This window comes from Ursus americanus, chromosome 4, assembly GCF_024610735.1.
Source record: "Ursus americanus isolate L20-20 chromosome 4, mUrsAme1.1.p, whole genome shotgun sequence".
Lineage (NCBI taxonomy): Eukaryota > Metazoa > Chordata > Mammalia > Carnivora > Ursidae > Ursus > Ursus americanus.
This window is the reverse complement of record NC_142130.1, coordinates 29693014-29837192: the sequence shown is the minus strand read 5'-3', so window position 1 is coordinate 29837192 and position 144179 is coordinate 29693014. Positions and strand designations below refer to the sequence as shown.

At 41.1% G+C, this 144179-nt stretch overlaps 2 protein-coding genes and 1 long non-coding RNA gene across 7 annotated transcripts; 2 read left to right on the top strand and 1 right to left on the bottom strand.

Annotated features, from left to right (window-relative positions):
* Nucleotides 1–5783: 5783 nt before the first annotated feature.
* Nucleotides 5784–8142, bottom strand: LOC123802095 (uncharacterized). The gene is made up of 2 exons (XR_006782433.2): nt 8061–8142; nt 5784–6010 (listed from the first exon to the last, which is right to left on the bottom strand). It is a non-coding gene; the product is annotated as an uncharacterized LOC123802095 (long non-coding RNA).
* A 19488-nt stretch (nt 8143–27630) lies between these two features.
* On the top strand, nt 27631–113745 carry ATP13A3 (ATPase 13A3). 5 transcript variants are annotated; one of them, XM_045812756.2, is made up of 34 exons: nt 27631–28134; nt 28891–28934; nt 51754–51852; nt 52901–53074; nt 55228–55410; nt 55695–55765; nt 57445–57525; nt 58696–58765; nt 60727–60861; nt 61336–61408; nt 64024–64155; nt 65255–65434; nt 65575–65732; nt 66478–66666; nt 68359–68420; nt 71810–71960; nt 78271–78387; nt 79004–79021; nt 79114–79267; nt 79364–79484; nt 83794–83918; nt 85507–85682; nt 86641–86763; nt 86847–86926; nt 87509–87551; nt 87643–87752; nt 88057–88153; nt 89070–89142; nt 90836–91013; nt 92514–92701; nt 97939–98027; nt 101432–101512; nt 103024–103113; nt 110299–113745. In XM_045812756.2, exons 3-34 carry the CDS (start codon nt 51802–51804, stop codon nt 110494–110496), a joined length of 3771 nt encoding a protein of 1256 aa, XP_045668712.1. In that variant the 5' UTR covers nt 27631–28134; nt 28891–28934; nt 51754–51801; the 3' UTR covers nt 110497–113745. The 5 variants fall into 5 exon arrangements, with proteins under 5 accessions (XP_045668712.1, XP_045668709.1, XP_045668710.1 ...); XM_045812753.2 differs by lacking the exons at nt 27631–28134; nt 28891–28934 and adding an exon at nt 28956–32134; XM_087861520.1 differs by lacking the exons at nt 27631–28134; nt 28891–28934 and adding an exon at nt 46326–46716.
* A 68-nt stretch (nt 113746–113813) lies between these two features.
* GP5 (glycoprotein V platelet) lies at nt 113814–123821 on the top strand. Its single transcript, XM_045812629.2, has 2 exons — nt 113814–117346; nt 118491–123821. Exon 2 carries the CDS (start codon nt 118553–118555, stop codon nt 120281–120283), a length of 1731 nt encoding a protein of 576 aa, XP_045668585.2. The 5' UTR covers nt 113814–117346; nt 118491–118552; the 3' UTR covers nt 120284–123821.
* The last annotated feature ends 20358 nt before the right edge of the window (nt 123822–144179 follow it).

Here is a 144179-nt window from a genome sequence, read left to right as displayed (position 1 = left end):
GATCATGACCTGAGCCGAAGGCAATCGCCGAACCAACTGAGCCACCCAGGCGCCCTGTCTGTATAATGTCTTACAACTGCATGTGAATCTATAATTATTTTGAAATAAAGTTGAATTAAATAAAACTGCACTTGAACGTTTAGAGTGGATTTATCACAATGAGCAAAAGCTGGAAACAACCCGAATGTCCATCCATAAATTGTGATACATCCTCACAATGGAGCACTATTCAGCAATAAAAAGGAATGGACTATTGATAGGCAACAACATGAATGAATCTCAAAAGCATTAAGCTAAGTGAAAGGAGCCAGACTTGAGATGATATACTGTATGATTCCATTCACATGAAATTCTAGAAAAGTAGAAAACCATAGTAAGAAAAAGCAGATCAATGGTTGCCAGGGACCAGAGGATGAGGGCGTAGAATATGAAAGGTTTTGAAGTAACTTTTTAGGGTGATGGAGGCCTTTTATCAACATTATGATTGTGGTGGTGGTGGCTCTATGACAGCATATGTTTTTAGAAGTCATCTAATTGTGCAGTTGCTTAGTGTTGGTGAATTGTACTGTATTACACCTCAACAAAGTTGACCAATTTGATTATGTATTATGGACTCCTAGCTCTGAAGCATATATCTTTACCTTCTTTTTATGATAGTTGCCTAATATTTCATTGTATGGATGCCCATAATCCCACAATGAATTTAATTAGTTCCCTTTGGATGAGCATTTGGGCTATTTCCAATTTTTTATTTTACAGATAATGTTGGAACGGTCAACCTTATCATATATCTTTGCATACTTGAGTGAGTGTCTTACTGAATGCGATCCTAAAAGTGATACTTCTTGGTCAAAGTGTACACACACATAAAATTCTACTTGCAAGAATCAAATCGCCTTGCAACGTAAGGTTGTGTCAACTTGTACTCTCACCAATGGTGAATAAGAGTCCTGTGGTTGGTCTGTTTAAGCTTCTTTATTTGTTCCTTTTCCCACAGCCTTTTCATCCAGTTGATGTTTACCTTTTTCACAACTCCCAGAGGATTTCTGTAGCTCTGAATTTTGATTGTTGATGCTTTGCCAGGGCTGGTAGAATGACCTAGTTACTTGAGGACCATTCCGTCAACAAGGAGCTCATATGGTAGTGGGGAGACCCACACGAAAAGCAATACTGCATCACATGATAAATGGCATGATAGCTGTACATAAGTATATATAGCAATATGAATGATGAAAGAAGATGATGTTAGTGCCAATAATCATAATAATAGCGAAAAATTATCAAGCACTTACTATATACCAGGAAGTAGTCTTCCCACAACAACCCTCTGAGGTAGAAACTATTACTACCATTCCCATTTCATAGATTCTGAGGCTGGGCATTGAAGGATGAATAGGAGTTAACTAGATGAAGAAAGGTGGTGGCAGATTCCATGGAATCCAGGCAGAGTGGAAAGCACACACAAAGACGCCGAGGCAGAAGCGAGTGAAGTCTATTCAGGGGTGCTGTGAGTAATTTCAGGGGGCTGCCCCCTAAAGGGGACTGGGGGAAAAGAGGAAGCCAGAGAGAGCTCATGAATGGGTGGATGTGGATATTTCTCGTCTCCTCTTGCCAAACGCACACACGTGCTGCATTTGGCTGTCCCCACCTTCCTGACCTGTGGTTTCTGATGGAGTCTAGGAAGCGATCCCTGGGTTCAGACTCAAAGGTTGGGTAAGAGTCATCCAGACACAAAAGAGGAACTGAGTGTTCAGGCAGAGGAAGTGGCATGAGATGTCTTGGCTGGTGTGCCTGAGGAACTGATGGATACAGGGGGGTGGCTAGCTGTAAAGTGTTATGGAAAGGAGACATGAATGAGGCCAAAGAAGGTTAACTCATATAGGGCCTGTAGGCCATGTTAAGGAGTTCAGACCTCACGGTGATTACAAAATCAATCCATAGGAAAGGAAAAATCAAATATCCACTCCAGGCAGGCCCTGTAGTAGGGGCCTAGGGAGATATAAAGATGCTCACAGTCCCTAAGGAGCTCACAGAGTAGCTCAGAAAATAAAAACTAAGTGAATATACGGGAGCTAATTAAGGATAAAAGGCCACACATAACAAGGAATACATACTCAGTGCTGGAGTTTATGCGAGGGAAAGACAATTGGCTGGGAAGGCAGGGATAGTCGGAGTGGGGAAAAGAAGGGGGCCTTGAAGGATGGGTACCATTTGGTAAGGAGACAGGGAGACAGCTTTCTGGATAGGATAGCCCAAGCATGAATAAATGGATCTATCAGACATATGCCGACAAGACTGAGTAAGCCCTCCTGACCAAAGGGTGGGTATCAAATCATGAAGGGTCCCCTGTGCAAGGCTAAGGAATTTGAATTTAAATCTCTGTGGGCTGGGGCGCCTGGGTGCTGCAGTCCTTAAGCGCCTGCCTTCGGCTCAGGGCATGATCCCAGTGTTCTGGGATCGAGCCCCACATCAGGCTCCTCCGCTAGGAGCCTGCTTCTTCCTCTCCCACTCCCCCTGCTTGTGTTCCCTCTCTCGCTGGCTGTCTCTATCTCTGTCGAATAAATAAATAAAATCTTTAAACAATTAAAATAAATAAATAAATAAATAAATAAATAAATAAATAAATAAATCTCTGTGGGCAGACAATGGCCCTCCTAGCTTTTTCAGTAAAGAGCAACTGGATTAAGGTGATCCTGTTTGGTGATTAATCTGGAATAAAAGAGATAGCCAAATCAGGGCAACAATTTAGGGGAGTGCTTATGTCCACGTTCTGAACAAGGTTGGCTGAAATAAAGATGAAATGAGAGGTTAGAGGAAAGAAAGTGTGGCCTGCCATTTTCACCTTTTTGCAGGAAAGTTTGGTCCTCCTCATCGTACAACTGGCTCTTGCTGGACACATTTTCAAGGCAGTAAACATTTTTTGAGGAACTACAACGTGACTGACACGGAGAGAAAAAGAAAGGTCATGAAGACTGCCTTGTAGGAAGTTTGTAGCCTGAAAGAGAGGAGGAAGGAGGAGAAACAGATGTATATACAAAAAAAAAAAAAATCACACTCATAAAAAACACCAACGATGTGTTAAAATAGACTGTGGGAAAGCTGTGGAGAAGGGAGGGGTACTAATTTTGCCTGGGGGCAAAACTTGAAAGGGGCCCTGAAGAATGGGAAGGATGTACAGGCAGCTTTCTTTCCCCTCCCCCGCCCCATTTTAGCCACAGGAAGAGAGAATTCCTGGGTCCCTGTACCCATCTCCACTAGTCTTACCACCTGGACTCCACACCAGCCATTCCAAAAAGAGGAAGGGTCAAAGTATGTACAGACTTCACGTCAGTAATTAATAGAAGTGGCTGATAAATGCCAAATGTTTCGCAACTGTCATCTCTAATCCTGATAACAACAACATGCTGGTGAGCGTTCTCTCCATTTTACCAAGGAACCTGGGTTCACAGCGAGAAAGTGGCTACACCAGGACTGAACCTGAGTCCTTTTTTTTTTTTAAAGATTTTATTTATTTATTTGAGAGAGAGAGGGAGAAAGATCACAAGCAGGGGGGAAGAGTAGAGGGAGAAGCAGGCTCCCCACTGAGCCCAGAGCCCGATGTGGGACTGGATGCCAGGACTCTGGGATCATGACCTGAGCCGAAGGCAGATGCTTAACCGACTGAGGCACCCAGGCGCCGCTGAAGTTGAGTCCTTCTTACTTCAAAATCTACTTTCTTTCCTCTATGTCATACGGCTGCTGTGGGCCTGTATTGAGGCTTTATGATGGGGACACCTGGGTGGTTCAGTAGGTTAAGCGTCTGCGTTCTGCTCAGGTCATGATCCCAGCGTCCTGGCTTTGAGTCCTGTATCAGGCTCCCTGCTCAGCGGGGTGTCTGCTTCTCCCTCTGCCTGCTGCTCCCTCTGCTTGTGCTCTCTCTCTCTCTGACAAACAAATAAAATCTTAAAAGAAAAGGCTTTATGATGTCATGTATTACACTCAAACACACACATAGCAGACACTTCATACTTGTGTAATGAACTGGGTATTTACCCAAAAAATAAAAGAACGCTAATAGCTCAAAGGGATACACGCACCCTTATGTTTATAGCAGCATTATTTACAATAGTCAAATTATGGAAGCAGCCCAAGTGTCCATCAATAGATGAATGGATAAAAAAGATGTGGCACACTCACACACATATACACACACACTGGAATATTACTCAGCTGTAAAAAAGAATGAAATCTTGCCTTTACAACCACATGGATTGAGCTAGAGAGTATAATGCTAAGTGAAATAAGTCAGAGAAAGACAAATACCATATGATCTCACTTATGTGGGATTTGAGAAACAAAACAAATGAGCAAAGAAAAAAAGAGAGAGAGAGACAAACCAAGAAACACTCTTACCTACAGAGAACAAACCGATGCTCACTGTAGGGGAGGCAGAGGGGAGAATGGGTGAAATACGTGGTGGGGTTTTAAAGAGTACATTTACCCCCATGAGCACTGAGTGATGTGTGGAATTGTTGAGTCACTATATTGTATACCTGAAAGTAATATAACACTGTTAACTATACTAGAATTAAAATAGAAAAACTTTAAAAAAATCGTGCAGTGAATAAATGGATAAGAACAAAAGACTAAGCTTCTCAGTAAGGGCAGCCACTAGGAAGTGCGTCCTGCATCCTGCAGAATGAATTTACCCTCCTTGCTGTTGCCAGATCCAGGGTCAGAGCCTAGGGCGCTGGGACACGCGCCCCGAACCAAAGAGAAACAGCATCTCTCAACGGAAACTAACCCTTCAAGCCTGCGTGGGTTCGTCAAATGGTTATTGAGAGCAGCCTATACTTGGGGCTGCGGTAGAGCACGGAGAACTCTTTTCCTGAGTTCCAAGGTCATTGAAAGAGCTGCTCACCGTGTCTTTATGCCACCAACAACTCGATAGAACAAGTTTACTTGTTTTGTCTTGTCGAATTTCTCATGTATTTACAAACACCCAAAAGAAACCTACCAAATGAGACACATTTAGAAAAGGCCGCCTTTCAACCAGTCCTCACTCTGGCCCCTGTCTCCTACGGATAACCTTTAAAACATTCTTACGGTCTCTCTTTTTCTGTTTCTATAACTAAATAAGCATATATAATATATTCATGTGTCCTTTTTCGGCGACAGCACGCCATGATGAATTTTTTCACCTGTCGTTTTCCACGTAGCCGCACGTCCTGGCGATTCCTCCCTAGCAATGTGGGAATACCCCTCACCTCCCTGCGTGGCTGCAGGCGCTCCAGCAGGTGTCCGAACCCTCGCGGATGCACCGGGGCCTCTATGCTACAGGCTGGGCGATTTTCAGTCCTTGGCTACCACCAATAGCGCTGCGGTGGGTAGCCTGTGTAGTTGACTTAATTTCTGAATTTTTGCCGGTGTTTCTTGAGGATGGACGCCGAGGAGTGATATTTCCGAGTCAGAGTCAATGTCTCGGTAAAATTGTGAGCTATTGCCAGCCTCCCCGGGACACTGATTTCTATTGCACCGCGAAATACAGCAGCGACAATACAATGACAGGATGGGGAGGTGGGGGAGCCCCCAGGGCGATCCCACCCTCTCCGCAGCAGGGACCCCACCTTGACTCGTGGTGTGTTCGCTCTGCCGCTGCTCGTAGGCAGGGCCCCTTCCAAACCCCTGCCAGAGACCCCGTGTCACCCTGCAGTGGGGTCCCTCGGCTCTGCTGCGCCCCCCGCCCGGTGGAAGGAAGGCAGAGGACCTGTGAAAGCAAAACCCGCCCCCTGCAACTAAAAAGCTCAAGGTAACGTAGCAATTTATTATCATCAGAGTTCAGTCGGCTCTCAGGAAACCGAGTGGAGGTCAGGAGACGGTGTCATGTGGCCATCAGCTGCGCTTGGAAGAGGACAACCCGGGGCAGAGCTGGTCACCTGCCCTAGCTGGGAAGAGAGCAGTCCCCGTTTCTCTCAGCGTCGCTCTTTCAGCTGCTAGTGACATCGAGGAGGTCCTGGTGAGGTCCTGACAGCTGGAGAGCAAGCAGCCTTTGTTTCTGACAGGCTCCCTTCCGTGGGGGTGGGGGGGTGGGGGCGTAGGGGGGTGTAAGTCTGTCCCCACCCCCCCACTCCCCCACCCTCCGCCAGCACCACTGGGTGACACGTGGATCATCTGCCCAGCCGGAAGCCGGCCTGTGCCTGAAAGGTGATGGCACCGGCTCTCATCGGCTCTGCCAGGCCTTGCCACTGTCTGCCCTGGACGGTCAGCCCGTGTGGACAGAACAAGACGTCCTGAAGATGGGCTCCCACCTGCATCACCACCCTGCTGCCCACGGTCCCTGGGACTGACGCTCCTTGTCCCAGGCTTTCCTAAAGATTTATAGAGGCAGGCTTGTGACTTGGAGCCCTTTGTAAAGTCTAATGTCAGATAAAATTATTGTTATTATTAGATAGGCGCTTGATAAATGTTTAACAAGTGAGTAAATAAACGATGGTGTGGAGAAAGAGGGTGTGGTGGGAGTACGTGTTTCAGAAATTCAGGTCCAGGAGGGGAAGGGGCTGCCGAGGAAGGACAGCCAGGTGGGCATCTGGGAATGGGGACAATCTGCAGCCCGGAAACACTAAACCAGCACTCAGTTCAGCCACAAGCACCATTTATCCGCAGCAACACTCCGGTCAGAGGGGCCCATGCGGAAGCTGTGAGAAGGAGGGTCCCCAAATAACTCAGTGACAGCTAGCATTGATCAAGGGTCACTTTGTGCTAGGCGCCGGGGTGAGTGCTTTATCTGGGTGACCGCGCTCGGTCCTCCCGACAGCCCCATGATACGGTTACTATTACGATCATCCTCAACCAACAGAGCAGGTAATTGAGACCCAGAGAAGTTAATTAACCTCCCCTGAAGGCTAGCGAGAGCCAAATCATTTGGTGCTTTGAATGCCAAATGAGGACTCTAAATTCCCCGTAGTGGTAGAGGGGAGCTGTTGAAGGTTCTTGAGCAGAGGAGTGACATGGTGTCTTAGAAAAAAGCGGTAAGGCATAGCAGTTAGGAATTTGGACTTTGACACGGATCTGGTTTTGTAAAATCCCAGTACTGCCAGTTGCTAGCTGTATAATCTTGAACATATTATCTGACTGTCCTGTGCTTCAGTTTCCTTATCTGTAAAATGGGGGTAATAAAAGCATCTAGGTGTTAGAGTTTTATGACAGTATATAAGAGAGCAAAAGTAGAGCCCTTAGAACAATGATAGCACGTATGTGTATGATCACTGTCGGCTATTATCAATATGTTAGCTGTGTACGGGACCGGCTAGGGAGAGGTCAGAGGCAGGGAGGCCAGCAGGACGCCGGACGAGGCATTGCTGCCAAGGGTGACGGCAGCTGGAATAGAGAACAAGATATTTTAAAGTAAGATCAGTAGGATTCATTCACTGCAAATGTGGGATAAAGAAGAATCGTAGGGGTGCCTGAGTGGCTCAGTTGGTTGGGCATCTGCCTTTAGCTCTGGTCATGATCCCAGGGTCCTGGGATCGAGCCCCAAATTGGGCTCCTTGCTCAGTGGGGAGTGTGCCTCTCCCTCTCCCTCTGCCTCTCCCCACCGCTCATGAGCTCTCTCTTTCTCAAATAAGAAAATAAAATCTTAAAAAAAAGAGAGAGAGAGAATAGTTAGCAAGGACTCTCAGGTTCCCACTCTCATTAACTGGGAGAAAAAGGACGTCTGAGAGCAACAGAAAAACTAGGAGGGGAACTAGTACTTGGAGGGCGAGACACAATCTGGGAAGCATGGGAGTGATGTCGAGGGGATCTTAGGTTCCATCGCCAGCTCTGCCACCAGCTGGTCCATCCCCTTGGCGAAAGCCTCCTTCCTCCTCTGGGCCTCTGTTTTCCCATCAGTAAAATGAAACTTTTATCCTTGAGGTCTCAAAAATCTCTCCCAACTCAGGTATTTTCCAGCCTCACCTGGGAGTGCTCTAACGATCCTGATGGCCTAGCTCCTCGGCTTTTTGACTTCAGGGTTAGGTGATAGGAGGAAGGCAGTAACAGAAGAGGACCCCCCTTTTTTTGTACCCCCTTAAATGTTGTACCTCAGGCCCTGTGATAGCCCCTCATCCCGGCTCTCCAAAACAGCCTGTCCCGTAGATCCTTGCCCCCATCAAGAGATTTGGGGCACTGGTATCAGAGAAAGTGAAGTTCAATGTTTATTTGATTTAGCCACACTCTCTTCCACTTGATTGGTTCCTGACTCGGCTTTGTTTATCTACCAGATTAGAGAAGAAAGGGGAGGTTGTTTGTAAAAGTTCGCTGTCCTTAGCACTGGCGTCACAGTCACAGCCACAGTGAAACTCTACCCTTGGGGGTGGCGGCAGACCAGGAGAGCTTGTATTTACAAGAGGGGGCACCTGAGGGGGCAGGGCACCACCTGCCCGCGTGCCTGCAGCTGGTCCCAGGCAGGTGCGCGGAGCGACTTCCATTCAGGATGGCTACAGGAAAAGGGATGGCACTCTTCTGAGAAAAGCTGCATTTTGAAATAAGAGTTTCACATAAAATAAAATAGAATGACAAAACCAAGGCTGAATAACAGAAATGTTGAATGCATGTCAATCCACTTAGATGGGAACAAACCTGGGGGAGATTTTTTTTTCCAGTAAAGTATCATTTAAGCCAACATAGGTGCTCCCCCCACTTTTCTTATGCTGGCAACTGTGCTGAGATCTTTTTCTTCAGGGTGTGACAATATTTAAGAATTAAATTTGGGGCTTAAAATTAATTCTAACATCTGGTGATTGATCGTCACTTAAGAAACCTTACATTGTCAGAAAGAACGAGTTCTCAACATTTGCTGCAACATGGACGGCACTGGAGGAGACAATGCTAAGTGAAATAAGTCAAGCAGAGAAAGACAACTATCATATGATTTCTCTCATCTATGGAACATAAGAACTAGGATGATCGGTAGGGGAAGAAAGGGATAAAGAAAGGGGGGGTAATCAGAAGGGGGAATGAAGCATGAGAGACTATGGACTATGAGAAACAAACTGAGGGCCTCAGAGGGGAGGGGGGTGGGGGAATGGGATAGACCGGTGATGCGTAGTAAGGAGGGCACGTATTGCATGGAGCACTGGGTGTTATACGCAACTAATGAATCATCGAGCCTTACATCGGAAACCGGGGATGTACTGTATGGTGACTAACATAATATAATAAAAAATCATTAAAAAAAAAAAAGAAACCTTACATTGGCTCTCTAACTTAATAATCAGAGGGAACTTTGACATTAAGAAGACTTCTTTCAGGTCACACAGAATCATCACTGTCATTTGTGTCGGATAAATATTTACCGGGCATTTCTGTATTTAAAAAAATCCTGTCTGGGCGCCTGGGTGGCTCAGTCGTTAAGCGTCTGCCTTCGGCTCAGGACGTGATCCCGGAGTCCTGGGATCGAGCCCCACATCGGGCTCCTCCGCTGGGAGCCTGCTTCTTCCTCTCCCACTCCCCCTGCTTGTGTTCCCTCTCTCGCTGGCTGTCTCTCTGTCAAATAAATAAATAAAATCTTAAAAAAAAAATCCTGTCTGTCAAAAGTATTTTATACACTTCAAAGCACTGTGCAAAGATGTTAGTGTATTTGGTAGATTCACAGACTCCAAAAATATCGTGCCCTGTGTCTTACAGGTAGGGAAATGGAGGTCCTAGGAAGCAAAAAGAATTACTGAACACCTTCCTCTATTTTAAGCGATAGCACCGGGCCCTCATGAGTCAAGGAGATGAGACATGCAAATAATTGATAATCTAGCTCAGGAGAGAAGACACTGAGAAATTCAATCCACAGTGTTGATTCCTTGTTTGTACTTCATTCGAATGGTGCGCCCTCATTCCTTTGGGGGTGATCGGGCCAGCTGGGAGCCCAAGTCTTCCAAGCAAGGTTGGAGAGACAGAGAAACTGAGTGGATACGGAAGCATAGCCACGGCTCCCTGGAGAGAGAGTGCTGCTGCAGACCGACGATGACGGACACCTGACACGAGTGCCGGCCCTCTAGGGGACAACCTGCGGAATCTCTTTTAACCAGCACCTGCAGGGACTTCCATGATCTGCTAAGTGTCAACCTGGAAAACACAGGGAAAGGGTGAGTGGGGTGTGGGGAGAACCCTCCTTTGGCCAAGTCGTTCCATGAGGTCAATCTCCGTGAAATAATCCAAAGTATGGACAAAAGGGGGGGTGCCTGGGTCAATGAGTCGGTTGGGTGTGGGACTCTTGTTTTTGGCTCAGGGCGTGATCTCAGAGTTGTGAGATCGAGCCCCATGTAGAGCTCCGCGCTCAGTGGGGAGTCTGCTTGAGATTCTCTCTCTCTCTCTCCCTTTCCCTCTACCCCCTCCCCTGCCTTGCTCTTTCTCTCTGTCTCTCTCTCAAATAAATACATCCCCCTGCCCCAAAAAAGAACTGTGGGCAAGGTTATATACTCCAGAATGATTTATAGCAGCCTCTGTTCGCCCCCATTTCTCTGTCCAGCCCTTGCCCTGGTCATAGTGGAATACTTGTGCTTCCCCTAAACGTGCAGCACCCTCGTATGCTGCATACGCATAGGCCTTTGTATGTATGCTGCATCCTTCTATCTCCCTTCATTTTCCATTCTTCACCATCCTTCCAGAAAGCTAAGTGTCACCTCCTTCATGAAGCATTTTCTGTTACTAAATGCTTTGGGCTGAATTGAATTTACATGAATTGAATTATGTGTTGAGGCCCTGACCCCAAGGCCTCAAAATGTCACTGTGTTTGGAGATCAGGCCTTTATTATTTATTTTATTTTTTAAATTATGCAATTATTTAAGTGATTTCTACACCCAACAGGGGGCTCAAACCCATGACTGCGAGACCAAGAGTCACATGATCTCCGGACTGAGCCAGCCAGGCAGCCCTGGGGAGCTTGGGTCTTTAAAGTGATGATTTAAGGTGAGTTAAGAGGAGATGGTGAAGGTGGACCCTAATCCATTCTAGGGGTGGTGTCCTTATAAGAAGAAGACATTTGGATGCACAGATACCAGGGACGTGAGCACAAGGAGGAGGGACTGACTGAGGACGCAGCCAGAAGGTGACCATCTGTGAGTCAGGGAGAGAGACCTCAGAAGAAACAGACCTGCTGACATCTTCGTCTTCCAGATTCCAGAACCATGAGAAAATACACATCCATTCTCTTCTTTTTTTTTTTTTTTTTTTTGAGGGGGGCAGGGCAGAGGGAGAGGGAGAATCTTAAGCAGGCTCCACACCCAGCATGGAGCCCGATGCAGGGCTCAATCTTACAATCTTGAGGTCATGACCTGAGCCAAAATTAGGAGTTGGACGCTTAGCTCACTGAGCCACCCAGGTGCCCCTATATATCTGTTCTTTGAGCCAGCCAGTCTGTGCTACTTTGAAAGCCCTTTCCTCTTTAGATGACTGAAATCCCTTGTGCTCCCTTCTGTCATCTCACATGAACTGTAGAGTCTGCCTGCCAGTCACTGTGCTTCTACCTTTGGAGCTCCTAGAGGCCCAGACGTACTCATCTCTGTATCATCAAACCCAGTGCCCAATTCTTGCAAGGCAAGGGTTCAATAAATGCGGAATGAATTAATATGAATGAAAACAACATGCAATGTAACCGATGAGCAATGGGGGACTGGGTAAGGAGATTACAGCACAGTGATATGGCTAAAATAATCTCACAACCAATTTTTACCAGTGTGGGGAAATGTTCATATCTTTTTTAAAAGACTTTATTTATTTGAGAGAGAGAGTGCAGAGCAAGAGTGAGAGAGAGCGAGAGAACACAAGCAGGGGGAGGGGTAGAGGCAGAGGGAGCAGCAGGCTCCCCACTGAGCAGGGATTCTGACTCGGGACACTATCCCAGGGTCCTGGGATCATGACCTGAGCCAGAGGCAGACGCTTAAACCCACTGAGCCACCCAGGTGCCCCAAAATGTTCCTATTCTTGTAATAAGTGGGAAAAAAAGTCAGATGAAAGAGTCGGTCTTCAGGATAAGCACAACCATATGAAAACAAGTGAAAGTGACTGAAGGGAAATGTGCACAACATGTACAGTGCCTCACCTGGGTCGTGCCGTTGGGGGTGTTTGTCTTCCTTCTTGCTTCCTATTTCAGAGATTTGTACCATGCTGTTTCTTATCGAAAGTCTCCCTTATGTAACCAGGAAGTTGCCACAACCATCTGTACTCAGCTCCTTTGCGGCGTCTCCCTCTCTGTTTCAGTTTTCCTGGTTTCTTAGTCCTCTGATTCATTACCTTAGACTATCAACCCCTAGGAACGGGAGCACTGTTTCGTACTGTTGTTTCTCCCGTGCTTGGCACATTCTAAAACACATGGTAGTCATTCACAACATAATTCTTCAGTGAATGATGGCAACAGCAACCACAAACAGAAGGTGTTTTGTTTTTTTTTTAAAGAAAGTTCTCATTAAACCTCTTTTCCCTATGTCTCATAATCCAGAAATAAGCAAGCAGAGGCGAAGGTTTGTCACTGTGAATGGAGGCCAATAATGATTTGGGTAATCTTGCATGGGAAAAAAGGGATGAGGGGCGCCTGGGTGGCTCAGTCGGTTAAGCGTCTGCCTTCGGCTCAGGTCATGATCCCAGGGTCCTGGGATCGAGCCCTATGTTGGGCTCCCTGCTCGGCGGGGAGTCTGCTTCTCCCTCTCCCTCTCCCTCTGCCTCTGTACTCGCTCACCCTCTCTTTCTCAAATAAATAAATATATATATATATAAATTTTTAAAAATTAAGGGAAACAAAGGATGAAATGGGTCCATAGGGAAGAGATGGATTTTGTGATTTAGAAAACTGAGAGGCCCAGGTGTATGCTATGCTGAGGGTGAGGAAAGAAAGCCTATCCACATTTTTTTTAAAGATTTTATTTATTTATTTATTTATTTGACAGAGAAAGAGACAGCCAGGGACAGAAGGAACACAAGCAGGGGGAGTGGGAGAGGAAGAAGCAGGCTCCCAACAGAGGAGCCTGATTCGGGGCTTGATCCCAGGACTCTGGGGTCATGCCCTGAGCTGAAGGCAGACGCTTAACGACTGAGCCACCCAGGCGCCCCAACCTATCCACATTTTGTCAGAGCTTCTCAAAATCCCTTACCAATCGGTGCATTTGCTCATCTGTAACTTGAGGTCTTGGTCAGATAACACGTGCATGTTTGCAATGAAACGTTACTAGCAAAACATATGGAGTGTTTAGGTGTTACAAGCAAACCCTTATTCCTCCGACGCTGAGCCTCAACTTCTGGTGAAATGTAGCAGTGAACACCTACTTCCATCCGCACTTGCAGACGACAGGGAAACTGTCTCCATAAATACTAGGTCAGAGTCTCCTTCTATGCTTGAAAGCTGATGTGACTGTTTGTGGGACCCACCGCAGAGTCCCACCATGAGAGCAGCACTCGGGGTTCATCTGGGTTTTGCTCACAGACGCAGAAGAAGGTGAAGCCCAGGGGGCCCGAAGCAAAGGTGAGGATCTTAGAAAAACACAGCTGCAAGTCTGAGCTTGTGTGTCAGTTTCCCTGCATCATACACATGCTGTTCTCTGATTTGCTTGGCTCTCAAAGCTAAGCTTTCGGGCTTTAAATTTAATCCCAACAGACCTGAATTGATGCCTCTTAATTATGCCTATGATGTAGTAAATCAACACCCTATTAGGAAGTCATTCAAGTATTAAATATTTAGGAACTTATTACAAGACAATTGTAACATGTAAGCCCTCAGGCGGGAAGAGATGCTGCTAATCTCTTTCACGTATAGAGCAGCGCTAGCGGACGTTGTGCAAGACGGCGCTGAGCTACTGCGCCCATGCCTGTTCGTATATTTCATCAACCCCAAAGCCTACAGCCCATCTTTCAAACAATGAAAACATTCAGTATAACCCCTGTCCTCCATCTTTCCTACCTTTTTTTACCCCCGTCTCTTTGTGGTCCCTTTTAAGTGGAAGTTAAATCCTGATTTGCAGAGAGAGAATATTCATTCAGCCAATGTTTCCAGTATTGAGCACCTCTCTGTACCGGGCCCTGCTCTAAGCACTTGGGATTTACCAGCAGATGAAACAAAGATCTCTGCTCTTGTGGAGCGTGTTTTCTAACAGGGAAAACTGACCATAAACAAAAAGCATAATAAATAAGAAAACTGAATAGGTGTTAGGAGACAAGTGCTATGGAAAAAATAAGCAGTTGGTCCAAGTACTGTTGGGAGGTGGGGGGGGGGGAGCTGCAGTATTAAACAGGTGGTCAGCCACATGGAGGATCTGAGCACAGGTGCAGAAGGTGAGGCTGTTAGGCAATCAAACATTTGGAGGACGAGCTGCAAGAAGAAGGATGGGCCAGAGCAGCCCCCTAAGGCTGTGTGTGCCTCTTTTGTCGGAAGAACCCCAAGGAGACCATTTGGCAGGTGAGGAGTGAGCCAGGGCAGGGTAGCAGAGAAGGAGGATGGGGAGAAGCAGGTCAGGAAGGCTCGTCCATGGATGTTTGTTGGCTTTTCTAGTCTACACAGAGACTGGAAGAGGTCAAGTGATTGAATGAACGCTGGTTCTTGGAGCAAGCAGAGTGGAAACCTGGGGATCAGACCTAGACTTTGTTTCTCTTTCTACTACTAAATTAATTCAGCTTGAGCAAGGCCTTTTTCAGAGCTACTGTCCCCAGGGTTGAATTAGATCATTCCTAAGTCTCCTTTCAGTTCTGGGATCCTATGCCTTTAGGCAGTCATTTCCAACATGTGGCTTAAGCAGCCAGAAAATGTTTCCAAGTCCAAGAATCTCACGTCTCTGCAGCCACCCGACCTACAATCGCCAGACAAGCCTCAAGGCCTCAGCCTTTCTGGAGTCGTGGGTCCCCTTTGAATAAGATCGGATAGGAGCTATAGCACGTCTCCCCAGAGAAAGGTAGAGCCCCATCTGTACTAAGAATGTTGTTCACAGCTATAGGGGTTCATGCGGTTCTCAAAGCATCACCATGTACACCCCCACCCAAAGTGATGTGTGAGTTACTCTAAAATCAGTGCATCAAGGAGGCTTGTTAATGTCACTTCGACTTTCTATTAGAAAATATTTCATACATTCTAAGAATTCCTTTTATATAGCACCAGGATTCTAATCAAGGTTCACACATTGCATTGAATTGTTGTTTTTTGGTCTATTTTATTCTAAAACAGTCGCTCCATGATTTTGTTTTTTTATTGTTTATTTTCAAGATGCTGACTTTTTGAAAGAGTTCAGACCAGTTATCTTATAGAATGTTCCCACTTCTGGATTTGATTGATTGTTCCCTACCAGTGTCTAACTCATTCCTCCATCCCCTGCGTTCTCTGTAAACAGGAAGTTAGATCTAGCGGAAATTTGTGAGTTTTAATTAAAATATGATGTCATCTGAGAAGGGGTAATCTGTTTTCTCAGTATTGACTGGGTTAAAGGCACTATTTTAGATTGTTGATGCTTTATAAGACCATCTTTAGCCTTACAGAACTCCATCCCTAATGTTTACCCACCTAGGGCAGGACAGCGGTGATATGTGGACAGAAACAGAGAGAAGGGCAGATTTCCCTAGCAGTGAAAGGAACAGCACTGAATTTGAAGTTTGGCCTGAAGTTGACCATTTTCACTCTTCAGTTTCCTCCTCAAAAAACTGAAATAATAATAATTTCCTTTTTAATGGATCATTGGGCTCAAATGACATAATAGCTCAGAAAATTATTTCCTTGTAAAATGAGAAGATCTACATGGAAGCAGATCTGCTTTAGGAATTGACCCCAAGTGAAGAGATATTCTGGATTTATCTCAAGTAAGTGAACAAAGTATGAATGTATGTATGTCTGTGTATGTATCTATCTACGTATCTGTCTATTTATCATCTATCCATCCAGAGTGATGAATTTCTGATACTTCTCAAGAGTTACTGGAAAGAGTGGTAGGGTCAATTTTTTCCAATGATGGTTTAATGGCAGTAGTTCTCAGGTGAGGGCAATTTTGCCCTCCAGAGGACATTTGGCAATGTGTCAATACATTTTGGTTGTGAAACTGGGGAGCCTCTGCTGACGTTTAGTGGGTGGAGGCCGAAGACGTCCCTACATAACCTACAATGCACAGAACAACCTCGCACCCAGCCCCCACCTCCAAATTATCTAGCTCAATATGTCAATCGTGCCAGTATAGAAAAACCTTGACTTAATGGGAGGCACAATTAAATATTGAACCTTACCCAAAATCCTGGACCAATCCTTCAAATAAATATTGGGATTTAAGGTGACTTACACCAAAATTCCATGCAATCAAATCGCAAATTATCACTAGAAGAAGAAAAACGGGAAGAAAAAAATGGAGATAAAAATGTGAATTATTTCAATCAACATAATTGCTGTGGTTCAACTGAGTTTCCTCCCAGGCAAAAAAGAAATTAAAATCGGTTGTATAGTTTTGATTATCAGAAAGGATAATTCCTAAGGGACATTGCTTTTCCTGAAATAAGCTATAACATCAGATTTTCATGAATTTCTCTATAACACAAAGGACAGTAGTGGTGTGATGATGGGATGGGCAATGTTCTAATTATTTGTGGAAAAAAAGTGCAGAAGTAAGTTCCATGTGGCTATTACAAACTATGGGCAACATATTCAGATGAAGCTTTGTGAGGGTAATTGTGAGCACTAAATTAATATGATTCCATTTGGAGCCTTCTGATGGTCTAATTCAATGAAAGAATTGAATTATGCTACCTGCAGGAGTATAAGCTCTATGTAAATTGCTACTGAACCATGGCCTGTAGCCCTTATTATGTTATTTAAAACCCTTTGTAAATATACTATTTCTTTTGACATAACATCTTTATTAAGATATTACTCACATACCATAAAAATCACCCTTTTAAAGTATACAGGCCAGTGGTTTACAGCATATTCACAGAGTGGTAAAACCATCACCACTATATGACCACGGAATATTTTTATGATCCCCAGAGGAAATCCTGTAGGCATCAGCAGTCACTCCCTATTGACCCCTTCCCCCAGTCCTGGCAACGCACCATTGGTCTACTTTTTATCTCTATGGACTTGCCCTCTCTGGATATATCATAGACAAGGTATCGGGGCATCTGGATGGCTCACTCTGTTAAGCGACTGACTCTTGGTTTCAGCTCAGGTAGTGATCTCCGGGTTGTGGGATGAGCCCTGGGTAGGGCTCTGAGCTCTGGGCTCTGTGCTCAGTGCAGAGTCTGCTGGAGATTATTTCTCTCTCCCTCCCGCTCTATTACTCCCCACTCCCCCCCCCGAAGCACTCTTTCTCTCTTTAATAAATAAAATGTTAAAAAAAAAGGAAAAAGAATCCTATAATATGTGGTCTTTTGTGACTGACTTCTTTTACTTAGCATGATGTTTTCAAGGTTTATCCATGTTGCAACGTGTATCAATATTTCATTTTTTAATTGTCAAATAATCTTCCATTGTATGGATATACTATATTTTGTTTATTCATTTATCAGTTGATGAACATTTGGATTGTACTCACTTTTTGGTTATTATAAATAATGCTGCTATGAATTATGGCGTGAATGTTTTAATCATGAAAGTGTATTGAATTTTGTCATGTATTTTCTCTGCATCTATTGTGGTGATCATGTGGTCTTTGCCCTTTATCCTATTAACATGGTATATTACATTTACTGATTTTCCTGTGTCTTTTTTGAATGTCAACTTGGCTAAGCTACAGCTCCAGTTATTCAATAAAACACTAATCTAGGTGTTGCTAGGAAGGTATTTTGGTGATGTTATTAAATTCCATAATCCATTGACTTTAAGTAAAGGAGATTATCCTAAAGAATATGGGTGGGTCTAATTCAGCCATTTGAAAGGCCTTAAAAGTAGAGCTGAGGCTTCCCTAAAGAAGAAATTCCATCTAAGAGTGCCTGTCTGCCCGTGCTTGGGACGAGCCCTGCAGATTTCAGCCTTGCCTGCCAGCCCCCACGATCATGTCAGCCAATTGCTTGCAATAAATCTTTCAATATATGTCAATATGTATCTTCTACTGACTCTAATTCTCTGATTGATTCCTGACTCTTACAAGGAGGACTGAATTTATTGAAAAATATGTTAAGAATTCTAAACCTCCTTCTCCTGCATTTAAGGGTATAGGCTAATTTATTCAATATTTATTGAGTGGTACTACCGATGGGTTATAGTTCTAGTTTCTGGGGCTATAGGAATGAACGGAATCGAGAAAGTTCCTATCTTCAAGAAGGTTACATATCAGCAATAGCAATTACTGACCACCTACTATTATGGCTACGTGTTGTGGTCCATACAAAGGTGTATATGACTCTACCTTCTCTCTTGGAGCTTGTGAATTAGTCTGTGAATATTTAGATTGGTATGGAGGAGGATGGAGCTAGGCATGATTTTTATTTGTAGGAACACATAATTTATTTTTTTTAATTAATTTATTTATTTTGGGGGGGAAGGGCAGAGGGAGAGGGAGAGAGAGAGTCTCAGTCAGACTCCAAGCTGAGTGTGGAGCCCAGTGTGGGGCTTGCTCTCACGACCCTGATCTCAAGACCTGAGCTGAAATCAAGACTCGGACACCCAACTGACTGAGGCACCCAGGTGCGCCTTGAGTCTTCTTTAAATGTAGGTATATTTATTTATTTTTATTTTTATTTTTATTTTTAAAGATTTTATTTATTTATTCGACAGAGATAGAGACAGCCAGCGAGAGAGGGAACACAAGCAGGGGGAGTGGGAGAAGAAGAAGCAGGCTCATAGCGGAAGAGCCTGATGTGGGGCTCGATCCCACAACGCCGGGATCACGCCCTGAGCCGAAGGCAGATGCTTAACCGCTGTGCCACCCAGGCGCCCCTAAATGTAGGTATATTTAAAAAAATGAAATTAAGTTTATAAATTTATTTAAATATACCTTAAAGAAATCACACAGCTTACAAAATTGTAAAGGGAATTTTTAGTAAAGCCCCAAGGGGTTTTGCTTTGGTTGTCTTTACTGGTAATAATGAGTGACTTAAATGTACTTAAAGAGTGCAGTGACAAAGAGCAGTATGGAAATAGTGACACGTTTCTGGTGTTCTCCACCTTGAAGTCTTCTCTCTCACGGTGTGCAGCTGTGTGGAATTTGCAGCACCTCGAGCTGTTTGGACAGTGCTTCCCAGGCTGGATTAGATTACAGGTAACCTCATGGGGGAGGCGTGTTTTGGACTGACTCACTTTTGAAATGTTTGTGAAAGAAATTCTTTGGTAATGGCACTTTCACACAGGAGCTCAACCAGTGTCTCCTTCATTTACCCATTCCAGTGAGGCATCTCTGCTTTGAGGAAAAAAAAAAAACTCAACAAGAAGAGCACATGGGTTCTTTTTCTCTCTGACTACGAGGAAGCAACTGTTTTCAGCAAACAGAAGGTAACAAACAGCGTTCTGGTGATCTTGAGGTATTGACCCATGGTTTACAGTGAAATAAAAATCTACCGACCTGAGTGGGGCAATCAGGCGCCTGTCTGACTTACAATCCTTTCACCGAACAATTCTTTTTTGGTGCCAGGAGCCCAAAGGAAACAGTCGACCAAACGTAGCTGGGCTTGTTCCTCATTTACTCTGGTAGCCGGAACTGTCAGCCCAAAATAGGTCACAAGTCACTAGCAGTCCCCAAGAGACTCACAGGAAGTGGCTGCAAAGGTCAGGGGAAGTTTTTAATGACTATCCAGGAGGCCAGTGTGATAGGCTTTGAGGCGTTTCTCTGCTTGGCATTTGAAACAGCCATGTGGCGGAGCTCCTTGGAGACAGAACAGCAGGTGTGGAGATGTGAGCCTGAGGCCGGATTCCGTAAAGAGATGCCTTTGTTCTGCTGTGCAAAAAAGCCCATGTTGGGGCACCTGGGTGGCTCAGTTGGTGAAGCGTCTGCTTTCGGCTCAGGTCATGATCCTGGGGTCCTGGGATCGAGCCCTGCATGGGGCTCCCTGCTTGGTGGGGAGCCTGCTTCTCCCTCTCCCTCTACTACTTGTTCTCTGTCTCTCTCTTTGTCAAATAAATAAATAAAATCTTTAAAAAACAGAAAAAACCCCCAAAAGCCCACGTCTATGGAGGGGAATCATCTTGCAGGACTCAAGGGATGATCATGAAGGATTTCCACCATTAACTCTGGAAACCTGAAACAGTATCTCCAATCAAAGAGTTTGGGTTGGGACAATCTGTGAAATGATTGCCAATCCTGAGATGTTGGGATCTCATGAAGTCAGATACATGTTTCTATTAATACACATTTTCATGGATCATTTGTTACCGAAGCTTACATTTTAATGCGATTTCACCGATACAATTGTGACAGTACAAATGTTCGGGTACAGTTACAGTCTTGACATGATTTTTCTACTTGTCTTACTGGCCCAGAACACAATTTCAGAACCAGCTTGACCCTGGGGACTAGAGGCTCACTCCATTCAAATAGGCAAGATATCATAGAGCAGGGATCAGACAACTTTTTTTTTTTTTTTTTTGTAAAGGGCCAAATAGTAAATATTTGGGGCTTTGCAGTTCACATGGGCTTTGTCAGGCCTAGTCAACTCCCCTATTGTATCACAAAAGTAGCCACAGATAATATGTAAGTGAATGAGCATGGCTATGTTGCAATAAAATTATTTATAAAAACAGGCTTGGACTTGGGGTTCTAGAAGGTAAAAGCGTGGACTCTGGAGCAGACTCAAATTCCACCTCTATTACTTGTTAGTTGTGTGACCTTAGAGCACTTAGTTAACTTCTTTGTACTTTGGTCTTTTCTAAATTCATCATAGTATTTACCCCACAGTGTTATTATAAAGATTAAATGAGTGTATTTGTTAAGTACTAAACAGTGTCTAGCAGATAGTAAATGCTGGGTAAATGTTTGTTGGGTAAGCAACCATCCTGTGAGGTGTGTAATATTACTCCCATTAAAATTGAAATTCCAAGAAATAAATACGTTACTTCTAGGAAGGCTAAGACTTGCACACAGTTTTGCATCTCCAATACAGTACAATTGCTCTTTTGTCATCAGAGGTGACATCGTTACATCTAAACACAGGGAAATTCCCTGTAACAGCCGATGAGCCAGGTCTTGTCCCTAAAGGACTGTTTGTATTTTTCCTCTCTCCCCATCCACATGAGAAGTTCCTGTAAGTAGCAATGTGCTAGAGCTGGTTTGTGTTGGCTCATTAGAGCAGATTGCTAAATTTTGAGGAATTTTGTGAGCCGCTTAAACTGTTGGTAGCCTGAGTGGGAGTATTTACACCAGGAAATTGGCAGATGCAACAAATCCGGGCTTTTTTACTCTTGGAGGACTGGTTTGCTAGCACCTGACTGGTTATATGCCATCCGTGAGCGCTCTCCAGCAAGGACCCTATGTCCTAAACAGTGACTTAGTAAATAATATTCAGTGTCATGTGACCCACTAGATACTAGGGTACCATGACCTGACAAGAATGTGGGGCCCCTGGTTTTTGCTTCGTGGCAGAGGCAAAAAAGATTATATGCTTTGCTTAGCAACAGAAACAATTCAGTAGGGATGCCTGGGAGCCCCTGGACTCTGATTTCTAGACACTTGACTCACAGCTCTGTTCCCTGTTCCCGTTCCGACACACACAAACACATACACACACACATACACACAGGCCTGTACGGTTCCAGCTAAATGGGGACAGAATAGCTTAGGTGGAGCTAAAGGAAAGAAAGCTTGTTAGGCAAACATCATAATCAAATAACGTTTTGGTTTTTTTTAAGTCAACGCCAGGGCCTGAATCTTGAGCTAAGATCAAGAGTCGGAAGCCCAATTAACCCAGGTGCCCCACTGAAGAACTTTTAATGGCCTCTTTTTCTAGGCAAGGCAGTGAGTGCTGTGGGTTTTTTTTTTTTTTCCAGTCTTTCTTAAAGTAAAGTCTTCCTAATCTAAACACGTGTCCTCTAACCTTTTAGGGAAGCATCAGAGGAGATACAGAAGAGCTGGAGTCGGTCAGAGGACAATTGGACAAGTCACTTCTCCTTGTGAGGTTGTGAAACTGATTTTTCGTCTCTATAAAATGGGAATCATAACCATTCCACTGCTAGTCTGACATCGTGGTTGTGAAAAATCAAGGGGCATTTGTTATCCATTACCCGGAATATTTGTCACTGAATACCGTCATGTGCTGGGGCCTCTGCTAAGGGATGAGGATATGGAGATGCGTTAGTTAGGTCCTTGCTTACAAGGAAGTCAGAGTCTGGATGCTTAAACAGGTAATCCGAAGTGTTTGGATCCTAGAGGATGAATCACTATGGCTTCCTTTGATCATATGAGCGAAGAATTTGGCCCATATAGGGAGCCAAGTTGCCTGGGTTGAATCCTGGCTGCGCTGTTGTTTCCTAGATCTGTGAACCTGAGTGAGTTATTTCACACCTTTTCCTAGTCTGTAAAATGGGATTTTAAGCTTTCCTCAATTTCATTTGTAACCATACAGATGATAATAGTACCTATTTCCCAGGATTGCTCTAAAGATTAAATGAGATCATCCATGTAAAATTTCCCTAGTTCCTTCACCTATAAAAAATACAGATAATAGTAACTACAACTTTTAGGATTGGCAACGTTGTTATAATCAAATAGCACATGAAAATATTAAGAAGTAGAGAAACAAAAATATGAATACGACATAAACAGAAGATAGAAACACTGAACAGATACTTATTTAAGGTTGTAAATGTGACCAAAAAAAAAAAAAGATACGCAGAAGAGGAAGTCTTACCTGGGATTCAGGAAAGGCATTTGAGAGAGATGATTTTTGAGATTGTGACTTCATCCACTCATTCATTTGACAATAAAATTTGACTGAATACCATATGCCGGGCTTCATCTACTGTGGGGTATGTAGTGATAAATGAGGTCAACTCAGTCTCTGCCAGTAGCAGCACCAAGAGATGGCTTGGGAGGGATATTTTATGTACCTCTTCCCCATAATTCCCAATGTCCTCTCCTCCAATTACAAAAATGGACAACCAACACTTTGTCACTCTTCATTAAATGCCATGCAAACATAGTCTTGGGACAAACGCTCATTTCCTCTTCTAAAAAGATTACCACTTTTAAGCTCCTTCTAGAAAAATTCTGGAGCTACAGCTGGTCCTCATCACAGAGCTTGAAGTCTAGTGAGAGAGACAGGTGTTAAATACATACAGAAACTCACATGTAATTACATAGTGTAATTAACACAATTAATTAACATTGCGATAATGGTTATCAAGAAAATAAATGGAGGTCATCAGAAAATAAAGAATGAGTGGCCAGGGAAGGCCTTTTTCAAGAATTGATGTATACTCATCTAAGCCAAGAGCTGAATTTGTAAGAGCTAGCCCGGTGAGGGAAAAAGGGAAGAGACAGAAAGAACAGGTTTTGCAAAGGCCCTGAGGCAGGAAAGAGTTTGGTGTGTTTGGGGAACTGAAAGACAGCATACTGTGGCTGGAATGAGATAGGGTGGGGAAGCAGATGTGGGGTAAGAGGAGGGTGATGGTGGAGGAGTGCCAGCGAAGGGGGAGTAATGGGTAGGCCACATCCAATACTGGAACTTGTAGGGCAAAGAAATTCACATTTTATTCTCCGTGAAAAGGGAAGCAATTCATCAAGAACTGTACTCCAAGTTACACACAGTAATAAACTCTGGCTGCTGTGTGAGAAAGGATTGGAACGGGGTGAAGGGTGAAAGTAGGGAAATCAGCTGGGGGCTAAGGCAGTATCCCAGGTGAGAGATGGACGTGGCTTGGGTTATTCTAAGAGCAGTAGAAATGGAGACAGGTGGAAGGATTTGAAAAGGACTTGGTATTGGATTGGAGAGAATGACTCCCAGGTTTCTGGTTTGAGCACTGAGTGGGCAACTGTCTTTTGCTAAGGACGAGAAGCCTGGGAAAACGGCTGGTTTGGGGAAGAAGAGCTAGAGTTGAGTTTCAGATAAGCGGGTTTATAAGGCAGGAGTAAGACATCATGTGAGGATGATAGGGACGTATGGCCCAGGGACTCTGAAGAGACACGTGGGTTACAGGTATCTGGTTGAGAATTATTAATGTGCACGTAGATGTTAGCTACATCCATGGTGGAGAGATCACCAGGATGAATTGGGGTCCCAGACATCTTTAAGAAGCTGATGAAAACTATACTTCCTTTAAAAGATTTTGCATTGAAGTTTAAGGAATATACAGGCCCCCTTGAAGCCCATCCACAACTCTTGGGAAGTTGATAGATGACAAATTAAACAAAGAATCCACAAAACTTGTGTAGAGAGAGACGTGCACCCGGACTGAGCCCTGGGGACCGGCACCGTTTAGAGATAGGATAGAGGAAGCACATATTCACTAAAGGTTGAGAGGGGTAACCAAAAGGGAGGGGCAATTCCAGAAGCGAGCATGGAAACTAAGAGAAAAGTGGTTCAAGAACAGGAGATAAATCCTGAAGAGAAGGTCTGAAAAGAGTCAGCTAGAGTGGGCAACAGTGCAGCCTTGGGGAGGCCCAGGACTGTTCCAGTGAAAGGCGAGCTCTCTTGGGGGCAGGCACCGACCCTCTGCCCAAACTGGAGTGTGGTTAATGTTTGGGTGTTTCCCCTTGGTGGTCTGGATGGTGAGGTGACCGTGAGCGGGGGAGGCAAGCAGGATGGGGGTTTTGAGGGTAGAGAAGATGGCACATAGTCCTTGTGGAAGGTGAAGTCAGAGCTTACCGGGAGGACTGTTGTCTATTTGGCGCTGTGATCGGGGCCTGGGTCTTAAAGAGAGAGCAGGATCAGAGGAGGGAGGGGCTGGGCCCTGTGTGAGCAGCTGCTGGGCCCAGAATCATCTTGGGTGGAGAATCAGCCAGCCTCCCAGAACTTCTCAGGACTTGCTCCACTCTTTTTCTATCCTTCTCGGCCTTCTCCTCCTTTCCTGGCTCCGTCTTTTCTCTCAGCCTATAAACATGCTCAAGCCTTTCCTAGTGACTCAGCATCTCCTCCAAGCAGTGTCCAAATTCTCTTCTCTAGTCCCAAGGACATCTGTAGTGGAGAATTTCTTGAAATGTTCGATTGGTTTTTTTGCTTCCTACAGTTTTCCCTTGCCGGGCTGTGTGTTGGCTTGCCCTGGAGATTTTGGCTGCTTCTTGAAGTCCGGGGCTCTTCGGGGTGTTTGAAAAGCCTCAATGGGGGCGCCTGAGTGGCTCAGTCATTAAGGGTCTGCCTTCGGCTCAGGGCGTGATCCCGGAGTTCTGGGATCGAGCCCCATGTCAGGCTCTTCCGCTGAGAGCCTGCTTCTTTCTCTCCCACTCCCCCTGCTTGTGTTCTCTCTCTCGCTGGCTGTCTCTCTCTCTGTCAAATAAATAAATAAAATCTTAAAAAAAAAAAGTGCCTCAATGCATTGACAGGTTCACGCTGGATGCCTTGGAGGTCCACAGGCAGCCAGAAGCCAGGGGAACTTCTGCAGCATTTTCAATGAGAGCACATTTCAGGTAGTTCACTCTGGAGGCTGAGTGGAGGGTGAGTTTATCTGAAGGCCGCTGTCAGGAGGCTGTTACAAAGGATGGCTGGAACCTCACCCAGTGGGAATGGAGGTAGGGATTCGAGGCTTATTAAGGAGATGAAATAGATAGGACTGGATAAGGCAAAGGGCTGAATCAAGATTTCCAACTTTCAAATTCTGATGGCAGTAGGTGGTGGTGGGGACAGCTGAGGGAGAGGCCGCTATGGAGCTGGTGGATGGGCTCAATCTCTCCCACATGCTGAGTTAGGGGTGTTTGTGTGATGGATCTAGATAGAGCTGCCGGGCAGACGGCGATTTGGGTCTAATTTTTGTGAAAGAGGTCTGGGCTGGAGATGGCTGACCCGGTAGTTGAAACCGTGAAGATGGAGGCAATCCCTGGAGAGTGGAGTGAGAGGAGCTGTGGGGCTTACCGGGAGTCTTGCAAGTCAGGCACAGACTCATAGCTGGTGTTACTTAAGGATGTCACCAGAGGAGCCAGGGGCCTTATTTACTGAGACCTGAGAATTGGGAGAGCACTCTCCTTTGGAATCCAAGATGGTATTCAGATTCCAGAAGGTGAGAGTGATCTGGAGGTGTCAAAAGTAGCAGAGAGATCCAGAGAGATAGGCCTGAGGAGTACCTGCTCACTTTGGGAAAATGAAGGTCAGAGGTTACTGATGCCCGAGCAGGGTTAGGGAAGGGTGTGCGTGGGGGGGGGGAGAAGAAGCCAGACTGCCAAGTGTTGAGAAATGAAGACGTGGAGGGGTTGGGGGTGGGGGCAAAGGGACAGGAGGGCACACACACACCGTTTAAGAGGCCTGCAGCCTGCATGAGAGGGAGAGAAGCACTTGGAAGCTAACTGGAGAGGTTAGTTGGGAGTGGAGGGCTGGCGCTAGAGTTTGGTTTTTAGATTTGAGAGACCTGAACTTGTTTAAAAGCTGAAGGGAAACAGCCTGGAGCCAAAGAGCCTGGAGAGGTGGGGGAGGAGGCTTTGAGGGCTACCAACCTTCCACACCCCTTATCTCCTGTCATCATTTGAATACTGTGAGGCGTGAGGCTGTGCCCAGGGCTTGCGAAGAGAGATGTGAACCCACTAGGTGCAGTGTGCTGTCTACGCCACGTGAGGAAATATGCGTGGAACTGGCCAGCTCCACACAGCTTAGGGGGCCAGAAGCGGCGTGTTCCTGACTCCCGGTGAGGTGATATCTGCGCCGTGGACTCGGGACAGTGTGCTGTCCCAGATGACGTATCAGCATATGTCGCTGGCCCGGCTAGTAGCCCCAGAGAAGAGTCACCACGTGCTACGATCCGGTGCTATGTTTAAGCAGCTAAGAGTTCTGTTAGCCGCAAGGTGTAATAATAATAACACTGATGGCCGAGATTCAAGGGTGCGGACGCGGTAGGCTCGGGCGGAAAGACTGCCAGAGCACGAGGCAGCAGGTGGCGGGGCGCGCCCCCTATGCGCGTCGCCGAAGGGGAAGGGACGCCGCGAAAACCAAACGCACGATTTGTATATCCGGCCGGGGCCCTGCGCCGAGATAAAGCTTCTGCGGAGGGAAGTATTTAATTTGCCTCTAGCGCCATCGGAAGAAACTCCTTTACGCCGGAGGCAGTGGGGTGGGCGCGTGGGAGCTTTCTCTTGGGTATGCTTCCCAGTCCTCCGCCCGAGGCCGGGTGCGCCCAGCTGGTTGTCAAAGAGGAATTACAGTTTTTTGTTTGTTTTTGGAGGGGGTGGTGGTGGTGCTGTTACGGAATGGAGGAGACCTGGATTAGAGCTAGGATCTGGCTTCCTCTCCGTTGTAGCACAAGTTTGCTCCTTGACCTTGACTCTGGGCAAGTCTATTCTAGGTCCCTCACTGGTCCTCAGTTTCCCTGTTCATTAAATGCGGATTTGTACTGTGATCTTGTTTTTGCACGGCCAGGGTGGCAAATTCCACCTCCTCCAGACCAAAAAAACCCGTCCTCCGTTGGTAACCTCCCCTCCCCAGCACCCAGCTATTTTGAAAGGTCCTCTCCTCCCCTTTCTTTCCTTCCCGGGTCTAGGGGGCTAAAGGCGAGGTGGGCCGGGCCTGCCCCATGGCCCCGCCCGCCTTCGCTGGCCCCGCCCCCCGACGTCCCCTTTGCGCCCCTCCGCGCTCGGCGCTGGGATGAGGCAACCACGTGACCTCACATCCGGGCGCGGGAGTCCCGAGCTTGCCGCGCGCGCGCTCCCCCGCCCGCCGGCTCTCCCCGCAGCGTGATCCGGGCGCCACGGCGGAGGGGAGGGGGGTTCGCTTCGTCGCTGGCGGCGGGAGGCCGTTTCGGAGTGCAGACCGCCCCCCTCCCCTGCCCGCCTACCCCTGCCACCCTCCCTTGTTCTCGCTCTGTCCTGGCTGCACGCCGCCGCCGCGGGCGCCGAGGAGGAGAGCGCGGACGCCCCTGTGCCCGGCTCGGCCAGGGCCTGGCCGCGGCGCCTCCCTCCCCTCACCCCGAGCCGCAGCGCGCGGCGGCGGCGGCGGCGGCGCCTCGAATCCGAGCGACCCGGGGCCGCCGGCGCCCGCCGAGGGCGATGGGGCTGGGCTGAGGGTAGGCGGCGGCGGCGACAGCGGCGGGCCCGGGCCCCGGCCCCCTGCGGTCCCTCGGCTGCTCCGGCCTGGAGGCCGCCGAGGAGACGGTGCAGCTGCGGCGGGTGAGTGGTCCGGCTTTCCCGGGGCGCCGGGGGGCAGGGTGAGCGGGACGCGGAGTAGGTGGGTGGTGGTGATGATGGCGGGGGTTGAAGGAGGCGAAGGGTGTTGTCGGGTACCAGGTGAGCTTGTGGTCGGCTCCTTGGGCCAGAATCCCGCATCAGTTCCCCGGTGAGGTGAGTGGGGTGGGAAGGGGAGCGCTAAGACCGCGGAATGTCTGCCTGGGACAGGTGAGGCGAGAAAAAGAGATCCACGTTGTGGGTGCGAAGGCCTGATTTGGACACGCTGCTCGCGTTGTGACTGGGGAGTGGGATGGTGGTCCAGCCCTTTTAGAAAGTCCGGGAGATGGTGTGCTTGAAGAGCAGGACGCTTGCTGTGTTTCTGCGGATGCTGTCTAAAGGCATCTTGAGTTCATCCGTAACCTCAGAGTAGGAAGAGCTTCTTGCCATCACCGCATTTTATGGATAACTAAGTGAGGCCCAGAGAGGAAAAGTGACTTCTTAATTGATTAAGGTCTCTCACTTTGACTCTGTAAGTGAGGACTAGAAAAACCCCGGGGTCCTCTCCTCCAGTACTTAAGTGGCCACTCTCTTTATGGCCTTTACTTCTTCCCATTGCCTTCACAGAGTTAGGTTTGGTAGATATATCTTTAGCGGGGCTGTGGCCGGGGGAATGGATTGGGGATTGACGATAATTCAGTTCGGGGCTTCCCAATTTGGAAAGCTTTTGTGACAGGTGTTTATCATTTCCTCTTCCCATAGATCTGACAGAAACATCCTTGGATCTTGGTGTCTGGACATAGGAGGTATGAATCACTCACGTAATTAACTCCTTTTAATCGTCAGTGTCTTAGAGAGCTATATTTAGTGGTTATATTAGTGTAAAATGAATGGGTATGGAGTCGTAAACCTAGAAACAGAAACCTGTGTTTCCTACATATGATTCTGAACTAAATAAGTAGAACATTTGTGTATGTAATGACTATTTTAGATCTGTGAGTCAGGAAGTTAGAATTTTTTTAAAATCCAAGAAATGTAGGGACGTTAAAGATTATTGTAAAATGAATACTGTTTTCTAAAGCCTTTGTTGCTAAAGTGAAGGCGTTCTGATTTTCTTGTCTTTTAAGGGGCGATTTCATAGTTAAAAGTGCTCTGCCTTTGGTTAGATCTCAGCCTCCTTACCAAGGCACATATATTTTGTTTCACAGGAGTATATGTGGCATTCTTTTCTCAGGAGGACTGTTGCTTTGCGGAATAGGTTACAGTTGCCAAAATAAGTGTAGGCGGGTATCTCATTCTGGTTTAGCAACCCTTTTTTAAATGCAGATCAGTTCCTGGAAGTACCAAATAGTAAGCCTATTATTAATAATTATTATGGAAGTTTATTTTTGCTTATGGAAGTGTCCTTTTGCATTATCCACTGCTAGATCAGGTGAGCCTGAGACAGGTAAGTGAGATTTTTGAACATTGTTAGAACAACAAAGCTTGTTTTTGCTCAGGGCGTTGGGTAGGAAAATTGATGACACTGGTTGTGTCAATGGATAAGTAGTATAGTTATAAATGAAAATATGAAGTAGCAATTTATTTTGGAAGTACAGTTGACAGGCTTCAATTTGATGCAGTGTTCAAATGATGTAGTAGGAGGGCTGATTTCTTTGACCAGGTCGACCAGAATGCTTTATTTGGGGTATGCTTGGTAATTAAAATTTTAATTTGTAACTGATTTGAGATAAATATAATAAATTCCTACATAGGTAGGAAAATAGTGTTATAGTCATTAGAACAAAGCTTTGTTAAGCTTGTATGTCTAAACATTATCTTCTGATGAGTTTGTGTGGTTTTGCTTATTAGATATTAGAGCCAAAATACTTCTGTTGGTTTAGTTAGCCCTTAATAGTTCTCTCATTTAGGTAACATCAGTGTCCCACCTATCTCATATTTCAAATATGGATTCTTATGTGAATAATAATTGTGTGTTGGTAGCTAACAACATAATGTAGTAGAAAAAGCACGGACTTGGGAAATCAGACTGGAGTTTGATTTTTGACTTTTCATAACTAGCTGTTTGATTTTGACCAGTGCTAATAGTTACTGAGTAAGCTTATTACATAGTAGGCTTTGAATTAAACACTTAACATGGCTTATCTCATTTAAACTGTATTTTACAGATGAGGAAACTTGAGGTTCAGAGATGTTAAGTTGCCCAGAGTCATAGACAGCTAACATGGTAAACCTAGAAATAGAAACTGCTTGTCACTTACACTAACAGAGAGCTGAGATTCGGCTTGTCTTCCAAGTTCCTTATGTTGTAAGTTGCTTAACTTCATATAGTAACAGAGAGCTAGGATTCGTGCTGTCCCTTATATTGTAAGTTGCTTAACTTCCCTGATCATCATCTAATTCTTTTTTATTGAAAAAGAATACTAAAACTTACCTCAGAGAGTTTTGAGGATTAGCTGAGAATTTATGTTCTTCCTTTCCCTCTTCCATTCCATATACTAAATCAAGCTCTGCTTGTATAACATGGTGGTCTTGTAACCACTGTGAATATGAGGTTTTAAAATGTGAGTATGCTTTATTCCCAAGATTAATAGCAGTCCTAGGAGATGGCCCATGATCAGTGATGTGGGGGCATCCCGTGAAACTTTGTCTTTATTCTGTATTTTTTTCCCAATGGTCTGGGTGATGGTGGAAATAAGAACTTTATACTTGAATGACAACATGATGGTTGTAATTGCTAAAAATCTGGGAAGAAAGAAATAGAATTTTATAATGATCTTGATTACTTGGTTTATCTAACACTGGATCCTGTCCACTGGTATACTTGGTAACCTAAGCTAACTATATACGTAGTAAGTGGAAGACTTGTGAATGGAACATAAGTTGAATAAGAGTTAGCAGCTTATCACTTATTAAAGATAACACTCTTAAAACAATTTATAGTGGTGTGCTGAAAGAAGGTAATCTAGTGCTGGACATCTACCTGATACATCAGCAGAAGTTTTATTCCAGTGGCGAAATGCATTCTGAGTGTGCCGTATAGCTCATCTAGTTAAATCTGCACCCCAGAGATAGCTGATGGGATTTAATCTTTGGTTTTGGGACAGTTTGTATGAAATGAAGCTAACTGGACTATAGAGAGAATAAATCTGTAGTCACTAAAACCATGTTCTAATTATTAACCCATCTAGCCCAGGAAGCAAGGAAATAATTGTTAGAGTCTTACTTGAATTTTGTTGACTTCATATTTTGAGATAGAGAAATAAGAGAGCATTGGAATTAGAGCACATCTTTTAAGATTTATGTAAAAAAGTAAAAGGTTCTGGGTTTATTTAATCTGAGAAAAGTAAGTGGTATCTGTAGCGTGGAATGTCCTGGACTTAGTGGTCACTAGTGATTATGTAAGCTATGAGTTAAAAACATTTGTATTAGTGGGGTGCCTGGGTGTCTCAGTTGGTTAGGCGTCCAACTCTTGATTTTAGCTCAGGTTGTGATCTCAGGGTCATGAGATTGAGCCCTGTGTTGGGCTCTCTCTCTAATTAAAAAATAAAAGTAATAAACACAAAAGATTTGTATTAGTAAGATTAAAAATAGAGGTGATATGAAATGTCACGAATGAATGGTAATAAAAAATTATCACTTTTGTAATTGTGAGTTAAAAAACGGCATTAGTAAGGAGGGAGAAGAATGGAATGAAGGAAAGGGAGAGTTGATGAGATAATCCAATGTTTGAGAATGAGGAAAGTTGAGGGTGTGGATTGCTGAAGAGTTTCCATAGAACAGTTGTCCAGAGAGAACTGTCCCAACACCTGATCTGGTAACATCTTAGACCCAAAGGCTCATAATGGGGCCTTTGTTAGGTCTGAGTGGTAAAACATTAACTCAAATAGCAAACTTTAAAACTGCCAAATTAAAAAAAGGAGTTTCTTACCACAAGGCATCTCCCCAGGGAAAGAGGCCATATAGACCTTTGCAAACAGCTCCACAGATGCCTGTTTCTTTGAAGGTACAGGTGAAGATACATCTTTTACTTCTTCCTATCACCCAAGACCACTAATGCTAGTATGAACTGAGAATGCAGTAAAAAGTACCCTGTGTTTAAAGTCTATTTGTGTATGTGTATGAGTTGAGTTGTAATCAATCTCTTAATTGAAATTTCTCTCTTTCACTGACTCTCTCACTTACTCCCTGTGGATCTTGCTTTTAAATGATCTGTTGATACTCAGATACTAGTTAGGTAAGAAATTGAATTTCTGGGAAAAGTGAGTTGACTATGTAAAGTAGAATTTACTGATTACATGATGTGGAACTTGATGATGTATGTAGACTTTCTCAGATGTTTTAAATAAAAATATTTGAGGACGCCTGGGTGGCTCAGTTGGTGGAGTATGCGACTCTTGATCTTAGGTTGTAAGTTTGAGCTCCACGTTGTGTGTAGAGATTACTTAAAAATAAAATCTTGGAAAAAAAATATTTATAACTTTTTGGATGGTGATATGAAAGACAGTTCTACCTCTGATAGCAAGCTAGATTAATTGACTCCTATTTTATTTAGTTTTTACCTATTTTCTTCACACGGAATTTGTGAGTTGGATATTGAAATAATGAGGTGTGAGATGGGGGAAAACAGTAATGGTGAATGATCATAGATAGGTGATAGACTAGTCCCTTCTTTCTATAGAAAAGGAAACGTGTGGAGAGTAAGCGATAGCACGCCAGTAAAGGATCTGGGGTTGGATGGTTTTTTGGGGAGGGTATTCTTTCCACCCTTGCCTTTGTTTTGTACTCTGGTAATGGCTCATCTCACAACGCACTGTTTCTTTTTCCTACTGAGAACCAATGTTAAGGATTGCTTTTGATTACATGACAGACTTTTTTTTTTTTTTTTTAAGATTTTACTTATTTATTGGAGAGTAAGAGAGAGCACAAACGGCGGAGAGGTAGAGGGAAGCGGGAGAAGCAGGCTCCCTTTGGGGAGTCTGATATGGGGCTCTATCCCAGGACCCAGGGATCATGACCTGAGCCAAAGGCAGACACTTAACCGACTGAGCCACCCAGGCACTCCACATGACAGACTTTTATTACATTTTTATTTTATTTAAAAATAAGTCATGGAACAGTTCCCACATGTGTCTAGCATGCCTTTTTTTTTTTTTTTATACTTTATTTATTTATTTTTGCACATGCACGAGCGGGGTGGGGGGATGTAGGGGTAGAGGGAGAAGCAGACTCCTGCTGAGTAGGGAGGCTGATATGGGGCTTGATGTGGGGCTCTATCCCAGGACCCTGGGATCCTGACCTGAGTCGAAGGCAGACGGTTAACCAACTGAGCCATCCAGGCACCCCAAGCGTGCCTTCTTCTGACAGCATCCCTGTTGCTCTGTGTTTTCCCATTTGTGAAATAGGATGAGTAATGCATTAGTTACTAACTTATTTTGATATACAAGACAAATGTTTGGGTTCCTAATTCTTTGTATTCTAAAGAGCTGAGTAAAGTGAAATCAACTTTTATGTGGGGGCTTTGGGTCTAAATTCTCATTTAAGGTAGAAATCCTGTATAGTCAAAATTACCGCTGAAAAGGTCCTTTAGGAAGATACCGGTTTGAAAACTGGTTCTTAACTGACATACTGTTTTTCAATTCCAACAGCCAGTTTTTCCTCCAGCTTTTAGAATAGGTTGCTTTTTTGGTGAGCTGGATCATAATTGGCTGTGCAAGATACCTTTTGACAGGTGAATGGGACTTTAGACTGGCTGAGGAACAGCAAATCGATAGTCTTTAGTGCCTACTCTGGGACAAGGACGTAAAGGCAGGCATCCTGCCATCATTATTTAACGTATCTTTTTCTCTTGTTTTTCTTTTTTCGTGTAGCACAGATACTTGAATGGGTATAGTTAAATGCATATGTGATGAGCATCCAGAGTGTGAATAATGGAGAAAGAAATTAGGTATCTGTGAAAATGTGTTCTCTCTCCAGGGTTACACTGGGTATTTTATACCACACAAAGAACCTAGCATAATTAAAAGGCTAGGTAATAACGTTGGGAGTATTGGGGGACCATTTGTACTTTGTATAATTTTGGATTGATATTCAGCTATATTCGGTGTTAGTTAATGTCTTCCTTACTGCTAGTAAAATCTGCATTATTTTAAAAGAACTATGGGGGCACCTGGCTGGCTTAGTCGCTAGAGCATGAGACTTTATCTCAGGGTTGTGAGTTTGAGCCCCGCTTTGGGTGCAGAGTTTACTTAAAAATAAATAGATAGATAGATAGATAGATAGATAGATAGATAGATAGATAGATAGAACTATATAAGTTGTTGATGTTTTTCATGAAATTTAAAGTATCTGAACCTTAACATTACTGTTGGGACAGCACAGTGAAAAACAACAGTCTTTAAAAAAAAAAAAAAAGGAATGGTGGCTAGAGATGCCTCTGGAGTGGGCATGGTATAGTGGTTAAAATGTGGGCTTCAGGGGCGCCTGGGTGGCGCAGTCTTTAAGCATCTGCCTTTGGCTCAGGGCGTGATCCCGGGCGTTCTGGGATCGAGCCCCACATCAGGCTTCTCCGCTAGGAGCCTGCTTCTGCCTCTCCCAATCCCCCTGCTTGTGCTCCCTCTCTCGCTGGCTGCCTCTCTCTGTCAAATAAATAAATAAAATCTTAAAAAAAAAAAAATGTGGGCTTCAGAGCCCTATACGAGTGACTCTGAGTTCCAGCCTCATCGCTTATTAGCTCTGTAGTCAGGTTCAAGTCACTTAACCTTTTTTAGTTTCTTCATTTGACAAATGGAGGGAATAAAAGCTACCTTAGAGAATTGTGAGGATAAGAGGCTCAGTAAATGGTAATGTACTATTATTGGTTTAATAACATTTAACATATTGAAAACAAGTATTTGTGTGTGTGTGTGTGTGAGAGAGAGAGAGAGAGAGAGGGAGAGAGAGATGAGAATGTGTGGGGGCAGGATTGAGGATTGCTGCCTATTTTATTTTAACTAGAGCAGTAGGCAGTAATGACATAGTGTTGTATTCAGGCTTTTCATAGAAAGATACCATGATTTTGCATCTTTGGGAACAACATCCTAAAAGGCTTAAGCTGTTAACCTCATGTATCTCTAATGTACATTTTATGTGTATTTTTGTCTTTCCCTTTCTGTCTCTGGGTGTGTCATTTCTCTCTATCCTCTGTGTTACTGTTATCCATTCTCTCTCTCCCTGGTCACATTATAAAATGTAAAAATGTTTAATTAGGTTTACTTAATGGCATTTTATGTGCCTTATTTTCTTCTTCTTCTTTTTTTTTTTTTTTAAGATTTTATTTATTTATTTGACAGAGACAGCCAGCGAAAGAGGGAACACAAGCAGGGGGAGTGGGAGAGGAAGAAGCAGGCTCCCAGCAGAGCAGGGAGCCCGATGTGGGGCTCGATCCTAGGACTCTGGGATCATGCCCTGAGCTGAAGGCAGATGCTTAACAACTGAGCCATCAAGGCGCCCCTATGTGCCTTATTTTCATTTAAAAATACTGCTTAGTAAAAAAAAATAATAATAAAAAATAAATAAAAGTAAAACAATAGAAAATACTAGTTAGTGAAATGTATCTACATCTTTTCTTTAAAAGGAAGATTTGAAATTTTCTTTTACTCCACTGGCCTTTGGTTTGATTTCTTTAAATGAGGGTCACCGGTTCTTAAAAGACCAAAGATTTTTCATCCATCTCTAGATTGTGCCTTAACTTCTTTTTTTTTTTTTTTAAGATTTTGTTTATTTGAGAGAGAGAGCACGTGTGAGCAAGTGTGCACACAGAGGGAGAAGGAGAAGCAGACTCCTTCCTTGCTGAGCAGAGAGCCCGACTGGACTGATGTGGGGTCCATCCTAGTACTCTGGGGTCATGACTGGAGCCTAAGGCAGACGCTTAACTGACTGAGCCACCCAGGTGCCCCTGTGCCTTAATTTCTTAAGCCATCAATTTTCTAAGCTCATTTATAATTTAGTTTCGTCTGTGATTTCCTAAAGTTTCTCTTGAAATTTTTTTTTGCCTTACTGTTTCCCCAAACAGAAGAGATGGAATCCTTATTTATATGCCAATTATAATAATGTGATTCAGTTTGCTAAGTTAAATGTAGGGTACTACAGGCAAGTAGCCTAATTTTATCTGGAGCACTTAATTATTTGAAAGACTAGACTAGGGGTACTTGGGTGGCTCAGTCGGTTAAGCGTCTGCTTTCGGCTCAGGTCATGAGCCCCATATCAAGCCCCGTATCAGGCTCCCTGCTCAGCGGGGAGTCTGCTTCTGCCTTTACCACCTGCCCTCCCACCCCCACCCTGCTCATGCATGCGCAAAAATAAATAAATCTTTAAAAAAATTTGAAAGACACTAACCTAACAAATTCTCAGTTAAAATAGATATTTATTTCATGGATCCTTTTGATACAAAAATATGCTTTTTATAGTTATTATCACTGCCTTAGAGTTCATTGGTGAATAAATTTGAGCCAGCCCACGGTTGTTTTCTGTTCAGTTTTTGGTGAGAAGAACAGAATAAAGTGCTTCATTTAGTTAGGTTCAGAAGCATCTTAATGTGTTTTTTCCCTCCGAATCCTTTTTTGTCTCTGATGCAGCTCATGGTGAATGACCTTTCCTCATGTTCCCTTAAAAGTTGCGGCAATGACCAATTATTGTGGTACATAAGAGTTGTGATTTTTATAGGCAGGAAGGAAGGAAGGAAGCTTGGTTAGGGCCTCTTGGTTATGCCCTCAGGGTTGTGTTGGCAAATTTAACTATTCAGTATTTTTTTAGTACCCGTATGTGCCAAGCACAAGGCTAGATGTTGGATCTATGTGGATGCGTGCGTTCTGCCCTCTTGAAGGTAAACATTCCAGCAGGTGAACACAGTGCTGCTGCACTGTGCAAGTCCCAAAGACACCATTCACACTGTGTGAATATGGCCCGTGCTGTGGGCTTCGGTCTCTCTCAGTTGAAAAAAGTTCAGAATCTCCATCACATTCAAGTTAATCCATATGTTTATCATATCAGGCAAGGCCCTTCATCATAATCTGATCCTGTCCCGTGTTTTTAGCTAGCTGTTCCCTAGAGGCTACCCTGTGCTCTAGCCGGTTTAACTTGTATTCATGATGTTTTCTAGGATTTCTCACCTTACTACTTTTTTTTTTTTAAGTTTTTATTGTAATTCCAGTTAGTTAACATAAAGTGTTATGTTAGTTTCCGGTGTACAATATAGTGATTGAACAGTTCCGTACATCATCTGGTGGTCCTCATGGCAAGTACACTCTTTCATGTCCATCAGCTATTCAACCCATCCCCCCACCCCCCTCCTCTCACCTCAGTACTTCTGTGTGTGGTAATTCCTCTACTTGGATTCCATCCCTCTGTTATTTTCCCTCTTTTTACTGCCTGTTTGCCTGATGAACTTCACACCTTTCAGGTCTTAGATCTAGGGATATAATCTCCAGCACTTAGCACAGTACTTGGCACATGTAGACAGTGACTTTTTTTTTTAAAGATTTTATTTATTTGAGAGAGAGAGGGAGCATAAGCCAGGGGGGAGGGGCAGAGGGAGAGGGAGAAGCAGGCTCCCCACTGAGCAGGGAGCCCAACATGGGGCTCCATCCCAGGACCCTGGGATCATGACCTGAGCTGAAGGCAGACACTTAACGGACTGAGCCACCCAGGCGCCCCAGACAGTGACTTTCTAAAACATGACTTTTTATGAAATCAGAAATGGTGATAAGCCATAATGATTTTTGCTAAATGCTAATTTAGTATTTACAGATTTATTCTGAATTATTAGGATACTTGGGCAACATTGGTTTTTTGCAACTACTTTGCTTTTTCCTAAATCAAACAATGGTGTAGGGTATATTTCAAGATACAACCTGGCTAGGATAAAGGCACTGTTTTAAGTTCATTGGAGAACATGTTAGTGAGACTTTCTGTCCAGAATAATGAAAAATTGGTCATAAATGGTCTCTCAGATGAACAGAGCTTTTCAGTCCACGAATGAGTAGCCCAAAGGATGGCAGTAGCACTAGTTCCAGCTCTGTTTCTGCCAGGAGTGCCCGTTGCTGCTGCTGTGCAGGAGTGGATGTAGTGGAGAGGTGAGAACACTTGAGGGAAGCCCATTCAGGAATACTCTGAGACTTTTACATGGGCCAGCATTTGAATGGTGGCACTACAACGCCCACTCCCCACATCTCCCCCATACTTGTTTTGTTTTGTTATTTGGAGATTTATCTTCTGTTTCTCAGCTTTGAGAAGTTATAACTTATTTATGTATTAATTTCTGAACAGAATGACTCTTGAAAAAGAAGTAGTTGATACTGAAGAGCATAGTGTTGTAGATGGCAGGTGTGCAGGGTTACCTGAAGTCACCCAGGGACCTGGGAGAGGGTACTGGGAGAATTGGAAAAGAGCATTGGGATGAGTGTGGAAGCATGCCAACGACAAAATGTACTTGCTTGTGAAATTTAACCCAGAAAAACAGGAAGGATTTTACCCTTTCCTCACACCCCTTGTCTTGCTCTGTCTCATTCATTCTCCTCCATTGCTGGGTGCTGGCCTGGTTCTCAGCCTTTAAGGTTTTCAGTCTGTAAGTCCAACATTGTGGGACAAATGTTCTGATTCTTACGAAGAGAGACAAAGGTAGGAGCTGTCCTCTGCTTGGAAGGTAGAAGGGACAATCAAAGCTTGGTGGAGGACATACTTGACCAGGGTCTGGAAGGACTTGTAAGTGCTCTTTATCCAGACTGTTAGGGAAGGGCCTTCTTGGCAGAAGGAACCATGTATGTAAAGGAATGAAGTCAGGAAACAGTAGCCCTTAGAGGAAGTACAAATGTGTTCTATATAGATGGGATGTAAAGTTTGTAAGAGGTGAATGATAACCATTGGTGAAAGGCAGGTGGTGTTGACAACTAGGTGGGGCCACATTCTGAAGAGTATTCCATTCTTCCACTTAGTTGTAACTTTGTCCTTGGAGCCCAATTGGGCCTCTCTCCTACTTTACTTCCCCTTGGTAGGGAAACACATAGTATTGTGCATTGTAAGACTTTTCAGTGTCTTTTTTTTTTTTTTTAAGATTTTATTTATTATTTGAAAGAGAGGGTGGGAGAAAGAACATGAGCAGGGGGGAGAGGCAGAGGGAGAGGGAAAAGCAGAGAGCCCAAACCGGGACTCGATCCCAGGACCCCAAAATCACGACCTGAACTGAAGTCGTATGTTCAACTGACTGAGCCATACAAGTGCCCCTAGACTTTTCAGTGTCTTGCTAGTAAGAGGATTGTTCAATTTTGCTTAATCCAGTATATCTCTTCAATTTATATGAGTTGGGGATGCTTTTTTAAATTTTTAAAAAATTTTTAAAAATTTTTATTTTGGAGGGATACCAGTTGGGGAAATGCTGCTGCAGACAAGGGGAAGCTGTTGAAATTTCAAGCAGAGAAATGATCATGTCTGGATTATATATTGATTTGAATGAGGGTGACTAGAGAAGGCATCAGGACCTTGAGTTGAGGGCAGTGCCAGTGGAGATAGGGCATGGTGAGGTGGATGGGAGAAAGGTAGAAATGATGACTAAGTGCCTCCTTGTGGGATAGGAAGGAGTCTAGGATGACTTCCAAAATCCTGGCATGGAATTTTAGCAAATCATATTCATTTAAGGAGTAGAGGGAATTGTTCATGTGGGGGTGAGTTTGGAAGAAAGATAAAATGAATCTATTGAATTTTAGTTGTATGTAAACATGTATGGTTGATGTTTCAATCTGTGGGTCTGGAGCTCGAGAGATTAGTGCCAAAAATATTGATTGGGTGCTATTAGTAGTTTTCACTGTAGACGCGTTAGTGGAGCCCCTCCTGGCTCTTTGTGTTGTTATAAAGAGAGAAGGCCAGAGAATGTTAGTAATTAAGTAGTGGGCAGAGGATGTGAAGGTTTGGGGTATATTAATAATTAAGAAGTGGGCAGAGGAAGTAAAAACTTGGTTACCTGGCTGCTTGCCCCATGACCCAGGCTACTGTAATATGAAGTATAATTTAGCAGAATTGTGGGAGGTAAAAGGTCATTTGTGGGCCATCTTGAGAACCTAGTCAGTATTTCAACTACATTTGACTTTCGAATGAATTTTTGAAAAACAGACCCTTGAAAGATGTTGCTGTCTATGTGTTAATTCCTTAATTTGTTGGTAAGGCTTTTTGATATAAAGTCACCCCATGCTTGACTTCGTGGGAAAGTCAAAAGTGCTGATTTTGGGAAGTGAAGATTATTTTTTTTCTTGTTTTTAAAAGATGATATTGATTGAGAACTGGTAAGTAAAGTAGAAAAGTCCTGTAAAAGTGTTTTGTAAACTAAAAATCCCTGTACAAATATCGGTTACTTTTGTTATATTTGGCAAAGTACCCAAATGCATTGATTTTTTTTTTTTCAATCCTGGATAGTGGATTACCGAATGACCATAGGAAATGAGAAAGTTCAGATTTCTATGATGATCGTACTATGGGTAAGGCCATTATCCTCTTCAACAGCAATTTAAAATGTGTTTTTGAAATATTTGTTGAATGCAGATGTTAAGGGCTTTGTACTTCCTTTCTATGCTGAGTCAACATGGATAGGTTTCAAATTGGGGGAAAGGAATAAAGTGGAAAAAGACAAGTTCACATAATTTTAAAAAGGTGATTGAAGTGCCTATCAGTTATAATTGTAAATTAAGATTGTACTTTTTGTACAGAATAGCTGTCTAGTGATTTCGTGCTTCCTTTGTGGTCAGGTTCAGGTCTTCATAACGTCTGGAAGAATAAAATGTGAGCCATAGTGTAGTACAGATGACAAGTAAAACTAATTTTGCTTTCTTGCCAACGCAATACAGTAATTCTGAAGTGAACCATGTTGAGTTAATAAAGAAAACTTATTTTGGGTTTTGCTGTTAATAAGAAAAATGAACATATCTGAATTCTGTGTGTAACTTCTTAACATACTACTTAAGACTTAGAATATAATTTTCTGTAATGTTTTGTTCCTGCTCCCCCCCTTCTTGATTATTCCCTACCCATCCCCACCCCTTCTCCTCTAAGCCCTTCCTCTGCACCTTGCTGCTTTGTTTGGGTACCTATCTGTGCATATTATTACTTTTTGTTTCAAAATGCAGCTTTGAATGCATTTTGTAATCTTTTTGAATACGTTTAATCAACAATTTCAACTCAGCACTGTACTACCAACAATGTACTTTGCTCAGCTGAAATGACACAGTACTATGAAAAGTTGAGACCAACTTCAAGCAGTGCATGCAGTGACCACTGCATCGTGATGGTCACCTGCCAGTAGCAACTATAAGGTTTTATCTGAACTATAGCCTGGTTTCTGTGTAAACATGTGGATAATATGAGTCTTAGAATTGGTGAATGTTGAAATTTTATTAATTATCATTTTTTAAAGTAAGCTCCACATGCAGTGTGGGGCTTGAACTTAAGACCCCAAGATCAAGAGCCACATGCTCTAGGCATGCTCTACTGACTGAGCCAGCCAGGTGCCCCTGAATGTTTAAATGTAAATTTTATTTTTTTCCTCTTTTTTTAAAATTTAAATTCAGTTAGCCAACATATAGTACATCATTAGTTTTTGGTGTAGTGTTCAGTGATTCATTAGTTGTGTATAACACCCAGTGCTCATCACATCACGTGCCCTCCTTGATGCCCATCACCCAGTTACCGCATCACCCCCCCCCATTTTGATTTTAAATTGCTGATTGAAATGTCAAACAAGTTATTAGGGATTTGGATTAACAGTATTACATTTTAGAAGAAATAATCACTAATTTGCATTAAAATGGAAGAAACATTCATTCATTCATATATTGATTAACAAAAATCCTTAGCTTCTAAATTTAAAAGTGTAGCTTTTATTTGGGCAGTTAAGCTCACTTAACCAATATGGGTTGTGTATACAAGCTGTTGTTAGAACTCTAGATTTGTTAATTCCTTATTGTAATAAATGCCAAACACTTTCTTCAGTGCTTGCTTTAAAACTTCGTTCAGTTAGGTTTTTCTGCTTGTAAGTACCCCTCTCACCCCCAAAGCACAAAACTCATATACTCTATTTCATGAATTTGAAGAAACAGTTAATGGTAACATGCATGTATATGTAATGTGACAATGGATTTCTAATTGGGATTGTTGGATCGAAGTGTGGGAGTATTAAAATTCTAAAATACTGTTGGTTTTCCAAAAAGGTAGTACAGATTCACTTTTTTTTTTTTTCCTTTTTTTTTGGTGAGGGGGGCGGCGAGAGCGGGGGAGAGAGAGAATCTTAGGCAGGCTCCACACCCAGCACAGAGTCTGAGGTGGGGTTCAGTCTCAAGACTCTGAGGTCATAACCTGAGCCTCAATCAAGAGTCGGATGCTTAACCAGCTGAACCACACATGTGCCCCCAGGTTCACTCTTAACAGCAGTGTATAAGGGTGCTCCTTTTTTTTTTTTTTCCAGTTTAATGGGCAAGTAGTGTTTTACCACATAATTTTATACTTTATCTCATCTTGTTCTCTAATAGGTTCATGTGCTCTTTAATTGTTACTGTTCTCCCGTCCCTTGCTTCACAACATTATAAGATCCCTAAATTCTAGTTTCAGACAATTGTGAACTTGGGAGTAATCTTTGTAAAGGTAGTAATAACATACCTGCCTTCTCTCCCTCCACCACCATTATCATTTGTTTTGTGTTTGTGTCTTATTTTTCCATTGAGACACATGAAACAGAGGCTATATTATTTAGCCAACTCCTGCTTTCCCGGGTTAGTACCTCCAGTCATACTAAACAAACAAACAAACAAACAAAAATCTTAAAACTCATAATCACTTTTGATGAGCAGCTTTTCTATTAAGGCTACTGAAAACTGTCAGCCCTTTTCCTTACCAATGTTGGAACATCACCTAGTGGTGGAAGAGTGCAACAGCAAGGTGCATACAGAGACGATAATTAATGTAGGTCAAAGCTTTCATGGTTGGAATGAATCATACAGACTATTACAACTGCCTCATTTCAGTGGGGAAGAAATTGAAACCGTGACAGGTGAAGGAACTTACAAAATAGTTCATGTTGAATTGTCTTTTAAAACAAGTTAAAGCTGACTCTTGAGATATGTGCTTGCTTGCTTGCTTTCTTTTTCTTTCTTTTTTTTTTTTTTTTAATTTTGGGGTAAAGTTGTTTATCTCCTACAGTTCCTAATATAGTAATAGACATGGCATATATGCTTACTTAACGTTTGTAGATGGATTAATTTTTTTAGATGGATTAATTTGATTAAATAACTTAGAATTTGCTGCTATTTTATGCTGTGTCAGTGGCTACTACTTACTCCTCAGTGGAGCCAGAACGTGGAGGGGATGTAAAAATGAATATAATCACACTGTTGCTTACTAGAAATGTACTTGTTAAAGGGGCCTTCAAAATGACCACTTTATGTTGCCTGGGGTAAAAAAAAAAAAAACCTAATTAAGAGAGATCCAGAGAATCTGGAGAATGGTTTGATACAGCACCATGAAGTGTTTTGCAGGATCCTGCAAGTTTCAACCCAAGGATGGCCATGCATTGTAGAATTAGAAGTTTATATATACGTTCAGCCTATCTTCTTTCTTTAACTATTTAAAAATAGTTAAAATAGGTGGTAAAAACATTCAAAATCACTAAAGTCTCTACCTCATTTTCACTCTGCAACGCACAGTCACCACTAGTAGCCACTGTCTCCAATTTTTTTGGTTTTTGATTATCTTAGGGGTAGATGCTAGTTTTCTTTCTAGGCCTTTTTGATTCTTCCTGTTTCGAATATTGCCTGTAGGACTGGTCTTATAGCAGTGATCCTATCTACTATTTCCTATTGCCTGCTGCAACACTTTTATAATAGATGGTAAGATTTTGAAATCAGTTTAGCAGTTATAATACTTTTGTAACTCTCAGTCCTTGATTTTGAAGATGAAAAGTTACATACATGAGGAAGATTTAAGAGGAAGTGTAAAAGTTTTAAGATCAGGGGCGCCTGGGTGGCACAGCCGTTAAGCGTCTGCCTTCAGCTCAGGGCGTGATCCCGGCGTTCTGGGATCGAGCTCCACATCAGGCTCCTCCGCTATGAGCCTGCTTCTTCCTCTCCCACTCCCCCTGCTTGTGTTCCCTCTCTCGCTGGCTGTCTCTGTCAAATAAATAAATCAAATATTTTAAAAAATAAATAAAAAATAAAAGTTTTAAGATCAAAGTAGCTTCAATAAATGAAAATCTCTCATTCATGTATGTAGACATTTTAAAAGCGCAAACTCTTTATTATGTTGTATATAAAAGAATTTTTTACACATTTCTATTTTTACAAAGCAAAAGTTGTCAGTCCAAAGCTACTTTTTCCCATTTTTACTAATTAAATACTTTGTAGTTAATTAATACTCAAAGCCACTGTTTTGCCTAATGATGACACTCTTACCACATGGAGTTTTCTCTGAATAAAAGTGTTGATTTGTTAAATAGTGTGTTTAATCAAAGTGATAAAAACGTATATGAGTATGCTGTAGTGTGGGCTAAGTTGTAACTCTTAATGTTTCTAATATTAATTGTAAGACAGATAATTACATTTTTTTCCTAATTATAACTTATTTTGTTTTAGCTATCGCATTGTTTTGTAACATACAAAAAAGTATAATTACACAAAGTCTGCACTTTACAAATGTAAATAGTTCTGGTTTGGTGTATATTGGATACAATGGTCTTCCTTAAGCCTAAACACAGAAACAAAAGCATGTATTATAAGAGAAAGTTCAAGATGGGAAGTGATAAAATGGGTATTCACTAGAGCTTTGTTAAAATTTAGCTGGTATCCTTGTAAAATTTCCATGTATTCATTAAATTATATTATGTCATTCTTATTGTTAGGAGCTGACTTGAAGTGTTAAGTTTTGCCCTCATAAAGAGTTGTGACCATTTGGTTTCTGTAGTTAGGAGAGTGAGTTTTTAAAAAAATTCTTTTACACAAATATTTGTGTAAAATACCTGTTAAAATTGAGATTGTTCAATGAGTAGATTAAGGATTTTATATGTATTAGGGTACTTTTTATTTCGAAGGGAGAACTGCTTTTGAATTGCAGAAGGTTATCTTAGTTGCTGTGGATGCTACAGATTTGACAATGAAATAATATTCACAGTGCTGGCTGAACTGTTTGTACTTCAGGATCTTTTAAAAAATCTTTTGCTGATTGGTCCTTAAAGATGGGTTTGTCAAATTTTTATTTAACATGGGTAGGTGTGTTTAAGTCTCAGGAAAAAAATCTAGAACTACAGAGCCAAGTAGGATGATTCATTCTGTCTTTCAACAATGGAGGGTGGCCCAAAAAGTCTTTTTTTTTTTTTTTTTAAGATTTATTTGTTTATTTCAGAGAAAGAATGAGAAGGAAAGTGAGCACATGCGCGAGCGAGCAAGGGGGAGGGGCGGGGGGGTAGAAAGTCTTAAGCAGACTTCGCTGAGCGGGCTGTACGGGGAGCTGGATGTGGGGCTCGATCCCACGAGCTTGAGTTCAGGACCTGAGCTGAAACCAAGAGTTGGACACTTAACCGACTGCGCCACCCGCGTACCACAAAGTGGCCCCCAAATCCTGATGCAGTTTTAATTTCTAAAACTGCAGTGTATATGTTACAAACTTATAAAAAACGTTATTTAAGAATTTCTTTTAGAATAGCTTATTTAGTTTTGTGGATTTTGAGTAATACATTTTTAATTTTAGTTTTTTACTTTCATCTCTCTGAACTTGGTGAATACTTAAGTAAAAAACTAAATAGCTTTACTTGAAGTCTTACTCAAGTTATAGATCACTCTTTAAATCACCTTATGAAATTACCAACTTTGTGATCCTGGGTACATACGTAGAATAGCCTTAAAGAAAACCCTCCACACATATACTATTATAAAACTGTAGTTCCAACTAATAAGAAATTCAGGTTTGAAGCAAAGAGGGCTTAGAGGTTTGGGGATTTCTATGCCTGTTGAGGCAACTCCTCTTGTTTTAGGAAATGTGATATGACTAACTCTTATCCTAGAACACTACAGATGGTTCTTAGTAATTATATAATGTGAAAAAAATAAGTAAACTTCCAAGAATTCACATTTGATTTAGTGAGATCTATTCTTGATAGCTTCACTTTGTCCTGTGCTGCTGTTTTTACTCACACAAAAAATCATGTTCATTATAAATGCAAGGAAGGGTTTGGTTAAGCACAATAGCCTATGAGCTCCTTGCTATTTAGATAACATCAAGGCTGAGGCATGCACTGTGGAATGGGGACTTCAGTGTGCTGGCTAGATGTGACTTATTCAATAGTAGCTCTACCAGTGGCACAAGGGTATATCTTCTGAAAACCCACTTAAAGTCAGTGAATTTCAAAATCCTAAATTTTAACATCTTAGTCATTTTCTAAGCAGTTCAAAAAGTCAAAACAGTATTTGGCAGAAAATTCTCATCTGAATGGATTTTTATGCTTAGTTTTATTTTTATTGTTAATAGCCAGCTTTTGAAAGTGCTGCTGATACAGCAATTGGGAAGAATGATGATATAGTGCTTTTGGTAAGAAAAATTTCTTTAATTTGTTTCTTGTGATCTAGAAATCGACTTGATTAAAAAACATGCATTCCTGCAAGCTACGATAGTTATATTCTGAAAGTTAAATGGAGTTTAGAAGTTTGATATTAATGCTTAAAATGCTCTAATTAGATCTATGGTAGAATAGCTTAATATGTATTTTCACCATAATAGGCAATATAATTTAAAATATATTTATAGATTTTTTCTTTACAGAGTCGTAGAAATGTTAGAGGCTTTGTATTATGTACAACTTTTTAAAATTTAAATATGCATTTATAATATATGTATGTTTTAAATGTAAGCTGTTGCAATTATTGTCTCATTGGATTTTATTAGTTTATGTGAGAGTCTTGGTAATTTCCTATGTGGTATAGTATGCTTAAAGGAATAATAACTGATGGTTTTTAGAGCAACTTTTTGTTTAAATTATTTAAATTATTTTCAATGCCTCATTTTGGTAAAATTGGTAAGACTAAATAATTTTGCCTTAAAAAGTAAGCTAAATTTTACAGCAAGAACACTTTTAAAAATAGTAAAGAGATAAAATGGTCAAGAATTGAACTTAGAGGAGTGTGAAAAATGATTGTTATAGGCAATGTATAGTAGCTCATTTAAAAATTACTGTGGTATTATTTTGCTGTGGTCACTTTTTAACTCTGGAAGATGAGTTGATAATATAGCTGTGTTAGACTGAGGTGAGCTCTGTCAAGATCTATTTGGGGAAAAGGTTTTAAAAGTTATAAGTATGTGAAGTTAATGAACACATTGAATAGTAATGAAATTCTTTTTCTAAAATTATAAAAACATGCTTATTCATCTAATACATTCTTATTGAAAAATTAGGATTTACCAAAGTGGGGAAGTACATCTCTATTTCTAGGCAATGGATAAAAGACAAGAGTGGAGAAGAATGAGAGTCCAAACTCAGCAATAAGAAACTATGGGTAATGCCTGGTATATGATCAGTTGGGTCAGTGGATTTGGGGTTTATAGAGTCAGAGTTCTCAAGATTTATGGCCTTTGGTGCCCAGAATGAATATTTTCTGAAAATGTTTTTCTATCTAAAAGCTTCAAATGGGTGACTTTCATTTATTTAAAAACTTTCTGTTACAATTTTTACGTGTTAAAAAACAGTAGGAAGATTAGTATAATGAACTCTCATGTACCTATTACACCCAGCTTTTAACTCAGCTGTAGCAATTACTAACTTGTGACCATCCCGTGACCGATAAAGTTAGAGGGTTTTTAATTTAAAAATTTTTTATTTGGAAGTAATTTCAAACCTGTAGAAAAGTTGATGTATTGGTGTAAAGTGTTCCTTAAGTTCCTTGATTATACTTCTGCCACCTGCAGAATCTGTAGTAATATCTCCTCTCTTATTCCTGATATTGGTACTTTGTGCCTTCTTCCTCCCCTCTTTGAGTCTAACTAGAAATGATCACTTTTGTTTGATCTCAAAAAAAACAGCCTTTGGTTTCATTGATTTTACTGTTTTTTATTTCATTGATTTCTACTGTGAATTTTATCAGTTTCTCTTCGGCGCTTACTATAGGTGTAATTTGCTGTTCTTTTTCTACTTTGTTAAGGTTGAGTTTAGGCATTTCTTCTCTTCAGATTTTGGAATTTAGTGCTATAAATAATTTCTAAATACTGTTTTAGCTGCATCCCACAAATTTTGATATATTTTCATTTTTATTCAGTTCAGAATACTTCATAATTTCCCTGTTGATTTTTGACTCATGGATTTTTTTTTAAAAGTGTATTTTGTTCCCAGATATTAAGGCTTTTCTACTTATCTTTTTGTTACTGGTTTCTAATTTAATTCCATTGTTTTGAGAGCTTACTTTGTATGACTTGAATCTGTTTTATGTCCTGGAATGTGGTCTTTTTTGGTAAATGTTCTGTGCACATGTTAAAAGAATGTATATATTGCTGCACTTGAGTAGAATGTTCTGTGGATATCAGTTGGGACCAATTTGATTGATAATGTTTTCAGATCTTCTATGTCCTTTGTGATTTTGAAGATCTGTTAAATGTACACATGTTTAGGATTATTGTTTTCTGTCCATCAGTTGACCCCTTTGTCATAATGAAATGACTTTATCCCTGGTAGTATTCTTTTTTTAAAATCCCTGATAATATTCTTTGCTTTGAAATCTGCTTTGTCTGATATTAGTACAGTTATTCCAGCTTTAATTTGAATAGTACTTGCACAGTATACTTTGTTTTGACTTTTAGCTTACTGTGCCTTTATTTTAGGTTGCATTTCTTATAGGCAACATATAGTTGTGTGTAGCCTTGCTTTTTTCTTTTAAGATTTTATTTATTTATTTTAGAGAGAGAGAGGAGAGGGAGGGGCAAAGGGAAAGGGAGAGAGAGAATCTCAAGCAGACTCCCTCCTGGTATGGAGCCCAAAGCAAGGCTGGATCTCAGGATCCTGAGATCATGACCTGAGCTGAAATCAAGAGTCAGACAACCAGCTAAGCCACTAAGGGGCCCCTGCAGCCTTGCTTTTGAAAAATAAAACCACAATCTCCGCCTTTTAATTACTGTTTAGACCATTTATATTTAATGTGATTATTGATATTGTTAGGTTTAAATCAGCCATCTTGCTATTTGTTTTTTGTTTGTCTCATCTCTAGTTTCCATTTTCCTCCTTTTTTTTTTTTTTTGCCTGTTACGTCAATTTAGTATTTTGTATGGTTCCATTTAATCACCTTTGTTGATTTTTTTTTAAGTTGTGACTCTGTTTTATTTGAATGGTTACTTTAGACTTCATAGTGTACATCTCTAACTTATTAAAGTTTACCTGCAAGTAATACTAAACCTCATTCACATAATAGTATAAGAACCTTACAAGAATATACTTCCATTTCTTCCTGCCGGTTGTGCTATTGTTATGTATATTTACCCACATATATACCATGTCTGATACTTTTCATTCCTTCGTGGAGATCCCTATTTCCATTTCCATTTTTCTACCTGAGGACTTCCTTTAACGTTTTTTTTTTTTAATGGTGTAGGCTTGCTCATGATGATTTTTTTTTTTTCAGATTTTGTGTCTAAAAAAGTCTTTATTTCACCTTTGATTTTGGAAGATACTTTTACTGGGTATAAAATTCTCTGAATATTTTCTTTTTCTCAGTACTTCAAAGATGTTGCTCAGCTGTTCTCACCTGCATTATTTTTAGCAAGAAATCTGATGTCATTCTTATCTATCTTCCTTTGTATATGTAACATATCTTTTTCCTCGTCTCCTTTTAAGATATTTTTCATCTCTGCTTTTGAGCAGTTTGATAATGACATGCCTTGGTGTAATTTTTCATTGTTTCTTTGCTTAGTATTAGTTGGACTTTTTGGATTTGTAGGCTTACAGTTTTTCATCTGATTTGGAAAAATTTTGGCCATTATATCATCACATATTTTTGGTCCCTCCTACCTTACATGTATATTAGGGTACTTGAAGTTGTCTCATAGTTTACTGATGTTGTTATGTGCTTTTCTCCCCTAGTCTTTTTTTCTGTTCACTTTTCATTTTGGATATTTTTATTATTTTGTCTTCAGGTTCCTTAATCTTTCTTCTGCCATATTTAATCTGCTGTTAATCTCATCTAGTAAATTTTTCATCTCAGATACTGTATTTTTTATCTTATAGTCAAGTTGGTTCTTTTTTATATCTTTCATGTCTGTACTTAATGCGTTGTCTTTCCTCTTGCTTTTGAACTTATGGACTACAGTTAAAACAGCCGTTTTAATGTCCTCGTCTACCAGTTCTGTTATTTGTTCAGTTCTTGGTCTTTCTCTTCTGATTGATATTTCTTATTATGGGTTTTCTTCTTTGCATACCTGTTAAGTTTTAATTGGATGTCAGATATTGTTACTTAATTGAGACTAGATATTTTGTGTTCCTATAAATTCCTTGAGCTTTATTTTGTGAAGCTATTAAGTTATTTGGGAACAATTTATTATTTCATTTTTTTTTAAAGATTTTATTTATTGGGACGGCTGGGTGGCTCAGTTGGTTAAGCATCTGCCTTCGGCTCAGGTCATGATCCCAGGGTCCTGGGATCGAGTCCTACATTGGGCTCCTTGCTCAGCAGGGAGCCTGCTTCTCTCTCTGCCTCCCACTCCCCCTGGCTGTGCTCCCCCCCCCCTGACAAATAAATAAAATCTTAAAGAAAAAGATTTTATTTATTTGAGAGAGAGAGAGAGAGAGAGCGCACACGTTTGGGGGGAGGGGCAAAAAGAGAGTGAGAAGCAGACCCCCCATGGAGCAGGGAGCAGGACACAGGGCTGGATCCCAGGACCCTGGGATCATGACCTGAGCTGAAGGCAGACACTTAACAGACTGAGCCACCCAGGCGCCCCTCCAATATCCCTTTTTAATACAGGAAGAAATTTGTCAGTGAGCTCCATGAATTTTCTGCTAGACAAGCATCATGGTAGTCAGACAATCAGAAGATTGCTTAGTAGACTTGGAATCAGAATGGGGGAGTGATCTCTAATAGTGGTACACCTGCTTTAGGAATTGACTCCTGGCCAAGGATTACCATTCATGTAAAAGGTGCTCAGTGAATATCTGTTGGATGATTAATTTAATAATCATGGAGAAGTTTTGGGGTTGGTTTTACTGCTGGTGCTTTACCTTTTCACTGTACTTCACGCAATAAATTGAGTGGTGTGAAGCACTTTTAGCTCAGGATGGTTAAACTAGATTTGTTCTCTGAGTGGGGAACGAAAAGAGAAGATTTTATAGTAGTTTCTTGTAGAACTTAAATTGTTTTGTACGAAGACTATTGCTAATATAAGTTAATTGATGAAATATGCCAGGTTTTGTGATAGTATCACAAGAACTAGCACATTATTGAAAATGTCATTAAAACCAGCCAGCACTTCAGTGAGTCTTAAATATCAGTTAAACTTTGATACATATATCACAACAAAGTCTTACGGTATGAAGTTTTATAGTCTACTGAGATACAACAGAGTTCCCTAATATTTGTTGTTCTTTCCCCTCAGTTATCTTCAGCTGTTCTGAAGCACAAGACCTATCAAACCACTATAGATATGGACAAAGAAGAAAGGAAGACTATCAACCAGGGTCAAGAAGATGAAATGGTAACCAGTTTTTATAATGTATTTGTTAAGTGTGAAGAATTTATCTTTGTAATTTATTATTCCAGGGAAGTAGAAAAGTACATAAAACAACAACAAAACACTAAATCAATGTGCTTTCCTCATCCCAACTGCGTTTTTGAATTGGGATTATGTAACATCTCTAGTTGTTGGGTTTTAGTATAATTCCTGTTTGTGAACTTTAATACTTAGAGGAGCGTATTATGCTTTTTTTTTATTTGATAATTTAAGAAGTTACATTAGGTCATGTTTTAAATATAATCCCAAATGTAAGATTTCTAATTTTGATTTATAAAAAATGTTTAAAATCAGTTTAATAAAAAAAATGACTTTTCAGCTCTTTGTGTGTAGAAGGGCGGAGATAAGGTTGTCAGGTATAAGACATCCCATTGAATGTGAATTTCAGATAATCAAGGAATAAATTTTTTTCTATAAGCATGTCCCAAATATTGCATAAGGCAAGCAAAATCAATTTTTATTGAAATTTACATTTAACTAGGCCCTTTGCATTTTCATTTGCTAAATTTGGCAACCCTTGTTGGGTTATAGTGAGGTGGGGAGGGAGTAAACTGAAACAATTGAAATAATTTGGGTCAGGAGGTCAAATTGATCAGTCACAGAGGTATTGAGACAATTAGCTAATCATTTGGGAGAAAAATAAAGTTAAAACTTGCTTCATCTAAATGCAGTGTGATATTATAGCTTATGTCCTGGAGTAGAAATAAGACACTGGAAAAACTAGTGAAATTCTAATAGATACTAGGTTTAGTTAATAAAAATGTACCAGTGCCAATCTCTTGATTTTGACAAATGTACCAAGTTAACAGGGTAAACCAGAGGAAGGGAACTCTTAATGTTTTTGTAACTTTTCTGCAAATCTAAAATCATTCCCAAATTAAAAGTTTATTTTTTAAAAAAGCCTACCTTTTATGTGACAAGACTGTTAATACTTATTGGGTAAACAAAAAACTTTGGCAGTTATCTCTCCTATCGTTTGATACTCAGTCGTGTGATCACTGTGTCCATACAGGAGATTTATGGCTATAATTTGTGTCGCTGGAAACTTGCCGTAGTGTCTCTAGGAGTGGTTTGCACTGGCGGCTTTCTCCTCCTCCTCCTCTACTGGATGCCCGAATGGCGGGTGAAGGCGACCTGTATTAGAGCTGCGATTAGAGACTGTGAAGTGGTGCTGCTGAGGACTACTGTAAGTCCACGTATTCACTGGTAGCTGATTATTCGGAGAGTAATATAATGCTTTTGTGTGTACTTGGTTCAAAATAATACATGAGGAGAACATCACTGCTAGGATATATAATCAGGAACGCTAATCCTAAAAACATTTGTATTCTAAGTGAGAGTGATTAGAATATAAAGGAATCTTAATGATGATTGTATTGACCCCTTCTTTTATAATTCTTGATGCATTGAGAGATTAAATGCTTGTCTGTCAAGGTCACTAGCCAGCTTAAGGAGTATATCAGATGTGTTACTCACTGGACCAGCTGCCTTTCTACTATGTGATGCTGCTGCTTCCCTGGTTGTTGTTTTTGTTTGTTTGTTTGTTTAATCTTAATTGGAAGCATTTTATCAGAGGCTTTAATTTCTTTTTTCTTTTTTTTAATTAAGTTGTTTTTATTGAGGTATAATTGGCACATGACATTGTATTAATTTCAGGTATACAACATAATGATTTGCATAGATTGCAAAATAATCACTATAACAACTGCGTTAACATTTGTTACCGTACACAGTTACAGAAATTTTTTTTCATGTGATGAGAACTTTTAAGATCTGTTCTCTTAGCAACTTTCAAATATACCCTACAGTATTGTTAACTATAGTCACCATGCTGTATGTTAGATCCCCAGGAAGTTTATACCTTTTGACAACCTTTACCCATTTCACCCCCCGCAACCCGTACCTCTGGCAACCACTCCTCTGTTGTCTGTACCTATGAGTTCGTTTTGGGTTTTTTTTTTGGTCATATATATTTTAATTGAAGTAGAGTTGACATACAATATTATATTAGTTTTAGGTAGACAACATAATGACTTGACATTTATATACATTATGAAATGCTCACCACAGTAAGTGTAGTGACCATCTGTCACCATTCGAAGTTATTATACTACTGACTATATTCCCTGTGCTGTACTTTTCATCCCCATGACCTAATTCTTTTATGCTGGAAGTTTGTACCTTTTTTTCTCTTTCACCTATTTCACCCACTCCTCCTTCCCCCTCCCTTTTGACAATCACCACTTTGTTTTCTGTATTTATGAGTCCATTTCTGTTTTTGTTTGTTTTGTTTTTGGTATTTGTTTTGGTTTTTGTTGTAGTATTTGTCTTTATCTGTTTGACTTATTTCACTTAGCATAATACCATCTGGGTCCATCCAGTTGTCCCAAATGGCAAAATTTTATTCTTTTTTATGAATGAGTGGTATTCCATTGGAAATATATATACCACATCTTCTTTATCCATGTATCAATGGGCATTTAGCTTACTTCCATATCTTGGCTCTTGTAAATAATGCTGCAGTAAACAGGGGTGCATATAACTTTCTGAATTTGTGTTTTTGCTTTCTTTGGGTGAATATCTGCAGGTGGATTACTGGATCTCATAGTATTTTTATTTTTAATTTTTTGAGGAACCTCCATATTGTTTTCTTTAGTGGCTGCACCAGTTTGCATTCCCACCAGCGGTGCACTAGGGTTCTCTTTTCTCCACATCTTCACCAACCCTAGTTATTGCGTGTCTTTTTTGATACTAGCCATTCTGACTGATGTGAGGAGGTATCTCACTGTAGTTTTGATTTGCATTTCCCTGGTGATTCATGGTATTGAGCACTTTTTGACACTCGGCCATCTTTATGTCTTCTTTGGAAACAGGTCTATTCTTTCCTCTGCCCATGTTTTAATTGGGTTTTTGTTGTTGTTGTTGAGGTGTAGGAATTCTATATATGTTCTAGATATTAGGCCCTTATCAGATATATCTTTTGCATGTATCTTCTCCCATTCAGTAGGTTGTCTTTTCATTTTTGTTGATGGTTTCCTAAGAGGCTTTAATTTCTAGTCTTAGTATGTTGATGATTAAATTAAGAAATTACTCATGATCTTGTATGGGATATTGCATTAGTGAAGTATGACATAAAATGGTGAGCAATGGGAAGCATTTATACATCTTTATGTATAGAATTTATATATCCTCATGAAATGGTTTCACATTTAGTGAGTAGGAAGTGATGGTTTCTCAGAGAGTAATCAATAACATGGAAAGAATGGGAATCAAAAAATATATATAGGCAGTAATGTAATATATACATAATTGACTTTTTATCCCTTTCTCTCTTGTAAGGATGAATTCAGAATGTGGTTTTGTGCAAAAATTCGCTTTCTTTCTCTGGAAACTCACCCATTTTTGAGCCCCAAATCCATGACTAATAAAGTTGCAAATGGCCATGCTGTTCATCTAAGTGAAAATTTGGCTGAAGAGACTAGGCATGAGATGAGTAAATATTCACAGACTCAACCACAGCAGGTATTGTGATCTCAGTGTCAAAGTTTCTTTGAAAACCAGAATTGTTACCTTTTACGACACATAGCCTATAATTTTCTGCATGCAGTTATTTTTGTTTGGAATAAATCCATATATATAAAAAATATTTATTACTATGTATAACAGTTTAGGTACTACTAGAAGAAGCAGATTGCATTTGTACGTGATCACTTTAATTTTAATAGATAATACATTTGTGTTAGTAAACTTAATCATAAACAATGATGATAATGCTTTTTGATGTAACATTTATGTGTGTTGTACAGGTTCGTTATTTCACCCACCACAGTGTAAAATACTTCTGGAATGATACCCTTCACAATTTTGATTTTTTGAAGTAAGTATTTTTCTTTTGTTTGGATTATATGAGTATCTTGAAAATGTTCTAGATAAAAAAGAATTCATTGTAGTGTTACATAAAATCAAAGAGGTATTTATTGCATAACTTTTTTTCACTTATTAACAACTCCCTGCCGTTACTTGAATACTTATTAACCATTTTAGGATAAATCCTACTTGTAACTTGTACCTTGGCAAAATTTACATAAAAGTTTGAAACAGTATGATTCTACAAATCCACTCTGAGTCTGAGTTCTTTTCTTTTTGTGGGTTCATCTCAAAGTGAATTTTGGGTACACTTTACAGCCTGTCAGAATATCTGAATTCTCATTTCCCACTTGCTGACAGTTCCATCTATTTATCCTTGAGGGATGGAGTAATAGACAAACAGAAATTTTACTTCACTATATGGATTAAGATTTAGACATTGTCAAATGTGTTAAGACTTGAGTAGGACAAACTGGAGGAATCCCTTAGACGTTTTTTGTGGAGGCTTCAAGTTATGTAAGTACTAGATTAATTAGGATTCTATTTTTATTGCTTTTGTTAAAGTGATTATTATAAAGACTCATTAAGTATCATTATTTGAGTGCTGAAGGAATTCTTAATATTAGCAATACAAAGAGAATCACCTTATGAACATTTAAAATATTCATGCCTGGATTTTTTTCCTCAGACAAAGAATTGGAATATTCTGGAATAGTCCCAGGCATTTCCACATGCCTAGTTCTGAAGACCATGCCTAATTAAGAACTATTGCCTTATAGAACACTGCCAGTGAGCTGCCATTTTGTTTTTTTTTAAAAAGACTTGAGCTGATCCTTGCTGCTTTTGGAGAAGTTACCAACTAAAGTGGGAATAAAATGTCAAACCAATTTGCCATGTGGTGTTTGCCAACTGTAGAAACTTGTAGAATTTAAACTTATCCCAGTGATAGCTATTAAGTATGGAGCTTAGTTTTTCTATCTGAAAAAAGTAGAAAAGGATTGAAGTTAAGTGATGTACAAAACTCTATTCAGAGTTCTATGACCGGTAGTATCTCAGTTAAAATAAGCATAATTAAGACATTTTGGGGGGAAAGTGGATCTGTTGGTTAAATCCAGTTAGAATTGTTACAGATTTTAGGCAATGCCTGTGACTCATATAAATCTTGTACTTCTCTCCTAGGTTTGTATTAGAACAGGGACAGATTTGGATTGATGCTTTTGTAGAAAGAAAAATCAATGAATAGGATTTCTTAGCATGAAGCTTAAAAAATTGAAGAGGGAGAACTATATAGATAAAAAGTAAAAAAATTTTATCTTTAGTTTGGAATTCCCAAGTTAGTCGTACTTTACCTTTAGTTTATTATTAGCTTAATTATTAGCTCTTACAGCTTTGGTACAGCCTTAAAGGATAATAATATTATTATATAAACTTGAGTATTTAGAACCATCTTATTATGTGATAGATACATTGGATAATTTAGAATTTGGCACTTTTGAGACTTAGAACTGTCATTATTGTTTATCTTAGGAATTTGAGATTTAAAAATTCTCATTCATTATCTCAGTGTTTGTTAAGGGTTTCTGTTTGTAAGGAAGTCACACTTTAAAATCAGGAATATAGAAAAATGAGGCATTAAGACATTTGGATATTTTAAACTTTGTTTAAAGTAAAAACTTTGGATTTATTTAGGGGACTGGATGAAGGTGTTTCTTGTACGTCAATTTATGAAAAGCATAGTGCAGGACTGACAAAGGGGATGCATGCCTACAGGTAATTTTTATCCAACTAAAGTTAGATCTGTTATCAAAATTCCTAAATAAAATAGTATATATAGCCCACCCTTTTACCATATAGTTGTACCTATTGACAGGTATTTATTATAGACATAGTAGTTGACAACTTATTGATATTTTATTTGGGTAAGACTGTCTCTTAGTTGAAGAATTATGAAAATGTTGAAGCTGATATCCCTGAAAATATACCATATTTCATCAATTCTAAGGTGCACATTTTCCCACATTTTTATATATCTAAAGGGGGGACATGTCCTATTGGGTGGAGTGTTATCCTTTACTTGAGAGCATTTTTATCTTGATGGCATATAAAATAATGAGTATGTTTTGTAATTGGTAGCATCTTAGATTTTCTGAAATGTATTGGGAATTTTAAGCATGAGCTAAAAATTTACCACAATGATTATTTGTAAATTGGGATGGATAATCTTTTATATCATGTTATTCTTTGCTACAGTATAAAAATATACCAGTGTATTGCATATTTTGAGGATAAATGTTATTTTCAAATTAAATTGGCAGTTTTTTTAATATTCCTGTAGCATGTTTTTTCAGCAGGTTAGGATATTAAAAAATTAATTCATTCAGACTTATACTTCATAAAAGGCAAGAATTACTCATTACCCTTTCATATGGAAAGTACTACCAGGAGTTTAAGTTGGAAGTATTTAAACGAGTTTTTGAAAGCATTTTTTTGTAAAAATCAAATGTACAGTTGTTTTTGAAATAAATATTCTTAGTATAGTATTCTCATTGGAGAAGTAGTACAAGACCCCCCAGATATATTTTAGTCTCTTGCAAAGATTAATTGCAATTCAAAATTTGTGATTCTTGCTGTGTTCAAGGATGAAAAAGAAAGTGTTTGCAGACGTGGTTATTATAGACTAGTGGGAAAGATACTTGTCACACAAAGAGATAAGAGGCAGAATGAAACAACAGTGTAGTTATCCAGTATTGACTACTTTGATTTAAATACTGTAGGTAGAGAATTGAATTGTAGAAGACAAGTATGTAGAAACATGAATGTTTAAGTTCCAGATTTTAAGAGCATCTGTGGTTTGAACCTTATCTAATGAAATGCCATCCCTAAATTATACTACTATTATATAATATAATGTAACACTATTATTATGTTTTCCTGTTATAGAAAATTGCTTTATGGAGTAAATGAAATTACTGTGAAAGTGCCTTCTGTTTTTAAGCTTCTAATTAAGGAGGTAAGACAATGTTTGTGATCAATAGAGTTGTCAGTTTGAAAAGAGCCATGATTTAAATGATAAGATAGTCTTGGTTTTCTGTTTCTTAGTTTCTCCCTCACTTTTTTTTTTTTTTTTAACTTAAAATGTAAAGGTAGTACCTCTGGTAGAGAAATAATTTGGGGGCATAAATTGCCTTTTTATTACTTACCTTATAATTATTTGTTTTGCTTTTCTTGTCTGTAAATTTTTTTTTACTCTCAGTATGTTACGCATGTAAATCTTGCCCTGTCTTACAGATCTTTACACCTGTCTTTTCTCTTTTCTTCAATTTTTAAACAGTTTATCATTTTTATTCGTCAGGTGGTATTTTGTGGTACATTTTGGACAAAGAAGATATCTTTTTTTTTTTTTTTTTTAAGATTTTACTTATTTATTAGAGAGACAGCCAGTGAGAGAGGGAACACAAGCAGGGGGAGTGGGAGAGGAAGAAACAGGCTTCCCACGGAGAAAGCCTGACGCGGAGCTCGATCCCAGAACTCCGGGATCACGCCCTGAGCCAAAGGCAGATGCTTAACGACTGAGCCACCCAGGCGCCCCTGTGGTACATTTTGGGAACTAGACATTGTACCATTGTACCAAGTTTGGAATACAAAACATGACCTGCTGATTGACATTGAGGAACTTGTACTTTATCCTGGGAGGGAAATGGGTCAATAGTTACTTTAGTGAGTTACAGCTCAGTTACAGGTGCCATTGAAGAGCTGTGAATAAAGGTTATACATGTAAAGGAACGAGGTACAGGATTTTGCCTGGCAGTTAGGCTCTCTAGTCTTCCTTTTGATTTTTGGCTAAAGATCAAGAGTTGGGTCAATACTTTCAGTAGATGTTACAGATTAGTTTCCCTCAGTTCCTGAGAGTGGCCATATAATGTTGTTGTAGAACATAGCAGAGTGCAGTGATTAGGAATTAGAAAGTCTGTGGGGCGCCTGGGTGGCACAGCGGTTGGGCGTTTGCCTTTGGCTCAGGGCGTGATCCTGGTGTTGTGGGATCGAGCCCCACGTCGGGCTCCTCTGCTATGAGCCTGCTTCTTCCTCTCCCACTCCCCCTGCTTGTGTTCCCTCTCTCGCTGGCTGTCTCTGTCTCTGTCGAATAAATAAATAAAATCTTTAAAAAAAAAAAAAGGAATTAGAAAGTCTGGTTTGTAATATAACTTCATCAGTAACTAGCTTTGATCATTAGAAAACCTTTCTGCTGCCCCTTTATCTATAAAATTGGAGTAAGTCCTTTCAAATTATCTTGTTTAATTTTGAAGCAGAATGGGACTATATATGTGAAAGTCCTTTCAAAAGCACACAAGCATCAATTTTAAGACATTTGGGGAGGTTATTAATGAAATTGATAGAGTACTATGAAATTTGGCTTAACGAAGTCCATTGCCAGGATTCCCTTATCTCTTTGTCTCATTTAGCTTTTAATCCTTAATTATTTCCTTAGAGAATGCAAAGCAGTGTAACTTATTACCTCATATTTGTCTTCCCTGTATATGCCAGTGAACCTTTGACTTATAGGAAAATTGGTTTTTGGAGTTCATAATAAGTAAACATTTGTTCCATTTAATTAAAAATGTTATATCCTTTAGTAACCCTGTAATTATTGGAAGTAAATGTACTTTATTGCTGAAGCAGAATGAAGAACAGCTAAATACACACATTTTAGCTATTTCTAGATGAGTGTGTATTGGGTTTGGTATGTATCTAAATGGATGCAAATAATTTAAATTAAGCTTATTTAGCCAAATTCTAGTAGGTTAGTGGTAAAAAAAAGTACTATACTAACATCTTGCCTTCCTCCTTCAGTAGTACATGTTTCCTTAAGGTACTACAGAGCTTATCCTTTAAATATCTTGTTGTTTATTTCTTAAATGAAAAGGTGGAACATCTGTATGGTTATAAATTTGATTTAAAAATCTTGTTTTTTAGGTTCTCAACCCATTTTACATTTTCCAGCTGTTCAGTGTTATACTATGGAGCACTGATGAATACTACTATTATGCTCTAGCCATTGTGATTATGTCTATAGTGTCAATTGTAAGCTCTCTGTATTCCATTAGAAAGGTAAGTCCAATTTATTATGGCTTTCACAACTGTGTATTTTGTAGTAACACGTAAGGTGTGTAGAATAGTACTTGGTACAAAGTAATACTCGATATAGTTATTCTTTTAGTTATAAGAATAAGTACTCCTTTCCCTCTCTTTTTGAGGTGGGGGAAGGCGGATGCTTTTTAGAGTTAAACTACCACTTGACTGCTTGGAGGCCATAGGGATCTATAGGTGTTTATTACAGACTGGAATACTGGGGGGCTTATTCTCTTGTTTTCAGGACTATCTTATTAAAGTGTTTCTTATTTTGTCTTGAGCTAATCATTGAATAATCTTTGAATCTTTTAGTCTTGACATTTTTAATGGCAGAGTAATATGCATTTACCATATTAACTTACCTTATTTTATGGCACCCTTGCTTTTTAATATCTTGGAGAGTGGGTTTATATTAGCTAGTTTTTACTTTTTTTTTTTTTTTTTCTATTTCAGCAATATATTATGTTGCATGACATGGTGGCAGCTCACAGTACTGTGAGAGTTTCAGTTTGCAGAGTCAATGAAGGTAAGTACTTAAGGTAACTCTTGGAAAAATAAACCAAATAAGGTACCCATTAAGCACTAATAACTAAAGCAAGATAGTATATTATACATATACATTCATTTTTTTAAAAAGGTTTTATTTATTTATTTGAGAGAGTGTATGCATGTGCACAAGTGGGGGGGAGGGGCAGAGGAAGAGGGAAAGAGACTTGCTGAGCAGGCAGCCCCAAGTGGGGCTGGATCCCAGGATCCTGAAATAATGACGAGCTGAAGTCAGACGCTTAACTGACTGAGCCACCCAGGCGCCTCTGCACCCCTATACATTCGTTTTTTAAGAAGTAAAAATAAGTGTTTGGATTTGTACTTTTCTCTGAGGTTGTATCAGATTCATTCCTGTAAAATGGTACTTTTGTTTTTCTTACTATGTGACAGGTACTGTGGTAGGCTCTGGAGATGCAGTGGTTACAAGATGGACACAGTGCTTGTCATCATTGAACTTCAGTGTAGTTGGAAAGGCATAGTAACAAGAAAGTGTGACAAATACTATGATTAGGGGAGGTCAGGGAATTTAGATGTTAGAGCTCATTTGCCATGGGTGTCAGGGATGGCTTCTTGAAGAAAGTATTAAGTGGTTGAACTAGTCAGATAAGAGGTAAGTGAAGGGGTGTGGTGAGAGAGGGAGAGGAGAGGGTTTTAAGCGCCCAGTCTTCTGGAAATGAGAGAGAGCTCGGTCATTGTAATAACTAAAAGGAGTTCAGTGTGCCAGGTGCAGCAACTAGATGATGGACAGCCATCTAAAACATGTTAAGGAATTTGACGTCATTCCCAAAGGCAATGGAAAGCCATTGAAGGGTTTTTAAGCAGGGGAGTGATCTGATGTTTGCCTTTTGCAAAAATCATTCTGGCTGTTGTGTTCAGATGGGTTTAGAGGAGAGTAGTGTTGAAGGCATGAAATGGATCAAGGTGAAGGTTGTGGAGATGGAGAGAAATGAGATGGGGCTGGAAGATACTTAAATGCGAGCGTTGAACAAGATTTAATAATTCATTGGATATGAGGTGATAGAGCAGTGTCAGGCTTGAGGGATGGACATCAGTGCCATTTAATTAAATAAGAGACACTGGAGGAGCAGCAGTATTGGAGGAAAGGCTAATGTTTTGGACAGACATGTTAGTTCCTTTGGTGTGGTATTGAAGAGGTGTAAAGGACATAAAGGAGAGACAACACAGCGGCATGGGCCTTGGGTGCAATAGCCATTTTGATTGATTGAGAATACCAAATCAGTCTCTGTTCTCTTGGCTCAGTACACTACATTGGAGCATAAACACAGTTTGGCCTGGCAGGGGCTTCCTTCCCTGTGCTTCCTGGTCACGTGCTGCTTTAGTTGGGAGTGTCTCTCTTCTCTCTTGGTACTTATCCTGTTACTGCTCTGAGGCCGCTGAAGGCATTGGGGATGCCAGGACATGGCATTCGACTCGTGTCTCCCTTACCCCTTTGTAAAGTCTAACAAGTCATTGGTATTTTGTTTCCTGGTATACCTGAGAGGAGTAGACTTTAAGTGGCATCAAAGTTTTCCAAGAGTCAGGTTTATTAAAAAATGGAAAGTATTATGTCTAGTATGTGCTTAACATCATTAGAATTCTTTAGAAGTTGTTTCCTCATAGCTTAGTTAAAGGAAAAGAGTTTTTGTCCTACAGACTAACTCACAAATAATAGTGTCCTCTTACAAACTAGCAGAACTCTTTTCTGACCATAGTATTAAACATAAGGAAGGGAAAGACTGAGAGAAAGAGTCTAAATGTAGGGCAGTCTTAAAGAAAAACCTTTTACTTGGGAAAATCTTTTTAAAAAGTGTTTAGCTAAATTTAATGTACACATTTCTAAGGAAATAATGAACTAGATAAAATATTGCAATGTTTATTTTGTAAATTTATTTAAGATCTAAAATATTAGGACTATTTTAGGAATATTGAGAAGGCATTGAAATGTTATGAGTTATAAATAGTGGCAGTGAGAAAAAGGATAGTGTAAAAAAATTGCTGTTAAAAAAGAAAATACACTGGGGTACCTGGGTGGCTGAGTTGGTTAAGTGTCTGCCTTTGGCTCAGATCATGATCTTGGGGTCCTGGGATTGAGCCCCGTGTTGGGCTCCCTACTCAGCAGGAAGCTTTCCCTCTGCCCCTCCTCCCACCACTCATGTTCTCTTTCTCAAATAAATAAAATAAAAATACACTAAAATTTTCAATGCTTTCTGCTGTTTCCAAGGAGTTCTAGAAATCTGAGCTTATTTACCTGTTGCAGGGGATCTCATGTGTGGACTCACTATTTTCTAAGAGGGCTGTTGTACTGAGTATTGAAGTCCAGTCACCTGTTTGGTCAGAAGGGACTTGGCATCACCTGTGTGCAGTTGGCATCCTGTCAGGGGGCAAAGTACCTGACGTACTTAAACACCATACTTTGTTACTCTAAGGCATAATAATTTATTTGTCTTATTTTCATGTACTGAGATTGTCCTGTTTAACTACATCATATTTTTAACTGAGTATTGAGGTCAGGTGACCTTCAGGCATATCTTTTATTTACTATATTTTTATTTGAAGTTAATATTTGGATTTCTCTTTTTCTTTCTTTAAATCCAGAAATAGAAGAGATCTTTTCTACAGACCTTGTACCAGGAGATGTCATGGTCATTCCATTGAATGGGACAGTCATGCCTTGTGATGCAGTTCTTATTAATGGTACTTGCATTGTAAATGAAAGCATGTTAACAGGTAAACTGAGTAAAAATCAGATCAGTTGTTTATAATGGTATTAAGATTAAGTAGTTACTGATTAAACTATTTAAAAACTATTTTGTATCTGTGAAACTGTGTTGTTTATATTTACTCCTGAATGTCATGAATGTGTTGGATGATGAAGATTTTTTTTTTGTTTTGAGGGGATCAAATTCTGCATTATACGCGGTTGTGATACTAAATCATTATGCTGGTGTTCACCACATTTTTTGGCATACTTCTTTTGACATGAGGAAATATTTTTAGTAAGGGAAGAGGAAATAAGTCCTTTGCTTGCAGAGAATGGCAGCATATTTACTTCCCTATTCAATGTGTAAAAAGTGGGAATAAAGATTTTATATTTTCCTTAAACTGGGGGGAAATAGACTTTGAAATGACTTCCCTTTGGAAATTCATAATCTGAAGGTAGAATTTGATAGCTTTTTATCATGTTCAGAGTCAACCTGGAAAGAAGCTATTGCTATGTTTTCAAATTATTAGGAGTCTTCTCTTAAAACACAGTCACACAAATATCCCTATATACTTGCCACCTCTGAAACAAGAAATGTGAATGCTATAGAGAATTAAAAGTTAATGTTGAAAAGAATTTGACAGTTTGTTGTTGAGAGAACTACCATACTCCGTATTTTCTCCACTCCCTTTCCTAGATGCCTTTTCTCTTCCTTACGTGTTTCTGTGTGTGTATGTATTGGGGGTTAGGAGTAGGTCTTCACATTTTTGTGTGCTTGAGGTTGCAGAATGCTTTCCAGTTTGGTTTTTGGGGATAAGTGAACAGATGCTGGGGATGTGGCAGCTACCTGGTCTTTTTATCTGAAACTTGACAAAATCATTTGCAGATGATTGCTTTGACTCACAACTCACTTTCAGGAATTATTGTGAGAGACAAGACTTGATATTTTCAGGCAAGGAAATTGGTAGACAGAAAGCTAATTGAGTAAGCTTTGTTATCCACATATGAGAACTATTAGTAACTATTGAAATAGTATAATAACATTCAGGTTATTTAACAATTCAAGATTTGTGTGTTTAATACAGATTTCTGTGCTTTAAATTATGATTTTTTTTTTTTTTAAAGGAGAGAGTGTTCCAGTGACAAAGACTAATTTGCCAAATCCTTCAGTGGACATAAAAGGAATGGGAGATGAATTCTATAGTCCAGAAATACATAAACGACACACTTTGTTTTGTGGGACTACTGTAATTCAAACTCGTTTCTACACTGGAGAACTTGTCAAAGCTGTAGTAGTTAGAACAGGTAGAAAACATTTCATCTCTTCTTACATGGTTTAGTGTATTTGATGCCTACTGAATGTCTAAAAAGAGATTCTCTTTGGGGAGATAATTTTCATTTTCTTTTAAAAATACAGTCATTTTCTTCTTTGAATTTTTTTAAAGGATTTAGTACTTCCAAAGGACAGCTTGTTCGTTCTATATTATATCCCAAACCAACTGATTTTAAACTCTACAGAGATGCCTACTTGTTTCTACTGTGTCTTGTGGCAGTGGCTGGTATTGGATTTATCTACACTATTATCAATAGCATTTTAAATAAGGTATGTAAATGGTAAACTTTTAATAGGGTTTGATTCTTAATGATGACATGTGGCTACTGAGGGTTTGAAATGCGGCTAATGCGAATGAAGAACTAAACTTTTGATTTAATTTAAATTGACTGTATGAAACTAGTAGCTGTTATTTTAGAATGTATGGATATAGAACATTTTCATCATAGCAGAAAGTTCTTTGGGACAGCTCTGGTTTAGGTGGTCTTTTTCTTGTTCTCTTGTGACTTAAAAAAGGGAAGCATGACCACATATTCACTAAAAGCTTTATTTCTGTCTCTTTTTTTTTTTTTTTAATTATGGGATATACAGCATTAAAGTTATTTGCGATTACTTAATTGAAGGTACTTCTAAGAGACCTCGTCACATTTCTCTTTTCCATCCCCTTTATGGAGATGGGCATAGTATGGTGCTGGTAGTAAGAGTCAGTATCTGATAGATGTGTATTGAACTTTGAAGTGTGTAGCTTGTGACGCAAGTAGAGCTCTTAAAATGAAAATTTCCTTTAAAAACAGTTTTCGTTCCACTTCATTGTCTATTGACAATTCACTGAACTTCCTATTTTGCAGCCTCTAAAGGGAAAAGAATTGTAAATGGTTGATGAATGTAACTATATACACCTTTATATATAAAATTGAATATGGTTTATGGATTCTTCACTAAAGAAATACCCACATTAGATTAGTAAATATTTGATATGGGGGGGTCCTGACATTTATTTTTGTGTTAATTGTAGGTAGAAATTGGGGTCATAATTATCGAGTCTCTGGATATCATTACCATTACTGTGCCACCTGCACTTCCTGCTGCGATGACAGCTGGTATTGTGTATGCCCAAAGAAGGCTGAAAAAAATTGGTATTTTCTGTATCAGTCCCCAAAGGATAAATATCTGTGGACAGCTGAATCTTGTTTGCTTTGATAAGGTTGGTTTCGTAGTCATTCTCAAAGCTTACTTTCATAGCTTTTAAATACTTAGATGAAGGTTTTCTGTATGTATTCTCTATCAACCAGTTTACACTCGTTTAGTGTTTTTCTAATGTTCCTCTTTTTCAACTTTCTTGGCATCGTTTTTATATATTCTCACTGCTTTTTTTTTTTTTTTTGCTTTTTCAATTTTTAATACTTTGGATATTGCTTATTTGCCCAAATCTGCAGTTGTCTAATCATTCACATCCAGAATTATGCCTTATAGTAGTAGTAAAAATTGTGTGATCTTTTATGTTTTTAACAGAGTAAGCTCCGTACAGATAAATTTACTGGAATTGTATTGCTATTATGTATATATGTTTAGTTAAAGTTTGTTCTGTGATTTTATTAAATATGTTTCAAAATTATGAAGGTCACTGATTTTACGGTTTTATGGGAAAGCAACAAATAATGTACCTGTGTGAAATAGTCCTTGCCTCTTACAAAGGGTTTTCCTTTCCTCTGCTGAAATTAGTTTTCTTTAAAGTTCTATTTTGAGAATTACACATTGACCAAGAAACCTCCCATCAAGCTTTTCTTGGTAACTGATATGATAGGTATATGATTTTTGTGCATGTTCATTATTGACGGAAAAAAACATTTTGTTTTTTAAAAAAGTCATATTTTGGGGCACCTGGTTGGCTCAGTCGTCAGAGCGTGCGACTCTTGATCTCCAGGTTTGAGTTCGAGCCCCATGTTGGGCATACAGATTACTTAAAAAAAGATCATATCCCATGACTTCATTTCATATTTATCTGTTTGGAAAATTTCACTTATGCCTTTTTGGGAAACATTACTATTAAAATTTTTAAACAGTCATAAAAGTGGAGAAGATACAAGTATAAAAAGCCTTTATTTACCCATTACCCAGCTTTAACAGCTAATCAGCATTTTGTCAGTCTTACTTCATCTGTCCCCTCATTTTGAAGGTGGCAGCGTCATTCTTTCACCCAGTATACCTCAGTTTTATATCTAGAAGTTGTCAAAAAAAAAATGACTGCAATACCATTATCTTACTCCACTTAACAAAATGAACTGTTCTTTGGTATTATCTGATATCCAGTTCTCATTCAGATTTCCTTGTCTTTCACAAAGTGTCTCAAAATTTTACAAATTTTTTTTTCTGTCAGAATCCAAATAATGATTGCAGTGGTTATAATTAATCTGTAACAGTTGCTTTTCTTGCCCCTTATCCTGAATCATCTTACTGAAGAAACCAGGTCATTTACATCCTGGATGTAGCTGATTGCTTCCTCTTGGTGTCATTTAACTTGTTTTGTTCCTCTTCCCCTTTTGGCTTGCTCAGTCCTATTGTCTGCTTCCTAGGTAGGCCTTTATTGATTGATAGGTTGATTGGTGCATTGTTCTGTTTTTTTCATAATATAAGCACATAAACATACAGTTCTACACGTGTGCTCCCCCTACCCGTCCAGAGGAACCGTACTGTAAGGAATGTTCTGCACTCTTTTGTTAACTTTAGTTATTTCCTGGTAGTTATTCTTTGTCAATATACAGAGATCTTACTAGTTTCCTTTGTTGACAGCTGTATTCTATTTTATTATGTATATGTAGTGTAACTTTTTGTGATTTCTGTTTTTGGAGGCACTATTCATACTTTGTCCATGTGTGCTTTTTTTTTTTTTTTAAAGACTGGGACTCTTACTGAAGATGGTTTAGATCTTTGGGGGATTCAACGAGTGGAAAATACACGGTAAATATTAAGCTAGGTTTGATTATTAGTTACTTCATATTAAGTATCTTAATATATGAAACATTCAAACATAAGGTAATATGAGAGCTGTGTACCCAACACCAAGATTAAACAGTTGACATTTTCCCACATTGGCTTCAAATCTCTTTTAGAAGATTTAAAATACGCAGATATTGCTTAAGTCTTAATCTGTCCCTATGCGATCGTTCTGAAGTTGTGTTCTATTATCTTTGCATGTTTTTATATTTTCTCTACGTATACATCTGTCTCTAAACAAGACCTATCTGTAAATAAACATACATGACTGATACACTGTACATGTTTTTGCTGCTTTCTTTGCCTCTTTAACATTGTTTTCAAGATTCGTCCAGATTGGTATGTATAGATCTAATTTATTAATCTTAACTATTGTTTAATATTCCATGATAGGATTCAACCATAGTATCTATTCTACGAAGGGGCAATTTCAGTGTTTTCTCCCTTTCCCCTTTCACAGCTAGTGCTGCAGTTGTAGTTCTTCTACACAACTGGTGAGCATGTGGTTGAGTTTCGATAAACCAGCTTTTTAAGGATGTCAGTGCTGGGTTATAGCACCTGCACGGCTGCAGGTTTAGTAGGGGCTGCCTAGTTCCTCTCTGGGTGATGCTGCTCACACTCTCCCTCAGTACGTGTGAGATCCTGTTGTTCCAGTCCTTGCCCAACTTGGTACTGTCAGACTTCTCATGATTGCCACATGGATAGACATAGAACGGTCTTACATTGTGCCTCTTTGCAGTTTCCTCAGTACTTAATAGGCTGATCTTATTTTCACCTTTTTGGAAGGATGGTCATTTAGCATTCTTCTGTGACACAATTTTTCTGTTGTGTTCTTAGTCTTTATCTTACTCATTTATTAGAAGTTCTTTGTATTTTGGGGTGGTAATCTTTTTCAGTACGATGAATTGCAAAAGTATTCCAACTGTCTGTCTGGTCTTTTTACTTTTGTTTTTGTTGTCTTTTGACGGCTTAGTAGTTGTGTTTATGTCATTTGTCCCCCCTCAGAAGTCTGTGAGATTTAGGTTTGTAGTTGGAGAGAATATTGTTTGGTTCATGTAATTTCAAAGTTGTTACATCTTCTTGATAAATAGTGTGTCACATTGTGACTTTGTGACCTTATTTCTCCCTAATGCATTTTGCCTTCAATTCCCTTTCATCTTATATTTCTACAGCTTTCTTTGGTCTAATGTTTGCCTAGTGTGTCTTCTTTTCCATTGCTTTACTTTTTGATCTTGTGCCGTTGTGTTCACATTTGTAATTACAGATATATTGGAACTTATTTCTACAATTCCTCACCCTAGTTCACACACACATTTTCTCAAATTTCTCTCTCATATTTTTGCACATTTTCTCAGAATTTCTACATTTTAATCCTTTACTGCTTGTCCTAAATTAACGGTCTTATTTAGAGTCTATAAAGTTCATGGGTGTCTTTTCTGGGTTTCTAAAACCCCCCAGGAAACCCATGGACCGTAGAGTACTTTTTTGATTATTCTCCTCCCTTATTTATGTGGATTTGTTGGCACAGTATTTTATGATTAGGACTTGGGTTTTATGCCATCTGCGTGCTGAGGTTTTCCTAAGTTCACGACTGTCTTTGCCAACCACTGCTGCTTCTGCCTCACTCCCCTGGACTGCACTGCCCTCTTCGGCAGCTGCATTTGTTAGGGCTTCTTCCATTTTCACTTTTGAAGGACGGCGTAGCTCCATAGCTTTCCAGGGTGTCAGCTGTTCTCTCAGCGCTTTGATGGCGTGATTCCATTTCTCCCGACTCCTTTTCTTATTGTTGTTTTAAGAGTACTTCTTTATCCTTGATTTTTGCAGTCTCTTTTTATTTGTGTAGGACTCATTTGCTTTTTGATTCCAAAGATTCATGCTTTTCATAAATTCTGGAAAAAATTGCAACTTTTTCCCCTATACCGTTATGACTTTTCTCCCATTCTTTGTTTTCTCCATCTGGGAATCCTGGCCATAGGTTAAACAAGAAAGTGCATTTGGTTCTTTCCAAGTCTGCCTCTCCTCCTTTCCCCCCATGGTGTCTTGTTCTTTTTCTGAGTCTTTAATTTAAAAGTGCCCTTTTTTGCATTCTTTCTGATTGCTATTCTATTATCTCAAATTTATGGGATTCTAATTTTGTCTTTGTTGTGTCTGTTGAGCCATGGGAATGTTTCCCAGTGCATTTTTAAATTATGGACTTAGGCTTAGCAGGATTTTTCTGTGAAATTTCTTTGTGGCTGTGTGGGAGCTCCTCCCTGGAGAGTTTTGACTGTGCTTGGCCAAGAGTGGTATCCGTGGTGCCAGATGAGCTTTAATGTTACTTTCATAACCTGAGGATTTCTGGACCTGCAGTAGTGTGTATTCAAACCCAGATCCTATCCTGAGTGGTGTAGTGGTTCAGAGTTGAGGCCCTAAAGCCAGACCTGTGTTTGAATCCTTGCTCTGCCACTTAACGCACTGTGTAACCTTGGAAACTTACCTTCTGTTTCAGTTTCCTCATCTATAAGATGGGGACAGTAAAACATCTTCCTGTGGTGTGAGGAGAACATGTATCAGATATGTTTAAAGTTAAAAGAACAGCGCCTAGCACATAGTAAACATTGTACAGATGTTAACTATTTCCTTGAACTTTGGGTAGGGGGAGAAAGAAATAAGCTTATTCTTAGTTGTGCCTTTGGGTCTTAGGTAAATTATTTTTAGTATATTCTTTTTCCAGGATGCTCCATTCTTTTATGTAGTATATTCTTTTTCCAAGGATGCTCTTCAAGAGCACTGGCTATTTTTGGTGAAAGAGGTCATCTCGGTTTGAGCTCCCCACTTTGGCCAGGACTTCGTCTTCTGTTCCTGTGTGGGTATTAAAGCCTGGGGCTTTAGGGTACTGAGGTGGCTCCCTTCCCTTCTTCCTTCTTCCTCAGGCAGTCAGCATCACTCAGGTTCACACCTCCCTGGTTTTCCTTTCCTTCCATTTCTGGCACTTGAAAATTTCCTTTTCTTGATTATGAGCTCAGTTTCACATTGAAAAGATTATGTGTTACACATTCATTTTGTGTTTTTACAGAAGAGATTTTATGTATTCTTATCATATGCCTATAGGCAGGAGTTTTGATTATTATTTGTTATCTAGTTTTTTTTATATTGGTTTGTCTAGCATCGTTATTCAGAATCTTAGGTAATTTGGTATTTTAGTTATGTGTAATTTACATGGAAGAAAATGTTTTTGAATGCCAAAAACTATAGTGCAAATTAATACATGCAGAAATACAAACATTTCCATTTTTTAATTTAAAACTTGAGTATGTGTAGAATATTTATTGTCTTGGGATTTATGAATCTAATTCAGTGCATTTTCTATTTAGTTTCCTTTTGCCAGAAGAAAATGTTTGCAATGAGATATTGGTAAAGTCTCAGTTTGTTGCTTGTATGGCTACTTGTCATTCACTCACAAAGATTGAAGGAGTGCTTTCTGGGGATCCACTTGATTTGAAAATGTTTGAAGCCATTGGATGGGTAAGTTCAATATTTTACAGCACAAGTAACTTCAAGGAAAATAATAGTAAAAATTACCTTGCAGAAGGAGGTTGTTTCTGCTAGTTGTTTTGATGACAAGTCTATCTCGTACCGTTAAAGGAACTGTATAATTTCTAAAGATACGTCACTGAAAAAAGATTTATAATTCTGTAAAAAAGTGTCTGTTTTAGTTAAATTAACTCACTTTAAACACCTTTCATAGAGGATGACCTGCTCAGGCGCCTGCATTATGTTTATAACAGAAACCAGCTGTCACCAGCTCGAGTCAGTAGGATGATCTTCAGCAGTGACATTTGTTGAGCATAGGTGAAAAGTATAGCCCGCTCTGTGTCTTCAGTGTTCTTTTGTCTCCGTTTTCTACTTTCTGTATTTACACACACACATGTATACACACACAGGTTTATTTGTTTATAGCTTTCTATTTGTTGTTGATCATTTTAATTTGAGTGCTTGCTATGTTTTCTGGTTATCATTTCACAGCATTAAGTTCTTTTACAGATGGAATAATAAGTTTGTTTTTAACGTTCTCTTCTGGCTTCTGAATCGGTTATTTTCTCTGGGTCAGTTTTCTTTTTCCGTCCCTATACTTGGTCTTCCTTCATGCTTTTGGTTTTCATTATACATCTGGATGGTACTTCCATATTTAAGAATGAAGGTTTGATTTGATAATTCTGGGTGGCTGCAATCAGGTTTTTATTCTTGCCTGTAGTGTGTTAGTCTGTTTTCTTGAGATGTGTCTCCCCTGAGATGAAAGGCTGACCAAGGGGAGCTCACTGTGTGCTGAGGGTGAGGTCTCTTCAGCAGGCATGCCTCAGTCCAGAGTTGCAGAATTAGCCTTTTAGGTTGCTTTCCCCACCTGCTCCCACAGTGCTTCCCCGGGCAGAGCTGTGTTCTGGAGTGCTGACCCTCACATTAGCAGCCCTTCTTCCTCTCAGGTAGGTAGTTCATATCTCTGGACAGTGACCCCTGTTTTTTTTTGTTTTTTTGCTTAGCTCCACTATTCTGGCTATTAAGAAATGTACCTCTCCTGTATGTCCACTTGTGTTTTATTTTGGGCTACTGTTTATTTCATTGCTATATCCATCAATATGTTTCAATTTTCCTTTTATATTTATATTTGAAATCCTTCTCCTTTTTTTACTTTCTGTTTACTTCTATAGGTTTATAATTATTATTATTATTACTATTTGTATTTGGTTAATGTTTTGTCAGGGAGAGAGATGAATGGCCATCTTCTGATAGCCCAAAATAAATACTTGTCAAATTTAATTCCCAAAAAGCCTACAGAGAAAAATTTAAGAGTAAGGGAAAATAGGACTGATTGATCATCTTTAGATTTAGGGTTCTGTTTGCAGGTCTTAAAAAAAAACAAAACAAACTGGCTTTATAATTAAGTTTGTATAATAGCATGCTTTGTTTACTCTGAGATGCCTTGATGTTTAATCTTACCCCACAGTATCAATGGAATATTTCCATGTAACCAGGCACTGCTGTTACGTGATGTGATGGATGCCATATAAGATACATCTCAATTTCAGAGATGTTAAACTTGTCTTAGAATTGTATCCAGTTGGCTAATTGGATACAGTTCCCTTCCCAATCATTTTCCCATTGATTGATTCCTTCGTTTTTAAGTCAAATTAGTTTATTATTTCTTGTATATGTGTATTTATTTATTTATTTATTTTTTAAAGATTTTATTTATTTATTTGACAGAGAGAGAGACAGCCAGCGAGAGAGGGAACACAAGCAGGGGGAGTGGGAGAGGAAGAAGCAGGCTCATAGTGGAGGAGCCTGATGTGGGGCTCGATCCCAGAACGCCGGGATCACGCCCTGAGCCGAAGGCAGATGCTTAACCGCTGTGCCACCCAGGCGCCCCTATATGTGTATTTAATACAGTTTTTGTTGGAATTATTTCACCAAAAATATGTGTTTTTAAATTAAATTTCAAGCATTTAGGGTAGTAGTATCTTAACCAGAAATGTTTAGTCTGAAACACTAAACTCAAATCTTTGTACCTTAGTGTGTGCTTGGTCCAGAGGTTCTACTTAACCATATCTGAGCTCCACGTACTTTTATTTTTTTATTTAAATCCAATTTACTTAACATGTAGGGGATTATTCGTTTCAGGGGTAGAATTTAGTGGCTCATCAGTTGCATATAACACCCAGTGCTGACTTATTTCGCTTAGCATAATACCCCCTAGTTCCATCCACATCGTTGCAAATGGCAAGATTTCATTCTTTTTGAAGGCTGAATAATATTCTGTGGTGTGTGTGTGTGTGTACGTACGTACGTGTGTACACACATATATATACCACATCTTCTTGATCCATTCATCTGTCGATGGACATCTGGGCTCTTTCCATATTTTGGTTATTTGTGGACATTGCTGCTATAAACATCAGGGTGCATGTGCCCCTTGATTAACTGTTTTTTTATTCTTTGGATAAATACCCAGTAGGGCAATTGCTAGGTTGTAGGGTAGCTGTATTTTTAGTTTTTTTATGAACCTCCATACTGTTTTCCAGAGCAGCTGCACCAGTTTGCATTCCCACCAATAGTGTAAGAGGGTTCCCCTTTCTCTACATCCTCACTAACACGTGTTGTTTCCAGAGTTGTTAATTTTAGCCATTCTGACTGGTGTGAGGTGGTACCTCATTGTGGTTTTGATTTGTATTTCCCTGATGCCCAGTTGTGTCAAGCATTTTTTCATGTGTCAGCCATTTGTATCTTTGGAGAAATGTCTGTTCATGTCTTCTGCCCAGTTCTTGATTGAGTTTTTTTGTTTTTCGGGTGTTGAGTTTGGTGAGTTCTCTATAGATTTTGGATACTAGCCCTTTATCTGATATGTCATTTGCAGATATCTTCTCCCATTTCATAGGTTGCCTTTTAGTTTTGTTGATTGTTTCCTTTGCTGTGCAAAAGCCTTTTATCTTGATGAGTCCGAGTAGTTAATTTTTGCTTGCCTCTGAAGACGTGTCTAGCAAGAATTTACTGCAGCTGAGGTCAAAGAGGTTGCTGCCTGTGTTCTCCTCTAGGATTTTGATGGATTCCTCTTAAATTTAGGTCTTTCATCCATTTTGGATTTATTTTAGTGTATGGTGTAAGAAAGTGGTCCAGTTTCATTTTTCTGCACGTGGCTGTCCAGTTTTCCCAACACCATTTGTTGAAGAGATTGTCTTTTTTCCATTAGATGTTCTTTCGTGCTTTGTTAAAGATTAGTTGACCATAGAGTTGAGGGTCCATTTCTGGGTTCTCTATTCTGTTCCATTGATATATGTGTCTGTTTTTGTGCCAGTACCATACTGTCTTGATGATTACAGCTTTGGAATTGTGATGCCTCCCAACTTTGGTTTTCTTTTTCAACATTCCTTTGGCAATTTGTGGTCTTTTCTGGTTCCATACAAATCGTAGGATTGTTTGTTCCAGTAAAAAATGCTGGTGGTATTTTGATAGAGATTGCAGTGAGTGTGTAGATTGCTTTGGGTACTATAGAAATTTTAACAATATTTGTTCTTCCAGTCCATGAGCATGGAATGTTTTTCCATTTCTTTGTGTCTTCCTCAATTTCTTTCAAAAGTGTTCTGTAGTTTTCAGAATATAGATCTCTTAACTCTTTAGTTAGGCTTATTCCTAGGTATTTTATGGTTTTTGGTGCAGTTGTGAATAGGATCAATTCTTTGATTTCTTTTTCTGCTGCTTCATCGTTACTGTGTAGAAATGGACCATACTTCTGTGCTTTGATTTTCTGTCCTGCCACTTTGCTGAATTCCTGTATCAGTTCTAGCAATTGTTTTGCTGGAGTCTTTCGAGTTTTCTACATAGAGTATCATGTCGTCTGTGAAGAGTGAAAGTTTGGCTGCTTCTTTGCTGATCTGGATGCCTTTTATTTCTTTTTGTTGTCTGATTGCTGAGGCTAGGACTTCCAATACTCCATTGTTTAGTAACAGTGGTGAGAGTGGACATCCTGTTGTGTTCCTGACCTTTGGGGAAAAGCACTGTTTTTCCTAGTTGAGGGTGGTATTAACTGTGGGTCTTTCGTATATGTCTTTTATGATGTAGAGGTATGTTCCATCTATCCCTACATTGTGGAGGGTTTTATCAAGAAAGGATGCTGTACTTTGTCAAATGCTTTTTCTGCATCTATGGAGAGGATCATATGGTTCTGATCTTTTCTTTTATTAATGTGTATCACGTTGATTGATTTGCAGATGTTAAACCATCCCTGCCCAGGAATAAATCCCACTTGATTGTGGTGAATAATCCTTTTAATGTACTCTTGAATTCTGTTCGTTAGGATCTTGGTGAGAATTTTTGCATCCATGTTCATCAGGGATATCGGTCCGTAATTGTCCTTTTTGTTGGGGTCTTTGTCTGGTTTTGGGATCCAGGTAATAGTGGCTTCATAGAACAAGTTTGGAAGTTTTCCTTCCATTTCTATTTTTTGGAACAGTTTTAGAAGAATAGGTATTAATTCTTCTTTAAATTTGTTCTTCTTTGAATTTGTTAGAATTCCCATCGGAAGCCATCTGGCCCTGGACTCTTGTTTGTTGGGAGATTTTTGATTACTGATCCAATTTCCTTGCTGGTTTTGGTTCTGTTCAGGTTTTCTTTTTCTTCCTGTTTAAGTTTTGGTAGTTTATATGTTTCTAGGAATTTATCCATTTCTTCTAGATTGCCTAATTGTTGGCATATAATTGCTCATAATATTCTCTTAAGATTGTTTGTATTTCTTTGGTGGTGGTTGTGCTCTCTCCTCTTTCATTCATGCTTTTATTTATTTGGGTCCTTTCTCTTTTCTTTTTGTTAAGTCTGGCTAGGGGTTTATCAATCTTGTTAATCCTTTTAAAGAACCAGCTCCTAGTTTTGTTGATCTGTTATGTTTTATTGATTTCTGGTCTCATCTTTATTATTTCTCTTCTCCTGGGGATTTAGCTGGATTTATTTGCTCTTCTTTTTCCGGCTCTTTCAGGTTGAGGTTAGTTTGTATATTTGAGACCTTTCTTATTTCTTGAGGAAGGCCTGTATTGCTCTATACGTCCCTTGGAGGCCCACCTTTGCTGCATCCCAAAGGTTTTGAACTGTTGTATTTTCATTTTCATTTGCTTCCGTGTAGTTTTTCTGTATTTTAGCTCTGGCCAGTGACTGGGATTCAAAACTCCCAAGTTTTAAAGGGCCTGGCAAGGTGCAGATCCACTCCCCTACCCCAGAGGAGAACCTCGAGGCGCACCTAGCAACATCCTGTCCCAGAAAAGCAGTCACACAGTTCACACATGGAGGCTAGAGTTTATTGTAACGCACAGCGAAAAGCTGCCACTCAGTCCACTTCTCTGTTCTGTCCCAGAAAAGCAGTCGCACAGAGGTCGAATCTGTTGTGGCAGGCAGTGAAAAGCAGCGGCCCGGTTAGCTGCACTCAGTGGTGTAGGTCTGTTGTGGCTCACAGTGAAAAGCGGCTACAAGGTTATCTGCCTTCTGCGCACACCTCTGTCCCTGCTGTTGAGTTCTGCTCAATGACTCCCAGCTGGCCTTTTGTCCTTGGAGAGGCAAAGTATGCTCTTCCAAGGGAGCAATCTCTCCCACATGTGACCCAGGGGATCTCCTTACCCTAGCTTATTGTGTGCTCTCTCCCACTCTCTCTCTCTTTCTGACTTTGCTCCTTGGAAAGGGTTCCCTTCCCTTCAGGGCCCCTTGGCTTTCCTTTCCCCCCTGTTCATGGCTCCAGACCTCGCATCTGCCACATTCTCTCCTTCCAGCTATGCAGATTGTTTTCTTAATCCTCAGATGATATTCCTACTTGTTCAGAATAGTTGGATGTTGATCTGGCTGTGTTCGAGGGACGAGGCAAGCTCAGCGTCCCCTACTACTCCACCATCGCAACCCCTCCCCTGCACTCTATATATTTTGAATCCTTTCCTGGTAGCAGAAAAGAACCCCTGGGTGATAGACTGAACATTTTCGGTACTGCAAGAATCTTCTGCTTTTGCAGAGATAGTCTAAATCAGCAGGTTGTAGGAGCAAACTGAGACGTTTTTCTCTGTTTCTCTGGTTCTTATTCCGCTTCTAACCTCTGCTTCTCATCTTCCATGGGTTGCTAGGACTTTAACTAATTTTGCTTTTATTTTACTCTACTTATATTAATGATCTAGTAGTGCTCATTTATCCCTTGGGCCCTGACTTTTTTTTTTTTTTTTACTGAAGATAGCCATAATGGTTTTTTTGTTTTGTTTTAAAGTAGAACCAGTGAATTGAATTTTATGAAGTAATGTGTTGGATATTTTCCTTTCAGATTCTGGAAGAAGCAACTGAAGAGGAAACAGCACTTCATAATCGAATTATGCCCACTGTGGTTCGTCCTGCAAAACAGCTGCTTCCTGAATCCACACCTGCAGGAAACCAAGAAATGGTGCGAAATCACATTAAGTTGGATAATACTGTTGACGCTCATATTTAATCCTCATTTTGAAATGTTGCTAGAAGATGAAATCACATGTCCTTTATTTAACTCTTATGCAGATATGAGTATTTTAACTGCATTTATCCAAAACTACACACCTGGTGTGTGGCAGGCAGTATTTGTGTAAAACATTAAGATTTAATTCTCATTACCATTACTTTTCCTTCCTATTTATTGAACAACTTAGTGCCTAGTGATTTAGATACTTGGTGATTAATCCTTTTAAATTGCACCAGTATTCTTAGGATTCAGTAAAAAGAATATGTGAAAGGCTTTATTTTTAGGTGAATTTCAAATTATGTTCCCCCTTAGTTTATTTAAATGCTTAATATGGTAACATTTTAGGATAGCAAAATATGTGAAAATATTCAAGGATATATTTTTATTAAATGAGAGGTGGTAGAGAAGCAGTCTTGAAACCTGACTTTGAAATAATCAAAGCTCCTTGCTATTTTGTAAGTAATGTTTTGTGGATGTATCAAGTTTTATTTTTTTTAAACTTGAGTATGTTAATGGACCTAATCTGTACTGTTTCTTTATTCTTTTTGCTTTGTTTTATGTTTAGGAGCTGTTTGAACTTCCAGTAAGTAAAGAATGTTTACTTGTTACTTAAGTATACTTGCTTTAGTTCTAAAAAAATAGTAAATGCTTTATGCATCTTTTGAAATCACATAGGCTATTTATGAGATAGGAATTGTTCGCCAGTTCCCATTTTCTTCTGCTTTGCAACGTATGAGTGTGGTTGCCAGGGTGCTAGGGGATAAGAAGATGGACGCCTACATGAAAGGAGCACCTGAGGTCATTGCCAGTCTCTGTAAACCTGAAACAGGTAAGGAAGCAACTAGGCTTTGAGTGAAATTCTGCCATTTGCATGAGCTTATATTTGCAATTTTAACAATGACGTTTATTTTTTCCTTTTTAAAAGTTCCTGTCGATTTTGAAAAAGTTTTAGAAGATTACACTAAACAGGGCTTCCGTGTGATTGCTCTTGCACACAGAAAATTAGAGTCAAAACTGACATGGCATAAAGTACAGAATATTAGCAGGTAAGGTGGATGAATCGTTTTCCTACAGTTTACCCAATAATGTTTATGTTTATATAAGTCATATACAGCAGTTTACATGTCGTATTTATTAAATATTTATCAAATGTATGCAACCATACCCAATGCAATGTTATGTTTTGGGTGATTGAGATACAACTCTTCAGAACTCTTACCAGTTTGTTAAATATTTACTTAGTGCCTACTGTGTGTCAGGCATGTTTTAGGAATACAATTATGTTTTAAAATGTAAACATAATTGTCCTGTATTTTTTTTTCCCCCAAATAATCTACTTGGTTTTGCCCAGTGGTTGAAACCAAGTATTATTTTGGTCAGAGTTTCACAATAACCAGTCATACCAATCCCCCCTTCCCAACTCCCAAAGGTCAGATGACATTGCCATCATCACATTTACTTTTCTCCAGTCTTCCTCTCTCCAATTTGTGTTCCACAGTGCCTCCAGAGAGCTCTGCTCTCATATCAGTCTCCTACCTAGAATTCTAATAAATGGCTTTCCATTATTTACCGGAAGAGTTCACCATCAAGAATATGCATCAGGAAAGAAACAAAACACATAACACTTAATTTGAAAAAAAGGGGAGAGTGATAGAAGCAGATAAGAATCAGAAAAAGGCATACAGGGACTCCTGGGTGGCTCAGTCAGTTAAGTGTCTGCCTTTGGCTCAGATCATGATCCCAGGACCCTGGTATCGAGCCCTGCGTCAGGCTCCCTGCTCAGCGGGAAGTTTGCTTCTCCCACTCCCTCTGCTCCTCCCCCCTTACTCATGCTCACTCTTGCTCTCTCTCTCAAATAAGTAAAATCTTTAAAAAAAAAAAAAGAAAGAAAGAAAGAAAAAGGCATACAAATGGCCAATTAACACATGAAAATGGTAGTACACTTTATTTAGTTTTTTGGGGAACTACAAAATAAAACCACAAGGAGACATCACTTCTCTCTTGAGGTTGGTGAAATTGAAAAGATTGATAATACCAAGTGTTAGTGAAGGCTTGAGAAAATGTTAACAGCATACTCTTACTATAGTGTTGTATAGTTCATAATGAACATGTGTAGTACCTATCAAAATTTAAACTGCTCCTACAATTTGACTCAGCAAGTGCAGTTCTAGGAGTCCAGCTTAAAGAGCTGTTTCTATGTGTTGTGCATAAGGTTCAGGTTTAAATAGTATCAATAGCATAATCAATAGGGTAGTGGCTAAATTAGGGACTATTAACACTTCTTTTAATTACAGCTTTTCCCACTATGCAAAAGTAGAGCGTTCCTGTGAAGCTGTTCATAAGCCAGAATGGCTTAAAGTGAAGAAACAGAAAACAGAAACCATTAATTGATGGAGAAAAAATTCTGAGTGTTTCCAGACCCCAAAAATAATCTCTCTTAAGCTCTGATACCTTAGGACACATCTCGCTAATGCAGGCACAAAGTAAATCAAGATAGAACAAGACGCTCACAGACACAGTTCAGACCTACGTGGCTTGATGCCGAGATGCTGGTTGTGATCCCCAGGGAAGGAGCTTGGGAATGCCACTCTCACTGCTTGGGGGTGCACTGCCTCTGAAATGGCTCGTGGCGGAACAAATGCTGAATGCCGTTTTTGCCTCTCACCTTTTTTTTCTCGAAAGTGAAAAATCTTCAGATTTCTTTGGGTTGGTGAAAACAAGTACTAATGTAGGTCTTCGTACAAGCGAAATGGCCTAATGCAAGCTTTTGAAAAGCGGGAGATACCTGTATTCCAGGCATGCTAAGTGTAAAGAGTTAGGGCAGTGTTGATAGTACAATCCTGTTTTTCTGAATGAGAACTAAAGGAGTGGAGTGGATAGCCCAATAGTTAAAAGGAAAAGCTATGTTAGGAATTCTGCCTATCCACACAGAATGTTTGGGGGATGTGGTTTAAGCTTGAACGTTTCAAAAAAAAAAAAAAAGAAAAGCAGTAGCCAGATGATGTGACGGATGTGCATGGTTGGGAGGTACACGTGTAAAATACTGTGTTCGAATGCCTGTGAAGGGCACGTTAGGCTCTTCTCTCTCTACAGCTTTGTCTTTTGCCATTTTTCACCTTAAAGACTAACTACTGATTTGTCTGTATTTCTTGAACCTGTCCTATCCAGTCATCCTTCCGTGCCCTTGAAGAGGCTATTCCTTCTGCCCAGAATATCCTATCCCTGTCAACTTTCATCTCTTTTCTCTGCTGCCCTTCTTTTGCATCTTTAAACCAAGACCTTGGCCATCTTTCCAGTCTATCTTTTAGGGGCAGGTTTTGACATTTCTCTTATAGCTTGAACCTTCATATCTTGAATATTGTATTGTTCATTCACTAGGGGACAAAATTTCCACGACCTGTGTCATTCATTGGAAAGTTAGGAAGCCAGTAGCAGCCAGAAACTAGCAGGTCATGGGGAAACGGCTACAGTGCTTGGACCCCAGAGTTTCACATCAGTATAGCTTTGTTCCTTGAAATGCATTTTCAAACTTCAAGGCTTATTTCTCCTGTCACCACCAGCAGTGTCTGTCATTTGTATTGTTTCCTGTTGTTTAATACCTTTACCACCCATACTTATAAATTATATCTCAAAGATTGTTTAGGTTTTAGAGCTACGTACTTAAAGTGCCTTTATTGAATTTTGTCGAAAAACCACTTCTTATGGCAAGTCTGGAATTTTGGTCCCTAACCTCAAGTCTTCTTTCTTCATTGAAAAAAGTATTTCTGGGGCACCTGGGTGGTTCAGTTGGTTAAGTGTCGAACTCTTGATCTCAGTTGAGGTCCTGATCTCTCGATCATGAGTTCAAGCCTCGCATTGAGCACCTTGCTGGGTGTGGAGCCTACTTTAAAAAAAAAAAAAGGAAAAAAAATATTTCTGTGATATAATTTTGGTGGCTTGAGATTTCTTAAGAATGCAGCCGTCTCCATGATGATGCTGAAGTGCACGCTAGTTTTGCATGCACATCTCTGTCTCTTTTTTTTAAGAGTATTTCTTTATTTGAGAGAGAGTGAGAGGGAGGAGGGGCAAGAGGGAGAGAATCTCAAGCAGGTTCCATACCAAGTGTGGGACTCGATCTCACAACCCCAAGATATGACTTGAGCCAAAATAGTCGGATGCTCAACCAACTGAGCCACTCAGGCTCCCTGCATGTATCTCTTTGTCGTCATATCTGTTTCCCCAAAAAGAGCACCTTGACGGTAGAGATCATGACTTTTCATCTTTGACCTCCCAATGACTAGTAGTACTACTTGGTGCAGAGTAGGTACTCAACTTTTGAAGGAATAGCATCTTGATAGCTATTGAATATTAATAACTATTTTTTAAAGGGAAAAAATTTTAAAAAGATTTTATTTGTTTATTTGACAGAGCGAGCACAAGTAAGAGGAGTAGCAGGCAGAGGGAGAGGGAGAAGCAGGCTCCTTGCTGAGCGGGGAGCCTGAAGCAGGGCTCAATCCCAGGACCCTGGGATCATGACCTGAGCCAAAGGCAGACGCTTAATGACTGAGCCACCCAAGTGCCCCGATTATTAATAAATATTGTAAGAGCCCTGTCTCTGTGACCCATGTAGATCTCATTGTCAGACTGCTAAATAGTTTTTGTATCACACTTTCAGGGTCAAGAATTTGATCAAGAGTCAGTCTAGAGGCGCCTGGGTGGCTCACTCCATTAAGCGTCTGCCTCCAGCTCAGGTCATGATCCTGGAGTCCGAGGATCAAGCCCCATATCGGGCTCCCCCCTCAGCGAGAGTCTGTTTCTCCCTCTGACCCTACCCCTTCTTGTGCTCCCTCTCTCTCTGTCTCTCTCAAATAAATAAAATCTTAAAAAGAATTTGATCGGGAGTCTTCTAAAATTCACCAAAGGCTTGATAATAATGAATCCAGTATTACTGTATTGAGTGTGCTTATGGTCACGTTTTCCTTTTCTCTTAACGTTTATGTTAGGGTATGTTGTATGGGGGGACAGTAAAGCATAGATTTGTTTATGCTTACTCATTTTGTGGGTAGAACACAAGATGAACATTCTTTAGTACTACAGGTGTTTAGTGTCTTACAAAGATAACACTCCCAAATTATCCTTATTTCTCACATTTCAAAGGGTAAAATTTTATTTCAAAATACACCTCTTGGGAATTATTTTTCCAGTGATAAATTTTTTTAGATATTAAACTCAAATACACACATTTATGGCTTATTCAGTATATAAAATGGTTCAATTTGTAATTTATGAGAATTTTAAATTGCTTTAGTAATATAAAGAGAATAGTATCTGTTCTCTGGACTAAACCATTGTCCGTTAAAATTTCTTTTTCTGCAGAGATGTCATTGAAAACAACATGGATTTTATGGGATTAATTGTAATGCAGAACAAATTGAAGCAAGAAACCCCTGCAGTACTTGAAGATTTGCATAAAGCCAACATTCGCACTGTCATGGTCACAGGTTAGACTTTATAAAAGGACACAGTAAAAATTGAATGTGACTCTTAAGAGTTCAGGTTATAGGATATTGTGGAATGATCAGTTAGTTATAAAAGCATGTAGTGGCTCCACCCTACCTTGCCCCATTTCAACTCAGAATGTTTTTTAAAGGTATAGATAACTTTGCAATACTCTTTTGAGGTCTAGCAAATTCTGCGTATAGAAATAGTAAAACAGTGAAGGGCATACTGTATAAATTTAGATTTTGCTTCTTTTTTTTTGCCTCTCTTTAATCATATGTTTTTTATAGCAGTTATTGTATCTTGTGTAAGCTCTTTGTAGATATGTTTTCTCTACTAGAGCATAAGATTCTAGAGCAGAAGATTAAAAGAATGTTTTGTTCATTTTGGGGTCTTCTGCAATTTTTAGAACTGTGTCAGATGCCTAACAAATGATTAATAGATATTTGTTAGAATTACACTTTTATGTGTTAGAGTATGTTTATTATCATTGCCTGAATGCATACTAGTGAAAATAGCCATTATTTGATTGGTTTTTGATTTCTGATGACTATATCCAAATGGTTCTCCTGGTGTTGTTATATTGTTGATATTAGATAATTCCCATTCCTTAGCTGTGTGAAATTGTGGCAGCTCTAAGTACTTTTCTCTTAGTAAATAATCAGAATTAAGATAATCATTTTATGGCTCTTTTGTGTGTTCGCTAAGACTTATATGGAAAAGGCAGTTGACATTTTTTTGTTTCAGACCTTGAGATCCATCTAATAGCATACTTACCACTATGTAGCTCAGGAAATGAAATTTATTAGCATTCCAGCAGTTCATTGATTTTAATGATTCCTCCTTCAGAGTACTTTCCATCTCTTTCTCTTCCCCGTCTTTCCCTGCCATGACAGATTGTGGCCTGTGTCCCACGGGGGTCTGTCTGGTCACAGGAGGACACCGTTGGAAATAGTGTGTGGGAATTGGAGGAGGAAATCCTGTTGCCCTTTAGTTGTGGCAGTGGTGGACTTCCCAGACCTTTGCCGGCCTTTCACATATGTTTATATTTTCTTGATCCTGTCCTGACAGGGCTTCTTTTCATTTCTCTCCTCCTCATGACTGAGAAGATGTCTGTCTTCTCTTCGTATCTTCTAAACATTGTATTCTTGTTACCTTGCTATAGTGTTGCTTTTGTAATCCATTCCTTTTTTCCTGTGATATTAGGGATTCTTGTACAGACCACCAGTCACTCCCAAGTTATTTCAACAAGTATTGTGTGAGCACCTGCTTGGTGTGTATGTAGCACTGTGCCAGGTGTCGGGGGTACTACTAGTGCATGACTGAGAGAGATGCACAGTGTATCTGGCTTTACAAATTGTAGGTGAGAGTGGTCTATTTAGCATACGTGTGCTTGAATTATTTGAGGCTTCCTTTGAAAAGTATGTTTTGATTTTTGTTATTTTTAAGATCCAAGAGTAATACGGTACGTTGTCTTCATTTTGCCAAGCCCAGTCATGGGGTAATAGATATTCTTGATAAGTATTTATTGTTGAATACATTTATGTTTCCATCTTAATTGTAATGTATCTTCAATGTTTTGAAAATTAGGTGACAATATGTTGACTGCTGTTTCTGTGGCCAGAGACTGTGGAATGATACTACCTCAGGATAAAGTTATTATTGCTGAAGCATTACCTCCAAAGGATGGAAAAGTTGCCAAGATAAACTGGCATTATGCAGACACCCTAACACAGTGCAGTAATTCATCAGCAATTGACTCAGAGGTAATGTCAAGAAGAATTTTTCCTTTTGAAGCTTGCTTGTTTGAATTTAGTCTGAAACAATAAAAAGTGGTGCATTAAAACACAACACAACAGAAAATACATGAAAACAGACGCCTGGGCCATCTTCTCAGAGATTGATTCATTAGGACTAGGTAAGACCCAGGTACCTCAAATTGTGATATTTAGCCAAAGCTGAGAAAGCACCATTTTAGAGTATGAGAATCCCAGATGTTTGTCCTATTTTAATTTTTTAAAAAGATCTATTTATTTATTTGAGAGGAGAGAGAGTGTGTGAGAATGGGGGGAGGGGCAGAGGGAGAGAATCCCCAAGCAGACTCCCTGCTGAGCTAAGAACCTGACGCAGGGCTTGATCCCACGATCCAGGAGATCTGAACCGAAACCAAGAGTGGCCACTTAACGGACTGAGTCACCCAGGCACCCCTATTCTATCTTAAAAGTAATGATAAATGATGCAGGTGGTCCATAGTATTTATTAGTCTATGCATTATTTCAAACCGAAGCTGATATTTAGGTTTTTTTTTTTTTTTTAATAAGCAGTATAGGTAGATTACCTTAAAACTGAATTTCCTTTTACTTTTAATAAGTGTTAAACTTTCATTATTTTATGTAAAATATCAGATGGAAGAATTTAGTTTTAGATGAAATATATATATATATATATATGTGAATTTTTTTAATAAAGATTTTATTTATTTATTTGACAAAGAGAGTACAAGCAGGGAAACGGCAGGCAGAGAGAGAGGGAGAAGCAGGCTCTCCCACTGAGAGGGAGCCCAGTGTGGGGCTCGATCCCAGGACCCTGGGATTATGACCAGAGCCGAAGGCAGACGCTTAACCAGCTGAGCCACCCAAGCGCCCCTAGATCAGATGTATTTAAGATAGGATTGTATTACTTGGTCTGGCTGCCTAAATATTGTTCTGAATGTCTCATGCACAGGCTATTCCAATTAAACTGGTCCATGATAGCTTAGAGGATCTTCAGGTGACTCGTTATCATTTTGCAATGAATGGAAAATCATTTTCAGTGATACTAGAACATTTTCAAGACCTTGCTCCTAAGGTTAGTGACTTGCGTTTGTGTATGTATGTGTTCACGTGAATATATTGCAAACAATATTTTAAAGAAATTCATATTTTTTCCAGTTGATGTTGCATGGCACTGTGTTTGCTCGTATGGCACCTGATCAGAAAACACAATTAATAGAAGCATTGCAAAATGTAGAGTAAGTATTGTTTTTTTTTATTTTTATGGATTTTAGTTTCATTTTCAAAACAAAAGTAACTAACATTTCATGTATAAAGAATTGTCACCTATCAGGTGAGAACTCTAAAGTGCCTTTTTAAAAGAGGCTCATGTGCTCATTTATTTAGCTCAAGTACAGTATCCACAATTCCTTTTCCAGATAATATCTGTAAGATAGAGTTCATTTACTCAGCTTGTAGAGGTGACGTCATAGTTTCTGTAAATAATTATGTTTAAGCTTTAGTCTTAAAAGTAGGTTACTAAAGACCATACAGGCCCAAGACCTTTGCTCTAAAGATTACGAAATTGAGATGCCAGATGATAAACTGATTTGCCCAGCTTGTGACAGAAACGGGACAGTAACCCAGGTCATTTGATTTGCAAGCTGGTGCTGTTTGCAAAGCGACATGCCTGTGGTCTTTGTGATAAGAAGATTCATTAGTTCCAGTGGGGAGGTCTCGGTTTGTTAGCTCTTCATAATAACATATTGGAGAAATCTTAAGTTAAATGTTGTTTGTTTTAAAAAAGTAATCAAAATCTTAACGTAAGTTTTGTTTCTCAGTTACTTTGTTGGGATGTGCGGTGATGGTGCAAATGATTGTGGTGTAAGTATGGTTTTTGTGATTTATAGTTCTTTCTTTAGCCTAAGTCAGACCATTTACAAAACTTAACCTCTTTTCTTCTTCAAACCATTAGGCTTTGAAGAGGGCACATGGAGGCATTTCGTTATCAGAGCTCGAGGCTTCAGTGGCATCTCCCTTTACCTCCAAAACTCCTAGTATTTCCTGTGTGCCAAACCTTATCAGGTAGCACAGATTGAAAGTTTTCCCGTTATCTCTTTGTGGCGTGATCTAATAACATAGGAAAACAGTGTCATAGAAATTAATATGAATTTGTTGTAATGATATATTAGTATTTTCGACATCTAACTTCATTAGCAACAGGTTAGCTACTCTTCATCTCTTTCAGTTCTGCTTTGGTTTAGTTCTTTTGGTAGAAAATGCTTTGTTGTAGCTGTTGAGTGTTGACGTTCAGATGTCAAGATATAATTGTGATTTGGAAGAGGAGTTCAGAATGCCTTTATTCACATGTCAACATTTGTTTTCACAGGGAAGGCCGTGCTGCTTTAATGACTTCTTTCTGTGTGTTTAAATTTATGGCTTTGTACAGCATTATACAGTACTTCAGTGTTACTCTGCTATATTCCGTGAGTACCGACATTGCTTAAAGAGATGGTCCTTTTGTTAAGACATTTAAACCAAAAAATTGAGTATGTATGCGTCCGCTAATTATGGAACTTACATAACTAGCATCTATAAATTTTCCTTTAGTTTATTATATTTTGAGTAGGAGATTGAAAATCTCATTAATCTAGAATAGCATTTTCTTCAAGGCTGACAACTGTGGCTAAAGCCTTGTGAATAAAAGGTGATTGTATTCTTTTTTTTTTTTTTTGCCTTTAGTACAGATTAGGCACCTTAGAACTCTTCAAAATGTCAAGCTGTGACATATTTCACATTTGTAGTTAACTCTGCTATACATTTACAGAAAAAGGCCAGAATGAGAAAGATGTTTCAGCAGTAGTTTATAGGACTTTATGCATTTGGAGAAAAAGTATAAACAGTGATGCCCATAGGTACTCCATCAGATTTAATAATTGAAGTGTTCTCACTTAGAGTTTTCTCAAAACAAACAGTAGTGACACCCCAGGGAGTTTTTGTGAAGCCATCCCTCTCTACCATTTGTAGACAGGGTCAGGAGGGACGGTGTTAGATGGTATTAGGAAGCTTCGAGATACTAATTTCCAGGAGTGTTGAATGTTGTGAGTAAAATTTGTGTTTTCTTTTTGCCACAAAACTTAAAAGATTTTTACTGAATGAATTTTTAGGAGATGCCTTTTGTATTAGTAAATTGAATCTTTGCAAATATATATTTCACTAATATCAAAGGCAAATGTATTTTAATTTTTAAGCAGGTTCAGATGTCACTTTGAAGTTTCATTATTGGTGGGGGTGGTGTGGAGTGGGGAGACTAAAACCAAGGAGGAAAAATCTAAAGCCAGGGGAAAATGGTACAAAAATAGTTTCTGAAAACTAATTATTTTTTAAAAATTACTTCTGTAGATCCTAAGTAACCTAGGAGACTTCCAGTTTCTCTTCATTGATCTGGCAATCATTTTGGTAGTGGTATTTACAAGTGAGTAAATTGCTTTATTATTGATTTAAAAGCATATAAAATTCTGATGTAACTCATTGAACTTTGGTAAAGTTATATCAGTAACTATAATACAGTGGATACTTCTTCAGATTTCCTGTAAATACATTCTTTCATTACCAGTTGTTTTTATTTGCCTTAGTTGTTTTATTGTTCTTTCTCCATCTTTTTCTCCCACTGAGCAGAAAGCCCAATGCGGGGCTCCATCCCAGGATCCTGGGATCATGACCTGAGCTGAAGGCAGACGCCTAACCAACTAAGCCACCCATGCACGTGCCCCACTTTAGTCTTTTTATTTTATTTATTTTTTTAAAGATTTTATTTATTTATTTGACAGAGAGAGACAGCCAGCGAGAGAGGGAACACAAGCAGGGGGAGTGGGAGAGGAAGAAGTAGGCTCCTAGCAGAGGAGCCTGGTGTGGGGCTCAATCCCAGAATGCCGGGATCACGCCCTGAGCTGAAGGCAGACGCTTAACGACTGAGCCACCCAGGTGCCCCCTCACTTTAGTCTTTTTAAATCCAGAATATTACATCAGCCTTTTTGGGGGGCATCTTGATGTTGACATTTATGAGAGAAGAGAAACCAACTATATGGATTTGTCTCGTCGACGTAGTCTCATTAGACTCAGGCTATGAATTCTTGGCAGGAATATGGCAGAGTGATACCATGTTCTAGGTAGAGTATATGAGGAGACAGAAGATATTGGTTTATTTTACTCTTGGTGATTGTATCAAAATAAATAATGATGTAATGAGATATGACCCGTTTAATCAAATAAAAATTCACAAGTCCATATTAGAAGTAGGGAGAGAAGAGAAAGTTCTTCCTTAGAGTAAAAGGCAAACTAATAAATATAGAAGGAATGATGGGCTTAGACCATGGAAAGACTCTGATCTGATTGACCTTTTAGGCCAGATACTTCTTTTCTCTGCATTAGAGGATGCTTACAGCGTCTCTGGTCTTTACCTGCTAGATGCCAGTAACACGCCCCTGGTTTTGACAACCAAAAATATCTCAAGACATTGCCAGATGTTCTCTGCAGGGCGAAATCATGTTGGTTGAGAACCAGTGAGTTAGTCTTCAGGGGATACGAAAACTAGTGAGTGAAAGTTTAATGAGGAATAGGATTTTTACTATCTTTTTATAAATTTATTACAAAGAGAAAAGCAGAAATGTTATAGTAGAGAAACTTGGTGGACATCACCTTAATAAGTGATCAAAGCCTTTTTTGGTTACTGTTTATATAGCTTTCAACCTTTCTTAATGTCTTCTTTGTGTGTGTGTCTTAATGTCTTCATAAGAGAAAGAAATAAGTTATTTTTACTATAGCTTTTCAATTAAAGATTCAGAAATAAATTCTTAGACATATAAGAATGGTAATTAATGTTATAGTTTATATGTTTATGTTTAGTATTCTTTTTACTTGTACTAGTATTTCTCTGAAATTCAGTAGGCTAATGTAAAAGTACTTGTGAGGCACTTTTGAAAAAGCCTAAATTATTTACTTTTACAGGTGACTTAAATATGTATGACATCTGGCTTGGGGTTTGGACATTTTTCGTATTAAAGATTTGTTAGACAAAAACGAATATAAGTTCCTAAATGAATCTGATTATGTATTATATAGCAACTAATTTAGATAAAAACTTCTCCTCTTTTTCCTCCTCAATATAGTGAGTTTAAATCCTGCCTGGAAGGAACTTGTGGCACAAAGACCACCTTCAGGTCTTATATCTGGAGCCCTTCTGTTCTCCGTTTTGTCTCAGATCATCATCTGCATTGGATTTCAATCTTTGGGGTTTTTTTGGGTCAAGCAGCAACCTTGGTATGAAGTATGGCATCCACAATCAGAGTAAGTTGGTCAATCCATTTTAAAAATCTTTGTGAAATGTGTGTAACATATATGCATAGTAAAAATAAGTTTTAGAATTTATATAAACGTTTGCAGGCAGCTTGACAATTAAATTATTTGGCCTATATTTGACTTTATATCATGGTAACTCCTTTTATTTTTAGAAAGATGGTCAGGCAAGGTTCTCTATATAATCATTACCAAGGTGGGGATATCGGACCAATTTCTTAATTAGCTACTGAGCCTTGCTTTCCTTATCTGTAAAATGAGAAAGTTGAAATTAATCAATAGTCTCTTCTAATGTTTGTGCGTCTTAACTTTTCTACCCCAAATTTAGGAAATGACATTTTAAAACCTAAAAAAACTTGTAAAACACTAAGTGCTTCTCGTATTTATGGGTAGAATGTTCTATCAGTCACAGATTATGATAACATCAGTTTAATTAGTTAAACATGTAAGCTGGAGTGCCTGGGTGGCTCAGTCAGTTAAGCATCTGACTCTTGATCTCAGCTTAGGTCTTGATATCAGGGTCACAAATTCAAGCCCCACAGTGGGATCCATGTTAGGTGTGGAGCCTACTTAAATTAAAAAAAAAAAAAAAACAGCAAAAAACATGTAAGCTAGTCACTGAGGTAATTTTGTAGAATTATATTTTTAGATGCAAACATTAATTTATAGTTGGCTTAACGAAGGGAACAAGTTGTCTTTTAAAGTTTTAGGAAACTGAGAAATTTAACATTAATGTTTGCTTATATGTACATATAAACACTGCACATGCAAAGGAATAGATGGCATTGTTCTGGAGCAGCTTTCCAGAATTCATTTGTAGCAGATTAACATTTTGTTACTACTTGCCTGTGCTTATGTAGTTAATGTTTTAGTGATGGGTGTGATATGTTTGACAGTTCTGCCCACCCGGAAGTAGGGCTGAGAGAACACCATCGCCAGAGCATAGTGAAGGCATCTCAGTGCTAAGTGCTTTGCCAGGCATTTGCACGAGTCATCCTACTCATTCCCCACAGAAACCCTGTGATGGTGCAGGTGGTGTCCACCCTCACAGGTCAAGAAATGGAGGCTTGAAATTGAATAGTATTTCCTCAGTTAAGCTAAAAAGTGGTAGAGCTAGAGTCACACCTAAGGTCTGTGAACCTTTACTATATTCAAATTACTCCCAAAATTTAGTTTCTTTTTTTTTTTTTAATTTTAATTCTAGTATAGTCAACATATAGTGTTATATTAGTTTCATCCCCAAGTTTAAAAAGTAAGAGGGGCCTGTTAAATAAGAAGTTTCTAGTTTTTTTAACTGATTGGAATGTGACTAAGAAGAGACCCTTAACACTCTATTGCCTGTTCTATAGATTTTACCTTGATATTGTTGGATCTTTTCCTATAAAATCCTCATTTCTGTTATGCGAGTGATTCAAAACAGTTAAGGTAAAATTGGTTTCTTTTGGAAAATGATTATTGTATTTAGTAATGTAAAAATGTTTTGTGTTCTAGTGCTTGTAATACAACAGGAAGCCTGTATTGGAATTCTTCACATTTGTACAATGAAACCGATCTTGATACACATAATATACAAAATTATGAAAATACCACAGTGTTTTTTATCTCCAGTTTTCAGTACCTCATAGTGGCAATTGCCTTTTCAAAAGGAAAACCCTTCAGGCAGCCTTGCTACAAGAATTGTAAGTTTGGCATTTGTGATTTTTATCATGTTTCCTTTCTTTAAAAATAATGTAAGAGGAGTAGAGTTAAAACTGTTCTTTCAAAGTGAAACAGGTCTTCACAAATAGAGTGAACCTAGTGATTTAGATGTTTACTGTCTTGTTTTGTTCTCGTGGTAGCTGCCACTCTAAAGTTGAAAATTGAAGCCACCAGTTCTAAACATTCCTGGTTTTCACATCCTATTGCTTCTGGCTCCAGCTTTTATTTTTACAGCCCATTGCAGACAGAATTAGAAACAGGAACAGAGGTTCTTCAGTGGGAACAGTGGGTATTATACTTTGCTTCTGGGTGGTCTGCACAGTGCCAGCTGTCTTTTTCGTCATTTTTGACACTGGTACCTGGAATTCTTCATTTGTGTCACCTTTGCGTCCACTGCTGAAAGGGTCAGTAGAATGGAGTCTTGTGCCTCTGTGACTCATCTATCTGTGGCAGTAGGAAATAGCATCTTGATTGATCAAAATTAGGGTTTACGGGAAAAAATCAGTTACTACATATAAATTCCTAATTTTTCAAAAATTGAGAATATACTAATTACTATGTGGGACAACTTAATTTTTTTCATAAAGAACTAGATTTTTGCAGTATCTTGGAACGAATAGTCGTCATTCTTTTGCTATAGTTAGAAAGAAATGTCAGTGTTCTTGTCGTCAGACTGTCCGGTCACAGATTTCGGTATATCATAGGCCTAAGTAACAACTGCTAGCATCTGTCTCAGAGTTTATAAAGCATTTTCACATAGATTTCATTTATTCTTCTACACTATGTGGTTTGTAGGTCACATTTTATTACTTTCTATTTTGGACAGGTAAGACTGTTCAAGTATCAGTGATATTGAAATCTGGTTTTACTTTTTTCTTTTTTTAAAAAAAACTGATACTGGGGCGCCTGGGTGGTGCAGTTGGTTGAACCTCCGACTCTTGATTTCGCCTTGGGTCGCAGAGTCTGCTTAGGATTTTGTCTCTCTCCCCCTCTGTCCCTCCCCCCTCCAAATAAATAGATCTTGGGAAAAATAAAACAACAAAAAACCCTGATATTATCTAATAAGTAGAAAGTGTATTACTGAGAGCCGTATCGGAAGCATGCTTTGGGACAGAAAGCCTTCCGTAGAAGCTCAATCACTTCTTCTAAGAGTACTTCTTAAGTAAAGTTAACTTTAGTTAAAGTGAACTTAATTAAAGTTGACATACATGTTTTATTTTTAGTTCCATATTTTTAAATTTCAAGGAAATATTTAGCATGCTCAAGGGTAGCCAAAACATGTACCAGAGAATAGTGCTTTCTTCATATAAGAAAACTGGTGTTCAGACTATTTGATAAGCAAGACAGCCATGTCAGTAAAGTTAATTTTAGAGATCTAAGTAAATCCACCCTATCCATGCTTCTCCAGTTAAAAAAAGAGATTATTAATTTTTAAAATGTATCTTTTGTATTATTTGGAAAACTTCAAAAAAAAATTAAAGGCTTTGAATTCCCATTTAATTGTGTATTAAGATATTTTGTATTCCCATTTAATTTCAAGTTGACTTGAATAAACTCAGTTGTTGATCACTGGACTATTTTTTTTAAAACATAGTATTAAAAATTGTGTTTTAGCAAAAATATAACCATAAAACCTTTGTCCTGAATATAAGCAGCTTGTGGAGTGTTTGTTGGTGGATAAACAGAAGTGCGCGCTGTCTTAAAACATGCCTCCTGGAAAATAAAATAGGAACACTAAAGACAACATAAACGTATTTTGCTAATTTTAGGTTTTGTCTCTTAGTCTGTCATTGGAGCCCTTTAATCTTGGAGTTCCTGATGAATAAAGAAAGAAAAGTAGAAAAAAAAAGTGGCAGAAATAAAGGCTATCTGTATAAAGTAATATACAGTGTGAAGCATATAAATGAAGCTGAGAACGAATGGGGAAGGGTTAAGGCTTTACTAGAGCTGACATTACCTTTTCATTATCTCCTTTAGAATTGACAGTAAAAGGTTCTTGTTATGACTTGCTGGTTACTGTTCTCTGTATCTAAACAGTGAAATGTAGTAAACCTATCTTGAGATGATTGTTTTTAAAAATTAATCTCAATCAAGCATTTCAGGCATTCTCATCAGAATGTTTTTGTTCTCTTCTACTGGTTGGATTCTGAATCAAACAATTTCAGTCTGCGGTGACCCATTCTCAGCTTTAGCTCAGCCCAGTTATAGTTTCTCCTTTGACCATGCTATCATTCAGGGGCCGTGATGATATGGACTTACAGTGTCATTTAACTAGATGTGATCTCTTGGGATTTGGCTTCAGTTTTTGCTACTGTTTCTTACTTACCTCCTGTAACTTCCTGCTTGTGACATCCAAGCCCTTTCTCAGTCTGTGAAGATATCACGGCTGAACTGCCAGTATCTCCTCCTCTTCAGGGTCTGTGCATTTTCCCTATTCCTCTGCCATGCCTGAATTGGTCGGAGCAGATACTTAGAGGCCCTGCAGGATGAGGTGGCCTTTCAAAGATAAGAAACTGAGTTAGGAAGCACGGTTAGGAATAAAAAGACTTGAAACTTGTGGTTATAGGTCAGAAGACCCCAGTTCATATTTTTGAGGAAGGAACAGCAAGAGAAGTATATATCAAAGTCATGAATGAGTATTGTAGGTTTATTTATTCTATGTAAGGTTTCATTTGTGAGTCACATACTAAGGGGAATATAAAGGAAATCCTTTATGGTGCCTGGTTTTGATGCCATATTCCATCAGAACCATCTGGTATCATTAACAAATCTGTGATGCCATAAGCTGGGTCATATTTAATCATAACTTGAATTTACAAATGCTTCGTGTTTTAAGGACCAAGTCTGCTCTTTCCTATGGTATCCTCATCATATCTCCATCTTATTAGTTAAAATACTTTGACTCCTAAGGACTTGTTCATGTTCACGCAGCTTTGTGGTAGAATCTAAGTTTTTAACTTAAGGAACATTCTCCCTTATCTCCAGTCACCACCAACACAGAATTTGTTTTGATGGCTGTCCTCTGTTGAAGAGTATTACTTGTACTTCAGTAACAATGCCAGGACAGTCTAGGAGCAGAGAGCACAGTCTACTAGAAACTCCATAGCTCTCGAAAGTGAATACCTGAGTTTCCCATTCTTGGTTTCTCTATTGATCTTTTCATATCAATGTTTAGATACATCTGCTAGCCATGCACCGTCCCTGTCAGATTCTTTTGAATAGTGCCTCTTTTTCTCCCCTGGCTAAACAAAGGAGAGGTTTAATTACTTATTTTCTGCTTCACAGGAAATCTTGGCAGGTTTTTAGAGATGTGATCAAAGGGAGTGGCTCTAGGAGAGAGACAGGAAAATTTGAGAAACACTGTTGAGGTGGATGTAACAGAAGTTTGTGAGCCTGCGTAAAAAAAAAAATGTATTCTGGCAGCATGTCAGGAACTAGATTGCAAATCTATTTTGCTTATAGCTATAAAAATGCAGTAAGATTTGGAAAGCATTCAATATGGGCTATTACTATTTTGAAACAACTTTTTCCGTCTCCATGTCTCTATATTTGTATTCTCTGGCATTTGTATTCTGATCGTTTCTTCTTGTCCTTTTTCTGATTTTGTCTTTTGTGTTTCTGTACTTCCAACTAGCACTTTCCAAATACTTTTTCTTTAACTGACCACAACAGCTATTTGAATTAACTTACATATTGCTTTGGTTGCTACATTATTCAACAGAATGTTTTATTTCCTGTTTACAGTTTAGGAGTGTGTTTTAAAAATAAAAATCTTAAGAAAAAAAGTTTTTAAAAATGTAACGTGGGTCCCAGGTTTTTCATCTTGTTGGTCAGTGACTGACTCATAATAAAAGTTTCCACCCTTTGGCATGAATGTTAATATAACTTCCAGCCTAAGTTGTTAGAACAGTGAATATGGATATTAATATATATAAAACAATAACTATATAATATGTTATTTCTACAGGACAGTAAATATTGGCCTATGGTTTTGAACTGACATACTACCACTGTTTATATTTATAAAGGACTCCTACATTTAAAAATAGTATGAGATCCCTCTTTTACAGTCCATAAAATAGGATATAAACTTTTTTTACCCAATCTGAAGACTTTATGATAAAATTTTGGTTTTACATGGTATTATTAAAATTTAAGTTTCAAGATGACTTCAAATAAGATCTTGTAAATAAATATCCAGGCCAAAGAAAAAAGGGGAAAATGTTGGGGGATATCAATATTATAATGGGGAAATTTATGAGCCTTAAGGCTCACTACAAAAGAGTATGCTTGTATATGTGCAAATGTATGCATGTATGTACACAGTTAACAAAATGGCCATGAGCAGGGAGTTTTATTTTTGAGTTAGGAAAGTAATGTAAAGTACTACTGGATTGAATTTACCATTCCTAGCTACTGCAGCAATCAGGTTAGCCCACATGTAAAATAGTAAATCAGGGCGCCTGGGTAGCGCAGTCATTAGGCGTCTGCCTTTGGCTCAGGGCGTGATCCCGGCGTTCCGGGATCGAGTCCCACATTGGGCTCCTCCGCTATGAGCCTGCTTCTTCCTCTCCCACTCCCCCTGCTTGTGTTCCCTCTCTCGCTGGCTGTGTATCTCTGTCAAATAAATAAATAAAAAATCTTAAAAAAAATAAAATAAAATAGTAAATCAGCTCAGTTTCTGGGTTTTAGCTAACATTTTCTGTGGAAATATTTTTACAAAGGAAGTCACTGAGAAAGTGGGATTCTCTGAACAGAAATATAGTCAAATTAGAATGCCTCTATTTAGGATTATAACATACCTAATACTGGGAGTAAATGTTATTCAGTACTTTTATAGTTAACAGTAATTATTGCATACATGTTTTAAATGATAATCTCATTTTGCTCTACATAGTCTAGTCTCCTGTCTTTGAATTATATATGGGCTTGATTATCTTATAAAGTAGCTGTCTGGGAAAAATAGAAATAAATGTCCATGAAGGGCTGTCTCTTATTTTTATAAATGCTGATTATTTTTGTATCACGTAAATGAATTCTTTGGGCCTAAATGATGTACTGTACTCAAGGAAATAACATAAAACACACACTTTTTATACTTCACCAACCTAAATAGTTGTATTCAAAACCAAATTTAGGATTGCCAGTATGCCAGTTGTATTATATGCATTTTTATTTAAAGGAACTTCTAATTTAATTGTTTTACTTTCTTTTTCAGATTTTTTTGTTGTGTCTGTGATTATTTTGTATGTTTTCATATTACTCATCATGTTGCATCCAGTTGCCTCTATTGACCAGGTTCTTCAGGTAAGGGTTCAGCACATCAATTACTACTGGTTGTCTGAGGGTGATAGTCAGTAGGACAGCAGTAGTAAGACAGTAATAGAAAACGACACATTAGTATTACCTGATACTTACACAGCCAAGTGGGGCTTCTGGACGTTTCCTAAGGCTTTCGATCTACCCCTCTCCTTTGCTCTCATATTACTGGGGACAGAGATTCAACTGTCAAGATCTTTTTCCCCAGTATCTCTTCTTTCTGAATTTTCTAAGATGCAGTTATATTAACCCAAATATACTCTAAAAAGAATAAAGAACATAATCAAACAGCAGCTTTATATTGAGTCTACCTGATATCTTGTTTCTTTCCTGTTTCTTCAGCCTTTGCTTCTGGTTCCATTTCCTTGTCTACAAACATATGTTCTTTGGTCTTTAAAAATAAAAAACTTTGACCCTGTCAAAGTTCTGTCCTTTCTCAACCTGCTTCTTGCACAGTCTGTACCTACTGCCTCTTCACTGTCCACTGAGTTCATCTTTTCATTAAAAACTCAGTGAATGATGAAGTACTTGATTTGTATAGAAGAGTTTGCACACATATTTAAGTTGTTAAGCGTACTACCAATAAAATAACATCCACAAGTTCATTTTCCAACCTAAAAAAGGTAACGTTACCAGCACCAGTAAGGCGTACACTATAGTGTACCTTTCTCCAAACACCCTGAGGGAACCACTATTCTAATTTCTTACCTCATTGTCTTGCTTTCCATTATACACTTACCATGCTGTATGAAGCCATAGAGAGAGTTTTGCTTGCTTTTGACCTGCATGACGATGGCATCTTACTGTTTGTATTCTTCTGTGACTTGCTTTTTCCCATTAGCATTATTTTTTAGATGCGTCCATGATACATGCATTTCATTTTCACTACTACATAGTATTCCATTATAGGAGTATACTTGTGTTCATTTCTCCATCCTCTGTTGGAAAATAATTAGGTTGTTTGTAGTCTTTTCCTGTGTTCAAGGGTGGTTTATCTCGGGTACAAGCAGCAGTGTTATTGAACTTTGAGGAGGTTGGGCAGTTTATAGTCTTAACCAGCAGTGTATAAATGAGCCTGTCTCTTTCCCCACGTGCCTCATTGAGGGATTTAGATAAGCACTAAAAGCAAAAGAAAACAGAATAAAAACCCATTTATGTTTCTCTCCTGCCATATATGTCTTCTGCTTCACAGCCAAATTATTTCTTGAAAGTGTGCAACATTCGACTCACCTCTCACACACTAATCAAATAGTTTGGCTTCTACCCCTGCCAGTCAAATCAAATTGCCCGGACCAAGGCCATTAACAACTTTTTTCTTAAATCCAGTGGACTTGTCCTTTTAGTTCCCCTCCCCCCGCCAACCTTACTTGACGACTCAGCAGTATTTGACAAGTGAGCCAGGCAATCATTCTTGAGACTCCCTCTACAATTTTGTGATACTGTACTTCCTTCTGATTTTTTTCCTACCTCTATGACTCCTTGTTCTTATTCTCCATGGTGGTTCCACACTCTCCTCCTTTCCTGAAATGTTAGTGTTCCACACATTTCTGTTCTTCTCCCTCCTGTTACTCTGTACATTTGGATGAGCTCATCTATAGTGCTGGCGTCACCCATAGTATCTTCTGTGTTGGCCTGAGCTTTAGAACTGATTATCCACTGACATACTGAATATTAAATGCATGGTTCACCTCTCAGTTCTCTCATTCAGCATCTTGATAACTAAGCTTATCCTCATGTCCTCCCTCAACCCTGCTTTTGTCTTTGTTTTTTTGGTACCACTATTTATCCAAGTCAGAAATGTGTATATTTGTCCTTGTCTTCTTTGCATAGTCAGTCTTTGCTAGATTCTCTGTTTTCTTACTCTGAATCTATTTAGCTTTACTCCATCCCGTTTGCCACCTAAAGGGAATCTATTGTTTCCTCTGCTCAACAGTACTTCTGTCACCAAATGCGTGCCCCACACCAACCAGTTGTCCAACTCTGGACACCAACTGGGTGTCTTAAAATTCAGTTCTGATATCAACTACCTGGAATTAGCACAGACCCTGTAGGTTAAGGGTTCTGTCCCACAAGAGTGTTCCCCAACTTCAGATACTTGTTAAGTCCTGGGTAATACCCCATACTTCTGATTAATTAGCTATAAATCAGGATTCCCAGAACTACCTTCTCAGGTTTGATAATTTGCTGTAAAACTCAGGTTAACACTTAATGTTTATTGGTTTGTAATAAAGGTACTGTGTACAACCAGATGAAGAGGCAGATAGGCCAAGGTCTGGAAGGGTCTCGAGCATAAGAGCTTCTGTCCCTGTGGAGTTGGGATGTATTACCTTCCAGCACATGCATATGTTGACCGAACCAGAAGCTCTCTAAACTCTGAAGTTTAGGGATTTTTTTTTTTTAATGGAGGCTTCATCATATCATGGTCAAGTCTCCAGCCCCTCTCCCTTCCGTGGAGGATGGGGGAGTGGGGCTGAAAGTTCCAAGCTTCTAATCATGGCTTAGTCTTTCTGGTGACCAGCCCCCATCCTGAAGCTATCCAGGAACCCACCAAGAGTAGCCTCATTAGAATAAAAAAAGTGATCCCCAGGAAATTCTGGGGGATTTAGAAGCCTGGGTAAAATGTTCCTGTTGCCACCATCATTCAGGAAATTACAAGAATTTTAAGAGTTCTGTGTCAGACAGAGACCAAATATATATTTACTATTTTGTGCCCCCATCACTAGTTTTGACTTCCATCATCTCTTGTCTTGATCACTACAGGAGTCTCTACCCCTGAAATCTTTCTTGCTTGGAGTCACAGGTGTCTTTCTAAAACATTAGATTGTATCACTTCTCTGCACCTAGCACAGTATTTTAGGTACTCAGTAAATATTTGTTTACTAAAAGGTGAATGTGTGAATGGGACTTTTTTCTTTTATTTTTTAGATTTTAGAAATTAAGCAGATTTTAAAGTGAGAACTTAGACTGTATTTGTTAAATTGATTTGTATAGTTCTTTTATGAATTTGTCTTTATAACAGTATATAGAGTTTTGAATGATACTTCATTATTCGATCAATATCTACTTCATTGTTTAATGACAGGATTTTATTTTAAAAATAGGAATTTGTTAGAAATTCATGAGCTAGTCTAAAGCATGGGCTTTTGAGTCTGAGTAAACAGGATTTGACTTCAAGCTCAGTCACTTTATCCTATTCTTTTAACCGTGAGTTACAGTTTGAGGTTCACCCTCTGCAGAGTGGACGTACGTTGTGGCATGGTAAGGGTCGAGTAGATGACGCATGTGAAAGTGCTTGGTATGTGATAGGGGCTCAGGAAATTTTGAAATCATGATATAATGCTGTAATATCAGCTGCATACTACAATTTTAACTTTAAAATTTTTGTCTTACAGATAGTGTGTGTACCATATCAGTGGCGTATAACTATGCTCATGATTGTTCTTGTCAATGCCCTCGTATCTATCATGGTGGAGGTAAGCACTTCAGATAATCGAATGGCTACATTGCTGCTTTGGGATTCTTGGTGATTTAATAGTCCTGGGGGAACAGGACAGGTAACATTACGGAAGCCCACAAAGAGTCTCATTTTAGTTAAATTGAGTTAGCTCTCTCTTCTGACCTTCTCCATGAACGGATAATCGTCATATTAAGTGATATGACGTAGCTGCACTCATACACATAGGAGAAAATTAGCAGTGAGATAGCAAAAATTAGAAAGGGGAGAAGACTGGTGCTCAGGTGGTCCCTAAACTAGTAAACCAGTGGTATGAAATCAGAGTGGGTGTGTACCACCAGAGACCTGTGATATACAGTAAAATCTTCCATTTAAGGAAGGAAAGGAAGGAGGGGGCTTTCTCCGTGAAATATAGTAAGTTTTAATAACAGTATATTGGAAGTATAAAATAATGACCCCTGTGAACTTACTGGCACTGATTACTGGAACTTCCTCCTTGGTATTTACTTTTGAGTTTCCTCTGGAGGTCTTAAGTCCTCTTTGATCCATTGTATATTATATAGTTATTCTTTTAGGGTTGCCTTTAAGTTGGCTTCTGTAAAGGGAGCTAGTAAGTTCTCATTTGCTGCTTATTAATAAAATTTTGTCTGTTCTCAGAACTATTATGATTCACACCTACAGTAGCAATATCTGAAATGGAAGAAGGAGATACAGTTGTGATTTTTAAGTGAAGGGTTTCTTCATAGGGCAGGATTTTGAATTAAAATTAGGTAATTTGTGGGAAAATATGTATACTTTGGTGATAATACTTCTCGACTTGGAAATTTTGCTTAATTTGTTATCTTTCTAAAAGATGACTTGGTATTTAAATTTGGGCCTTAGTGGGCAACATGGATATTATGTTATTGATCTTTTCAAGTCCATGGAAAGTATTTTTGCTATTTTATGGACACTAGAAAGCACATCCAAGATATTGTATTTTAAAAGCTTTCCTTTTTCTGTGGTATAAGTTCTCAAGTCACGCAAATGTTATTTAAAATAAAATTTAAAGGAAAACAATTTTAGGGGAATCCTCTAGTAGTCTCTTAATTTATTATTCTCGCTCACTATCAAAAGAATTATTTGTGTTGGACTCTGATCAAGTCACTCATTTATAGATACAGAACTAATATTATGTTAATTCAATGAAAATAATTCATTGTTAAGAAAAATGACTCAGATTATAAGCATTATTTTAATATGGGAAGGACCCAAGGATTCAAATAAAAGCCATATTTTGTGGAAATTTTAGAGGTCCCATTTTATCAAGAATTTTATGGTGATTTATATTTGTTACAAAAGTTCTCTTGTAAAAAAAAAGTTCTGTTGTTATACTTAATCCTTTTCAAATATTAACAGAAATTGTCTGTATAAAAACCAAGTCATGTTTTTCACTAATGATGCAGCATTGTATGAGCCTTTTAAAATGTGCACATTAATAAAGAATGACTTAGTCATTTTTAATTCTTAACTCACTGAAATATCTCTCAGAACTTCTTCCTTGACATGGTCCTTTGGAAAGTTGTGTTCAATCGAGACAAACAAGGAGAATATCGCTTCACCACCACACAGCCACCACAGGTTGGAAATCAGCACTTATCTCCATTCTTCACGTGTGTTTAGGCTCTTTGAGTTGTGTGCTCTGCCTTCTGTAGGATGGTGTTCTGTTGTGTGTTGCCTCAACCTTTTTCCCTATGCCTGGCATGTCATTCCCTGTAAGGAGTCCTAGAAAATTCTTGGCAAACATTTGTTACAGGCTTTTCAGGACTTCAGAAATTTCATAAGTCTCTTTTCCATTCCAATCCTTATCTTCATTGTGTATAAAGGTCTTATTCTCAGTGGTGAGAGTTAAGTTTTCCATTTTTCTCTGGTTTCTGTGTTTACGGTTTTCATGAGTCCCATTAGAACCTAAATGGGATTCATGTAAATATAGTTATGAAATGGGAATTGTTCATGAATCAGAGTTCAGGGGCCAAAAGTTTGAGGAATTATTTCTGATCTCTTGTCAGCAATTACTGTGCCTTAATTTTGGGTGGATTTTTGGCTTTTCCAAACATAGGTCTCTCTTGAGAAAAATTTTCAGAGACCATGCATATCTTCATATAAATCCTGGCTTAGGACTTTTGATTTTCTGGATCCATTCAGTAGCGTGTTATTTGGAAGATATGCAAGCTCCATCGTAAGAAGAGAAGAGGAAGAGATGAATAAAACCCATTTCGTGGTGTTTGGATGTTGCAGTGTAGTTCTGTACTCTAACATGACAGTCATACAGTGTATAACTAATACATGTTATAGAGTATTGTAGAAGCATATGTATGTACTCACACAACATACAAGATAATATGTCAGGTCAGTCGTATTTTTTTTAACCAATACCATTGTAGCTCTGATCCAGCCCGTTTGGGTAGAGAACTTGACAGTACAGTGTCTCCCCACCTCATCATCTGACCCGTGACTGTTTGTAGGTAGGTGATGTGCCTTTACATGTGATTTCTTAATCTTCCTCTCATCCTGAGGCACGAGAAAAGCTTTCAGAGTGCAGGAGGATTCCCTGGCATTTCTGAGTTGGACCACTCACTTATTTTTAGCCTTCTTTCACCTAAGTAGTGACTTCCTGAGCTTTATTTTGGTAATTCAGCAGGCTTGATGCCCGGAGTAATCTCCCAGATGCTTTCTTTGTAAGAGGTCCCATGGAGTGCTGTTTCCTTTTCTACAGCTGTATGATGAAGAATGAGAGTTTGGTAGTGATGAGATGAGTCTGGCTTCAGCTTCAGTTCCTTTTTCTCAAAGCAGTGTAGTGATATGGCCACAGCTGTATCAGGGACTCACGTCCTTCAGCTAAATCTCCCCTGGGTCCAGGTCTTTTTCCTTTGGGTTACCTCACTACATGACTTCAGAGGGTAGATTCCGGCTCATATCAGTCCTCATATGAAATGTTTGTATTGGCAAAGGCCCCAGCCAAGGAAAACATTGACATTGAGTTTTCAGCATCTCCGAAGAGTTCTCTTAAGTGTTGGTCTAAACAGGAAATGCAAGGGCACCTGGCTGGCTCAGTCAGCAGAGTGTGTGACTCTTGATCTCAGGATTGTGAGCTTGAGCTCAATGTTAGGTGTAGAGATTACTTTTAAAAAAAATCTTGAAACAGGAAATGCAGGTTCTGAGGAGGCATTAGACCCCTTTTTAGTTAAAAGTGGGTATCATAAGCCTCCTTTAAATATTTGAATTGGAAATTTCTCCTCACTTTTCAACCAAAATTAAATGGGAGAAAATTCTATCATTTGCTAAATGTCTTCTCTGGAGCTTTGTTAGTATCTGTCCTCCTTATTTTTAAGAGTTTATGTCTCCCATGTGAAGTCCTACCTCTGAAGTATTCAGAGGAGAGAGTGAAGGTAGGGAGTGGTCTGGCACAGGCAGCTCCAAAATCCCCTGTGTTTGCCACTTTGTTCTGAGAACCACGGAGTAGACAAGAATGTTAGTCTTTAGTTTCTGTAGTCATGATTAAGAAAGCATTGTTTTAGTTATTGGCTTTAGAAAAGAGTTCTTGAAGGGGCACCTGGGTTGCTTAGTTGGTTGGACATCTGCCTTTGGCTCAGGTCCTGATCTCGGGGTCCTGGAATCGAGCCTCGTGTTGGGCTCCTTGCTGAGCAGGGAGCCTGCCTCTGCCGCTCCCCCTGCTTGTGCTCTCGCTCCGTCAAATGAATAAATAAAACCTTTAAAAAAAAAAAAGATGAGAATTCTTGTAATGTTTTGGCACAGAATGATACACTTTCTGACACTCCTATGTGTAATGTGGTTTCGCTATTCATATTTGTGACCCTTCAAGAACCAATCAGCTACTCATATTACCATAAGGCTATGATTCTTAATCAGAGACAGTTCTCTTTGCCCCTCCCCACCCCAACATTTGCTGGTGTCTGGAGACCTATTTGGTTGTCACAGTTGGAGGGGAGAGGGGTTTCTACTGGCAGGCAGTGTGGGTAGAGGCCAGGGATGCTACTAAGGAAACACCCTACGGTAGCAGGCAGAACAAACCCCTCACAACAGAGAATTTTTATTCTATTTTATTTTATTTTATTATCTTTTTTTTTTTTTTTTTTTTTTTTTTTTTTGAGAGAGAGAGCAAGAGAGTGTGCATGAGTGGGGGGTGGGAGGGGTAGAGGCAGAGGGAGAGAGAGAATCCCAGGCAGGCTCCATGCTCACTGTGTGGAGCGTGACGTGGAGCTCGATCCCATGACTCCTGAGATCATGACCCGAGCTGAAATCAAGATTTGGGTGCTTAACCGGCTGAGCCATGCAGGGAGCCTCACCACAAAGAGTGTTTAGCCCAAGATGTCACTAGTGCCACGGGTAAAGGTGAAAAAGAAAGCAGAGGTGAGAGTAAGCTGCTACATCAAGGACTTCTGCGGCCACTGTAATTCTGCTCTGCCACAAACTCTCGTTCCATGTCTGCCACTCTGTGCTCTTTTCTACCAAGAATCGCATGAGATCTTCTCAGACGGCGACTCCCAACCATCTCTATTAATTCTCGGGGGAGAAAAACCCTATTTCTCTTTTTCCCTTCCTTACCATATACACCCAAGGGCCATTGAGTTGGGTTGAAAGTTTCAGAGCTAGAGACCCTGGATTAGGCACCAGGTCTTAGTTGGATTGGGAAGTCAAGAACCTTATCTGAAAATCTCTCATAACTTTGTCTAAATACGCGGTGATCTACAAGGCACACTGCACAACACCTCCAGCATCCTCCCAAATCTTAAGGTATTTCTAACTTCACTTTATACAGAAAGAAGCAACATTCAGTTGACTTGCCAAGGTTATGCATCTAATGAACGACAGAGATGGGAGTCGAAACCCAGGGTTTCTGATTTCAAGAGAGTTTTCTATAAAGCTTTTACCCCTGTTTAGGAAGATCTGTGCTGCATATTATCTTACTAAGAAGCATTTGTGCGTATCCCATGTCTGGTAAACTGAGGCCACTTAGTGGTAGATGTGGACCTAGGATCCTGTCATCCTGTAGTTTGATCCTGCCTGAGGATTTGTGCCTGATTATGTTTTCCTTTTGTGGGGAAAAGCAAGTATTAGCTGTAGTCTTTATGCCACTTAGAATATTATTTGAGCTTATTTAGATAGAATGGTAATTCTGATTGTCTTTATTTTATATTCAGGATTGGTATGGAAGAAGACTACTATGAAAACCACAGTATCATTACAACATTTTCCCACAAGCATGGCTTTATATTTTACATGCTACCCATGAAAACATTCCCTAAAAGTTAAACTGACATCGGGATTCTAGAATGAACAGCTTGGATGGTCTAAGAAGCAGGAGAAATTTAGCTGTAGATCTTTTTGAAAGTTCTTTGTGATCTCTCTGCTGGACTGTGGTAGCCTCTTACCTGTCTTGGAGGGGTACACTTGATCGTTAACCATTCCTTTCGGGAGCTGATGAGAAGATCCAGTTGCTACAGCTGTGGTGTTCTCCTGCTTCGGGGACTTACGCCGAGATGTTTGGGGAGATCTGAGTGCTCATTCTAAGAAGGCCCTGGAATGCTCCAGCTCTTCGCCTTCTTGTGGCACAGAGCTTGCGTTTCTCTTGCTGCCATCTCTCTCCCTTGGTTCATTTCTCATTCTAGCATGCCTGTAGCACCTTTTCTTTTCTCTGCCGGTGAATTAGAGTGTATTTGAGGATGTATGTGGTATGTTGGTGTTTGTAAGCTAACCTGTCTTGCCTGTAGTGTATTCTATGTGTATGATGTTGGGGAAGGTGAGGGACAGGAACAGAATGTTTCTAACTGTAGTGGAAGGGGGAGTCCCTAGTGTTTCTTGGGACTTAGTTTATTTTTTCTAAATTACAACAAGTGTACTTGTTTTTAATAAGGAAATGAAGATTTTTTTTAAAACATGCACCTTAATGTAAAAAGATTTCTATTTAATCGTGATTCTGTTTGCAATGAAATTAGTTTTAATTTTATTGCTTGCCTCACTTTCTACAGGTAGGAAACAGTGGATTTAGGTGTGTGTGTGTCTTAAATTTGAAGCTACTGGGCTGTGACTTTCCTTAACTCAGCCTCCTGTGCATTGTTGCATTGCCCTTCAACCTGGCCGGTTCCTCTGGACAGACAAGACCTATATGTTTTTGCTTTTTTTTAAAGTCAACGTTCACCTTTAGCCTTTTCCTGTGATCTTTTAATAGTGCTACAGGCTGTAAAATAAAAAGTGACAGCTTTCAGATTGATTTAGGAACAGTGATCTTTTCCACAATTACGTTGAAGAATTTAAACACCTTGGGGGAAAGATAGATCCAAGTAGTGAGTCTCTTCTTAGGTAAATATTAAGGTGTATTATGTACGTGCCTATGCGTGTGGATGTGGAAAGGAATTACAGTTGGCCCTTGAACAACACAGGTGTTAGAGGTGCTAACCATCCCCCTCCCTGTGCAACCCAAAATCTGTGTATAAATTTTGACTTCTCAAAAACTTAAATACTGGGGCCCCTGGGTGACTCAGTCGGTTAACCTCTTTTTTTTTTTTTTTTTTAAAGATTTTATTTATTTGACAGAGAGAGAGACAGCCAGCGAGAGAGGGAACACAAGCAGGGGGAGTGGGAGAGGAAGAAGCAGGCTCCCAGCAGAGGGGCCTGATGTGGGGATCGATCCCAGGACGCTGGGATCATGCCCTGAGCCGAAGGCAGATGCTTAACGACTGAGCCACCCAGGCGCCCCTGACTCTTGATTTCGGTTCAGGTCATGATCTCAGAGTTGTGAGAGCGAGCCCTGCATTGGGCTCCCCTGCTTGTTTGCATTCTCTCTCTCCCTCTCTCTCTCAGGTAAATAAATCTTTAAAAAAAACAAAAAACGAATAGCCTGCTGTTGGCCTTACTGATACTGTAAGTAGTCAGTTAACACATATTCTGTGTGTTGTGTGTATTATATACTATATTCTTACAATAAAGCAAGCTAGAGAAAAGAAAATGTTACTAAGAAAACCATAAGGAGGGGCGCCTGGGTGACTCAGTCAGTTAAGCATCTGCCTTCTGCTCAGGTCATGATCCCATGATCCAGCCCTGTTGTTGGGCTCCTTGCTCAGAGGGGAGCCTGCTTCTCCCTCCCCTTCTCCCTCTGCCTGCTGCTCCACCTGCTTGTGCTCTCTCTGTCAAATAAATAAATAAAATCTTTTTTAAAAAATCATAAGGAAGAGAAAATACATTTTCAGTACTGTACTGTATTTATAAAAAAAAATCCGTATAATTGGACTTGCACAATTCAAACCCGTATTGTTCAAGGGTCAGTTGTGTTTGTTATTTGGATCATCTGAAGAATCCTATTATCTAGTCTCTTTTGTATCCTAATGCCAGATATTTTCTTGTAGACTTCTTTTAAGGTGATGATAATTCTATTTAGCTGTGACAGTAAGAGGCTACTAGATAAATGATCTCTAGTGCCCTCCCTCGCTCCCCCCTCCCCATCCTCAGACAGCTTATTTTTGCCTGTGAATTCCTGGTACCAGTGCAGCTTATTGTGTTTTATTGATAGAATAAACTAGAAAACCTTTAAATGTTTTAAAGAGTTTTTATTTTAAAATATTTTTGCTGTTCTCCACTGGCCAATTTAGAAACATGTTTCAAAACATGTTATAGCAAATTTGTTTTCCTTGATGATGATACCATTTTGGGTATCAACATTAGAATGCCTGTCTCCGTTTTATTATGTTTCATTTTGTGAGGTTACTTCAGTTGAGATTAAACCTAGTTGCAGCTGGAGTTACATGTTGGCAGCACAACCGAACAACCTGGGATGAAAATTTTGCTTTGAAGGAGCAACAGCCAGCATAATTAGAAATTGACTGTTCTTCAGAGGTGAATGTAACTAAGGTCTCAGTATAGTCATTTTAGTTTTATCTTATTTCAGTGTTACTTATCTCAAATTTCAGTTAAATTCTGGGGGGGCCTATTTTGAATTTACATTTTTGTATAATAACTAGGGACTGCCTTGTTCTTCAAAGATTATTTATCTAAGATCACATTCATTAAAAACATTAAGATGGGATGCAGAAGGATTTTAATGCCAGCAGAGCTTTTTATAGTGAAATAATACTAGAAATAGTACTTGATTTATACCTTTCTGTGTACGTCTTTCCAGTAGTGGAGCACCAGGGAAACCATAATTATAAAATGAAAAATTTTTTATATTAATGAAAATGTGCAAAAAGAAGTGATTGACAGTAAACATAATCTAAGTTCTAATTTTGACATAACAATATTTTCATCATGCTTCATTTTTTGAAAGATGACATTAATACTAATAATAATATTTTTACACTCTTCCAAAAATGATCAGCTGGCTGAATTGCTAGGAGCACTGGTATAATCTGGGATAGAATATGAGGTTTTCTGTATTAAATATTAAAAGTGTTTTCTTTCTGAATAGTTTAAAGTTATTCTTAACACATTTGATATTTTGTGTTACAGAATCATAGAATCCAGATCTGCAGGTTATTTTAAAAATGTACCTGTACAGAAGAGGATAGGTACATAAAACTAAATAAAATGAAATTGCATTGATGATTTAAAAAATCTAATCTTAAAAAATATGTTCCTAAATAATTGAAAGCTGACTTCTTTTTACTTGGATTTTTTTTTCCACTTATTTGTTGTACTCAGAAGTCATTTCCTCTTATTTTTGTGTGTTGATGTATTATGCTTTTAAAAAGACTTTGTTAAAAACAAGCAGACCTTAATCTACTAGTGTTTTTTCCCCCCTTATTTTCTTAGGAGTCAGTGGATCGGTGGGGAAAATGCTGCTTGTCCTGGGCCCTGGGCTGTAGAAAGAAGATACCAAAGGCAAAGTACATGTATCTGGCTCAGGAGCTCTTGGTTGATCCAGAATGGCCACCAAAACCTCAAACAACAACAGAAGCTAAAGCTTTAGTTAAGGAGAACGGATCATGTCAAATCATCACCATAACATAGCAATGCATCACTCTCGGTGGTATGCTAGTAGCAGGAGAATGTAATTTTAGGACATTCTGATCCTGTGTGTCGGAATGGCACCATTTCAATTTATATCCCTTCTAATACAGTAGCTGATATGAGAGCTTTTTTTTTCTTTTTTTAATAAACGAAGCAAAACAGAAAGATTGGCCCATCAAATTAATAATCAGTCTGTAAAGTCCTGTATCTTCATTCAGTAACTACATATTACATATATTTCCAGAATTTTCTTGTTACCTTCAGTGATACTCTTTATAGAGGGTACAGAAGAAAGTTGATATTTGATAGGTTTTTAGACATTAGCTTCTGAGACTTGGTTTATCCATTTAAATTTATTTTCACAACCCCCTTATTAGAAAAAGTCCTCATTTATATACCAGCCCAAAATTTGTGATTGGCAAATAAAAGGGGTGTTAATGAGTCTCCAGTGAAAATTGGTAGAAAGCCTGTTTTCATTTGATTCCAAAATTTCTTCCAAAGAATTCCATATATACATACGCCAGTTCCCTTTGATAGCCTAGGAGTTTTATGGTGTTGCTTATAGAACAACTCAGGTAATTTCCATTTATGGTTTTATATTTTCTGTACAAACTGCCTGGGTTTTATTTTTCTAATCAGCAAGGTGCTCCAACTGCCTTCCTCAAAGCTATTAAATGGATCTTGTGGTATGTCTGCTGTCAGTAGTACAGTTAACTTCAGTTAAATGTTGTAGAACCATTTTCACTAGGAAAAGAAGATTATTTTTTTTGGCAGTAGATGTAGATCTGTCTAATATATCTCTTCATACCTTTTTTTTCCTCTCAGGTTTTATATCATTTTAAATATTTTTATTTTCTTCGTTTTCAATTAACGACATAGGATAATAGTGCATTGGGTTTTGTTTTGTTTTGTTGTAGGTTTTTGAGTTAGACTTTAACCTCCTGAAATGTTTAAGTGTTGATACATGTCTCTCCTATCAATAATGAGGCTTAAAAATGAGTGAGTGGTTTTGAGTGCTATTTTTTCAAAGCAGTATGAACTTGGTGAGTTTGTTTTATGCCATTAGGTGGCGCCAGAGGTCAGAGCTTACCTATTTAAGATTGGATGCTTACAGGGAAGCATTATTTGGTTGTAAAAATTTCTGGGAGGAAGAAAAATTGAAATAAAGAATAGACATTGATTGGGCCAAAAGAAATGCGAAAAGTGTTTTTCACCTTTCTCTTTTGTCTGGTTATGTTTAAATTTTAAACAAAATTAAAGTAACTTTAAAAATGCGTTTCTAGGTAAGATCCAGCAGTTTGGCAAAGCCACAGTTACGACAAGCGAGGAAACTGATATTGCTCTAAAATGGACACTAAACTCCTAAAACTATGTGATGTTATCCTGTGTTCTTCCTTAACTGGTAGCAGGCTTGTGCTTTCCACTTCCAGCTGATCATTATCTTGCTGCTGGATATTTACCAGTTTATCAGATGTTAGCCAGAACTATAGCACCACACGGTTCTCTTTTTTGATGCTGCAGAGACCTGAATGATGTTAGGTAACTATAGGAAAATGTAAGTTACACTCAGGATCACTGTTACTGCTATTGCCACTGATGATTCTTACAACAATATAATCAAAGTTTTCCATCAAAAAGTATAATATGATATTAATACACATTAGATAAGAACAATTGTTCCATGAATGATTCTATGAAGCTATGCATCTTAGACCTCTTGAGCTGTGAATTAGCACTGTTTTCTATAGTTACTTACTCTCTTGATCATTTTCTAATTTTCACATTCATTTTCAATATGTACAAGCATTATTCTTAAGTGATTTCCCAGAATTGTAAATTTTATTCTTTGATTTAAATACTGAGGCATATAATTAAAGTAATCGCTAAGTAGCAGCTTAAAAATCCAGTTACTGGTTTGTATTTAACATCTTTAAGAGCATGATCATAAAGAGCTATGTTTTTTACACCCTTTTTTTTAACATTAGATTTTATAAGGGTTTTATATCTCATTTGTCCATATTACTTTCAAAGGAATGAGGTTTTTAGGTAGGTGGAAGAGCATTTGTAGGAAGGTGGATTTGAACATAGACAAGGTGGGTTGTTCAAGTTGCAGTTGATGGTTTCCAGAATGTTATTTGAAGAATGTCTGTGAATCCAGGTGTGGGTCCTACTCAGTGCCATAGATAGACTGAGTTCTCTCTCTGTACGTCACCGTTACGTAGTAATTTTGATTCTGAACTTCACATTAAATTATTTGAGTGTATACAGACCTAAATTTAAAAATCTGTACATATCTTATTTTGATGTATTAAAGATTAATAAATATTGCCGATTTAAATTTTATTTATGCACATACTTAAAGGACAGAAATGTCCAGGAAAGTAATTGTTAAATAATGATATGTAACTTTTTAACTTTTTAAATAAATAACAAGATTTTTAATGTGTGTCTCCCTCAGGGTTGTTTAAAGTTTCCCCCCCCCCCCAAATATAAATAGTGGTAACTATATGTTTTGTATCTTCTAGCACCAACTGCTGTAAAGCAATGCTGCAAATAATGCTTGAATAAAAGTGGCTAAGCCAACAACAAAAGAAATACTTTTTATATTAGTTTTATAATTCTTACATTCGAGAGCTTTCCAAATTGCACTTGCATTTGAACAGAACTGTTGCAGTCTCCACTGTATTTATTTTGTCTCCCATGTTTGTGAAGATACTGCACAGTTTCAGAGGCATGCTAAATAACATATCAGTGTTTATGTATTCTGTTCCCCAAATGGCTATAGATACAATATCCAGAGAAGAGCAAAATTCAAGCTTTAGAAAACATTCTAAGATCTCACGCATGCGATTTTTGACATATCTGAAAATAGGTTTTTGTATATTTATGGTGGGAGGTGGTTGGGAACTTTTGACAAAATGTGGGATGTTAATTTTTGTACAGTCTGTGGGCATTTACACATATTTTTAATGTAATAAAATTTGGTAATTATGTGCACATTAAATTAATAAGATAGTTACTTCCTGTTATGATTTGTGAATTCCCTAAGACTTTGGATTTTTTTTAAGTAACTTTATATCAGAAATGATACTGCATCTTTATATTTTTTAAATTGTATTGCTGCTCAAGAATGGTACCCTGATGTCGAAAAGGCATACATTCGTAATTGTACATTCAGCACTGTAAATAACCTTATGAAATCTTTTGGATTGAAGCTATTCAAAATAAAAATTTAAATGAATGAAATAACATTTTTTTTCCTGTGTCGTTATACATTCGTTTGCCTTTTAGCCATACAAATACTGCTCTCTCTGGATTTATTTTCTTACTTCACACTTTCCCACTTCCTTTTTTCAACTATGCATTTTTGAAGGGAATGAATACCACATCCCACATATATATCACATCATGTGTGTGACCATCCCGTGGAAACCCGTTCACTAGCTACAATGTAGAACCAAATGTTAAGTGGAAAATCGTGAAATGTTGAGACTAGAGGCTTATACTCTGTTAACAGATGGGAAGATCAAACGCAGAGCTAATGCCATATAACACGTTGTAAGTTTGAAGTGAAGTGGCAGCCGTGGGTGCAGAAGGAGCTCTCCGAAGGAGAGAAGCTGTGGAACCAGCCATGGGTGCTGGAAACCCCTGAGAAGGTGGATTTGTGTTGGCCTTTGTGCTGGGATGGGAGGTCTTTCTGGGTATCACAGGTCCTCCAGGAGGCGTGGCTCCTCTCCCGTGGCCTATGTGGCTGGCTGCCGTGGGATGGATTGGGTGGTGTGAAGATTTAGAGTCCCGAGTTCTCCGCATTCGCTGTGGTTTGTGTAGCAGAAGGGGCGGGGGCACAGTTCTGCACGTCTCCCTCTTGCCCGTGTGTCTGCCAGGTGCTGTGTATCGAGTATATATTGCAGGGAAGGTTGGAGTTGGAGGAGTTTGGATGAGACCGTCACTGTTCAGAGTTGGAGTTGTGCTTGCTCTGGAAGTGCACAGAGATCCCTCCAGTGCCCTGGCCTCGGAGTCTCCCCTCACTGCGGAGAAAAGCATGTCTCGTCCAGGCAGACGGCTCTGCTTTGGAAAGGCCAAACCTCAGAGGCGGAACTTGCCCCTCAGCATAGCAGATTTCTAACCTGCGTGAATCCGAAATTCGAAGGACATGAAAACACGGGAGCCATCGACTTCATTGTTCAAAATACTTCTCGGTACCTCATCCAGTTTTTCAGCGAAAGGACTCAACAATGTTCCTCTCCTGACTGCGGTTTCCATACCCTTCTGGGCATTCAGAATGTTCTGCTCTTTTCAAAGAATAAAACTTGGAGGTCATTCTGATCGGAGCGCTTCCCGGGGAAATCGGCCGCAGCAGCTTATGAGAATCTGACATGACGTCTTCCTCGGATCTAAAATCCACACAGATAGAATCCCATCACGTATGCAGGCTGTGCTGCGCTTGTTTAATCGTTCTGTGTATCGATCGGAGAAAGACCTCAGCACATGCAGCTCATTCATTCTCTCAAAAGTGCACAAGGCATCCCATTGCATAGATGTGTCAACATTTAGAAGACTTCTTCCCTGTTGATGGCATTTGGGTTTTCTTTTTTTTTCTCCTACTACATACAACCCTGCAGTGTTTTTGTGCACAATTATTTTTTTTTTAAAGATTTTATTTATGTATTTGACAGCCAGCCAGCAAGAGAGGGAACACAAGCAGGGGGGTGGGAGAGGAAGAAGCAGGCTCCTAGCAGAGCAGGAAGCCCGATGCGGGGCTTGATCCCAGGACCCTGGGATCACGCCCTGAGCCGAAGGCAGACGCTTAACAACTGAGCCATCCAGGCGCCCCTGTGCACAATTATGTTTAAGTAGGCTCCACACCTAACATGGGGCTTGAACCCCGACCCTGAGATCAAGAGTTTCATGCTGTACTGAATCCCCAGGAGCCCCATTTTGTGCACAAACATTACTGAGCTTAGACATTGGATGAATTTTCAGCAGTGGAATTGCTGGATAAAGGATATGTATATTTTTAATTTGGCTGATGTTTCTCAATTTTCCCCCAAAAGTTTGCTCCAGTGTATAGTCCCACCATTGTAGTATGAGAATGTCTGTTTCCTCACACTTCTTACAATGCTGCGTATTTTCAGGCTTCAAACATTAAAAGGTTATTTTAGTATGGTGCTAGTGCGGGGTTATCAAATAGCCCAGAAACAGACCCACACATTCATGAGGTGTTGGCTCATGGCTGCTGACATTGTACCTCTGAAGGGAGAAGGGATTTGATTATATATAAATAGGGCTAGGACAGCTGCTTATCTGAAAAAAATAAAACTGGACTCCACTCACACATCATACACAAAAATCAGTTCAGTATGGATTAAGGACCTAAAAAAGGACAAAACTGTAAAACTCAGCAAGGCATTATAGGAGAACTTTTTACTTGGGAGGAGAGGAGGATCTATTTCAATACAAAAAACACAAATCGTCGAAGATTGATAATTTTGCGTATATAAAGACATAATGTCCATCAAAAGATATCATGAAGAAGATGAAAAAGCAAACCACAAACCAGTTGAAGCTATCTGACACCTATAACTGACAAAGGATTAGCATCCAGAATATATAAAGAATGCCTATCGTTCAGTTTTTTAATTTTTTAATTTTTATTATTTTTTAAGATATTTTATTTCTTTATTTGACAGAGAGACAGCCAGCGAGAGAGGGAACACAAGCAGGGGGAGTGGGAGAGGAAGAAGCAGGCTCCCAGCGGAGGAGCCAGATGTGGGGCTCCATCCCAGGACTCCAGGAACACGGCCTGAGCCAAAGGCAGATGCTTAACGACTGAGGCACCCAGGCGCCCCTACAGTTCAGTTTTTTAAAAGACATACATATTTTGCATATAGGAGAATGGGCAAAAGAGCCCAACATTTATGAGAAGATGAAGCACAAGTGGGCATTAAAATAAGAAAAGATGCTCAAGGTCATGAGAAATGAAAAACCACACTGAGACCATGACTTCATACGAATGGCCAAAATTAAATTTTATTTATTTTTTTAAAGATTTTATTTATTTGACAGAGACAGCCATCGAGAGAGGGAACACAAGCAGTGGGAGTGGGAGAGGAAGAAGCAGGCTTCCAGCAGAGGAGCCTGATGTGGGGCTCGATCCCAGAACGCTGGGATCACGCCCTGAGCCGAAGGCAGACGCTTAACGCCTGTGCTACACAGGTGCCCCCAAAATTAAATTTAAAAAATCAGTTCCAAGTATGGGCAGAGCTGTGAAGCACAGAAACTGTCCTACACTGTAGGTGGCATCATATTGGTACAAGTACTTTGGAAAGCAGCTGGACATTCCTAAGTTACATTGAACATAGGAACACCCTTGAACCCTGTGATGCCATTTTCGAACATATTCGAGAATGTTTTTAGCCTTATTATTCCACAAAGGGGGAGAGGAGAACTGGAGAGGATTGGGGCAATGTGGTGGGAAAAGTAAGACTCAAAGGAAGTGTGGTCCAGCCAGGGGTACGGCTGCCACAATGACCCAACTGGGTCACTGAGCTCTCCCAGCCAGCATCACAGTCCTAATGTGCCATTTGGTGGAGACACTTCTCTCCCTCCTGCTCTTAGCATTCAGCCTTGACAGTAGGATTCAAGTTACATATGGTCTCTTTCAGCTTGAAGCTTTCTGTCATTAAAAACCAGAATATGCCCTCTGAGATAGGGTCCTTTCCATGACTTTTATTCTGGTAAAGTCTTTATCCTCAGGATGCAAGGACACTTCCCTCTTCCTTTGGAAAGTGCTGAATCACAGGCAAAGCCCTGAGCCCTTCAGTTGCTTTCGGGTACAGCACCATTTCAGGTAAGGCCAAATACTTTAAAAATTACTATGGGTGGGGTGCCTGGGTGGCTCAGTCGTTAAGCGTCTGCCCTCCGCTCAGGGCGTGATCCTGGTGTTTTGGGATCGAGCCCCACATCAGGCTCCTCTGCTGGAAGCCTGCTTCTTCCTCTCCCACTCCCCCATTCCCCCTGCTTGTGTTCCCTCTCTTGCTGGCTGGCTCTCTCTCTCTCCGTCAAATAAATAAATAAAATCTTAAAAAAAAATTACTATGGGTAACTGAGGGCTTGGTTAGTCCGTATGTGCATAAATTATAAAATTTTGTACAAGAAATGATCTGTATAAAATTACACTTGGGAAACCTTGTTTTGGCAGATGAGTATTACTGTGTATATTTCATGTAATTCAATGCCACGAGTTCGTATTTTCTGTTAAGCATTTTAAGAAATGATAGCTCCTTCTTTATGACACAATCAGAAATACTGTCCTCAAATTCTAGCTCTGTGACCGTGGTTAAGTTACTTACCCTTTCTGTGCCTTAGTTTCATCATCCTTTAACCTGGGGTAAGAATAGGATCTACCTCCTAGGGTTATTGTAAGAATTGAATGAATTAATGTCAATAAAATGCTGAGAACCATGAATGGCATAAAGTGATAGGTATTCCCTGTTTTTCTCACTGCGGCTAACAGGGTGTTGGCTATTTGAGGGTGTTACTGTTTTTGTAGAATAAGTACTGGGCATATAGCCTGACTGAGGGGAAAGGAATCAGGTGGTGGTTGCTGCTGTTTTTCCAGCCTTTGCTGTTCCCGGCATGACTGTTGGTTACAGCCACCGCTGGGTAAAGGCAGAAAGAACAGGGCTCTCTCTTCAGGGCGGGCACTGCTCAGTGATGTCTGTGAGCTTCATGAGAATGATCATTTTCATTAGTTCTATGTAAAGATTTTAAAGCCCTGGCTTCCACCTATAGCTTGAAAACGCTTTAATTTCAGTGCTTTAAACTGAGAGTAGAAAGTCGGTAGAACAAAAGAATGAGACCTCTCAGCGCAGAACGAATGTCTTTTCACCCCCCAGGAAAAACTGCACTCCCGGGAAAAGAGGGATACTTAGTCTATCTGGAGAATATTCGAAGTCAGTGCTAATCCTGGCGAGGGGCTCCTGCCTTTGCAGGGTTACGAGATCCAGCGCTCGCGCCTGCGTGTCGCCGAGCTCCCGCGGTGGCCGTAGCCAACATGCTGAGGAGCACCCTGCTGTGCGCGGCGCTGGGGCTCCTGCGCGCCCAGCCCTTCCCCTGCCCGCCCGCCTGCAAGTGTGTGTTCCGGGACGCCGCGCAGTGCTCCGGGGGCCACGTGGCGCGCCTCGCCGAGCTCGGCCTGCCCGCCAACCTCACGCACGTCCTGCTGTCCCGAATGGGCCACGGCGCCTTGCAGAATGACAGCTTCCGCGGCATGACGGTCCTGCAGCGCCTGATGCTGTCCGACAGCCACATCTCCGCCATCGCCCCCGGCGCCTTCCACGACCTGGTAAAACTCAAAACCCTGAGGCTGTCGCGCAACCAGATCCCGGAGCTGCCAGGCGCGCTGTTGGATAAGATGGTGCTCCTGGAACAGTTGTTTCTGGACCGCAACGAACTAAAGGACATCAACCAAAACATGTTTCAGAAACTGGTGAACTTGCAGGAGCTCTTTCTGAACCAAAATCAGCTCACTTCCCTTCCCGCTCGCCTCTTCACAAATCTGGGGAACCTGAAACTGTTGGATTTATCGGGAAACAACCTGCCCCACCTGCCCCAGGGATTGCTCGCGGCCCAGGCTAAGCTTGAGAAGCTCGTGCTCCACTCGAACAGGCTCGTCTCTCTGGACGCGGGGCTGCTGAGTCGCCTGCGCGCCCTGAAGGAGCTGCAGCTGGACAGAAATCACATCCGTTCCATCGCACCGGGAGCCTTCGACCCGCTCCGGAGCCTAAGCTACTTGACTCTTTCCAGAAACCAGCTGGAGTTTCTGCCCTCCGCACTCTTTCTTTATTCGCGCAATCTGACATTCCTGACCCTGTTCGAGAACCCGCTGGAAGCGCTGCCCGAGGTGCTGTTCGGGGAGCTGGCCGGCCTGCGCGAGCTGTGGCTGAACCGCACCCGGCTGCGCACCCTGCCCGCCGCCGCCTTGCGCAACCTGAGCGGCCTGCGGGCATTCGGCCTGACCCTGAGCCCGCGTCTGAGCGCGCTCCCCGAGGACGCCTTCCGGGGCCTGGCGGCGCTGCAGGTGCTCGCGCTGCACTCCAACGGCCTGGCCGCGCTCCCCGGCGCCCTGCTGCGCGGCCTCGACGGGCTGCGCCGCGTGTCGCTGCGCCACAACCGCCTGCGGGCCCTGCCCCGCTCGCTCTTCCGCCACCTCCGCAGCCTGGAGGGGGTCGAGCTCGAGCACAACCAGCTGGAGACCCTGCCGGGCGACGCGTTTGCGGAGCTGCCCCGGCTGGCCGAAGTGCTGCTGGGGCACAATCCCTGGCGCTGCGACTGCGGCCTGCGGCCCTTCCTGGCGTGGCTGCGGCGACACCCGGGCCTCGTGGGCCGAGCCGAGCCCCCGCGGTGCCACGGCCCCGCACCGCGCGCCGGCCTGCCGCTCTGGGCCCTGCCGGACGAGGACCCGGAGTGTCCCGGCACCGGCGGCCCGCCTCCCCGCCCCGCCCCAGCCCCGACCCGGCCGGCCCTGCCCGCGGACACCGGCCCCACGGCCTCGGTGGCCTCGGTGCCCGACGGCTCGGAGCCCTGGGCCCGGACGCAGCTGGTGTCCAGGGACCAACGCCAAGACCACAGTCTGTTCTGGTGGCTTTATTTTCTGCTTTTAGCTACCCAGGCCGTCATAACGGGGATCATCGTGTTTGCTATGATCAAACTCGGCCGGCTCTTTCGAAGATTAATCAGAGAGAGAGCGCTCTTGTTTGAGTCAATGGGAAAACCTTGCAATTAATGAAAACGTGGCCAGAGTCTCCTCAGAGGGGGCTGGGGGGGGGGTGGATCCAGCCAGGCTGTGGCTGTCTCCCCCTCCCTTCTCCCTCCCCTCCTCTCTATGTCCCCCCAGGCCTACATGCCAGTCTCCTCTCTATGTCCCCCCAGGCCTACCTCGCAGTCTCCCTCCTCCTCCCTCCCCCTCTTCAGAAGGAACGTTTACACTTCTAAATTGTGTGTGTCTGCTTGGCTTTTGCGTATCCTCACACAGTGTGCCCCACGGGTCCGTGGATGGTGTTTGGGCCATCCTTGGGCTGCACATCCCCCCGGGGCAGAGAGGGGTCTCCTCCTGGGGGAGGAAGGGTGCAGATGAGCCAGCCAGCTCCAGGCCAGGGCCTGTCTCCTGCACAGCGGGTCTGGGAAATGTTTATGAAATGAACAAATAAAATGAACTCTGGGATCCCAGTGATGGTGGCTTTTCCTGGGGGACAGGATGGATTATTGTCTTCATCTACTTTTGAAAAGCAGAACTCTTCCCGTTCCTTCCTTAGTCCTTTTTCTCACTTTCTGTATCTCTGACCTGCAGGCTACGGGGAGAGCGGGCTGGCTTTCTTTCCTTCAGCGCCTGTCTTCAGAGGAGGCCGGCTCTGTGATCGGCTGCCTCAGGGCCTTTGCATTTGTTCCTGTGCTCAGCAGCTCTCTGGGGAGTACCTGGCTGAGATACAAAGCACAAAGCCCTCCAGCCAGGAGCTCCAGCCAGGAGCTCAGCTACCAGTGACAGGAGTCAGTGGTCAGGGCTGAGTGCCAGGGAACAGGAGGAGGGAGGTGGAGCAGAGCTCCCCCGGAGGAAGGGGAGCTCAGCCGGAGGTCTAAGCCTATAGGGGGTTGGATCCCCAGAGTCCCCGGGTGTCCCTGCCCACCACAGCTCTGCCTGCATGTGTGCCTGCTAAGTTTCTCCTTGCTTCCTCCTCCGGTGAATTATGTCATTGTGACACTGGGTTGGTTTCCATTTCCTGCAACTAAATGCTACCTCATTTCGAAGCATTTATGGAGCACCTAACATGTGACAGGTGTTCATGAATGTAATGATAAGCTTGGTTTCTAGTTTACGATGGTGGCATCACGTTCTCATTTCATCTCCCAGCTGAGAGCCATAAAGCCCTTGTTGCTTTAATTGTGTGTCTGTGCTTGTGAGAAGCAGTGGTTTAAACGTGGGCCCGAGAGAGGACAACCGTGGTGTCACATCCCAGCTCCACCACTTTAACTGCGTACAGCTTTGGGCCAGACCCTCCTCCCTGGAAGGGGACACATAGCACCTGTCCTCACAGAGCTTTTGTGAGAGTTAAGGGCAATAAATCATGTGCTGACTTCACCCAGTGCCCTGCATACAGTCCATGCTCAATAAATGTTAGCTCTCATTATTTAAGAGCAAGCAATTATTCCTACCGTCATGATTGCAAAACAAGCACTTTGAGTCGGCTTTTTCTCTGTGCATGTAAAGGTGAGAGCAAACTTTCTCAGATTGGAGATTGCATTCAATCAGCTTGTCTGCACCGGTGCTCGGTCTCAGCCCTGTGTGGTTGGGCTCTGCGTGCTCACGGTCCAGAGCAGGGGGTCCTCTGGACAACACCAGTCGAACGCGGAGCAGGAAGAGCTGGGTTCCTGGCATTTGTACGTGTACTTCTTCCAGGCCAAGTTCAACTGGTAAAGCCTTCCCTGACGGCCCAGGCAGACTCAAGTGTTCCCTGCTGTGCAGTCCCCTCTCAGGCTACCAGCACGAAGCACCCTCCTCACCGCTGGGTGGTCGAGCTCCCCCTTTGCTCCAGGGTGTGTGTTGATATCCCCCCACACTGTAGGCTCCTTGGCCTTACCTTGTCTTGCTGATTTCCACTGCTCCACATTTTGAGGCTTACCTACAGCACAAAACCCAGACTTTTTGATGGAATGTGGACTCTAGTCCTAAGCACTGTGTTCTCAGGCAAGCTGCCAACTCTCAAAGCCTGTTTCCTCACCGGGAGAGCGAGAAGAATAATGGTGCATACCACTCTTGCGAGGATGAAATGAGGTAGCAAGCCCAAGAGTGAAGTCCGCGCTGGGGCACGGGGCTCAACAGGAGTTGGCTGTGACTTTGACGAGCCCTTTCAGAACCCAGCGTCCTGACGTGCCTCAGGGCCTTTGCATTTGTTCCTGTGCTCAGCAGCTCTCTGGGGAGTACCTTCTCTGTACCAGGCAGTCTTCTCAGTGCAGGGACAGAGCAAAGCATGGAACAGAGTACACGCTTCCATGGGCCCTACATTGCGGCGTCCCCTCCAACTCAAACATCTCCCCTGAACTCCTGGCCCTTCTCTTCAAACACTCGGAAAATTATGAACAGCTCTGGATACCTCAACCAGCTTTATAAAAAGCTGCTCTATTTGCTTCAGGTATTTTTTTTTTAACACAATAAAATAAGACAAAAGTTGAAAGCCCCTGCCTATGTCTCTTCCCTGTGCTTCTGCCTCCACCCTCCCTCAAGGGGCGCTACTTAATAAATGTGGTGTTTCACATTCCTGGTGGTGCTTTTCAGACTCTTACTACACGTGTCTACAACCCTGAACAAGCTGAAATAATGCTTTGCCAGTTTTTAAATTTTCTATAAATGATGAGACTCTGCATGTAGCATTCTTCAAACATTTTCCCTGGGCTCACATTTTTTTTTTAAGTTTATTTATGTAATCTCTATACCCAACGTGGGACTCGAACTCACAACCGTGAGATCAAGAACCTCACGCGCTTCCAACTGAGCCAGCCAGGCGCCCCTCCCAGGTTTTCGAGATCTATCCATGCGAAGCATTTGGCTTTAGTTCATTTTAATATAATAACAGCATAATCTTCTAGTGGGTGCATTTCCCACAACTTATCTCTTGTCTCATTGATGGACGTGAATTCCCATTTTTTTTCCTTTTTATTCCTCATTACTCCACATCCTCCTCAACTCAGGGTATAATTTTGAATTTTTGTCCATCTGAGAGGTATGAAATGGCATCTCCTTGTTTTATCTTACATTTCCCTGGAAACTAGTGAAGTTGAACTTACTTTTAAATGTTTACATGTGTACTGAACTTATTTTTAAATGTCGAAACTTACAATTAAATGTTTAGATTCCTTCTTCTGAAAATTATCTGTGTATATACATTGACCCATTTATAATGGAGCATTTTGTCTTTTTTTTTTAATTGATTTGTAGGAATTCTGTACATATCCTGGGCACTCATCCTCTGTAAACTGTGTGCTTTGGAACTATCCTGTTTCAGTTTGTGGCTTATTTCATTTAATGCTGTCTTGTGTGGAATAGCGGCTTTAATTCTAATCTAGCCAAATTTAGCAATATAATTTTATGGTTTGTGCTTTAAAAAAGAATCTTGTTTAAGACATTCTTCCTACTCGGGGCAGCTGGGTGGCTCAGTGGGTTAAGCGCCTCACTCTGGATTTCAGCTCAGGTCATGGTCTCAGAGTCATGAGATCGAGCCCCGGGTCAGCCTCCAGGCTCAGCGTGGAGTCTGCTTCAGATTCTCTTTCCCTCTCCCTCTGCTCCTCCCACCCTCCCACTTGCATGTGCACTCTCTCTCAAATAAATAAAATCTTCCAAAAAAAAAATCTTCTACTCTTGTCATAAAAGAAGTCTATATTTTCTTTGAAAAGTTGTAAAGATTTGTTTTTCACTTTAGGGCTTTGGTCCACATGGAATTTGTTTTTTAATATGATGTGATGTAGGGAGCCAACTGTATGTTTTCCAAATGTGCATGCCCTTGTCCCAGACTGAACGTCCCCTAGCCCATCCTTTCCACGCTGGTCTGCAAATGTCCCTCCATCATTTACCAAGTTTCACTATGGGCACCGGTTGGCCTCTGGGTTGTGTAGCTTAAGCCCCTGGCCTGTTGCTTGCGTCTTACACTCACTGTGTCATTACTGTAGCTTTCATAATTCTTGGTACGGGGTCACCACTCCACCTTGTTCTTCCTCGGAAAAAAATCTCATCCATTCTGGACCCTTTGCAATTGCATACACATGTTGAGGTTAGTGTGGCCAGCTCCACTGAGAAACCCGCTGGAACTCTGGTAGGAAATGCAGTGAATTTGTGAGCCACTCGGGGAGAATTTGCATCCTTTGCAATACCTAGTGCAATTGTCTGTAAATATGGTTTGTCTTTCTATTTATTTGGGTCTTTTCTAATCCTTCCATGAGGTTCCAGAATTTTTTGCGTAAGAATCTCACACAGACTTTGGTAGGTTTATTCCCAGCTCTCTTCCCCCTTTTGTGAATTGTGGCTGTCGTAGACATTATCTTTTTTAAAAATTACATTTTCTCATGGTTTATCATCAGTATGTAGAAATGGGATCTATTTTTATGTAATTATCTTCTATCCAACAATAATTCCAATATATAAAACCTTACACCTTTTATTTACTTATCTTACTGGCTAAACCCTCCAATACAATGTTGAATAGCAACGGTCGTGGTGAGTATCCTAAAAGCATCCTAATCGCAAATGGAATGCCTCAATGCTTCATCAGTAAATGTGACCTTTCTAGCTCTAGTTTGTTTTTTTTTTTAAAGATTTTATTTATTTATTTATTTGACAGAGAGACAGCCAGCGAGAGAGGGAACACAGCAGGGGGAGTGGGAGAGAAGAAGCAGGCTCCCAGGGGAGGAGCCTGATGTGGGGCTCCATCCCAGAACGCTGGGATCACGCCCTGAGCCGAAGGCAGACGCTTAACCGTTGTGCCACCCAGGTGCCCCTAGCTCTAGTTTTTTTAATCGTGAGTAGGTGTTGAATTTAATTTTTTTCATCTATTCAGATGCTCATATAGTTTTTCTCCTCCCATGCGTTAAAGGGGTGAATAAAATTTATAGATTTTGAAAAATAAATTCATTCTTACTATCCTATAAAGTAAACTCAGGCCTAATCACGCATTTAAAAAATGACATGTTGGGTTCAGTTTGCTAATGTTTTGTTTAGAACTTTTATTATCTGTTTATTAACGAGATTCCCTTGAAAATTTTTAAAAATAATACCTTTGACTGATTTTGACAGTAGAATCTGAGTGATACGGTCTCACGAAGCAGGTGGGGACAAGGTCTCTGGGAACAGTTCGTAAAAAATAGGATTACATTTTCCTTGAATGTATTCTAGAACTATTGTTCAGACCCGTCTTCCTCTTTCTCGCTCCGTCTTGCAATACTTTTTCTATTTTATTAGCTTTTACTAAAAACAAACTGGGCTTCGGGACAGCCCTCTATGGTGTGATCGTTTTCTATCGCATTCGCTGGCAGCTCTCATCTTTATTATCTTCTTCTTTTTCCTCCGAGTCTATGTAGTTGTTTCTTCCTCGTGATTTCGTAGGTGGGATTCTTAGCCCAGGAATTTTCGACCGTGCCTCTTCTCCAGGATATCCGCCTTCCCGAGGCACTGCTGTCCCAGCAGCTCCTGTTTTAGGCTGGGGCATGGCTGCTCATGCTTGGTCTCCGTGTTGGCCCCTTCTGCATTTTCTCATTTCCATTATGAGTTTTCCCTTGAACTGAGTTATTTAGAAGTGTGATTTTCATTCTGATTTTTAAGAAACTTTCCTGTATCGACTTCTAACTCAGTTGCGGTCTGTACGATCCCATACCTTATCTCAATTTTTTGTTTTTGTTTTTTAAAGACTTTATTTTATTTTATTTTTTTTTAAAGATTTTATTTATTTATTTAACAGAAAGAGAGACAGCCAGCGAGAGAGGGAACACAAGCAGGGGGAGTGGGAGAGGAAGAAGCAGCCTCCCGGCGGAGAAGCCTGATGTGAGGCTCGATCCCAGAATACTGGGATCACGCCCTGAGCCGAAGGCAGACACTTAACAACTGCGCCACCCAGGCGCCCCTAAAGACTTTATTTTTAAGCGATCTTTACACCCAACGTGGAGATCAAACTCGACCTGAGATCAAGAGTTGCGTGATCTACTGACCAAGCTGCCCCTGTGTGATCCCAATTCTTCTAACGTTTTTGAGACTTGTTCAATGAACTAGTACATAGTCAATTTTTGTAAATGCCTCTATGTGCTTGAGAAAAAAATTCTCTTTTAAATCAGGTTCATGGGGGACACCTGGGTAGGCTCAGTCAGTTAAGCGTCTGCCTTTGGCTCAGGTCATGATCTTGGGGTCCTGGGACAGAGTCTCGCATTGGGCTCCTTGCTCAGTGGGGAGTCTGCTTCTCCCTCTCCCTCCGCCTCTCCCCCTACTTGTGCTCTTTGTCCAATAAATAAAGAAAGAAATCTTTAAAAATCAATCAATCAGGTTCATGGATCTCCTGGCTGGCTGCACCAGTGGAGCGTGCCACTCTTGATCTCGGGGTCCTGAGTTCAAGCCCCACATTGGGTATAGAAATTACATAAAAAATAAACTGGGTTCGGGTTATTATAAATCCAATAAATGAAGCTTGTAGGGGCACTGGGGAGGCTCCGTAGGTTAAGTGTCCTCCTTCACCTCTGGCCATGATCTCAGAGTCCTGAGATGGAGCCCCACATCAGATTCTGTGCTCAGCGGGGAGCCTGCTTCTTCCTCTCCCTCTGCCTCTCCCCGTTTGTGCTCTCTCTCTCTCTCTTAAATAAATAAATAAATAAATAAATAAATAAATAAATAAATAAATAAATAAATAAAATCTTTTAAAAAAATAAATAAGGGCTCCTGGGTGGCACAGCGGTTAAGCGTCTGCCTTCGGCTCAGGGCGTGATCCCGGCGTTATGGGATCGAGCCCCACATCAGGCTCCTCCGCTATGAACCTGCTTCTTCCTCTCCCACTCTCCCTGCTTGTGTTCCCTCTCTCGCTGGCTGTCTCTGTCTCTGTCAAATAAATAAATAAAATCTTTAAAAAAAAATAAAAAATAAAAAAAATAAAAAAATAAAGCTTGTTACCTGTGTTGTTCAAGACTTCTGTAAACTTACTACGCTTTAGTTTGCTGACCTATAGACAAAAGTTTTTGAATTCCTTCAGTTCCTATTATGTCTATCAATTTATATATATTGTATATGTAAGTTTTATGTATATATTTGATATATATGTAAAATTATATATAACCACATAGAAATTTAAAATTCCTGGTTAATTTAATATTTTATAAGTGTAGTTTTTTTTAAGGTCCTAAGGTTACATTATGTAGTTATATTACGCAGTTAAAAATGTTATATTTTTAAAAAGTTATATTATGTAGTGTTAGTCTTTATCCCTATAGCATTTCCTTTTGAAAGTCTATTTTATGTGGGATTTTTTGTTTGTTTGTTTTGGTTTCGTTTGGTTTGACTTTGCAGCCATAGTGGTTTATTTTGGTTAGTACCTCTATGGTATATGTTTTTTCATTCTTTATTTTCACCTTTTCTCTTCGGTTTTACGTTAGGTGTGTATTTTGTAGGGAGCAGATAGTTGGATTTTTCTAAATTTTATTTAGATAACATCTTTCTGTTAATAATTGAAATTGTTCTGTTTACTTTTATTTTAGCTGCTCACGGATGTATTGTTACTATAAAGTTATTCTGTTTTCTATTTCTCATTTTCTGTCTTTATTGCCTGCCTCTTTTCACACCCTCTGATAGATTGATAAATTTATATTATACTCTCTCTCTCCTATATAGTTTTTTGTTTTCTGTTCGTTGTTCTTTTAGTGATTATTTTTTTAACCATGCATACTTAATTATTAAATTTTCCCACAAATTTTAAAGTATTCAATCTTTCTTTTCTCTTTCTTTTTTTTTTTTTAAAGATTTTATTTATTTATTTGAGAGAGAGAGAGCACAAGCATCGGGAGGGGAAGAGGGAGAGGGAGAAGCAGACTCCCCGCTGAGTGGGGAGCCTGATGCAGGGCTCGATCCCAAGACCCTGAGATCATGACCTGAGCCGAAGGCAGACACTTAATGGACTGAATAACCCAGGCGCCCCATCTTTTCTCTTTCTAAACATGTTGTGGATTTTACTGTCTTCACTCCCCAGTGAACACACAACCATATTCAGTATCTTGTTATTTAACTTTGGGTTTGACCTTTTCAGACTTGGTTAAAGATTTTTCTTCTTTGTAATTGAACTTAATCTTCTTTTTTTTTTTAAGATTTTATTTATTTATTTGACAGAGAAAGACAACGAGAAAGGGAACACAAGCAGAGAGGGAGTGGGAGAGGGAGAAGCAGGCTTCCCACTGAGCAGGGAGCCTGACACAGGGCTCGATCCCAGGAACCTGGGATCGTGACTTGAGCTGAAGGCAGATGCTTAAGGACTGAGCCACCCAGATGCCCTTGAACTTAACCTTCTGATGTATTGTACATTTCTACTCATATGCATTAGGGTGAACCAAATGAAATTTCTGATATGCAACCATTTTTAATGTAAAAAACAAGTTTCATGTGATTCAACTTTAAAGTCCCAGCACCACGTGCAGTTTTTCTAAAGGTTACATTTGCACTTAAATTCCACCTTAGGGGTGCCTCATTCTGTAACTTCTAAAGAACAGGATACAGAGAATATTGTCTTTTCTGAGTCCTTGCTGAAAAATTTCTTTATTCTTCATTCACATTTGATTGCTAGTTTAGCTGGGAATAGAATTCTGAATCAAATTATCTTCTTGCACCAAGTTTGTCAGTGAGAATTTATTATTATTTAGAATTGACTCATTGTTTCTTTTTAGAAGACTTCATGATCTTCTCTGTGTCCTTTATGTTCTGGTTTCAATATGGCGCACCATGTGTTGTTCTTTAATTCATTCACACTGCTGGAAGCATTCAGGTTCTCAGGAGACTGGTGTCCTTAATTTTCGTGAAATTCTTTTCTACTATTTCCTTCATCATTTTTTGTCCTCTCTTTTAATTTTTCTTATCTTCTCTTTTTTCTTCTCTTTTTAATCTCTCTCTTGTACTTTCTGGAGACTTCTCAACTCTGTCTTCCAACGCTTGAATTAAAATTTTACTTCTGCAATTGTATTTTTAATCTCTGTGATTCTTGTTCTTTAATCGTTCCCTTTTCTAGACTCTTATTCTTGTTTTATGGATGCGGTCTCTTTTGGAGACTAGAGTTTACATTTTGCAGTTTTTCAAGTTCCCTTTTATTTTCTGAACCATATGTTTTCTCTGGGATTTGTGGTTGTTGCTGTTGTTTGTTGCTTGCCTCCCTTAAATCCTTGTTTGTAGTTCATATTTTAGATGTGAGGCAACAGGGGTAGCCAACTCTGAGAGCTTTGTACACGTGGGCAAGAGTTGTGGGCTGGCAAGCTTCATTTTAGGGCTCTGGGGTAGCAAGCTGAGTATTATACTAGGAATCTCTACAGGCAAGAATGTTTGTAGAGGGTTGTTTTCTCCAGGACCTTGTAATTTCTTTAAATAACTTTTTTGTTTGTTTTCCTAGGGATAGATGTGGAGACAACTGTCCCATGTACTGGCTTTCAAATAACTTCCTACTTTTTACTTCCACAGCTCATCTCATCTGTCCTGGTGTAATCGATCTTCAGGCCTCCATATGACTCTGTTAGGAAACTGGGCTCTCTCCACTCACGCTGGCTGTCACTTCCTCCTCCTCCTCACCTACAGTGAACTGTTCTGTTCCATAAACTTGCTGAGGTCTCCAATCCACTGAGACTCCTCTCCCATTCCCTATGGTATTGTGGGTTTATACCATTTCAATGCCCTTACTGCCACCTAAGTGAGATCCAAGGAGGGACAGAAGACTACCAGGTGTGACAGATTTGCATGTTTAACTGAAAGTCCATCCATTTCTAGTTTACAAGTTTCTAGCTCTGGAGTTTCTTTGACTGCCCCTGGGTAAAACTGAGTCTTCCTTGTCCTGGGTCCTGGGTTCCTGCTGTACTTTGGAATCCCCCCATCCCCCTGTCCTCCACCCCTACCTTCACCCACTGAGAGTTGTAATTGGCTTCTCTTTCTGGAACCACTGCAGGTTGGGCTCTGAATCCCTACTGACACTGGGACTGAGCAAGTCTGTTTGAGGAGAAGTCACTCTGGGCTTCCCAGCTTTTAAAAATTGCCATTACTACTAGGGCGTGCCGAAGGCAGGGAGATTCCAGGACTCTCTGTCCAGTAGCTGCACACACCCTCATTAGGCATCTGGAATGTTACAAGATGATTTCATCAACATCATAACGAGACAAGCATTAATTGCATTCAGTGTCTGGATCCGGAGTACCGGGAACCCGAGATGCCTAGGGGAAAAAGCAATGAGCAGCTTCTGCCCTGTGACACCCTTCCTCCATCCCTTTCGACCTCTCTCTTGGCGCTTTCTGGCTCTTATTACTGCAACACAGATATTGATATTTCCAAGTCCAGCCCTCAGGAGACTTCTGTGACTCCAGCTGCTGCCACGTTCAACCAACCTTGATGAAACATCGAATACATGCCCAGCACCATGAAATCAATTTTCCTAGCCCTCACAACAGCCTTGGGAGGTGGGTATTATTATCCTACTTTACTGATGAGGAAACTAAAGTCCAGGGTGGGGCAGTAACATATCTAAGGTTATGACGGGCAGGTCTGTCATGTGAGGTCCTCTCCTGGCTTCTGGCCTCGAGCTTTCCAAGATCCCACCCCCACTGCTGCTTCTGGTATGGGTGGCTCAATGCCCAAGCTGGGACCTGTTGACTGGGGGACACAGGCACCAGGAGGACACTCATGTTCGTGGTTGTAGGCATCCTGATTCAGGGGTTCTAGTCCCTCCAGCCTAGCAGGGACCCCTCAGAGCTGAGCATCATTTGTGGAGCTCTTGGTTGGTGAGAAGGAGAAAAGAAGAGGAAATAAAGAGAAGAATACAGATACAGAAGAAAAAGGGTAGGGGAAGAGGTGGTGGAGAGGGGAGGAAATGAGAGAAAGGAGCTGGAAATCTTTTTTTTTTTTTCAAATTTTTTATTCAATTTAGTTAACATACACGGTATTATTAGTTTCAGGGGTAGAATTTAGTGATTCATCTGTTGCAAGTAACAACCAGTGCTCATTCCATCACGTGCCCTCCTTAATGCCCATCACCCAGTTACCCCATTCCCCACCCACCTCCCCTCCAGCAGCCCTCAGTTTGTTCCCTAGAGTTAAAAGAGTCTCTTACGGAGCTGGAAGTCTTAAGTGCAGGCCCTCATTGGCAGTTGCTGCAGGCCCGGCCCTGACCCAGCAGGAATGATCCAGAGCCCAAGGGCTGCATCCACATGTGGCTGGAACAGCAGAGAGCTGGTCTCAAATGTGGGTCTCAGCCCCGCCACTGACTCAGTTTCCTTCACCAGGGTGTTGTGAGAGTCAAAGAAGGTAACGGATATAAAATTGCACTGTAAACTAAAGCTCTGTTCAGCACCGAGGGCAGAGACGTTTCTGCTCCGTTGCCTTATACCCCAGAGCATCGCTGGGAAGAGTACTGCCTGGCCCAGAGGAGGCCCAGGGCAGAGGATGTCAACAGGGGATGCAGAGAGATCAGGGATGCTGGATGCGTCTTCTCGGCCAGCCTCTCTGTGGCGCTGTCCTCCCCCCACAGCCCACAGCCAGGAGTTCCTGTGCCCCCCGCCCCTGTCCCGAGAACCACAGCAGTGACCACCTGAACTGAGGCTGCCAGAACCCCAGCTTGGCTCAGGCAGAGGGCAGAGAGCTGGGCCTCCTCCCCGGCTCCAAATGTCAGCATTTCTGAGTTTTTATCCCTTCAAGCTCAAGTTCAAATTCAGCCTCAGCTCAAATTCTTTTCAGTTGATTCCTAGCACAGGAACAGAGGAGGAGGCATCAGTGAAATTCTGCAGGCCATCCAGCTTTGGGAATGGTATTGTTCTAATAAGTTATTGGCCTGGTGACCTGTTCTCACACATTTAGGGGGAACAGTCTGTCCAAGGATGAACCTCAGAGAACCTTCCAGATGTTTCAGACCCCTGTGTGCCATGACCCTTCCATTCCCCAGTACACCTTTCCGGTCCAACTGAAGTAACTCCGGGCACTCTAAGATCTATTAACGTTTCCAGTGATGACGAAGACAGCGGAGTTCAATTTAAGGAAGGTTCTTCTCTGCTCAGAGCCATCCGTAAGAAGAAATGAGCTGCCATGCAGGGTTGTAAGCCTCTAAACCCTAGTGGCAATTTGTTTCCAAAAACAAAGATAAGCAAGCCAACCCAAAAGGAAAATACTAACCATGCTTTCTTGTCTCCAGGCCTTGTGCAAGTACATTCTTCGTGTGAATCCGTTTTCTCTTCTGTGCCAGGGCTCTCTTACATAAAACTCTGGTAGAGCCTCGAAGGATCCACTCAAATGTAATGCGTCTTCCCACCAGCAGAATTAGTTGTTTCCTGTGCCTGCCAAAGATGTCCAGGTCCCAGTCCTCGGAGCCCAGGAACACATTTTACCTGACAGTGCATAAGGGACTTTGTAGAAGTGATTGGGGTAAGACCCTTGAGATGGGAAATTTATCATGAATTATCCAAGGGAGCCCAGTGTCATCACATGAGTTCTCCTACGTGAAAGGAGGAGGCAGGAGGTTAGAGAGAAACACTGCTGGCTTTGAAGATGGAGAAAGGGCAGGCAGCCTCTAGAAGCTGGGAAAGAGGACCCTCTCCTAGAGCCTCCAAAAGAACCCAGTCCTGCTGACACCTTGATGTCAGAGGGACCCGTGTGGGCTTTGTGGTAATTTGTTACTGCAGTAATAAGAAACGAGCCTTTCCCATTTTCATGCTTCCACAATAGCATCCGGCATGTTTTGCTGTAATTCTGTGGATACTGATCTCCCTAACTGGCTCCTTGGGATAAAAGCTACCTGTGCAATAGTCTTTCTGTCATGGAGTTATAGGGCTTAGTGCGTATTGGGTTTTGAGAGTCCGCTCTCACCTGAATGCACATGTCACCCACAGGCTGGCCTCCGCAATGGGACCTGACACATTAGCTTCTATGCACAAGGAGCCATTGGGGGTTTCACCCTTGACCCCACTGCCTTTTACAGAGTTCAATATTCTTCCTAACTAATGCTTGGGAAAACCAGGATGTGCCACCCATGTTCAGTTATGAGCCACAGGGTGCCCACAGCTCTGCTTTCTCTGAGCAAGTATGGCCTTCCTGTCCAGGTCTCTGACGCTCGGAGCAGGGAGCTTAAGCACAAGATAACAGCAAGGAGAAGGGGCATGTGTGTAATGATTTGAGACGCTGGCCTTCGACTTGAATGTCATGTTCGATCAGCAGTTGAGCAGAGAGGGTGTAGGAGAAAATAACTAGGATGGAGAGGGGCTGCGGGGAGGACTCAACCCAGTCCCATGGAAACTGGTTTAGAGAGCCAGTGGTGTTCAGCCCAGAACAGCGAGGATTTGGGGGTGCTGGTCACTGTGTATAACCGGTTAAAGGGTTGGTATGGGGAAGAGGAAGGGATGCATTCCTCAAGGTTTCAAGGGATAGAAAGAGGACCAATTGGTAGGAAATGCAGGGTGAGCAGGGGAAGAGATTTTGGCTGAGTCCAAGGAAGAACTCGGTCAGCACCACCCGGGGTTGGAGCACCCCGCCACCTGGGGCTGTGAGCTGTCTGTCTCTGGAGGAGTTCAGAGCGTGGCTGAGCATCCCCAAGATGGAAGGAATTCCAGTGTTTGATGGAGATAGGCGTGAGGCTGGTAAATGCTCATTAAGATCCCTTTTCCCTCACACGGTCTGTGATTAATCGACCCAGCCCTGGGTCGAACTGGGTGGATATGGGTGTAACCCACTGCCTAGGCACTGGCCGCCGGAGATGTTGGTCTCGGTCTTGTTGAGCTGACCTGTGCTGAGTGGAAAACCAGTTTGCAGGCATTGTGTTGGCGGCCATGCTTAGTGCCCTGGGACCAGTCCATGTTCTCAAACACGCATAAAACCAGCTGCCCAAACAGCAGGCTTTCTGCAGCTTGTGTTCTGGGGTTCGGGGGGCGGGTGGGGGTCTCTCACTGACCTGCAGAGGCCTCCTTGGGTTTTATAGTCCCAGATTGCTTTGAAAAGCTCAATCCTAAGTTCCCACATGGTCCTGACAGGGCTGGCCCCTAGCCAAAGTGTGTGTCTGTTTTTCTCACTCCTACTTTTGTCCCTCCCTCTAGATACCCAGTGTTGCCCCCGCAAGGATCAAATCTTTGATCTGCTACTGACCAGCTTGCGTGACTTTGAGTCAATTCTTTCCCCTCGCTGGGCCTCGGATCCCCATCTATAAAGTAGGGGGTCTGGGCCAGAAGGTCCTTCCCATTCGGATGCTACTGGAACCTTGAGTCTAGGTCTTGAATCGAATCGTTTTCCCTCCCATGTCTATCCATCCACTTCTGTCCCTATCACTTGACCCTCCTTCCCACCCCCAGGCTGCACTTGAATGTCTGACCCTACTCACTGCCCGCCTAACGCTTACGTGACTACAGACAGGGCCTCTCCCAGAGCAGGTGGGAAATCAGGGTAAGCTCCTGTCCCTGTGTCCCTGTGTCCCTGTGTCCCTGTCCCCAGGTGCGTTCCCACTGCCCACACCATGCTTTGCAGGAAACATGTTGGCTGGTGGTTCTCAGGACTCCTGGTGGGAGGGAACCCTGGTGAGGTTCTGTCAGAGTCCCTCCCGCAGTCTGTGCCGTGGCGGGGCGCAAGGCTCCTTGCTGGCTGGGACCCCCGCCTGTGCGTCCCGCCGCTACCCGCCGGCCAGTCGCTGCTCACGAAGACAAAGCTCACGCTCTGGCATCCGGCGCGGAGCCTCTGTTTTCCTAGTGCGGCGGCAAGAGACGTGCCGTTGTTGCAGTCCTGCTCCTACCCCCACGGATGGCCGGGAATGGGCGTTCTTGGAACAATCATGGTGAGACACGGGTGAGAAAGTGCTCTGTGAGCTGCCAAGCTCCGTGGGAGGAATTACTGCATCTGGAAGGTCCACTGGGCACCCATGGTTCAGCGAGGCAGGTCCTCCCCGGGACGTGGTCTCTGGCTGGTAGCACCTGCGGATGCACGTCCCGTCCCGTCAGCAGGTGCTGTTGTGCCTGGGGTCGGACATGCGGAGGTCAGGTGCTTCCTGGAGAAACAGTGAGCAAGAGAGAGACAGATTGAGAAAGAGAGAGCGCGAGCGTGTGGACTCCTGCCTCGGCTGCGCCCCTGACTGTATGACCCTGGGCGAGTCCTCCTGCCTTCTGGACTCACTTTCCTGTAAATTGAGAAGGTTCCTTTTGATGGCAAAGCCGGCCACACATCCCTCGTGTGGGTGAGGCCCTGTGATCCCGAGGCTCTTCTCTGCCTCCCTGGGACTCCAGGACCACACTGCCCTGGAGGAGTGGCTGAGGCGAGGCAGCAGGGAGCCCGGGGCGGTCTGAGCGGCTCGGTGGTCCATGCGGGGGCCGGCAGGGCGGTGGACAAGTGGACATCCCTGCTTGGGCTGCCCCCGCCGCCTCCCTCCCGAGGAGGAGGTGTCTGTGAGGAAAGTGGGGCTGAGTCACAGGCCGATGAGGTGTCACAGCTTCCGGAGCGTGTCATCCTCCTGACGGCCCGCGGTGCCAGACTCTTAAACACAGCCCAGCCCTTGGGACTTGGTTTATAGATTGAGTTATGAGGTATCGCTGAAATGCCCAGCTGAAAACCATTTCCTGCATCTTCCTTTCTTTTTGAGGAATTCCTGTTTTTGCTCAGATGAAGCAGGTGGTTCCTTTGTCGGGCACTTAAGGACTCTTTCTTTTTAGGCAACTTAATTTCATAAGAGGGCAACTCCAGCGTGGGAGGGTCTGTATTTTCTGGAGAGAAGCCAGCACCTCGATCCTGGGCTGAGGGGCAGGGCTGGCCCCCGGGCCACCTGATGTTGTTTAAATGCTCCGATGAGGGGAACGATATTTAGGGGAGAGCTGGAAGGAGACATGTGATGGGGCCTGTGCAGTCCTCCTGTGAGCCTAAAATCTTTCCCTCGGACAGGTCAGAGGTTCAGAGAGCTGGGGTACAGACCACATGTACTGGGCCCTCTACAGAATTTGCTTCCTATTTTATGGACATTCCCATTGGCCCATGGAGGAGTGTGGGAAGAAGCACAGTGGCTTAAGCATCTGCCTTCGGCTCAGGTCATGATCCTGGGTCCTGGGATTGAGCCCCACATTGGACTCCCTTTTCAGCGGGGAGTCTGCTTCTCCCTCCCTCTCACCCTCTGCTTGCTGCTCCCCCTGCTCGTGCTCTCTCTTGCTCTCTTGCTCTCTCTCTCTAATAAATAAATAAAATCTTTAAATTAAAAAAGATGCAACCCCAACGGAACTCATGACTCTGTGGTGTTGTGAGGATGCTTAGTGTCGAGAATGTTCGGACTAAGTGACAAAGTGTCCACTGTGCACGGACCCTTGGGAGAAAGGCTCCTCTGGTCTAGGTCCCAGGGTTACTTACAGTCCTTCTCAGCCACGGATCTTCATATCTGGGGGGATAGCCAGACTTGGTTTCCTTTTTCTCATTGCCTGCTAAAAAGCCCACCCTGGCAAGGTTCCCCTCCCGCTTCCTACCTTTCTGGTTGCCTTATCTCAGTTTCCCCCACTGAGAGGCTGAGCCTCCACCCTCCAGCCATTAAGTGCAGGGACCCCCCACAGCATCTGTCTGCACCCTCCACTCTTCTCAGGCCTCGGTTTCTTCTAGTTGCCTTCTGTTTCAGACCCATGCTGACCGCATGTGACAGGGTCGCGGATGTCGTCAGTCTAGCCAAGTCAGAGGTGGCTCTCTTCCCATGCCGATGAGGGCAGAGGCAGACCATGCAGGGGGGAGCCGCCAACCCAGTGTCCCCCACGTCTCTGCTTTTGTGGGCTGTTCCACTCCACCAGCTGTGGTCTGGGAAGTTTGGCCCCGTGGCTGTGGCCCTCCAGCTGCACGTGTGCATCGCAGGTGGGGAGAAGAGAGCCTAGTCTGCCTCTTTAAGAAAAATAAAAACAGATTTTAAAACTTGCCCTCGGTGTACTCACACAGACAAGTACCTGATCACACGTGTGCGGCTGGATGAGCTATCGTGAAAGGAATTTTGGGATATTGACATTTGGCCTTATTCCCAGATCCCTTTTAGTCCTTCATTCACTTCGGTTCTTCTTTTTCCTCTCCTTCCTGCTTTTAACTTATATTGTTACATTTTATTTGAGCTACCTCAAATCCTTTCTGGAATCGGGCAGGAGAAGCTAAGAAAGAGTACACAAATAGACGGATGGGGTGATGGATGGACACACAGCTCTCCGATGTGACCGGGAAGCCGATCTACCTAGAGTCACCAGTCTGAGGACCATGACTCCGTCCTAGGTGTGATGAAATGCCCCCCAGGAGAGATGGGGTGAGTGGATCATCACTTGTCATGGGACCTCCATCCGTACTGTTAACCACTTCCTGCCTCATTCTAGGTTCCCAGCTGTAATAAGAACCATTATGGCATTCCTGTCTTCAGAATCCCCTGCTGTCAGAAATAAAGCTCAGTCATTTCCCTTAATTGGGCAGTAGGGAAGTAGCCAATGCCAGAGGAGACTGTCTGTCATTCCAAGGATCCAGGTGACAGCTCTCCCATGGGACCTGCATGCACTCCTGTCATGCAGCCATGCTCTTCCCTTCAGAGCAATAACAGCTTCATTTATTAGCAACAACAGCAATCTCACCTGTGTCAGTGCTTTTGCAAAGTTGATCAGAAGTCTTAAGAAGTAACATGTTAGGGGGCGCCTGGGTGGTGCAGTCGTTGAGCGTCTGCCTTCGGCTCAGGGCATGATCCCGAGATCGGGCCGCACATCAGGCTCCTCCGCTGGGAGCCTGCTTCTTCCTCTCCCACTCCCCCTGCTTGTGTTCCCTCTCTCGCTGGCTGTCTCTCTCCGTCAAATAAATAAATAAAATCTTAAAAAAAAAAAAGTAACATGTTGGTCTTCTGAAGAACATAGTCAAAAAGTGTAGTGTAAGACAATACTGAATTCTAATTCCAGCCACAGACTGATACTTTTCTGGAATTCAGTTTCCTTTCCTAGAAAAGTACTTACTTACTTACTTATTTACTTAAATTTTTTTTAAAGATTTTATTTATTTATTTGACAGAGAGACAGCCAGCGAGGGACGGAACACAAGCAGGGAAGTGGGAGAGGAAGAAGCAGGCTCCCAGCGGAGAACCGTGATGCGGGGCTCGATCCCAGGACCCTGGGATCACGCCCTGAGCCGAAGGCAGATGCTTAACGACTGAGCCACCCAGGCGCCCCAGAAAAGTACATATTTGAACTAGATGAAGTCTATGGCCCTTTCAATCCCTGTCCTTTTCCTCCCCTCCCCCAAAACACAGGGTTTGGGGTTGGTAGTGGTATGAGAATCCTGACCACTCTAAGGCGGCAAAAATATTTCTGGATGCTAACAGATTTTTAAGCAATTGTTTGAACACAGGGAGAAGCCCAATTGCTTCTGATACTGATTTTATTTGGAAAACTCTAGCGGACTACTTTCTTTTCTTGACAAGCCTTTCAGAAAAGGGCATGCGGGGTGTAGGGGCGGGGCAGAGGCCTGGGGTGAACAGTGCTGTGAGAATGTCTGACTTTCTGAACTGTAGCCACGGCGACCTTTCAGAGTACGTGATCGGATAAATGGCCTCAAAACATAGGTTGGACTTAAGAAAAACATAGGTTGGACTCAAAGCAAAAGAGGTGGAAGAATTATAGAGGCCTGAGCTCGGGCAAGCCCACCAAAGGGGCTCCAGTTTGAAACACTCTCTTTAGGTCTTACTCTGGAACTGAGTCCCTGAAGGCTGTGAGGTTCCGAACAAGAGGACAGGCCGGCAATTGGCCCAGCCTTAACTGGACCCAGGCAAACCACCCCCTACCCACAAGAGCTGCTTGCTGCCCCCCCACCCAGTCTGAGGAGACCAGGGCCATCCTACGACTCTGTGCAGCCATTTTCCAGGCCCCTGGACACGCTTTCCTTCCCCAGGACTCGGGCCTCACTCGAAATTCTTGTCCCCAATCCCCTCAGCTTCCTAATGGAAGTCTCTCCCATGCTTAAGACCCTTTCTAACCTTCTTCAACTCCAGATCCCGAGGGGCCACCATCTTGGTTCACTCTCTGTGCCCGCACCATGGAAAGGATGGAAAGAGGGTCTCAATTAGCATTTATTAAACAGCTGTTTGGTGTGGGCACTGACTGTGTATGGAGGGCAGTGCAAGGAGACAAGAAGGTCTGAAATTAGTCAAGATGGGGGCGCCTGGGTGGCTCAGGTTAAGTGTCTGCCTTCCGCTCAGGTCATGATCCCAGGTTCCTGGAATCAAGCCCCAGGTCGGGCTCTCTGCTCTGCAGGGAGCCTGCTTCTTCCTCTCCCTCTGCCTGTCGCTCCCCCTGCTTGTGCTCTCTCTCTGTCAAACAAATAAATAAAATCTTCAAAAAAAAAAAAAAGAAATTAGTCAAGATGAATGAAGATATGAACTATGAACTATTTCTGCTTCTTTTCCTCCTTCCCTCCCTTCCCTTTCCTTTATCAGATAAGGTGAGCTGAAAAGAGGATTTTTTCCCCCCAAAGGATAATAAGCTGCCATAAGTGGTCATCTAGTGTAATGCCTGTTCCTACTTTATGGATGGGAAAACTGACACCCAATGAGGGGGAATGACTTACTGAGGTCCATGTTCTGAGCTCCTAGGTTTCCATGTCTTTCTTGAACCTGTTTATCTGGCTAAGTGGCATTGTCCTATTCCTTTTTGGATTGTACACCGAGAGGAATTTACAGGTTTCTGGAAGTGGGAAGGAGCCAGGGAAGGACAAGGCTCCCTGGATTGAGCCCACGTGCCCCTGTGTTTCTGTGTAAACTTCAGTCATGTAGGGCATTCAAAACAGGCCTGTTCATTCATGTAATAATAATTAAGGAAAACACAGCAGCTCTTCCAGCACCTGTCCCTGACCTTTAATTAGGTGCAGTGACGCGCCAAAGCTGCTCCAGCCTTGAGGACTACGAAGTCGCTAGTTTAATCATTTCAAAGGCTGCTCTGTTTTATTGTGGCATAAAATTTGGAAGTCTCACATTAAAATGTGCAATTAAATGTAACTTGAATAAATTGCTTTAGGCCAAAGAGAACTTTTCCCTTCCTCCTGCAACCAGCCCTGACTCCTCCCTCCCCTCCTCTGTTAACTGCCTAGTTTCAAACTCTCCGAATCCCTTTGAGGGAAAGGGATGGATGGGCTCTTTGAAAAGCAGTGTTTAAGAAAACATTTGGCAAACTGACGTGAGTCAGTCTGTAGGTTTAGGGACACCTACTGGTTGGGCTTAGACTGTCCTGGAGGCTAGTGGGACAAGAAGGGCAGACCCTGAATTCTCTTGGTCCAGATAGGCTGGTCTCTTGATAAAATAAATGAAACAGGGGCTCAGTCGGTTAAGCGTCAGACTCCTGATTTCAGCTCAAGTCATGATCTCAGGTTCCTGCGGTTGAGCCCGGATTGGGCTCCATGCTCAGCAGGGAGTCTGCCCTGAGATTCTCTCCCCACCTCTGTCCCTCCCGCTGCTTGCATTCTCTCTCTCTCTAAATAAATAAATAAAATCTTAAAAAAAAATACATGAAACAATAATGACCACCACCCTTCCTGGGTCCCAGCCACCTATGGAAAAAAGTTTAAGTTTCTCAGCCCAGCATAGAAGGACCTCATAATCCAGGTCTCTGTAAAAGCCCACTCTGCACAAACACAGCACCTGTTCTTGCCCTTGGGTGTTGTCTTAGCCCATGGCCCTCACCTGGAATGCCCATCTACCCCTTCAGACCCTTTCAGAGTCCCATTCATCCCTCAAAGGCCTGTATCCACCCACCACGCCTTTCTGGCTCTATCCTGGCTGAGCAAACCTTTACGTCTTCTGCCCTACATGACTCATCTAAGAAAAGAGCATTTTGCATTGGGGGGGGGCTAATCTTGGGCAGTGGAGGTCCCTCCTGAGACACACGGAGCCCTTGCTCCCAGGGGCTGGCATGGAGGATGGGGTCTTGAAAATATGGAGAATTTAAGGAATGTTTTCTTCCTTATAAAAATTGCCAAGTCATATAGAGAAAATGTGAAAAAAATATAAAAGACAAAATTATAGGGGAGGGAATGATGGCTCATATTCCCATCACCCAGACACAAGTCCGCCTTCCTCCAAGGCTCAGACACATCTGCTGGGTGACAGGAGCTGAGTGCCGCCCAGAGCAGGAGCGTGGGTTCTGCGACCCGGGAGGCCAGGGCAACCAGGACCCAGCTCACCTAGATTGGTTGGTGTGTTCTTTATTTTTGATAACGTTTTCAGAAAGGCCTAATTTTTTTTTTTAGATTTTATTTCTTTATTTGACAGAGAGAGAGACAGCCAGCGAGAGAGGGAACACAAGCAGGGGGAGTGGGAGAGGAAGAAGCAGGCTCATAGTGGAGGAGCCTGACGTGGGGCTCGATCCCATAACGCCGGGATCACGCCCTGAGCCGAAGGCAGACACTTAACCTCTGTGCCACCCAGGCTCCCCAGAAAGGCCTAATTTTTAACTTCATAGAAAAACTTTTCTTGAGTTAAACAATGGTCTTCAACTCTGTCCAGCATTATTCACTCTGAGGACTGCTCTGTGTGTGCACACGGGCGCACGCGTGTGTGTGTGTGATAAAATATACGTAACATGGAATTTACGTCCAGCTCAGTGCCATTAGGCATATTCATATTGTCCAACAGCCACCACCACCCACTGAAGAACCTTTTCATCTTCCTCAACTGAAACTCTGTCCCCACGAAGCATCACCTCCCCGCTCCCGCCTCCCTGGGCTCCTGGGCACCACCGCTCTACTTCCTGCCTCTCGGAATTTGACTACTGCAGGCACGGCACAGAAACGGTAGCTTGCTGTGTTTGTTCTTTTAGACACCTGGGTTGCTTCCATCTTTTGGGGGTATTGTGGATAATGCTGCGATGAACACGGGTGTACCAATACCTGTTTCATCCCTGCTTTTAATTCTTCGTGGTATACCCCTCGAAGTAGAATTGGTGGATCCCGGGCGAATGCTACATTTAATTTTTTGAGGACCTGCCTACTGTTTCCCCAGAACAGCAGCAGCATTTTATGTTCCCAGCAGCAAAACACCGGGGTTCCGGTTTCTCCACACCCTCGCCAACACTTATTATTTCCTATTTTTTTGGATAGTAGCCAGCCTAATGGGTGTGAAGTCGTATCTTACTGTGGTTTGGGTTTGCATTTCTCTGCTGATGAATGATGTTGAGCACCTTCTCATGTGCTCATTGGCCATCGGTGTATCTTCCTTGTTGAAATGTCTCCTCAAGCCCTTTGCCAGCGTTTTAATTGAGTTGTTTGTTTGAAGATTGCTTTTGCACGTGTGAAATCCTCTCTCCTCCACCCACTGCTCCCAGGCTTGACAACCTCCGACCAAATAGCCTCCTTAGAGCACTCATGACTCTGAACACATCATCATCATCATGAGGAACAGAACGCTGCGGACCAAGAACAGTCTCATGACACTTGTCCTTGGAGAAACACCACTAATAACCGGGTATGGATAGAGATGAGTGTGGCAGCTGTCACTGGGGATTTTAAGAAGGTGACTGCCTGTTTGTTTGTCCCATTGTTATTATTCTACAGATGGTCAGTGTTTCTGGCTTCATTTTTCCCACAAGAGGATGGTGTGTAGTACTTCAAATGGACCCGATTCTGCTCCTTTGGAACAAGTAGGAAGATTATATAGTCCTTTCTTCAAAGACTACCCTTTTCACGCGTGCTAAAAAGCAACAATCTCATAAGAAGGGAAGGATGGGGAGGGGAGAAGGGCCCTCCCACTTCCTGAGCACCGACTGTGATCCAGACCTGAGCTGGGCCTTTCACACATGATCTTCCTTCTCATTCTTTCATCATTCACATCAGGCACGTTGTTATCTGAGTTCACGCAGAGGGACAAAGAGGCTCAGAGAGGTCGATTCACTTGCCAAGGTCCCAGCCAGGGACAGACAGAGTCTGAGCCCTTTCTGTGACAGTGAGTGATTCTGCTCCTGCTGCTGGGACCACACCCAAGTGGTAAGGTTGGTGCCGGGAGCCTGTTTCAAGAAGAAAATATCATCTGCTCTATTTCTGCTCTTCTCAATCCCTCCTTCTCTGCTGGACATTTCCATTCAATCTCTGACATATGGAATCCTCTGCCATCCTAGAAACCCAAGACTCGCTTCCCTCCAGTCTTTCTTTCTGGGAAACTGCCTCCCACACCTGCTCTTTCTACTCCCCCCCTAAACCACTCACTGTCCTTATCATGGGCTTCCCGAGACCTGGGGATCTCACCCATTGACCACTCATTGTTTTTAAGCTCTGCTCCCCACAGTCCCTCCAAACACTCTGTCCTGCTGCTCCTTTTTTTTTTTTTAAGATTTTATTTATTTATTTGACAGAGAGAGAGACAGCCAGAGAGAGAGGGAACACAGCAGGGGAGTGGGAGAGGAAGAAGCAGGCTCATAGCAGAGGAGCCCGATGTGGGGCTCGATCCCATAACGCTGGGATCACGCCCTGAGCCGAAGGCAGACGCTTAACGACTGAGCCACCCAGGCGGCCCTGTCCTGCTGCTCCTAAGACCACCCTCATTGCTCTTTCTTGGTCCCTTTGGTGGACTCTTGTTCTTCTGTTTGCCTCAGTAATAAGGGGGGTTGGGAATACCCAGGCTGCCATTCTGAGCCCTCTTCTTACCTCACTCTGCACCCAGACCCCTTGAGAATCTAATGAAAGTCAAGAGCAGTCTCCTTGGAAAAGTGCACAGCACATTTCCATATACCCTACATACAATCTCAGGGAATTCATAGGCTGCAACTTCGGTACTTTAGGTGTAGAGAGGCTGCTTTAATGGGTGGGGCTTATGGACTCCAGATTAAGCACCATTGCTGGACGATCTCCCCTTTATCTGTGGTTTCTTAGACCTCTGTCCCCACCCAGACCCTTCCCCTGAGCTCAGACCCTGATTTCAGGCTCCGCTGGACAGTCCATACTACGGTCC

Coding starts and splice junctions, on each gene's coding strand:
- ATP13A3 (XM_045812753.2), top strand. CDS start 31,973: ATGGGGCCTTTGTTAGGTCTGAGTGGTAAAACATTAACTCAAATAGCA. Junction 65,435..65,574: donor AGCTGTAGTAGTTAGAACAG/GTAGAAAACATT, acceptor ATTTTTTTAAAG/GATTTAGTACTTCCAAAGGA. Junction 88,154..89,069: donor GTGTTACTCTGCTATATTCC/GTGAGTACCGAC, acceptor TTACTTCTGTAG/ATCCTAAGTAACCTAGGAGA.
- GP5 (XM_045812629.2), top strand. CDS start 118,553: ATGCTGAGGAGCACCCTGCTGTGCGCGGCGCTGGGGCTCCTGCGCGCC.